Here is a 144179-nt window from a genome sequence, read left to right as displayed (position 1 = left end):
GCTTTCACAGAACAATCTCTTAAACACCTTTGAAAAAACCGAATTGCAGTGTCGTAACACCCTCTCTTGCTGTACCCGTTGATGATGGTAGTCCATGAATAAACATCCCTCACAGGCATTGATTCGAAGAAGGAAACAGCAGAACCCATATCCCCATTCTTGCAAAACCCATCAAGCATAGCGTTACAGGAAACAAGGCATGGTTCAGGCATTTCATCGAACACCTTCTGTGCATAGGAAATACAGTTGCTTTTAGCATACAAATGAATGAATGATGTTTGTACAAAGGGATCTGATAATACTCCGCGCTTGAGGGCTTGAGTGTAAAGGGGTTTAGCGATGAGGGAAGGGGTTGTATAAGCAGCAACGGTGGCTTTGGTTAGTGAAGGGAAAGTATGGGGGTTTGGTGGGATGTTATGGGAAAGCATGTGGGTGAAAAGGAGTAAGGTAGTGTGAGGGAGATGGATATTGAGGTAAGCTCTGATGAGAGTGTTGTAGAGTAAGGTGGGTATCCATTTGAAGGTAGATGAGTTGGGGTTAGGGTTAGGGTTAGGGAGGAGATTACCGCTGATGATGAGGAGGGAATGAATTTGCTTGATTTGGATGGAGTTTTTGATGAAACGTTGAAGGAGTTGCAGTAGAGATTCCGGCGAGAGAAACATCCCGGAGCCAATTCATTGGATGGACAGCTGAAATAATGAGACAGTATAAGATACGTATTTAATTATTAATTAAAAATTTTAAAATGCAAGCATAGATTCTGAATTTTAATAAGGAAAATAGAAACGACAAAATTTCACCTATTTTTATATTTTTTTTAAAAAGAATATCCAAAAAAAAATTACTTATATAGCTATCAAAATTGTAGATGGGCTTTTTGTCATTTTGCAGTGACGAAATCGTAGATAGCAATGATTTCTTCCGACATGTTAACTTTACATTCTATTAATTCAATAAGCATCATGTTAACTTTACATGCTATTAATTCAAAATTATGTACTCAAAGCTGCATAGTTTCATTCTCCAGTTCATCCCTCAACTAATACTAACCATAGAAAATATGTGAGTCGATCTTAAACGTAATATGCATCATAGCTTAAAAAAGTTTGGTTTTTAAATGCATAAAACTAACTAGAACAAGGTATTATCATGACGGATCTAATAAAGAATTTGTCTATAACTACAAGCAAAAGAACAACTAATTTCAATATTTCATCAATGGAAAGCCAAAATCTACAACTACTTTCAAATATTTCATCAAGACATGAAGACAACTTATAAATCTCTACTTCTCAAAGCAAAAGAACAACTACTTTTAGATTTTTAGTAACTTACTTGTTTCATTCTTGGAGTTGGAGTTGGAGCTTCTTGTCCAAAAAAAGACCCAATGGGACCTTAAATTTAAATATTTAAACAACTTAAGCAAAAAGATTTCAACAAAACTCAACATGAAATTGTCGTCAATGAGATTGGAACTTTAGGCAACAGATAGACAACAAAACTCAATTACTAATTTCAGAAACCTACCGGTGAACTTTGGAAACTCAAACCTACAACCAATTTCAATATTTCATCAATAATTCAACATCAAGATATGAAGATAACTAATTTCAAGTTTCAACAAGTAATAACTACATGCTAACCTTAATCAAATAAACCTAATTGCTAATTTCAACTTTTCAAGAAAATGACACATAATTGAAATAACTCTAAGAACTTTGCTTAAATGCTTAATGCTTACTTGTTGCATTCTTGCAGGTTCAGAGGGAAGTCGCTGAAGCTGTGGAACTGCCGGCGTGGCAGTGAAGGCTGCCGGAAAAGTCGATGGGAGTGGGTGGAGCAGGGTCGTGAGGGTGAGGCGCTATGTGCCGCTGGACGGTGGCATGTGCCTGTTTCTTTTTCATTCCCTCATTGTCGATATCATCCCAAGACCCAAATTGATTAAGAGGGTGTTTAACCTCTTGGGCTCTTTGTTGTTCTTTTTTTTTTATCTTTTTACACTTAGCTCTTTTTGATCTTTTAAATTTAGACTCATTGTTCTTTTTTTTTTTTTATCTTTTTACATTTAGCTCTTTTTGTTTGGGTTGTCAATCTTTCAAATTTAGACTGTTTCTTTAGACATAGAAACTTAAGTGTAGCCCAAGTATTTTTCAATGGTTGTATTTATACGAAAAAAAATTAACACTATTTAAGAAAATTTGAGGAGTAGGTTGGGCTTATACACAAGTCTCTAATTGTAGTTTTGTAGTTGAACAACTTGACGTTTTTTCATTATCGGTGTTAACGATAATCACTTTACCATGTATATTTTATATTAGGCATGTAAACCGGTCTAGAATCAAACCGAACTGAATACTTGGTTTCGGTTTTGATTCGATTCTACTAAGAAATGTGTCATCTAAGAAGGTGTTCGGAATCGGAACCGGACCGGAACTGAAAACCAAATAAGCCGTAAACTGAAAACCGAAAATCGGACCAAATACCATTATTCGGGTCCAATTGGTTCCGACTCTGTTTCGTTTTTTCGGTTAAAAAGTTCATCCCTACTCTAGACTACTTACAGTACAAGCTCTAAGACATAACATTATGGGCGCTTAATCAATAGCTCCCTTTCATATGATATAGAGTTCGAGCTCAAATATTTACTAGCATAAATGCTATATCGAGAGAGGGAAAATGTAACATCCTAAAAATACGATTCAAAAATTCCGTTTAAAATCATTAATAAAAACCATAATTATCAATCATTTCATTCATAAACCAAAATCGTTATATCAAATCAGAGTTTCATCTCAAAACATGTTCTTTTTATTAGAGTAAACATCTCAGACTAAAACTTCTTGATTGATGATTGGGTGAGTTGGGAGTTCAGAAAACGTTCCAACATTTGGTTCACGTTTTCCTTGGCACCGGATAACGGGTTTAGGGAACCAGGTTAGAGGTCCAGTTAGGAATCAAGTTCAATTGTGTGTTAGGTCGAGTGCGTGTTCGATCCAATATGGAAAGTGTTGCCAGACTACGTGGGTAGCTGTAGCATTCACTAACAGTCAGATGGTATGGAAAGTGTTGTAAGACTACGGGGGTAGCCGTAGTATTCACTAATAGTCAGATGGTATGGAAAGTGTTGTAAGACTACGGGGGTAGCCGTGGCATTCACTAACAGCCAGATGGTGTTAGGATGTTGTAATTCTACGGGTGTAGCCGTAGCATTCATGAGGTCGGCAGATAGTGATAGAGTGTTGTAAGTATGCGGGTGTAGCCGTAGCATTCACTAGGTTGGTTGATAGCATGAGTGCATTGTTAGGACGCGGAAGGAACAGTAGTACCCACCAGTTCAGGTGTAGTAGTGAGGATATGGAAATCCACGGATTGGAATTCAAATTTACCCAAATGGATTAGATCTGGTTGAGCCAGCGATACGACCGTTGGAATGCCTCTACGGATATGAGATCAGGGAAAGCAATGGACCGTATGAGGTCGTTTGTGATATAAGGCTACCATTGGTTAGGTAGAAATCACTTTTAGTCTTGGATTTGATGATGACAGGATTCAATGCAAGGACCCAATCAGTTAGATCAGAAAGTTGTTAAAGTCACAGTGGCATGATAACTAGTGGAGACTAGTTCCACAGAAGGATTTCGTGCAGAAGTCATGTGAGTTAACTAAGTAGGGAGTCCTTTGGCTCCGCAGCCGGGCCGGAACCCAGTATTTCAGATGATTGGTGAACGAATTGAGACCAGGGAGGTCTCGGTAGATTTTGGCAAGCAGCCATGTGGCAGCATACTACTTCAGGCAGTTTAATGTTTGGACAGTTTCAGCGATTGGCAGTATTATTATTTGTGTTTAGGTTGCAAGTTTGGATGGAATAACAAATTGCTTGGGTTATGCTAAATGAACTGTAGGGATAATTAGGTATGTGATCCTATTTTATAGTGGGAACCTCGAGCTATTAAAAGTGGAGTAGTTAGTTGAGGGATAAACGGACTGGATTCAACGATAATGATTCAATATGAGTGGTCTGTCAAGGATTCAGACCATCTCGAGACAGCAGATTTCAGATGAAGTATATGTGCTCTCATTGTGAGGAATTCGTTCACCTACGGATTTTGGGCTTTACGAAGATTGGTCATGGTTGCTCTGGGAAGGCTAGGGTGTGCTATGATGGTGACCATGTTACTTAAGTGGTTTGACACGTAAGGAATGGTAAGGAATGATTTTGAGGACGAAATCTAATTTAAGTGGGGGGACTTGTAACACCTCGTTTATTAAATAAAATAAAGGAGCAAATTGATAAATTAATATTAGCCTTAAAATCCATAATAATATAGCAAGTTATTGGTCCCGAGGGTTAATTGTTACAATTTTAGAAGTTTGGGGTTAAAAGTGTAAGTTCTGGATTTAATTTGAAAGGGTTTCATAAGTTAGGGTGTGTTTGGTAATTAATGGACTTAAATTGCAAAGATTTGAAGGCTTAGGGGGCTGATTGGTAATTTCAGGACTTATTATGAAAGGAAATTATGGAATCAGGGGATAAAGGGTAATTTTTGGGCTTAAGTTGAAAAGAATTTGATGGGAGGGACTGAAATGGAATTATTGCAAAAGACCTCATGTGACCGGGTATAAAACCCGTCACCCTCTACAAACGCTAACCCTAGCAAGGGTTCCTCAACCGACATGTGAGAGTTGTCAGCCGCCACCACTCTTCTTCATTTGTTTTCTGGTCAAACGTGCTGCCAAGCGACCACTCCGCCAACGAAGCGCCACCGCCACCGTGACTGCAGGACATCGTAATCGTGAACCGCCACTTGCTATCGTGCCAATGAAACGCCACCGTGACTTCCCGACGTCATGGGTAGAGGAAGCAAACCCCACCTCTGGTAAGCATCTCAGCTGCCATGTGTGAGCATCACAGTCACAATCGCCATTTAGTTGCGTTTTTCTGACCGGTCGATCCACCGAGTGTAGCTATATCCTTTCTCCGGTGTGACCGATCGAGTTGCTGTTGTTGGATTCATCGCTGCTGTCGCCGCCAGGCGGCTGTTCCGCTGTGAAGCCACTATCACCACTGCTCCCGCCATCTCGCGCAACCGTCGCCTACTACCATAAGAATTATGATGGGTGTGTTTCTTTTTCGTGTTCAGCTGAAGAGTTGTTTGTTTTTGTGTTGTTGATCAAGTTGAGTAGTCATTTGGCAGCCAACCATGGTGGCTGTCGCCATGTACCACCACCGGCCACCACAAGGGTGGTTGTGTGTGTGATTATTTCAAGTGTGTGTTTCTGTTTATTTTAGGTTATTTCATTGTAAATTTGTAATTAGAAAAAAAAAAGAATAATAATAAGAAAACTCAAACCACCGTCGTAGGGTGGTGGCTACCACCACCAACCGTCGTGTTGGATGGCGGTGTGCTTTTGTTTGCGTGTAGTGAGTTTTTGGATGCTGAGACAAAAATGGACTAGAAACCCTAACCACCACTGTGAGGTGGTGGTCACCTCCGTAAACCACCGTTGACCACCACTACCCGAGGTAGTAATGGGTGGTGCCCGACTAGCAAAACCCTAATGGGCCTAGTGAAACCGTAATAGGCCTAATGAACCCTAATGGATCTAAGGACTTCACTTTTGGGCCTATTGGGTTATGGTTGGGTTGGAAACTCTAATTTTGGATATATAGACCCTGGACTTATCGGGACCCACATTTGGGTCATTGGAATGGAATTGTGAATTACATCAATCACACCACATGACTTATCTAGTAGAGTGATGGACTTTATGTATTAAGTCCTTAATGGGTTAAGTGAGAAACACTTAACCCTTAATTGTCATTTTATGTGAAACCCTAATTTCACTTAGGCTTTGTGTTGGGTCATTCTATTGGGCTTTGGTGATTGGGCTATTAGTAGGCCATCCAAAATCAAGCATATGGACTAGAATAATTTATTGGGTTGTAGGGTAAGGCCCATGTAAGGGGTTTGGGCCTAATTTGGAAATTTGGGCCATAGATGGGCCATAATTGGGTCTTTATGATTATGAGATATTGGGCCATTAAAAATGCCAAATGTTTGGACTGGACTAAATGGTTAGGCCTTAGAATAAGACCATGTAAATTTTTGGGCCTAATTTGGAAAATTGGGCCAAATATTGGGCTTTGACTCATAGTTAACTTTCGAGCCTTGGATTGGGCCTTAGGCTTGGATCAAGCTAAGATAGGGGTAAAGCGGTCTTTTACCCCAAGCATGAACTTATGGATATGTGTTAGGGACCAATTATCAATTGGGTGTTATTTTGATGTTGACAGATTCGGAAATTTGTTAGCTAGCAGCCACAACTTTATCCGCAGGACTTCAGCAGTGTAAGGTGAGTCTCCTCACTATTTGTATGGTTCTAAGGCACCAATGCCTTCCCATTTAGTTTATGTATGATAGGAAGACCCGGGGCTTAGCCCTAGGTATTATGCATGAAAGACTAGGAGGCGGCTCTTGACATACAGTATGTTAGTATGTATGGTAGGACGACCAGGAGGTGGCTCCTGGCGCACTTTGTCACACCCCAAAACCAGAACGGCGGAAACGTTCGGGGGTGGAGGACGTCATGTACAGTATCACAACACAACATAATAATAAACAAGAAAACAACATCATCCATTGCATTAATAATATAATTTAATACAAGTGTGTTCTGTATAGTTTCTATGACACCAAAAATGTAAATCAAAATATAAGACGAGTCTTGAATGCGCTCCATCTTCTCAAAAGCTGGCATCGGTACATGTCTACTGATGACCTGAGAATACAAGTTATTTTGAAAGAGTTTATCAGCTTTAAAGTTGGTGAGTTCATAAGTATTTTAGTGTCATTGTTTTCATCAAAATGTTTGTAACACTGTTTGAAATATGAGTTTGTAAACGTTTGTAGTAAAAGTATGTGAATGCTTGTAAATTTTTGTAAATGTTTGTAACTGTTTGTAAATCCTAGAAAATCCTATATTTTCTACTAAAAGTAGCCTTCTACCAAGGCACGACTGTTTTGTATGCTTGTTTCTTGTAAAAGTGTATAATTTTCCCAAGTGTAACTATCATTATCAAAATATAGTTTATACATTATTGTTTAAGTGAAATGATCATAAAGTGAATGCAAAGGGGAAATTAATATACTATTGTAGTGTTGCATTATAGTAACTACTGTTGTACTAACTACCTTAAACCGGATTTATATCAAGGTATTATGTGATTAATTGTACCATACTATCGACTATAAACACGACGATGAAAGACGTCGGATGTGACATCCCCAAAATCACGGCCAGAAAAGACCGATTTTGTTTATGCTTTATAAAAATCAGAGTACTTCATTTTATAAAAAGGTTGCGGAATTTGTTCCCAGAAAAACATGGTAAATACGTTATTAAAACATTTTCGAAGAAACGTATTTATTTCATTTTAAAACGTTTGGGATGTCATCGTTAATACAGGAACATAAGCATAAACAGAACTTACAATTATTCACACTAGTGGTCTACATCTCTTTAAATCTCTCAGTGTAATGTCACTTCATATCAACACCTGTGATATAAATAAACTGAGTGGGTCAGGTTGGGAAACCTGGTGAGCACATAGGGATTTCAATCCCACAATGTTATACCATATATATAGTTTAAAATTCACAAAATATACAATTTCACCATACATATATATAAACAACTCTTATCCCACCCCGTCGATCCTCGCAACGAGGCTATCCATACTCTCGGACCTAAGATTAGTCGTTTTACCTACTCCATACTCTCGGATCAGAAATGAACGAATTTACCAAATCCATACTCTCGGACTAGGGACGAATGACTAATCCATACTCTCGGATTAAAGATGAATGATTATGCCTAATCCATACTCTCGGACTAGGGACAATAGCTAATCCATACTCTCGGATTAACGAATGATTATGCCTAATCCATATTCTTGGACTAGGGACAATGACTATGTCTAATCCATACTCCCGGATAAGTGACATATACTAACTTCTATTCTCTGAGTTTAACTCACTTGTACTCGTGAGAATATACTACCCAATATTCCTCATATTTAATTTAGGTCTACTCTTTATCCTAAATTATCAAATATAATCAGGTATGTTCTTTAACACGAATTTCAAGAAACATCAATTAACTCGCACATAAACATATAATTAATATTTCAATCAATACTTGTATTAAAATCATGTTCATGAAAGGGACTATGCACTCACCTGAGAAGGTGGTGACTCGGTACTCGGACAGCGCTTCGTTTACTTTAAAATAATTTCCTTCGACGAAACCTAGTATTATCACCAATAGATTTTAGTCTATTATTCGCCAAGACTAATTAATAGTCTAGCTATTATTACTATTATATAAGCGTTAAAAAAAATACTTATATAACCCATAATAATAGCCCAAGTATTTATTATATGTCCTTAATAACGTTAATATAATTAAATAAAAACTATATTAAAAATAGTGTAGGCGTAGCTCACTTACAGCGGGTTTTATAGAAAACCAGGCTTTGCTTGGAGCAGCGTTTCCAAGCTGAAAAGCTCTTCTTCTCGGAGCCGTCAAGCACTCCGGGGCTTCTGCCTCGTGCTAGGGAGGTTCCCTAGGCTTTTCGGGGGATTTCGGGGCTAGAGAGAGGTTCTAGAGAGAGAGTAAAGAGAAGAAAGAATGGGAAAGGTGTGAAGAAAATGAGGGTGGGAGAGGTGGTATTTATAGGGTGAAAATGGCTGAACTTGGTGCCACATCTCACCATCTAGTGGCAAGACTTGGGGAGAAAGCAATGGCCAAGATTGTGCCACATCACCCATTTTCGCACAACACACTTCCGACTTCTAAAATCCGTAACTTTCACATACGACCTCCATTTTTGACGTTCTTTATATCCACGCGTAGGTAAAAATAATATCTACAACTTTCATTTTGACTCCGTCAGCTAATTCTCGACCGATCTTAAATTTAACAGTACAAGGCGTTTAGACTGTTAAATGACCGCGAAGAATTCGTAACTCCTTCATACAGACTCCGTTTTCGTCTGTCTTTTTACCGTTGAGTTCCTATTAATGAGATCTTCAACTCTAATTTATTTCACGTAAGCCAAAAACCGCTCGAACTAAAATTCGAGTTTCGGGCTGTACACTGCTAAGCCGAATCTTAGAAAAATCATAACTTCCTCATACGAAGTCAGATTTGGGCGTTCTTTTTATCGACGCTCTTAGTTTAACATATTCTACGACTTTTGTTTAGATTGCTAAGGCTAAAAAGTCTTCTATCGTAAATTCACTATTTACGTCTTCCGGTGCCGTGCCGGTTTTGCCGTAAAACTTCGGCGGGCCATAACTTCTTCGTTATAACTCGGATTTCGGCGTTCTTTATATGTACGGAAACCTTGTGACATATTCTAAAACTTGGTTAAGAATATTCATTCTAAATAATCTTTTGTTGAAAAGTCATTTTTGACCCCTATTGCCTCTAAATTGACTAGCCCGGATCTGCGGGCGTTACATCGGAAGTAATGACATTTGGCACCCGTAGACCTGCAAGTCCCACTGTAGCTAGCAGCAAGGTGTAGGATAGTCAATCCAGTATGGATTTATACGCAAACTCACGCTCTCCCTCAGTGAAGACATGCCCCGAAACAATGGTTCACGTTTATGTTATAGTATACTTGTATATGTAATGTATGTACTAGTGCAGTGAATGTATTGTTTCTCATCATAGTATAGTTGTATAGTTTCTCATAATAGTATCGATGTATAGTTTCTCATAATAGTATCGTCGTATAGTTTCTCATCATAGTATCGTCGTATAGTTTCTCATCATAGTACAGTTGTATAGTTTCTCATCATAGTATAGTTGTATAGTTTCCCATCATAGTATAATTGTATAGTTTCTCATAATAGTAAGTATTGACTCATGAATGAACTGACTCTTTGTATGCTTCATTGAACTAGAAGTAATGAGTAGTATATCCCTAACTATACCTATTATAGTTAATAGTAGACTAGTTTGTATGATTGGATGTATTGAATTGAGATGAAAGTATTTATATCTACACATATATACATAATATATAACTAAGGATCAAACAACACTCGGACAAATGGCCGAGTACTCTAAGTCCACAACCAAACAAAGAACATGAAGTAAAGGGAGTTATCAGTCCTAAGTCCTTCAAACATTATTTATATAACTATATATGTATTAGACATGGTTTTAACAATATATAAGTTTGAAAATTGTAAACGAAAGGTTTGGTATACAAAAGTGAATTTGATAAATAGTTTAACATGTAAAGGAGTTTGATAAGTAGTTTGAAGTCACTTGTTTGGTAAAACAGTTTGAAAGTATAGTAAATCAATATGTTTGATAGTTATTAATCACATGTGATTGATATAATAACTATGATATTCAAGTTGTATCCCCCCCTAAAAGCATTTAAAATCATTTAAAAGGTTCATTAAGGGGTATGAAATCACCTGTAGTAAGTGGTTTGGATGAAAGTGTTGGATAACGTGCTAGGTGTCAAGTACAGACTTGAACACACACATACACACACTGATCCTATTTAACATATAAAGACACATATATGTATCTAATTAGTGATTATAACACTAATTAAGCAAGTAAAGACACCCTAGAACATGGAAAACACTTTGATTCAAGTGTTATAAGATCATAGGGTTGCATCTAAGGGTTGTAGGGGTGTGCATTGGAGTTTACAGTACAGGAGTAAACTCTCAATGAGTTTACGGCCTAGGGTTTGCGGCCCTTATGAGTTTACGGCCGTAAACCCATGGTGTCTTGTACCAAATCGATGTTTAAGGTCCTTAGCTCAAAGGGAAGGTATTTTAGGCCTAGTTCCAAGCCTTAGGAAGGAATGTATGGCAACTATGCACCCTTTATTAGAGTTTACGGCCAAGGGAGATTGCCTTGGCTGTAAACTCCCTTGGTTGGTTGATTTTTGATGTTTTCAAGCCCCTAATCCATAATACTAACTTATAAACATGTAAAGGGGTTAAGGACTTACAGTTTGAAGGCTAATAAATGGAGTTTTCGGCCCAAAACACACAAGTGTTCTTGGTATTCTTGGGGATCTTGAAGATCTAAGCATAAAATATGGAATTGTGGATGGATTCAAAGGTGAATCAAGTAGAAGTGATGTAATTAACACAAAGATGGAAGAGTTTGGTTACATTAGTGAAGTTTGGAAGGAAAACTTGAAGATCCTTGGGAGAGAATCTCGAGTTCTCTAGCTTAGAAGTGAAGAATGGGTGAAAATGACCAAGTGTCATATATATACTAGGGGTTTACGGCCACCATGTGTTTACGGGCGTAAACCCACATGATTTGGCGTAAACTCCTTATGATGATGGATAGGGCTAGTTTGATGGGTTACCACTCCGATGGACACTTCCTTTTACTTATTCTTTTGAAGAAATAAGCTCAGAATGCTCAAACAGACACCAAAAGTGCTAAAAGTTAGCAGAAGTAAGTTTGACTAGATTGAAACGTAAGGTTTGTATAAGATAGAAATTTTGGGTTGTCACACACTGTATGCTATTATATATGAAAGACCAGGAGGTGGCTCCTGGCACACTATATGCTGATCAGTTAAGTAGAGTAGTATGTATGCTAGTTATCTTTGTGATGCTTGCATGGAAGACCAGGAGGTGGCTCTTGGCATTTGTCTGTGAGATCGAGGGGGTGGCCCCCGGCTTGGCAAGAAAGACCACGTGGTGGCCCATGGCATAATAGCAAGACTATGTTTGGCACATATCATTTTTACTGATTATGATATATGTATGGCTCTTGGTTATCTATTATAGTATGCGAGTTATGTGCTTGTATGCTAGATAGTATTCGGTCATAAGGACCAAAGGGTAGGTCGGGCAGCCTAGAATTGCCTGGCAATATGTTTGTTATATGGTATATGGTATGATGGGGGAACTCACTAAGCTTCGTGCTTATGGTTTTTTGTTTTGGTTTTAGGTACTTTGTTTTCAAAGGAAAGGAGTTGGCTCGATCACAGCGCATCACACTATCTTTTCCACACAGGAGATCTTTGGGATTACACTCTGATATTATTTTATGATAACATGTTTGACTATTAACACTTTGGTTTTGACATAAGATGTTATGATGGATATTTTTATACTTATGGCTTTATAATAACTGATTTAAAAATGAAATTTTTGGCATTAAATTTTGGGATGTTACATCTTGTTTCTTGAGAGAAAAGTGAAGAAGTTTGAAGATGGTAAGGGTTGGAGGAGCTCTCGGCCGAAGTTACAGAGGGGGAGGGTGAAGTGATGTTTGCATCATTACATGTTGGGTAAAAGCATTGTTATATGTTGTGTAATATTTCTTATTGGGAAAAGATGCATCTTTCACGTTGTAACGCCCGCGTTTCCAGGCTAGGCATCACTGTTGATGTAATAGTCTAGGTTAACCCTTGTAACTCTTTTTGAAGTATTAATGATGAAATATTTGAGTATTATGTGATTTATGTGTTTATTTTCTTAATTATTATAATTTAATGATTAAGAATAAAATAAGTGTCAAAATTAAAGTGTGATATAAGGCCGATATCTTTGCATGAAGACGTAGTGGTCGTAACGAGCTTTCCGAATATATAAAGAATGCTGAAATCCGAGTTATAACGAAGAAGTTATGACCTGTCGAAGTTTCGCGACAGAACCGGTACGGCACAGCGCAACGTAAATAGTGAATTTACGATAGAGTGATATTTAGCCTTAGTAATGTAAACAAAAGTCGTATAATACATTAAACTGAGAGCGTGCATAAAAAGAACGCCCAAATCTGATTTCGTATGAGGAAGTTATGATTTTTCGAAGTTTCGACTTAGCGGTATGCAGCCCAAATACTCGATTTGATATCTAGACGTTTTTAGCTGACACAATCTAAACGAGAATCTAAGATCTCGTCGATAGTAGTCCAACGGTAATAAGACAGACGAAAACAGACGTTGGATGAAGAAGTTATGAATTTATAACGGAGTTTTCTTGTCCCGGTCTACTAAAAATAAATAATAAAAATAAATCAAAATTAGCCAACAGAGTCTAAACAAAAGTTGTAGAGCGTAGTCTCACCTACGCGTGGATATAAATAACATCGAAAACTGAGTTCGTATGAAGAAAATATGAATTTTTGAAGTTTATTAAATAATTAAAATATTAAATTTAATTATAAATTTCGATATTATCCATAGATGGGGGGGGGGGGGGGGGGAGTCAGCGACCTTATCCAGGTTACTCCCAGCGTAACTAAAGATTACGCCCAGCGTAATCCTTCTTCCAGCACCCTATAAATAGATGTTGGTGCTCCATTCTTCCCATTCTCTTGTGTTTTTACCTCGTTTTGCGTGCAAGAAATACCTTGAAGCCCCAGTATCATTCTCGAGACCCAAAGCAAGTCCCGAAGTTCTGAAGATCCCAAGAAGTGAAATTCCCGAGCTGAAGCTCTGCCCGCAAGAAACCCGATTTTTGTGAAAATCTTCCGGTTTCACCGAAGAATACTACTTCTACAAGCCGTAGTGTTGTCCGATCATCTTCTGATCAAGTGAGTGTGTAGTTACCTTCTTCTAACGCATAATTACGAAGTATTTTATACGAAATACGTGCTATATGTATATTTTATTGGTTATATGTGTGAATGTATATTCACTTTCTTCTATCTCATAGATATGATTTATTCTCTATGATATATGTGTTATGTGTATGTGTCTCATCTATTGTTTGGAATATGTATTGAATGAGAATGTTATATAAGTTTTAAACTATGTATAAAAATATATATTTTTATCTACTAATATGTTGGGTAGAACATGGGTAGATAGTTGATGTGTGATAACAGATGAGAGACCTCGATGTTGATGTTGTTGATCTAGTTATTCAGCGGAGTATGGATAACAACCACAGAATCTTTCTAGACAGTCCTGTGGAATGCTAGTAGACTCATAACCTATAGGTGTTGTAAACGATGTGTTCACCGATGTACTCTATCCCCCTCATGGTTGCCTTTAGGACATCTGTTATTGAGGAAACCCCTTAGCAGTAATGTTTGTCCCGATGAAAATCCTAGATTAGGTCCCTTAAGATATATGTTGTTTTAGGGACGTAAAGTGAGGATAACGGGAATGGGTAATCGGGTTATTGTTGGTTGGTAAAAGTAAATATGATTATTTGTTGCGGGTTGAAAACCCTATATGCTCACCAGGCTCCCAAGCCCGACCCACTCAGTTTATTTGTATTACAGGTAGTGGCGCGAGGGCATAAGATGGATGAATCATCAAGTTATTTTGTTTATTAGACCAGTTGTTATATGTAACTATTGTATAGTCTATCTTTTGTTGTTTATGCTTTTGTGTCTGTATCGGAACATGATATCCCGAGTTTTGATTATATAATGAAAATACATTTCTTTATGAAATGCTTTGGTAAATATTATGTTATCATATTTTGTTTTGGGAACAAATTCCGCAACTCTTTTAAATCAAACGGATTTACTCTGAAATTATTTTAAAAGCATAAATGAAACCGGTCTTTTCTAGCCGTGATTTTGGGGATGCCACACATGTCACAAGTCAACTCCTTTCTTTTTCTACCCAACCAAAAACATCATTAGCCCACTAAAATCACATGGTGATTTTGGTCCAGTAGCACTGAAATCATAGAGTTTCAGTCCTAACCGAGAACTCTAAAAGCGAGATCATGGAGTTTTCAATTATAAATCGAAAACTCTAGAAGCAAAGTATAACTCAAAATTTATGTCCTAATCAGTTGACTTATTTGACTCTTGCTGACTTCCTGACTTTGATTGACCTAGAACTTCCTGTTGTCATATAGGCCCTGCAAGGCGGTCTAGTTAGGCTGAAGGCTCATATTTGCTGTAACGCCCGCAAATCCGAGCTAGCCAATTTAGAGACAATAGGCATCAAAAATGAGTTTTTGATGGAAGATTATTTAGTAGGATTAATCTTAACGAAGTTGTAGTATATGTTACAAGGGTTAAATACATATAAAGAACGCCAAAATCCGAGTTATAATGAAGAAGTTATAACTCGTCGAAGTTTTTCGACAAAACCGGCACGACACCGGGAGACGTAAATAGTGAATTTACAATAGATGAATTTTTAGCCTTAGTAATCTAAAAAAAAGTTGTAGAATATGTTAAACTAAGAGTGTCCATAAAAAGAACGCCCAAATCTGACTTCGTATGAGGAAGTTATGATTTTTCTAAGATTTAGCATAACAGTGCACAACCCGGAAATTCGAATTTTAGATCGGTCGATTTTCAGCCAAAATAATCTAAACGAGAAATGAAGATATCGTTAATAGGAGTTAAACAATTAAAGACAGTAAAAAAACGGAGCTCGTATGCGAAAGATATGGATGAAGCTTGGTCCATACTCTTCGAACGCGATAAATTCGATACAGTTTTGTAAATCTGAGATAGAATGAGAATTGGTTGACGGTGTCGAAATGAAAGTTGTAGTACTCGTAAATACCAACGCGTGGATATAAAGAATGTCAAAAATGGAGTTCGTATGAACGAGTTACAAATTATAATAGCATATTTACGTATTAAAATAAAGTATAAATCATATATACGTACACAGAAAGGTGTCGAAGATGCGGTTATTATAAGACTAGTGTTGAGTACTTTCGACATTAGTTTAGTACAAATATCATTAAATCTATTTAAAATAGTATTATGATAACATATTTACATATTAAAATAAAGTATAAATCATATATATGTACACAGAAAGGTATCGAAGATGCGGTTATTATAAGACTAGTGTTGAGTACTTTAGACATTAGTTTAGTACAAATATCGTTAAATCTATTTAAAATAGTATTATGAAGGAGTGTTTAGTCGTTTATATAACTATAAGGTCATTAAGTAATTATGGAGGATAGTTTTTATAAATTCAATTACTATAAATAAGAGGCTTGGGCTCTCATATTTCTTGCACCATTCTCTTGATTCAAGAGTCTTTCTCTTCTTATCCCCCGACCATTTTTGTCCCTCGTGATTCGACTTATCTTTCTGTAGTTTTAGTATAGTAAGGTGAGCATTGAAGTGTTGCACGAATCTTTCTTAGAAAGATTCAGTGACGAAGTTCTGCCCCTGCAGAGCCCGACTCCTAGCTAAAACTCCTTTGTAAGTAAGTTTTGATTACCCTATTTTAATATAGCTTATATTTAAAATTAGTATTGTTATTATGACCTTATAATAAATATTTGAGCTATTATTATATAAGTGTCGTTATAATATCTTTTTAACTACTCGCGGTACGGAGAATCTGGTTTAAAGGGTTGCATACGGTTGTTGGATTTCAGAAGTGTTATATGCCAAAATGGTCCTGCCCTCCGGTGTTTTATGCCTGACCCCTTTCTGTATATAGTAGTTGAAAAGCATTGTTTAAACGCTTATATAATAATAATAAGACTAATAATTAGTCACGGTAAATATTAGACTAAAATCTAGTGGTAATAATACTAGGTTTCATCGAAGGAAATTATTTTAAAGTAAATGAAGCGTTGTCCGAGTACCGAGTCACCACCTTATCAAGTGAGTGCATAGTTACTTTCATCTTACACATAGATATGAAGTATTTTATATAAATTACGTGTTATGTGTGCATATTATCTAAATATTTGTTTATATTGGATGAATGATTTTATACATGTTTTAAATGATTCAAACTGTATATTTATTTTATATCTACAATTATGTTGGGATAAAACATGGGTAGATGAAATAGTTGGTGTGTGATGATACAAAATGATGAGAGATAGGTGATGATAGGAAGGTGATGATAATTAGGTGAGGATAGATAGGTGATGATGAATCGGTGATGTAGGATGAAAGATGCCATAACCTTGTCCGACAATGTGGAGATATAGTCATCTACCAGAGTATAGATGGCAACCACGGACTATTATAGACAACCCCTTGGAAACACCAACGGGCCTATAACCCTTAGGTGATGAATTACGAGTTCAAGCGATGTTGTAACTACGTATTCATGTGATGATACTCTAACCCCTTACTATGATTTACGAGTTCAAGCGATGTTGTAACTACGTATTCATGCGATGATGCCCTAACCCTTGTTGGGCACGTATTGAGGGAGTAATCCCTGAATCAATACTGTCTGTGCGACGTAGGAGATGATCCTTAGGAAGAGTCCTTAGGAACAAACATATAAGGAAATGTGATGTAAGGAGATGAGAGGTAAATATGATGTAGGGGACTACCCTTAGGATAAATCTGTTGGGTTAATGTCTAAGTCCATAACTATAATTGGTAAGACTTGACCCGACCCGGCATGGTCCATTTGGGTTGCATGGCATCATGCACTTGGATAAACTAAAATGAGAAATAACACTTAAGGTTTGTTAATATATTATAAGTTCTAATATATTAATAAGGTTATTTAATTAGTATTGATCAAGAATTAATTTGGAATTAATTAAGTGATCAAAAGGAGACTAATTAAATATATGGGTTGATTGTGTAAATCATTCATTCTTATGTGGGCTTGTGATCCAAGATTCCTTATGTTGGACTAAGTCCATGGGGTGACCCATGGATACTCCATGGAGGTTAAAATCCATGGAGCATAAGGAATGGGTAAAGTCATGAGTTACATGGTGTAACCCTAATAGCCACCATATAAAAGAAACCCATGGCTCAAGAAACTATGACTATGTGTGTGTATGAGGGCTAGACGATTTCATGAAGTGTTCTAATTTCTCTCAAGTTATTCCAAGTGTATTTGGTGTTGTGTGAACCATTTGAGATGTCACACTTGGGGCACTAGGCACTCAAGCTTCATGAAGACAAGCACTATCAAAGAGGTATGTATTCTATCTTGTTATATCCATTATTTTGTATGCTAGATTAGGATAATACCTTGGATGTTCATATTTGCATGTATAATAGAGAAAACATAGATCCAAGGTATTTAGGGTTGCATGTACACTTAGGAGTGTTAGAATGCTCATAACCCAACAGTGGTATCAGAGCCTAGGCTTGTTTTCTTGTTATACTTGCAATAGAAGCTGAAAAATCGAAACTGATGCGGTCAGCCCAGCAGACTCGCCGAGTCCATGAAGGGACTCGACGAGTCCAAGGCAAAATGCATCCAACTCGCCGAGTTGTGTTCATGCACTCGACGAGTTGGACCCCAGACAGCATACTTTCGAGGTTTTTGGCTAGAAATGGACTAGGAACATTACCCTAAGTTGTTTTTGAACTTATAAACTTGTTTTTTTGATGTGGTAATGTTCATGCTAATCCATTTTCAAAGATAATTGTCAATAGATTCATGTTTTGTATTAGTTTAAAGGTTAGACTAATTACATGAAAAAGTTTGATTTGAATTATCTTGTTCTTATGAGTTTCTTAGATTAATAGAAAAGTTGAATGAAATAGTTGTTTTCAATCCATTTTAATCTAAGAGTTGAGTATAAAATGTGTTTGTGTAACTTATCCTCAAGTTACATGAAGAGTCACATTAAAGACTCATAAAACTCATAAAGTTGGCAAAGGTTACAAAAATGAAGAGTCTAGTTCTAATTAATTGGAGTTATGACTCCATAATTTGTCCTCAAGTTATGGAGGACCAAGAGTCTCTTCATTAAATAATATATATATATATATATATATATATATATATATATATAAAATGTAACCTTAATTAATTTCATAAGTTATAAAATAAAGAAAAAGTTAATTCTTTATTAGTTTAAAGTCTTCCATAATTTGTCCTCAAGTTATGGAACTTGAAGAGTTTTTGGATTAAAACTACTTTAAACATATAAGTTATGGAATTAATTAGTTTTGAATAGTTTCAAAACTTGCCCTCAAGTTTTGGAATTTGTAAAGTTTTCTCTTATGAATACTTTAATTCCAAGTTAGCCCTTAGAATTTTAAAAGTTAAAATTCAACCCTTATACTTTATAATATTATAAGTCAATAATATATATATGTATAAGAGTAAAGTCGGTCTTACCGCTAGTACGCCTCATTCACGAAGCCGGTCTATAAGGTGGGTATAAGGTTGTTGCCTATAAAATGGCAACTTAATGGGTGTCCACTCTCACCCACCGCTTGCTTGACTGGTGGAGGGTCGTTAGCCGAACGGGTTTGATAGGACTATAATTCTCCCTTCATTAAAAGTATTAATGATAAATACTAAGTAACTAAACTCTTAATAATTCTCAATCTTAGTTACTTAGGAAAATGTGAAGAAGGTGCTAATCCACGAAATTACACTTTGCACTTTGTTTGAGTCGGTTAGTGGAGCGCGTGTGGTTAACCGGCACACTAACTCGTATTTAACAAGGTAGGCAAAGGGTAACTTAATGTTTATCATAGTATCGATGGAGCGTGTGTGGTTAACCGGCACATCGATTGAGGGATAAACACTTAAGGGTACCCAGTAATTTGCATGGTTACTTCACAACTTGTTTTGTGATCCTCGGCATCCCAGTCACAAAACCTGAAGGGCACACTCGAGATTGAAACATGCCATTGAACAGTTCAATGAATCTCAAAGGATCTAGGAGTTTCAAAACCAATTAAAACCTAATAATACATTTCGTTTATCTTGGTGGAAATTGGTGAATCGTCATTCACCTACCTTCAAATTGTTTTATAGCTTGGATTACGGCATACCTCTTCTAAGTTATAAAATAGTTTGTTGGGTCCTAGCCTTAATATTTTCATATTGGGTGTCATATTAAGGACTCAAAGATCAACTATCTTGAATATCTCCCATAACATGTCTGGATTAGACATTTATGATCTTCCCAAATCTCTTGAAACAAGCTTTCCTAAATGAAGATGATGTCCCATGGATATCATACTTCTCTCTCCTCTTCCAATTATTCTCCCTAACCCACAAGTTCTTGAAAAGTTTAAGATCACTCAAGCCCTAATGGCAAGGCAAGGTCTAGGTGTGATCACATCTTGGAGATGTAGTCACATATTGACAAGCCGGGAGAGTTGGGTGTCAAAGTCTTGAGAAAGTTGATGGTTCAATCACTTTCTAAGTCACATAGTGAGTTCCTTTGGGACACCTATGAAATAGACTATGACAAGACCCTTAATGATCTTATCTATTGTTAAGATCAACTTCCTGAAACTTTATGGACATTGACAATGGTGACACTGGAAATACAGAAAAAGCATTCTCTTCCCAATGGAAAGGGATCGGCCATAGTCAACTCGGTTGAACAAATGGCAAAGAGAAAAAGCTAAGTCTGTGATAGTCCCGTGTACCATTATCAAAGGGTCCATATGTTTATATTGCCAAAGGAAGGGTCATTAGTTGCGAAGCTGCCAAGTTTACCTAAGGATGTTAAAGTCAATAAGATTGACTCTACTTCAGGTAAAGTCCACTAATCTAACTCTGTTAAGTTTCTATTCTGAGATTCCGGATACATGATGTGACTGGGTCACATGGTAATGTTTTAAGAATCAAAGAAAAGTAAAGGAACTTAAAAGAAAGAATATGCTGAATCTGATCGCATAGATGGATTTCTATCGCGTAGTTTGAAGATCGGATTCTTGAGCTACTTCTTAGGAGTTATGAGATATTGCTAAGGAATAGACAACAACAAGTTTTCGTATGGATTGTAAGGATAAGTTTTTCCGCATAGTTTTAAAATAAAAAGAAAATTTTGATTTTATTTATTTTAAAATATCCTTACAATGGCATTTGAGGAAAAATTGTTGCTTATATGATTCCATTAATAGCAAGAGTGGAAATATGAAATTGATTCCTACATTTGTGGTAATGTCTAAATTTACCAAATAAGGAAAGATTCTCATCACCCAAGTTTCAGTTGGACCGGAACTTGGAATCATGCAAGTTGTATAACATGATGAATGAGAACTTTCAAGTATTGGAAAAATTAAGACTAATTACTTGTTCACATGGATGTGTGAGTCAAGTAATGGACTAAGGGATCGAGTACATAGTCATGTGCACTGATTAAGTCCACCACAAAAGATATAAGCCTATTCGTCATAGTTTACTAAAGCTTAGTAAATATGATTATACTTGCAAGCGTAAGTGTAACTCTGAGACATTGGAAAAAGGTTCCAATGCATGGCAGAGCGGATAAGAAGAATCAAATTAGGCATAAGGATAAAAGTTTCTCAAATCTGAAAAGATGGGAGAGTACTTTAGTATCAGCTTTGTGATCATCTCAATGATTAAGAAACCATATCAAAATTAGTTCTCTAAGGAAGTCTTAGTGCATTCTTATGACTAAGAAGAAGGGATCTTGAATTGTTGAAATGGTTAAATCAAGAAGATGAGTCATACTTCGTTCCAATACAAGTCTTAGAGTCATACTCCAAGATTGTAATTTGAGTGACATGTCTTTAAGAAGGTTTAAAACACGTGTCAAATGTAAGAGTAAAAGTTTTCTACTCTTGTACATTTGAAATTGGTAAGTTGTGATGTTTTGGATAAAACAAAGACCAACTTCGGCCAATTGTGTGAAGTGTTTGTCTTGATTAGAATCCACACTATCTCTTGGATGTTTGACAAGGAAGTCTTATAGGTCAAGAGGACAGTGGGAGTCTTAAAGGTCTTGAAATTCTCAAGAACTAATCAAGAATGAAACCTAAAGTTCTTCACTAGCACACGACTTAAGGTTTATAACCTATCGTATTGACATATTCTGTGCCCATTCCAGTTAAAGTTGGCTTTGCATATGAGTGCTTAGAGTTCTCAATGTGTTGCACAACAACTTGGAAGCAATGGTAGGCCCTTGAGCTACCAGGTGACAAGAAATTAAGATTGAGTTCAGTCCATATGAGTTTGGATTTGTCATTATCCTTGTCTTGTGACTATGGTTTTGACAATTCACATGGATAAGAACACATACACCATTAAATCTAAGTGTCATAAGGTTTCTCTCCGATTCATGAAAAAGATGGTGAGGAAACACTTTCACTAAGTAGATTTTAGCTAGATAGCAATTGTGATGTTTGCATTCTCAAAGTCGTTAGTGGAGCGTGTGTGGTTTACCGGCACACTAACTTGGACTTGTGAGAAATGGAAAAGGTCAAAACAATCAAGACTATGATTACGGCATCCCTTTTCATAGTTCTTAAAAAAATTTTGTTCAGACACACAAGTGTGCTATCTAAGGGAAGGTGTATGTTTTTGATAAAGTTCTATCAAAACAATCCAGTATCAGAAATCTGAACTTTGGTAAGAAAGTCAATAAAGTATTGATTTCTAGAAGTCCAACTTATTTCTGAGTACATGTCAAAGCTAGTGGGAGCATAAGTGTTATGCTAATAATCATCATGTTAGTGGGAGCATGATAATTATGATAAAGTATTGCAAGCTAGCAATGTTAATTATAGAAAACAAAAGGTTTCAACTGGGAAAAAGTTGTTTTGCTATAATTAAGGGAGAGGAAATTATACTTCATCTCAAATCTATAAGCTTAGATCATGAGGTTTTAATCATTTAGTCAAGGATATATATGAATTTCATGTTGGAATGGCTCAACATAAGGAAATTCTGTATATGGGTCCATTATTTGCGTTCTTAAATTCGATTATGATTACGGCATCCCTTTTCATAATCTGAATTATGAGAACTTGGCAAATAGAAATGGAAATGTTATAGCAAAAGACTGGTTTAGTCTTTATGTGAGACATCATGAATCGTGTCCCATATGCTTCGGATATAGGACCGATTACATGTGCTATATTCATCCTTTCTAAAAATTTTCCAAATGTCTAGGGCATTAAGAAGGGAAAAGGTTTAGAACTGGATATGACTAAAAGGATTAAACAATTGTCGAGGACAATCTAAGGTTTACCAAAGACTGGTTTCTCAAGGACAATTGGAAGTATAGTGATAATTTTGGAAGGACCATGTTGACATAATCTGTAAGGAGGCAACTCTTGTTCAGAAGTGATAGTCAAAATGAATATGGAAATGTTTCAAAGTAAGAAATTTCAATCTGTGTAAGATTAAGGAAACTTAATGCAAGAAGGATGTTTCCAAGGAATTGATCTCCTTTGGAATGCTCTGTAATGATTGCTGCCAAGTCTTTCTGAATTTGTGCATAATCGTTACAAGAGGATCAATGCATATAAGTTTAGAATCTAACAGATTTCAGTAAATGACATGAATTTGGAATTCTTGCATTTGCAGTAAGGATTTGGGAGTGTGAAAAGAGAATCATTGAAGTTATGTTCATTTGATCTAGTTCACAAAATAAAGATCATAGACAAACATATTATGCATACTTGGTGTATGGCATGACTATTGTTTAGAAAACATAGTGTGCATACTTGGTGTATGGCATGACTATTGTTTAGAAAACATAGTGTGCATGCTTGGAGCATGGGACAACTATTGTTTTAAATTCAAGAATAATGTTGATAGCTGAAACAATATACAATGAATAATGTGTAATCATATGGTGATAAATAAAAGGAGTTTTATTTATATTCATAAGTTCTGAGACCATATTGGATTCAATTATTATTGTGTTTCACTTTGCATGTTTTGACTTCCCGAATAAACTAGGTTATTCTTCCGGAATGACTAAGTTATTCAAACCATCCACAGTCGGTCATATGTTGGAAGTAGATATGAATTAAGACTGCCATGGGTAGGCTTGTAGAGGTCTAAGGTGTTGGACAAATGGCTACAACACTCATGAGTGCTCATAAGTTCTGAGTATTGGATTCAACACGCGTTCATTGGAATCACTTCATGGGTTTTATCACGAGTGATCATGAGACGATAATATCTTATATTCTTCAAACCTAGAGATATGAGTTGTTACTATGAGTTGATAGTACATTGATTACACGAAACGCATTGGTAACTCGATGTTATAAAACGTGTCTTTGTGTATGATTCAACAAGTAGTAGAACAAGCCATATGAGTCGAAGTTTATCCATTCCTTTTACCTTTGGGATGAAAGCGATATCTGTGGGCCCCTCGATGATTTGATGATGACAAATGGAAGTGCTCGGCCGGGCCATGACTGATTTGATTTGTTCAATTAGTCAGTCGTCATAAATCGGAAATCGGGAAACAACTAATGGACAGAGAGAATGATTATAATCCATGTCTCAGTCCATATGATATCTAGAATGGAGGAATATATGATCCCTTATCTAATGGACAAGTCATTGACAAGATCAAAGTTCATCTACAAGGTCAGAGTTCGACAAAAGCTTTTGAGAGCTACGATTGCCAGTTGGTTCCTGAAGTCATACGCAAAAATAGTTTTAGACTTATCCAAGTGGGAGACTGTTGGATTAATGTCTAAGTCCATAACTATAATTGGTAAGACTTGACCCGACCCGGCATGGTCCATTTGGGTTGCATGGCATCATGCACTTGGATAAACTAAAATGAGAAATAACACTTAAGGTTTGTTAATATATTATAAGTTCTAATATATTAATAAGGTTATATATGTGGGCTTGTGATCCAAGATTCCTTATGTTGGACTAAGTCCATGGGGTGACCCATGGATACTCCATGGAGGTTAAAATCCATGGAGCATAAGGAATGGGTAAAGTCATGAGTTACATGGTGTAACCCTAATAGCCACCATATAAAAGAAACCCATGGCTCAAGAAACTATGACTATGTGTGTGTATGAGGGCTAGACGATTTCATGAAGTGTTCTAATTTCTCTCAAGTTATTCCAAGTGTATTTGGTGTTGTGTGAACCATTTGAGGTGTCACACTTGGGGCACTAGGCACTCAAGCTTCATGAAGACAAGCACTATCAAAGAGGTATGTATTCTATCTTGTTATATCCATTATTTTGTATGCTAGATTAGGATAATACCTTGGATGTTCATATTTGCATGTATAATAGAGAAAACATAGATCCAAGGTATTTAGGGTTGCATGTACACTTAGGAGTGTTAGAATGCTCATAACCCAACAAAATCCTTAGGGAATATACTTAGGAATAAAGAAGATAATGGGGATAGGTAATTGGGTTAATGAATACAAGAGATTCACACACACACACACACACTAACACCCAATAGTTCTTCTGTCTCTCTGGTCGTAAACTCTCTAGGGTTCATCAATCTCTACTCCTCACCCTAACACCTATATTTATACTTGGAGAACATGGGCCGAATAACATGGGCCGTTAATGGGTTTACGGTCGTAAGGTGTTTACGGCCGTAAACACAACCGTAAACATGACCGTAAACTCTAAAAAATATTACAGAAAAATACAATTGCCGATGAATCTCAATGTATTAATGAATAGAATGATGATCTGGATACAAGAGATTCACACACACACTAACACACAATAGTTCTTCTGTCTCTCTGGCCGTAAACTCTCTAGGTTTCATCAATCTCTACTCCTCACCCTAACACCTATATTTATACTTGGAGAACATGGGCCGGATAACATGGGCCGTAAATGGGTTTACAGCCGTAAACCTAACACCACTCCCAATACTGCCTCTATAGATCACCTATACAAATAACAGGGACCCAATCTCTACTATTTTTGAATTTCCCAAAATTCCCTTAAGTTAGACTTGGTCAAGTCTATGGTTAAAGGTCAAAGTAAAAAAATCGAAGAGTCAACACAGGCGGAGTACGCCCTGCATACTCTATTACCACACATGGCGTTGCGAATCCCTTTCTAGATTACGAGGCCCTAGTTATTACACATTGCGTTTAACTAGGTACGCCTTGCATACTCAACCAACACCCACTTTCCTCATTAAGTGCTTATTCCTTTAAGTCCTTACATCCAAATCTCAAATCTAACCCTAAATAACCTCTTAAATCATAAAGTTTCCAACTTTATAACTTTGCATGACTAAAAAGTGTCCAAATCTAAAAACCTTAACATATCATAAGATTCTAAGCCCCAAAACTCATGAATGGATGAAAGGAAAGGATCAATATCACACTTTTTTATGACTCCATGCACTTCAAAAACATTTGAAAATGCTACTCATTAGGTATGGAGTAGCTCATACTCAACTATGCCAAGATTATGGGATCAAAATGCACACAACTTAAGAACTAACAAGATCTAGTGAAACATGATGGGTTTTATACAAACAATCATATGTATACATGCAACCCTAGCATTGGATCTATGTTTTCACTATTAGATACACAACATTATGAACACATAATAAAACCCTAAAGATGATTGCTATTTTTGAAATTAACCAAGAAGGTTAGATTACATACCTCTTGTTGTTATATTGTAATAACAACTTGAATCTTCAAACCCTAAGTCTTGAAAGCAAGCACCACAAGTGTAGTGCCTCTAATGGCTCACAAACACCAAGAGCAAATGGAGAAGTAATAGAGAGAGAGAGAGAGAGAGAGAGAAGAGGTATAGAATTTCGTCCCTAGGAACCCTTGGGAAGGCATGGATGAAATCATGAGCCAAAGGGGTGTTTATATAGGTGTAGAGATAGGGTTTCAGTCCTTATCCTTATCTAGTTGTTTGCCCACAAAGTAACAATAAGATAAGCCTTGAAAGCCCATATCTTTGGACGATTTCAAGGATACATATCCTTTAGATTTCGTCCACCAATATTCTAGGATAATCCTTACCCTATTTTGCAACTATCATATAATTACAATTCAACCCCTCTAGTTTAATTAATTACACTTGATCACAAAATTAATTCCTAATTAATTATTGACCAATATTAATTAAACAAATATGATTTCTCCTTTAATATATTATTCTTATAACATATTAATAAATCATAATAACCTCTTTCTCTATTATTTCTCCAGTCAAGTTGCTTTGGTGAAGGCAACCCAAAAGGACCATGCATAATCGGGTCAAGTATTTACCAAATATGGTTACTGGCTTAGACACTAATCCAACAGTCTTCCACTTGGATAAGTCTAGTAACTACAAATGTAAGTACACCTCGATTTGCAACCGTAGCTCTCAAAGATGTTGTCAAACTCTGATCTTATCAGTAACCTGTCCTTCAGATAAGGGATCATATATTCCTCCATTCTAGATATCATATAGACACGAGACATGGATTGAAATTATTCTCTCAGTCTATGTGTTGTGTCCCGATTTCCGATTTACGACGACCGACTAATTGAACAAATCAAATTAGCCTTAGCCCGGCTGAGCATTTACGTTTGTCATCACTAAATCATCGAGGGGCCCAAAGATATCGCTTTTATCCTACTTTGGATAAAAGGAATGGATAAACTTTGATACAATGCTTGCTTGTACTCACTCACCGAATCACACACAACAATATTTTTTATGACACCAAGTTACTGGTGCATTTACATATTATCAATGTGCAACCGATTTGCAAGATACAACTCACACATCTTGGTTTCAAGAATATAAGATGCTATCGTCTCACCAATCACTCGTGATACAATTCATGGAGTGATCCAAGTGAGCGTGGGTTTAATCTAATGCTCAAATCTTATTCATAAGCACTCATGAACGTTGCAGCAAACATTTGCTTATGTCTAATACCCTTTTAGACAATCCACACACCAATTCACAACAATCTTCATTTCATATCTACTTCCAACATATGAATGACTGTGGCTCGTTCGAATAATTTGACTGTTCTCAACCAATTAAATTATTCAGCAAGTCAAAACATGCAAAGTGAAACACAAGAATAATACTAATCCCATATGGCCTCAAACCTTTGAGTATAAATAAAAAACTTTTTATTTATCACCATATCGATTACTCATTATTTGTCGTTTCGGGTAATCAACTTCTTACTTGAATTATTACTACACTTGTCCCATGCTCCTAGCATGCACACAATGTTTACCTATGGTTCTTACTTTGTGAAATAGATCAAATTGAACACATTTCCAATCATTCTCATTTCACAACTCCTAATCCTTTTTCATAAGTGTAAGAATATAAAATTCTTGCTACTTATAGAATATGTTAGATTCTAACATTTTATGCAATGATCCTTTCGTAATATCACTACACCAAAGTCATAAAGACTATTGCCAATGAAATTGCAAAGTCTTTTATCGGAGATTGTTACAAGCCAACTCCTTAGATATGATGTCTCTCATTTAAAGTACATTCCTTTGAACATCCTTTTGCATAAAAGTTTCTAATCTAGACATAGATTTTCAATATTCAATTCCCAATATGGACACATTTCCATATTTTTCATATGACAACTTATTCTTAATAGAATCTTATCTATTCATAATAATGTCGATATGGTCCATCCAATATGGAAACATTTCCGTATTTTCCATATGACAACTCATTCTTAATAGAATCTTTTCTATTCATAATAATGTCGATATGGTCCATCCAAGACCATGCTTCCAACTACTCACAAGCAACCAATCCTCGTTGAACTTTGGATTGTCCTTTGATAGTTGTTTATTATTTTAGTCAAAACCGATTCTAGTCCCTTTTCCCTCTAAATGCGCTAGACATTTGGAAAATTTTAGAATGGTCAAATATTAAAGCATTTGCAATCGACACTATACCCGAGGCGTATGGGATACGATGCATAATGTTTTATTTGCTATGTTCTCAAAATTCGAATTATGAAGAGGAATGCCATAATCATAATCGAAATTTTAAGAACATACTATGTACCTTTGACTAAATTTATTAACATTTCTCAACTTAAGCCTTTAGATTTGAAATGAAGCATAATATTCTCTCCCTTAATTATATCAAAACAACTTTGCAACCCTTACGACTTTGCAAGGTATAACTCTTGTTTTCTATAATTAATATTGCCAACTTGCAATACGTGCCTTAATAATCATACAATCATAACATTTATGCTCCCACTATCATGATGATTATTATAAAACATAACACTTATGCTCCCACTAGCTTTGACATGTATTCATAAACATCTTAACTTTCAGAATAACAATACCTATTGAATTTCTTAAGTCCATGTTTCTAATACTTAGTGATTTGATAATCTTTTTATCAAAGCTTCTTGAACTTATACACCTTTGCCTTAGATAGTTCATATGTCTGTCTAAACAATTAAGACTAATTGCCAAACCTCATAATTCAAATCATCGAAAGGGATACCATAACCATAATCGAATTCGAGAATGCAATTTTACAATCACTATCTTCTTAAAATCTTTCTTAGTGAAAGCATTTTCTCACAATCATTTTCATGAAGGAGGAAATCTTATGACACTTAGATTTAAACGGTGTATGTGTTCCTATCCATGTGAATTTGTTAAAACCAAGGTTTACGACAAATTCAAACTCATATAGACCGAACTTTCTTAATCTTGATTTCTTGCCTTATGGTAGCACGGCTGCCCACCATGTCTTCCAAGTAGTTAAGCAACTCACCTTTCCCTATCAATGTACTTTCCATTGATCAAGGTCCTTGCCTTTTATGCATTCAAATGAGAACTCATAGGACTCACATGCATAATTAACTCAACTGGAATAGCACAGAAACAAAATAATGTCAACACGATAGGTTATTAACCTCAACTCGTGTGCTAGTGATGATCGATAAGGTTTATTTGATTTGTTCTTGAAACCCTTCAAGACCATTAAGACTCCCACTTACTCCTTGACATATAAGATTCTCTTGTCAATAAACATTTTTGACAAACAAATATTCAAGAGTTAGTGTAGTTTTTATCAAAACACTTCATAAATTGGTCCTAGTTGGTCTTTGTCTTATCCAAGACATCACAACTTTCCACATTTGATGAACGTTATAAATCTTTTAATACTTGTCACTCATTGTCACAATCTTAACTCTAAGACGTTTTTTGGAACGAAGTATGATTGACTTCTTGATTTAACCATTTCTTCAATTCTTGATTCCTCTTCTTAAACATACAATTGTACTAAGACTCACTTATAGGATCATTTGAGATATGGTTCTTAATCATTAAGACCTATCATAAAAAACAAAAGGTACTCTCCCTTCTTCTTAGAATGAAGAACCTTTTATCTTTCTGCCTACTTGATTCTTCTTATTCGTTCTGCCATTGATTTAAACCTTTTTAATCAATTCCGAATTACACTTAATCTTATCATATTTACTAAACCTTTAGTAAATCATGACGAATATCTTTGTTACTCTTATGGTGGACTTGATCAACACACAACTTTGTGTGCTTGATCTCCTAGTCCTTCACTTGACAATTTGTCAACGAATTAGTCTAATTTCCAAATATGAAATTTCTCATTCATCATGCAACCAAGTTGCGTAATTCCAAATTTATGTCCAATTGAAATTTGAGCGATGAGAAACTCTCCCTATTTGGTAAATTCTCGACATTTCCATAAATAAGAATCATATCCATTCGTTGTGGAAATATGTAAACATCAATTTTCATAACGATTTCATTGCAAGGAAATAAACAAATAAATAAATACGTCAAACAAAATTTATTTTATTTATAAAAGCAGTGGAAAACATTTGTCCTTACAATGCAAAATCCATTGAAAACTATGTAGTCGAATATTCCTAACAATTCTATCATAAATATATAAGCTCAAAATCTAATCTTCAAGTCCATGCGATCGAGATCCATTTCTTTGTGATTAGACTCATCTTGCTCTTTCATCAAGCTTCCTTTCTTTTCACCGATCCTGCAGAACATTCAAATGCAATCTTATCACATCATGTATTAAGAATCAACGAATAGGAACTTAATGGAGTTAGATAGTGGATTTTTACCTGAAGCACAACCATACTCTTTGACTCTCCCATCCTTGGAATCTTCAGGCTCTTGTGGCAGACTTTTATCCAACGCCCTTTCTCTTGGCAGCAAACGCATGTCGCTTCTCTTAGAACGTCCTCGGAAGCATGGTCGGTTGACTTTCCCAACAAATACGCTCCATTGCTTCGCCAAATCATTTCTGATTCAGCAGCAATGAGCATGTAAGTTAGGTCAATGAGGTTATCGTCATGATACATCATATAATACTTTCTTTTGAACTCATTATATGATTCAGGGAGTGACTGCAGAACCCAGTTCACAGCCAACTCATCGGGAAATGACACACCCAACATAATCAACCTATCGATGTGTGATTTCATTCCTAGAATGTGGGCACACACGGATTTACCATCATCATGTTTCATTTCCAATAGGGCCTTAGTGATATTGAACCTTTCAATTCTTCGATCTTGTGGGTTAGGGAGAACAATTGGAGGAGGTGGAGGAAGTGAAGCATGATTTCTTGTTCCTCGATCGAATCGTGGAATACCATCTTCATGTGGAATGCTTGTTCCACGGGATTTTGGAAGACCATAGTTGTCGAACTTTGACATCTACAAAACGGGAGAAACAAATTCAAGTTAGTTGATTGATTGAGTCCTTAGTAAATCAACCAAATGAAATACTAAGGCTAGGACCCAACACAATATTCCACAACTCGGGAGAGGGATGTCGTAACCCTAATTGCAGAATATTTGAAGGTAAGTGAATGATGATTCACTAATTTCCACCACAAAAAACGAAAAAGAAATTTAAGTTTTAAATCTATGAAAACTCCTAGATCCTTTGAGATTCATTGAACTTTCAATGGCATGTTTAAATCTCGATATGCCCCTCTTGTTTGTGACTGGGATGTCGAGGGTCACAAAGCGGGTGTGAATAACCATGCAAACTTACATGGTGCCCTCACATGTTACAGTCACCTATTTGATGTGCCGGTAAACCACACACGCTCCACCGAACTATGATAAACATTGAGTCACCCTTTGCTACCTTTGCTTAGAACCATTTAGTGTGCCAGTAAACCACACATGCTCCACTAACGTCTTCGCAAGGGCACAAAGTGTAATTTCATGGAATTGCATCAATTCACTTTTGCCTAAGTAACTAAGATTGGGAATTTGTAAAACATTTAGTTACTTTTGTACTTCATTATACTTATAATGGAAGGTTTTGTCCTATCTTACCCGTTCGGCTAACGACCCTCCACTAGTCAAGAGTGCGGTGGGTAAGAGTGGATACTCATTCAATCGCCATTTTATAGGCAATTTCCTTAAACACCCCTTATAGACCAGCTTCATGAATGAGGTATACTAACGGTAAGACTAACTTTTACTCATACATATATATATATATATATATATATATATATATATATATATATATATATATATATATATATATATAATGTTAGACTTTTAATGTTATATATAGTATAGGGTGTATTTTACACTTTTAAAATGTTAGGTGGTCAAATATAACAATTATACTTTTAATTGTAAACCAAAACTTTTATGGATTTATTAAACTTCTTTTAATTATACACCTTAATTAATTAATAAAACCATAAGGGTGTGATTTGAACTTTTCAAAACAATACTAGGGTTTTAGAATTTAACATTCCTAAATTAAACTTTTAATCAACTTTTAAATTCCAAAACTTGAGGGCAAGTTTTGAAATATTTCAAAACATTAGGGTTTAGAATTTAAATATGCATCAAAATTAAACTTTTAATCAAAATTTAAATTCCAAAACTTGAGAGCAAGTTTTGAAACTTTTCAAAACAATTTAGTTTTAATTTCTCTTAAAAATTTTCGAATTTATGACATGTAAATTAAAATTTTAAATATTAAAACTCTTGATTTAATAATTATCTTGAATTAGACTATTAATTTAATTATTAAATCATAAGGGATTGTCTAAATCATGAGGATAATTACCATTTATACATTTAGGATATCCTAATCCCTTAATTATCTCTCTAGATTTCGAAATTATGGTTGCAAAATCTATAATTACCATATATCACAATTAGAAGATAATTACAAGATATGGGATAATCCAAATTCCTAAAATTTAGGATCATATCTTGGGGAGGAGGCTAATTTCGAAAATCAAGGGATTAAAACAAACCCTAGATTTTGAAATTTAAGGGTTTAAGGAAAGGATTTGAAGATCTTATTCAAACTCTTGCAAATTAGGGTTTGCAAACCCTAATCTCGAAAAACCCTAGCCTCCTAGGGTTTATTGGCAATAAACCCTAAAATGTCAAGTTCATACAATTAAATAAACTAATTGAAAACAAGTTAACCAAAGGCTCTCAAATCAATGATGGGTTTTATACAAACAATCCTATGTGTACATGCAACCCTAGCATTGGATCTATGTTTTCACTATTAGATACACAACATTATGAACACATAATAAAACCCTAAAGATGATTGCTATTTTCGAAATTAAGCAAGAAGGTTAGATTACATACCTCTTGTTGTTATATTGTAATAACAACTTGAATCTTCAAACCCTAAGTCTTGAAAGCAAGCACCACAAGTGTAGTGCCTCTAATGGCTCACAAACACCAAGAGCAAATGGAGAAGTAATAGAGAGAGAGAAGAGGTATAGAATTTCGTCCCTTGGAACCCTTGGGAAGGCATGGATGAAATCATGAGCCAAAGGGGTGTTTATATAGGTGTAGAGATAGGGTTTCAGTCCTTATCCTTATCTAGTTGTTTGCCCACCAAGTAACAATAAGATAAGCCTTGAAAGCCCATATCTTTGGACGATTTCAAGGATACATATCCTTTAGACTTCGTCCACCCATATTCTAGGATAATCCTTACCCTATTTTGCAACTATCATATAATTACAATTCAGCCCCTCTAGTTTAATTAATTACACTTGATCACAAAATTAATTCCTAATTAATTATTGACCAATATTAATTAAAAAAAATATGATTTCTCCTTTAATATATTATTCTTATAACATATTAATAAATCATAATAACCTCTTTCTCTATTATTTCTCCAGTCAAGTTGCTTTGGTGAAGGCAACCCAAAAGGATCATGCACAATCGGGTCAAGTGTTTACCAAATATGGTTACTGGCTTAGACACTAATCCAACAAAACATTCATCAAGTTCAGAATTATATACCTTTTGGAGGTTGCTTGAGAGGTGAAATTCCCAAATCTACAATGCTTGAAGCTTTCCAAGTGGACTCCAATGATCTTCTTCCTTCCAGGTTGGACATAAAACACTCAAATAACTCAAAAACTCTCAAATGAAAATTAGGGTCTACAAGGGGTCGTTTGGTAGGATGGAGGCTGAAGTTGTTAGGGTTTATGGGAGTTAAGGTTGCTTAAATATGGTTCAAACCCTCAATATTAGGGTTTGCATATCTGCCGAGTACGCCTTGCATCCCCATTGAGTATGCCATGCATACTCTTAAACATCCGCGTCCCTTTTAAAGCTTACGCCCAACGTACGCCCCGAGTATGCAGGGCGTAAGGACCATTTTTTTTGCAATAATTGGTAATTTGAAACAAGAAATAAAATTACCTGAATGGCTGGGTGTTACAAAAGAAGTCGAATTATGTGAAAATAGTTTTGTGGGTATCGGTTGGATTGTTAACATTTTGATAGGTAAAAGATTTTTTTGGTATTGAGGAGTCGATCTCCATCTACGTGATCAGGGTTTGACTTAGATAGCTAGGGCAAACGGGATAAATAGCTTTTTGGGGAGTTCAATCTCATGTATTGGTTTTAATATTGAAGGACAATTTGGTGAATTTGTTTTATATATATTAACTAGATTAAAACCCGCATTAAACACGGGGAGCATATAAAAAAACATTGAATTGTAAACTTATATTACATCATAGGAAGCATGACAATTAAAAGTAGATTACCATAACTATTTTAAATTCATTAACATACATTACAAAATCTATTTTAATTTCATAACAATTAAAACAATAATTTTAAAAAAACTAATAAATCATAGAATAATATAAAATATTAAAATAGTTCATTACAAGAAAAACAACTATGTTCGAATGCAAATTAATATATATATATATATATATATATATATATATATATATATATATATATATATATATATATATAATCAGTAATATCGACTTGGCATACTCACTGTATCAAAATCAGAACGGATTGAAAAAACTTGTTGAGAATGATGTGTCGGAACCACATACTCAATCGTATTTCCTTTAAAGAAATATAGGGTATTGTTTCTATAATCTCACCATTCATGTGCACTTTCATTGTAAGTACTATCATCTACTTTAACCCACTGATTGTGAATGAAAATCCAAATAACCCACGAACTATCTCCACTTATAGAGAGATATCCTAATTTTCCGTGAAACTTGATTAGTCTCGATGCATACGGTTTTAATTCATTAATAGTAGAAGGTGCAAATATGAGTATATGTTCTTCTGAATAAATATCAAATCGCAATATGGTATCATTAGATAATAAGAAGTATACGGCACCGCCACTTGTAACTGCCTCATCAGAGACAGGATAAACAGATGATGGTAACCGGATATTTTGAAACTCCCTCCATTGCCATGTAGTAGATGAAAACAATTCTATGTTGTAGTAATCATAGTCCACTTTTTCCATAGGCATGTCACTACAAATAAAATAACATATAAGTAAATCATAAAGTAAATTAATAACATAAAATGTATTACATATAAACTCTTACGATGGCTTTGTGTATGACAATTGAATGACCTTGAAATGTAACGGGTTTGACTTTGGAAATATATGAGACATTTACCAACCTTATTTGGCTTGTTAATAGGAGTACCATTATCATTTATATTATCATGTTGATGATTTGGTGACCGTTTTGTCACCTCAGCAAGAACCCTTTCATCATCATCGGTTAACTTATGCACAGTGTAAGCACGATAGTTGTTCTGCAGATTGAACATGGAAATCTGAACTTTGAAGACAAACTTCTTATTTAGAAGAATATTGAACTCATTAGGTATCTGTTGTCGCCCTTGATTCTAATTTACATTATAAAATGGTTGGAAAAGTTAAAGAAGAAAAATCATATATGTCAATCATTTAAATAACGGAGATATTTTTTTGAAACCTTAGCTATTTTGTCCATCAACCATTGGTTTCCACGATGAATAAGATCTTTTACGTGACACTCAAACAATACAAACGAAGAAGAGCCACTTTCATCTTGCACACGAACTACTATCCTAATCCTAAAAATTATAACATAATACTTATATTTAGCTTGACATACACAATGAAATATATGAAAAATGTAAAATACATGCATAGTCAAAGAGATAATAATTACTTACTTTCCAAATACATCCGAGACAAATCCACAACCATCACAGTGAAAAGGGCCAGCATCAACATCATCATCATTTTTAGTAACTTTTTTAGAACAATCACAGCAATAAAATGAATATCAAACATCATCCATATCAAAACCAATGATAGTAGCGATAATGGTTAAACCAACTTCCTGTTTCATATATAGGAAAAAAAAAAGGAATCATATTAAAATATTATTTCATATAAATTGTAGATATAAAATCAAAACAATAATAGAATGCGGAAACTATTATATAAAAATGTTAAGTAAACCTCAGTAAAATTAGGAATTTCATCAATGTTTTTTTATCTGAAAACGGAGGTAGTAATCCTCTGGATTAGCCACAACGGTATCTGAGTTGAGCTGGGATGTACGGCTAGAAGACTCAACATTCGTATCCACAACATTAAGACTACATAAACAAAAAAGTGAGGTTATTCAAAAAAAGTAATGAGTTAGTAAGATAAATGTGTTAAAAATGGTAAATAACATACTTTGATTTGAACTCCAAAATCTGAGGCATATCATCATTTATATGCAATCTAGACCCAAAAAAACAATTACCAACTTGAGGTTGACCTGCAAGAAAAAAGTAAAATAATATTGTCAGTAATTACTTTGAAGTTGAAATGATAATTTGTTGTAAAAAACACTTACCATCCCAATTTTGGGTTTGGCCAAACGTAGCAGGATAATAACAGGAGCAGTGTCATTATTATGTTGTGAAATGTAAGTATTCAGCTTCATTGCAAAACTGCCCCACAAAGCGACTGCAATTCTCGTACCACTAAATATGCATGGTGGTTATTAATGAAAGATAAATATAAATGGGGGAATTTGTAATAATAATACGAATGTGTACCTTAAATCCTAAGCAACCAGATTCATTAACATTTTCTCTCTTCCATACTCAACAATGACTCGCATGAGATCAGCTGACACAACTTCACCTAGAAAATCTATGTGAAAAAATTTAATAAATTAGTAATAATAATCCAAATATGTATTACATTAAAAATTGAAGTATAGAAGTAAGTTAAACTAACAACATAACATACCAAATGCAACACGAGTGTCAAAGTTCATGGCTAGCAAATATGATAAAGAGATAAAATGATAAGGATATACTGTATCAACAAAATCATTGGATACACGAACTTTTGTGGTTTTGTAGAAATTGATTTTATGTTTATGAGGGACAAGCATATATTCGATTTCATTGCTAGCCATAGCGAAGTTACTGATCTCCCGGACAGCTCCTTCATCGAATAGGGATTCAAATACAGGAATAAGATTTTTTTTTTATTGTTGCTTGAATTCTACTTCCCTGTAGGTGACAATGAAAGATAAAAAAAAGTGTAAAAAAAGTATTAAAAAAAAGGAACAATAAGAGATTTCATTACATAGACTAAAGTTTATTATTAAAAATAATACAATTGATTATTAAAATTGTATGAATATAAGTAAAAAAGCATAACAAAAATCGAATTTCAATTTTTTTAAATAGAGATAACATAAGAAATTGATAATCTAAAAAACAAATGGTGTAAAAATAGTACCTCCTGGTCAATTAAAATCATGTCTAGGCTTGCGACCATATTAGGATTGTTTATATAGGTCGGCTTCCAAAGCATGACGACTTTAACACGTATGTTCCAAGACTCTTTAGATGCGTTGATTTCAGCAACCTTATCAAAGACGACCTGATCTGCATTGTTAGATGTCATGGAATACTATTATCTGTAAATGGAAGGGGATAATTGGTTAGAGAGAATTTTGATTTGTAATGAAAAATCGTAGACAATATATTTATAGGGAAAAATAAATTTAGTTAATGCTGATATCACATAAAGATTTTGGAATGTAATATCATTTCCATACTTAAGATATGTTTTAATTATGGTATGATATCCAAAATAATATCAATATACCATGTCAAATATAAGTACAAAAATAAATAAAATCATACCATATTTAAGATAATATTTACCATACAAAAAACTGTAAATTTGAAAAGCTTATAGAATAAGGAAATTATATAATAAATATACAATAATTTCATAAATATGGTATGATATCGAAAATAATATCAATATAAGATGTTTAATATATTTACAAAATATAGGAAAATATAAATTTGGTTAATGCTGATATGACATAAAGATTCTGGAATGTAATATCATTTCCATACTTAAAAGATGTTTTATATGTGGAAAGAGTAGCACATATGATGTTTTTGGTCGGATTATTGTTCTGATAATGACGGAATCAGACACAGAATTGAGCAGCTCCGATGGCGGACGACAGACTGAGACACAAAGTGTAGTTCGACGAACGAATAGTCACTTTCAACTCCGGGGGCAGCGGTTGCAATCTCTGGTCGTGACACAGCACTCAGCAAAGCAGATTGCTGTTTGGAGACACAACAGATATTCGTTTTTAAAAGACACAAAAGTCAGCTAGGGTTTTCTTGTTTGAAGTTTGGCGGTGGTTTATGTTTTCCGGATAGCTGTTTTTTCACCAAAGCATCATATTGGTGATATTTAATCTAGGTTTCATATTTTCTGGAAGATTGAGATTGTAAATTAAATATTAGATTAGGGTTTTGGTTTTCTAGAGTTTTTAGTTTCCTAAAATTATATATCCTAATCGTATTTGAATTGTAATTGATTTTTTTCAGCAATTTTATGGTTTTTGTATCTATACATAATATGGTTATGATTCTTTCTTTATATCAATACAAAGTCTTATAAAAATCTTTTTAATAATTTAATTTTTTTATAAATATTTTTCTCGTGGTTGCCATAGGTTGTAAAAGATAAATATAACCGGTTTGGAACCAGAACCAGGAACCGAACCACCAATGTCGGTGCTGATTCTTTTCCCGGTACCGGTTTTTGGTTATTTTTTAAAATATTTTTTTTTCAAAGTAACATTGTTTATAGATGAGTTTATTTGATAATGTTGTGGCTTATCATGGATAAATAAATGAGAGTATTTTGATAAATAAGTTAATTTGAATTACAAAACATGATGCAAGTTTGCTAATATTTGGTTTTCATGGCATATGCTACTTTGATTGCGAATTTGCTATATGTATATTTTATTTTACAAAAACAAAAACTGATGATCGAATAAGAAAAAATATAATAAACATGAAAATATAATACAAATTAATAAGAAGTTAATAAACTTTTATTACAGTTGTCTTCATCTAAAAGAGGTAGAAGGATAGGCAAGAAGTATGAGGGATTTTAATTTCTCTAATTTTTATTGATAAACTATTATGTATGATTTGATTTATAGAATGTTTTAAGGAATTGGATTTGTCAAAAGAATTGAAATTTAACCCAAGCAAAATCTGTCAAAAAAAAATAATAAAATAACGTTTGAATTTTTTTTTATTTAAAAAGAAATGATAAGGGCATTTTGGTCTTTTTGCAAAAACAGAAGAGTTAATTGAATTTTAAAACCAATATCAACATTTTCATTGAATTTTAAATCAATTTATAATACACCACAAGAATAAAAAAATAATAATAAAAAAATATCACTTTCTATGAATTTGACCTAACCATTGAAATAATAATCGCTTATTTTTCCCTCCCTTAGCCCATCCACAGTTGAGATTTCCAATTCATTTAACTTGTCATCCTTTGTTCTCAACACTCTTAGCAACACAACCTAAGAAGTTATTTCCATTCCAATGGAATAAACAATTCCATTTCGTTCCTTAATTCCACTTTCTTTGACTCCAATATCAGAAGCATGTACACCACTTTGAATCAACCTTCTTGCATGTGTTATAGCAATCTCGGCTTCACCTTCATTCAATATGCTTTCTTCTTCATCCTTCTTTTCTTCCATATCTCACCTAAAAATATAATTATTCTTTTTTAGAAATCATAAAATTTATAAGGTTAGATCAAATATCAAATATGCATACCCTGCAATGTCTATGAGAAGAAGAGTAGGTTCAGTGTAAGAAGAAGACTTCTCAACACCCACAAGCTCATATAGGGTATGTCGAACAGCACTTGCATGAGCTTTAGTCTATCATTATTAATTACTTCATTACTCATTATTATTATAACAAATATAATTAATAGATAAAAAAGGTTAATAAAAAAATTCAGAATTAAATTACCTTATTGTTGTAAAGCTCTTTAGAAGACCAAGTCATTATAAGTTCATGCATGCTATATTGCACAGTCAGCATAGACATGACATCATCTCTATATAAATCTGCAAGGCGTTTAAAAAGAGTGTTTCCTAATCCCTTTTTTTTTCAGCTTCAACACTTCGAATTGTTGGAGGAAGTTGTAAATGATCCCCTGAAAGTAAGCACCTTGAACCCTAAAAAAACAAAATCCTTTTTACTTCAATCATCCAATATGTTGCCAATTTTTTTAAAAAAAGTTTTGTTTTATTACCTTGAAAAGAGCAATCCAACAAGCAATCTCTAGGCCTAAGCAGCTTCATCAACAATGACTAAATCAAATGAAATTCCATCTAATTTTCTTGATGATGAACCTGTGAGAGTTGCTAGAATGACAAATGAATTTTTAATTACATTTGTCACAACAAGTTGTTTCCTTTTTCCTTCTTCTTTTGAAAGAATCCTAAGTTTTTATGGATTTCCCTCTTTGTGTTTTTATCTTTAGCTTTCAACAATTTACTATTTAATACCTTCATTTCTTTTCGGATGTCATTGGCAAGAGAACTGTTATCCCCAAAGTAACACCTAACTATAATTAAAATCATTTAAAATACATTTTTTTTATTAAATTAGTAATGATACTTATAATTTATATTCCATACATGTGCATCAAGCACACTATCTAATACTTGAGGCAGTGACCTTACAGGATGAACCACTCTCACTAACTTTACTCTAATCATGAAATTAAAAATTGGGACAAAATCAATTAGATTTTTTTTTTAAAAACAAATAAATTACAATTAGCTATTGATACAACAAATCAATTGTGGTTGATGAATGATAACAAAGAGTAGCAATCAGATTTCCTTTTTTTTAAAAAAAAATCCATTGTTATACTAAGATAAAACAATCATTAACAAATTCGACAATTACAGTGTGAGAGGCATAGTGACACAGTAACAAAGGCAAATGATTTTTACACTCCAGTCACATAATAATGAGATAAAGAGATCTAGATAGCAGATTAAGCACGTTATGAGGTAGAAAAAGTAGCTAAAATTGTGAGGTACTTACTATCGGAGAGGGGCAAGACCGCAAGAGGCGCAGGAGTAGAGACTAAACCAAAAGACAAAATTTTCATAAAAAAGATGTAGTTAACATACCTTCATTGAACTCCTAGACTTTGTGAGGAGATCTAAATAGCAATAGCCTTTGGTACAAACCATAACTACAACCCTGTCATGTTAACATTTGGAACCCAAGGGAGGAGATTAGTGTATGAGTTAGCAAACAAAGATTTAGTATTTTTATCTTGATATTTTTTTGTAGTATTAGTTGTTCTTGATTTTGGAACACAGCACACGCACACATAGAGAGCACACACAAGACAAACAACAGTCATGCAAAGCAAGAAGTAGGGACCAGAGAAGCAGACTTATTTGAATCCAACACCAAAATTTTGTATCTGGTTCTGTATCTAAATCCCACACCCAAAAGAGAAAATTGATGAGACAATATAATAAAATGTAGAAACTACGTACAAATACGTACATGAAAGATTAGACTGCAGTGATGATGTGAGCAATTGTACTCCATAGTGTTCCTGAATCCAAGGAAATTAATCTATCCAGAGTTATGATTTATTTGATTGAAAATGGATTTGGAAAAACACAAAAGGGTGTTTGACTTTGGATTAACCTGTTCTTATTGTGTTGTTGTGATCATTGGTGGCAGAAACTCCATGGATGAGTTCTTGTTCAACTGTTACGTATATGATATATATTGAAATCAAAATCAACATGGAGTAAAATAGAAACCCAACACACAAAAAGAGGAGAAGAAATTGAAGATCAAACGGAGCAAACCAGTGAGCTTTAAAGAAGATAACCCCAACATGGGAGTTTATGATGCCCATGCCCAGGTGCCGGCTTAACATCATTCTGTTCTTGTACCACTTCTTCATCAGATGCTTCTGCTGATGCATTTCCAAACCTGTAGATTACATGACACATCTTTTCTTTAAAAAAACATGTGTTTCATATATCGATACATAAAATAAGAACTTGCCTTTCTATAGAATCGACAATTTACTCCAATGAATTACTAAGGGATGCCAACAATATAAGTTTGTTGTTATCACGAATTAAAGACTCCTGAAACAAGAGATATCTTATCTTATTGTAATCTTCTATAAAACAATAACTTAAATTTTTAAAAGGAATAATAAGACAGATCACAGACCTGTTTGATTGGCCTTAGTTTCATGAGAAGAGCACTGATTTCCAATTCAAACCCATCAGATTCAACATCAGCAATATGGTTATCTTCATTGGCATGAGCATGAGCAAGTGAAGTTCGGTTCTTGAATGAAATTGGTCATTTAGCGTAGATATCAACAAAAGGTGGAAATGGAAATAATTTGAAGAAATAGCTGCAGGATTTCTTGAAATTATAATTACAAGTAAATCATGCCAAAAATAGAGATTATGGAGAAAGTGAGAAAAAGCAAAACCTGGATAATAAGGCCGAGGCCAAGAAGGAGACTGAAATTCACCGGAATAATGGGGATCTTCGAGGTTCAGTAACCAAACAAACTCATCTACCTTTTTCGAAATATCCGGTAAACCAAGAGCTTCGCTCATCCAGTTGATGCCTGCACCGATATTCTTCTTGAGAAAATCGACATCTTTCTTTACAACTTGTACGGAATGCCTAAAGCTTCTCCCAAATAGAGAAAAGAACATTCTTCTAGGTTTTCATAAACTTCCGGTGAATTTAGGTAGAGATTTGATGGGGAATCGGGAACGAAGGGTGGAAAAGAAACTGATGGTCGAAAATCGTTGATGGTCGACGCGGTGCCCCTCAGGAATTCCTGGGGTTACGCATAGGATCGATTCCATGTATAGATGAAATCAATGGGGTTATGCATATTGGGAGAAGGAAGGGGTTAGGGTTCATATCTATTGAGTTTCAGGGGAGCTGATTGTGTTGATTGTTTACAGAGAAAACATAAGAATGAAATTAGGAATGAATCATAAGAAGGAAGTTTTATTCGGGAGGCACGTGTATTTTTTTGGGTCAGGATGATGTCAATAAAATGATCCTAAGGTGGAGACTAAAGGAGAGAAATGCAATCAATGGTTGATGTTTTTTCGTTGAAGAATTTAAGGTTTTGTTTTAGTAATATTTATAGATATAATTATAAAATATAAAAATCTATTAAAAAACTTAAAGATATATTTATAAAATAATAGGTAAATACGATATTTTAAAACAAAAAAAAACATATAATATTTAGATTTTAAGTTCGACAAATACATATTTTAAATTTTAATTAGAAATATCTACCAAAGTATAAAAAAAATAAAAAATCTATAATAAGGATGTTTGCTGACTGTTTATTGCATTCAACGTGTAAACTTCACACACGGTCTTTTTGCCATTCACCAATGAGAAACATAAATAAAAGTTAGGTTTTCCATTTCTGTCATATAGATGGTCGCATAATTTTCTCAAACTCATGGAGGCTTGTCAAAGTCAAAACACATCCGAGATTCATCTACATTTTCTCCTGCTTCTTCGTTGATTTCTTCCGCTATCCTCCTGCTCTTTAAGGTTCGATTCTTCTGCAAACCTTTTATCAATGTATCATATCTCTATCTTGATTATCCATACGATACGCCATTCTAGATTTAATTTTCCTGGGAATTATTGCATCAACTCTTAACCCGTTTCAATTTTGGGTTTTATTTTCCATTTTTTTTTGGATCATTGTTTGGAAGCCAATTCATTTACATACGGTTTCCGATATGCCTTTTTATAATTTCACCTGAATCTGTATTGATGGATCTTTCCTGTTTAAAGTATGATGGTTGACCTTATTCCAAATTGCTACTTACATTCCCTATGAAAGCGATCATCGATTTCAGAAAATTATTTCACCATTCTTGAAATGTATGCTTAAAAATAAAATAAAAACTAACCCTGTGCATTTAGGTCAGCGCCCTCGAATTTTATTTTGTAACTTTTGAACAGAGAATACTCTGATATGAAAACTACATTATGGGGAGTTTGGTTTGCCAGATTCCTTGGGATTTGGCTGGAATTGGTTGCAAATGCTTAAGGAATTGAATTCCATTAGTTAAGGAATTCAACTTTCCCTCCATAAAGTCATGAAATTTATTCCATTCCTCCCTCATTTGTGTAAATGACTGAAATAACTTTCCTAAACCCCAAAATTTGATAACTATTTGTCTCCTCTTTAAAGCATGTGGAGCATATAAAACAAACAGTAATCTACAAAAAAGTCAATGAAGGGTGGTTATGTCATTTCTCATTATTTACATTCTAAACCTGTTGACATATTTATAAACAAACATAAAAAATACAATGGGAAATTTTTTGTTTTAATGTGGTAATATTAGACATGAACAAACCTACATTGAAGCATGCATTTGCATTCCATGAAGAACATTATTATAGTGTAAGAAAACAAAATAAAATAAAAAATTGTTATGGTAGTGGTTAAAAACTTGGGAAAAATAACAATATAAAAGTAGTTAATTTTTATTACTTTCCGATCATTTTGTGAAGTTACAAGTTGGATGCTAAAATGTTGAATTTGGCATTGTTGCATGCTTTGATGGGTCAACCAGAAGGCTAAAAAGCTTGTGATTCTCTAAATGGGCCTAATTGGGCCTGGGCTAGCCAATGTTCCCATATCTTTGGATAAAAAGTACTTCCGGTTTCCATTATGAGAAAGAATATAAGTTTCTCCTCACTAACCCAAAAAAGGAGTCAAAGTCCAAGCGCTAAAATGGTATATTATGTAGATATTAGGGATCAATGCAAGAAATAGCAATGTACTTTCATTCATTTGTTTATTACAACATTCTACTTTCATTTCTTTCTATTTTTGTGTTGTACTTTGAAAAATCTATCCAGTTATAGCAATGCTATCCAAATACAAAGCAATTTTCACTGCAATAATTGGATAAGATGTTTCAAAGTACAATATATATATATATATATATATATATATATATATATATATATATATATATATATATATATATATATATATTATATGTAATGTAGCTAAGTTATGGAATTCAATTGTTTGCAAAGATGGGAGACGAGAGCCGAAGCTACACGGTGGATGATGCACTTGCAAGCGTAGGATTTGGGAAGTTCCAAATGCTTGTGCTTGCGTATGCAGGGATGGGTTGGATTTCAGAAGCCATGGAAATGATGCTTCTTTCGTTTGTGGGACCCGCACTTCAGTCTGCATGGAATCTTTCCTCGCATGAACAAAGCATGATTACTAGTGTTGTCTTTGCTGGCATGTTGGTTGGAGCATATTCATGGGGTGTTGTTGCAGATAAACATGGAAGGAGGTATAGTTTTCCATTTTTTTTTAAATGTTTCAAAAAAAAAAAAAAATGATTTGTAGTTGTAGTTTTATTGTTTTATTGTTTTTTTTTTTTTTTTTAAATATTATAGGAAAGGATTTCTTATTACTGCAATGGTTACTTCTGTGGCTGGTATGCTTAGTGCTTTAGCTCCTAACTACGCATGTCTCATCATTCTTCGCTGTCTTGTTGGAATTGGTCTTGGAGGTGGGCCCGTCCTCTCTTCTTGGTTTCTAGAGTTCATCCCTGCTCCAAGCAGAGGCACTTGGATGGTTGTCTTTTCAGCTTTTTGGACTATTGGAACTGTTTTTGAGGCTTCTGTTGCATGGGTATATATATATATATATATATATATATATATATATATATATATATATATATATATATATATATATATATATATATATATATATGATTCCTTTCCTTCCATTATAACTATACCTTTCGACAATGAGGATGACAAAGGGTGTTTTCGTCTTTTGCACAGACAAGAGATCTAGAGCCGGTCCTGTCCCACCTTTTTTGGGTGGGACAAAAAATTTAAATTTTTGTTCACTTGACATCAGTTCTAGTCATAGTTCAATGAATGTCAAATGCAGTACAAAATTGTCCTGTTCTGCAATGTCTTGTCATACAAAATGGGCCCTTTTTGGGCCCGTTTTGTTTTTTTATGCAGAACAGGACAGAAACAGTTATACTGTGTTTGACTTGCAATTGCATTGGGACTAGGACTGATGTCAAGGGGACAAAAATTAATTTTTTTTTTCCCACCCAAAAAAGGTGGGCCGGGGACTCAGCTCTTGATCTCTCGTTTGTGTAAAACACGAAAATGCCCTTTCCCATCTCTTGATATATTTTCTATATTTACTTTCGTAATATATTTTTAATTTTTCTTTTGTGTAGTTTGTGATGCCAACATTGGGATGGAGATGGTTACTTGCATTCTCATCTCTGCCTTCATCTCTCCTCCTTGTATTCTACCGTGTAGTCCCGGAATCACCGCGATATTTATGCTTAAAAGGAAGAACAAGTGAAGCCCTACGAATCTTGGAAAAAGTTGCCAAGATAAACGGGAAATCACTTCCCTCTGGAATCCTTGTTTCCGACAATGAAATCGAGTTGAATGTCAAGTCAATGGAATCAGAAGATGCACGCTTGCTCCCTCAGAGTAATAAGCACACGGATGATGAAAAGCCGGAAGTTATCGATCATAGTAAAAGTAACGTGTCAACATTTGCGATGTTGTTTTCACCGGAATTGATAAAGCCGACTTTGCTTTTATGGGTGGTTTTCTTTGGGAATGCTTTTTCTTATTATGGGCTTGTGCTTCTTACAACCGAGTTGCATAATGGTGCGAATAATTGTGGACAAAATGGATCACAATCTCAAGGCTCCGAGGAGGTTAGCTATAAAGACGTTTTCATCACTAGTTTTGCAGGTATGCTTTATATATGCATGTGTGGGTCCCGTGATGTTTAGATAGCATTTGAAGAAAGGGATAATGACATAAAAGTCCTTAAAGTTTTGCAGAAGTGTGTGGATTTTCCCTTTTATGGGTGAGTTCACTAATACAGGATACTTGCAACTTTTTTTTTTTTTTTTTTTTTTCAAATTTACCCTTTTTGCAGATTTACCAGGTAAAACCGAACATTTCTGCCAAACCTAAGGGCTTTATTGAACCATAAAAAAGGGTAAACCCGAACATTCCTGGCAAACGTAAGGGCTTTAATGAACCAGAAATACACAAAAGGGCAAAATAGAAAAAAAAAAAAGTTGCGAGTATTCGGTATTATTGAACCTAAAATCCACAAAAGGGTTTGTATGTCATTATCCCTTTGAGAAAACGGAAAAAAAAAAAATAAATGAGGGCAAATATGTAAAATGTTCGGACTTTCCTCTTAATTGCCTTGATTTTCTCAAATATTTTCTAAACAACGCAACGCCTTTGTTTATCTTTAATATAAAAAATAAGAGATTTTCATTTTCATAGTTTAATATTACTCCCTCCGTCCCAATATTATTGTCCACAGACAAAAAAGACACAGATTAAGAAAAACATTAATTACCACTAACTTTATTTAATAAAATGACAGTTTTGTCCTTACTTTGCATTTAATGTTCCATTAAATGCTTAGTTAGTTAATTAATAATGAGGGGTATTTTGGTAAAAATGTTATTTATTTTTAGAAGTGGACTATTATTTTGGGACAAACCAAAAAGGAAAGATGGACTATAATTTTGGGACGGAGGGAGTATTATATTGTTCATCTGTGGAAGATAATCTGGCTGAGTAGATTTACCTTTAATTTGGTTCAAGAGTTCCCGGGACTTATTATATCAGCTTTTACAATCGATAAACTGGGTCGAAAGCGCTCCATGTCAACAATGTTCTTCCTTTGTTGCATTTTCTTGCTCCCATTGACTTTCCAACAACCTCAAGCTCTCACAACATTTCTTCTCTTTATGGCTCGAATATGCATCACAACAACCTTCACCGTGGTTTACATTTTCGCCCCTGAGGCAAGTCCTTCAACTTTAAATCTTTCTTCATGCTTTTTATTTATTATACTCCCTCCCTCCCAAAATTATAGTCCATCTTTCCTTTTTGGTTTGTCCCAAAATAGTACAGTAGTCCACTTCTAAAAATAAATAATATTTTTACCAAAATACCCCTCATTATTACTTAACCAACTAAGCATTTAATGAAACATTAAATGCAAAGTAAGGACAAAACTGTCATTTTATTATATAAAGTTAGTGGTAATTAATGTTTTTCTTAATCTGTGTGTTCTTTGTCTGTGGACAATAATATTGGGACGAAGGGAGTAGAATTCTGCTTTCAATTCTTACTATTTTGTATTATTATATATAGATATACCCGACATCAGTGAGAACAACGGGTGTTGGGGTGGGGAGCTCGGTGGGGCGAATTGGCGGCATGCTATGTCCGTTGGTGGCGGTGGGTTTGATACATGGCTGCCATCAAACCGCCGCCATCCTCCTCTTTGAATTTGTTATTTTTTCTTCGGGTGTTTGTGTCATGCTTTTCCCCTTTGAGACAAGCGGAAGGGAACTCACTGATTCTACAGTCCCTGAAACTGCAACCACTTTAGAAGTGGGTTGACTCACCGATCGATTGTTTGTAGTTTTTACTTTTTAGGAAAAAAAACACAAACACACACATACATACTAGCAACTTGTAATTGATTGATTATATGATAATTGTAATATGTTTTAAAATGGAGTAGATTTGTAATTTATATTCATATCTTGGCACTATGTATAAACAAGTCAATTTGTTACATTTTTATTCAAAATGTTAGTAAGTCCTATTTTTACTACAAAGTTCGGATATTTCATTAAAGTAAGAATTTTTCCATTTAATCGCATATAAAAGATGTGCCAAAGATAATATACATCCTATCTAAATCACTAAAATCATTCATGTGGAATTCAACTAACATCTGTATTTTTTGATGGGTTAAAGTAACATTACAAATTGCATAGATTTGAACTTACCTCACCATCACCAAACCTTCGCATTTTCATATCGACGACCATATTAAAACACTATAATGTCGCACCTAAAATCACAATTGGGATCTGTTCAAAACTTGCAAAAGAAAAAACAACAATGATGCAGCAACATGTTCATCTTTTATTTAAACTTTATTGTTTATTACAATATATGTTGGGGATACTATCTTTGGACATCATCCCATAGCCCAATAAATAAGTCTGAAGGGTGAACGAATTAATAACACGAATCAGGCCCAATAGTGGTGTCCACTTCATGACAAATTCTTATTATTGTGGGCTTGGACTCAAACAATGGAATTTAGTCACGAGTCTATTGGCATAGAATATGGAATCTTTTCCACCTAAGCTGGTTGTAAACCAAGGCTTGTTTGTTCATATAGGTAGTGTGATTTGGGGATCTTTTGTTTGCTCCGCAAGGTAGCCAGAGCCAGCCAGTTTTTCACTAAATAGGAATGCGAATAGGTATTTCAATTGTTTGACTAAATGAATAGGCAAGGAAGGCAAAACACTTGACTGAAAGATCCTACCCGACTCTTTCTATCTAAAAGAAATGGTGCTCGATGAAACGATCCAGATTCCACACTATGCTCTGGTCTGGGGAGAGAGCTACTCTGCGAAGCTGCAGTCCCTTCTTCTTAGCACGGATGTCCCTCCCGCCAAAATAGTTTTTATTCTATTTTTTTTATTATAACGGAGGGAATTAAATTTGCAAATTTTAAATAAACAATAATTAATTTAAAAGAATAAGTACCAAACATGTTTTCTAGTGTTATAATTTAGGGAAAATGATGCAAGGATCCTATTAGTATACTCGGTATGGGCAACGCCATAAGGCGTTATGCTGATTTGGCAGCTCTCATAACGGCGCCATAACACAAGAACACCGCTCTCTTCATGTTATTTGGTGTTATGTTAAGAAATGTTACCATGACCACGAGAAGTAACGTGAGAATCAACAAATCAGAAGCCATTATCTCACTTTCTCTCTAACTCTCTTTGTATCTCTTAACATGTTATAACGTTTACACACCATTTCCTACATAAATCAAATGATGTTAAAGATGACATGACATATAAGTTGATAAATTTTAGGTATGATAACATGTTTTAACATGTTTCCCACACCCACCAGCCTTATGTATTTCACATTTGTCCATTGTTTTTTAATTTATTTTTGTAGGGTTCAATCGGTCATTTGATCATCTGGATAACCATTTTCCCTTCATCAATGTTGACTTTTAAAATTCTCAAATTTCCTACTCCTCGTTCTCGGGTGTTGCTATTCGCACCCATTGACCTAAAAATTTACCACATAATTTGACACCAAGTAATCATTATTACTTTATTATATTATAGTTTTATCTTTTCTAATTACTGTTATACCGATATATTTATTATTTACAAAACAAACCTTTAACTTTTGAATTTTACTTTAAACATTTTAGATTGAAACACATATATAACTTCAAGAATTTTTTTTGTCGATTGTTTTTTTTTTTTTGTCAAATAAATTATCAATACTAACTAGTCATAATATTTATATTTAGAAGGTTTATTGAAAAATAATATTTTTATTTTCTTTTGGATGTATACATATGTTTTAAAAAAAACAATAATTTCTTTAAAAAAATCCATAGTTAAGACATAAAAATTTATTAAATTTATATATTTTTATGATCTATTTTAGGCTAGATATAGTTTATGAACGGCTTCGGTATATCATATTGATAGTTTCTTATTTTATTTAAATGATAATTTGTAGTCGTAACGTAACTTAAAGTTAAAAATGATAAAATGTAACTTTTATATAAACAGAAAGGTCTAAAACAAAATTTTAAAATTATAATTTGTAGTCGACGACGATGTAACATTGAACGCAACAACAATGAGTAACTTTTTAGGAAAATAATTTTCTTTAAGCCAACTAGGGTCCCGTGATGTTTTTATTGTTAAAAAACGAATAAAACAAAAACAAAAAACAACAATTAACTTCAAAGATATATTAGAGCCTAATCGTCATTCGTGCTTTATGAGGGTGTCCTAGAGCTACTCTAACAGTCAACTTAGGTGCTGTTTGTTTTTTCTGAGGCAAAATATCTGTAGTCTGCGGACCACATCTGTAGACCTCTGCAGTAGAAGAGGTGGACCAAACGTCTGCAGTCTGAAAAAAGAAGACTGTTTGTTTTTTTAACATCTGCGGGCTATTAAAATAAACTGGTTTTTTAAAACTTCAAAGCGAATTTTTTATATATTTTTACGACTTTATTATAAATATATAACGAATCTAGATCAACTTTTATTTATTATTATATAAAAAATAAAAATAAAAATGGTATTAATTCATATACATATTTGATAAAAACCAATAACTTTGATTGCAAAGTTATAACTAAACATTATAATTAATGATCAAAGAATTTGATACATAAATAGATGGAAATAAACTTCGATTTTTTCAAATAAATCTATTAAAAACGTACGATAAATATTTTTTTCGAGAAATTGATGATACTCTATTAAATAAAGTTTTACAAAATTTTGGCAAAAAAATATAAGAATATATTATGATTTTTTTTTCATATTTATATAAACAACTTCAACGACTATTATTATAATAAATTTTTATTTATAAATTTGTTAAAAATATCATGTTTGTATCGTCAAATGTTTTTTTTTTAAGTTTTGTAATTTTTTTTCATATTGTTTATCATTAATAAAGTTGGAAAAAATATAAATTAAAAAAAAAAACTTAAAAAAAATAAAGATATATATGTTTTTTTAAGCTAGAAGATGTCTGAAGATGTTAGAAGACTCTGGTCCACATCTGCGCCAAGAAGAGGGCGCACAGACATTTTTAGGTCTGCAGTCTTCAAAAAAACAAACAGTCTGCGAAGACTAATGTCTGCGCGTGGTCTGCGCGGCGCAGACAGAAGACGTCTCGCAGATCTGCAGACAAAAAACAAACACTACCTTAGTCTCCAAAAGAGAGATGGACATGTGAGTTGGTAGGTCATCATGCTTTCAAATTTGGCATGATGCGGAAGAAAATATTCGTTATATCTTATACTATAATATAAAATATATTAGTTATATCTTCAATTTTAAGAGGTATAAGTTACAAAGTTTTTTGTATAAATCAATTATACATAAATAATTCATTTATATTTGCCAATAGTTGGCTTGAATTAAGGAAAGTAATTAAGAAATTCAATTTGGAGAAAAATGAAATTTAAAATATTAAACTTATATATAAAAATTTATTTATATTTTTGAAACTAGACACCGATATTAATATAAGGTATAAACATAAAATTTTTATTTAAAAGTGATAATTTTTTTATCACATAATAGATAATAATAAAATATAGTAATTATTTTTCTATAAAAAACTATTCGTCAAAAAATCTATTTATCATCGTTGTTTTGCGCGGACATATATCTAGTTATAATGATATAACTTAGTTAGGTATGTGTTGGTTTTGTTTATTTTACATTTTGGTAAATAACTATAAATTTAAAATTTAAAATATTAAATGATATATTAATTAAAACTTTGTTAGATACTACAAAGTATTTTATTTTTAATTAAATAAAAATCCTTTGATAATACAATTTTTAATTGTTAAGCTTTTACTAAATAAAATTAATAATAATGGTAAAGTTTAATAATAGAAACTATAAAATATAAAAGGTTTAAGTTAAAAGCTTGATATATTTTAAGGATATATTTTAAGGGGTAAATAAAATGGGTCCTCTTATATACACGAAAAATTCATGTATCTGCAGTGAATTGCGTGTCTACACTAAATCAATCAGTTTTAATCCTTATTTATCAAATTTTCATTTTGAGTCCTTTAATATTTACCCATTTGTTAAGTTTTACATATTAATTTAACTGCTTACTTAAATATTTTAGTGGTTCCTACTTTTATTATTATTATTATTATTATTATTATTATTATATATATATATATATATATATATATATATATATATATATATATATATATATATATATATATATATATATATATATATATATATATATATATTGGGTGCCCCTATATACATGAATAAAATCGTGTAAGTTCGATTTTGAGTCGCCGTCAATTTTGAATGAGGTTTTTCAATTTCCTTTATATTTTTTTATTTTACTCCCTTCAACTTAGATGTAAGTTCAAAAATATACCTTTTTTTTTCTAATTTTTGTATTACACTCTAATTTTCTAATTTTTGTATTACACTCTAATAAATAATTTTTTTATCTTCCGTCACTTTTGAATGACGATTTTCATCTTCCGTCACTATTGATAAATATTTTTTAATATTAATAAAAAAATTTAATTTGTTAAATAAGAAATATAAATATGAAACATTAACAAAAATAAAAGGGATACAAATGAAAATTTGGTTTCAGATTCTTACGATTGATATGTGTACCGATAAAATATATTGATATGTGTGCCGATAAAATGTATTAATATGTGTGCCGAATCATTTTATTAATAAAATATAATATTACAATTTTATACCTTCGGTTTACATTGTAGTTTTAGAAAAGACCCTAGATTTTATCAATTTAAATCTTAAACCCTTAAAACTTTATTAATTTTGAAAACTAACAAGTAGAAACATATTAATTATTCATAAAAGTTGTTTAATTAAAATGATCTCATGAATACATTTACAAAAAAAGTAATAATGAATATTATTAAATATTAATAGAAAAAAATTAATTTGTTAAATAAGAAATATAAATATGAAACATTAACAAAAATAGAAGGGATAAAAATGAAAATTTGGTTTCAGATTCTTACTATTGATTGATATGTGTGCATATGTGTGCCGGTAAAATAATCATTTTATCGATAAAATATAATATTACAATTTTATACCTTCAGTTTACATTGTAGTTTTAGAAAAGACCCTAGATTTTATCAATTTAAATCTTAAACCCTTAAAACTTTATTAATTTTGAAAACTAATAAGTAGAAACATATTAATTATTCATAAAAGTTGTTTAATTAAAATGATCTCATGAATACATTTATAAAAAAAATAATAATGAATATTATTAAATATTAATAGAAAAAAATTAATTTGTTAAATAAGAAATATAAACTATGAAACATTAACAAAAATAGAAGGGATAAAAATGAAAATTTGATTTTAGATTCTTACGATTGATATGTGTACCGATAAAATATATTGATATGTGTGCCGATAAAATGTATTAATATGTGTGCCGAATCATTTTATCGATAAAATATAATATTACAATTTTATACCTTCGGTTTACATTGTAGTTTTAGAAAAGACCCTAGATTTTATCAATTTAAATCTTAAACCCTTAAAACTTTATTAATTTTGAAAACTAACAAATAGAAACATATTAATTATTCATAAAAGTTGTTTAATCAAAATGATCTCATGAATACATTTATAAAAAAAGTAATAATGAATATTATTAAATATTAATAGAAAAAAATTAATTTGTTAAATAAGAAATATAAACTATGAAACATTAACAAAAATAGAAGGGATAAAAATGAAAATTTGGTTACAATTTTTTTCTATATATAGAGGATTGGTATTTCTTATATGGTACACTGAAAGCGACTTGCTGAAAGTAACTTTCCTTAAAAGCAAATATATGATATTTGTTAAAAATATAGATTTTATTAAATGACAAGTTGGAAAGAATGGATGGGTGACACATATCATGAGGTATTTGTACTTAACCTTTCTTCTTCTTCTTCTTCTTCTTCTTCTTCTTCTTCTTCTTCTTCTTCTTCTTCTTCTTCTTCTTCTTCTTCTTCTTCTTCTTCTTCTTCTTCCTCTTCCTCTTCTTCTTATTATTATTATTATTATTATTATTATATATGTTTTTCTCTTTGTTATGTTTAGAAAGATGATATTCATCCAATGGAGACAAATGAAATAGATGAAAATAATAGCTTCAATGAAAGTAACTATTTTTTCGACGACACATCACCATTCGAAACGGATATTCATCCAATGGACACAAATGAAACATATGAAAATGAAAGTTTGAATGAAAGTCGTCATTTCTTTGATGACACATCACCCTTCAAAACAAATAAGGTATAAATTCATTAGTATGTTGTTACTGTAATGTAAGCATCAAGTGGATTTGTCTGCTACTGATAATAATATAATTGTCAGGTGTTCAATTCTCGTCAAGAATTGATGGATTGGGTGCAAAATATCGCAAATACTTTAGGTTATGTCATCGTCATAAAAAATTCTAAACGTAACTTTAATGTTGTTTTTCAATGTGACCGTGGAGGTACATACAAAAGTACACAAATCTCCAAAAAAAAAAAAAAAAAAACAGGGACAAAAAAAATTAATTGTCCATTTAGCCTATAGGGTAAATATTCGTCAGTAGATAATTCTTGGAAGATAAAAATGATATGTGAATTTCATAACCATGAGCCTATAGGGTAAATATTCGTCAGTAGATAATTCTTGGAAGATAAAAATGATATGTGAATTTCATAACCATGAGCCGTCATTATATTTAGAAGGTCATCCTTATCCACGACGACTAACTGAATATGAATGTCGAATAGTGGAAGATTTGTTGAAAAAAAATGTCAAACCAAAAGATATATTATCTGCACTAAAAAACCTAAATCTGAAAAATGTATCTACTCTTAAAACTATCTACAATGCAGACGAAAAACTTCGACGTAGGGAGAGAGAATGTAAAACTCAAATGCAAGGTGTTATGGAATTTCTAGATCAAAATGGATATGTTTATTATAGTCGTGCAAATGTTTTGACAAATAAGTTAGAAGATTTATTCTTTTCTCATCCAAGATCATTAGAAATATGGCGTGCATTTCCACATGTCTTGTTAATGGATGCAACATATAAAACAAACAAGTACGGGATGCCTCTATTGGAGATTGTTGGTGTAACTCCAACAAATATGACATTTTCCATTGCATTTGTGTACATGCATGAAAAAAAAACAATCCAACTATGTTTGGGCTTTAGACTGTCTAAAATCGGTAATGGAAGGATGTATGTTGCCGCGTGTTATTGTGACTGATAGAGAAATGGCTCTCATGAACGCATACACTATTATATTTCCAGATGCTAAAGGATTACTTTGCAGATGACATATAAATAACAATATCATGAAGAAATGCAAATCATGTTGGGATGTTCTTTATACGTCATGGACGAGGTTGGTTAACTCTGAAACAAAGGAAGTATACAACAAGAATTTGGCACAAGTTGAAAAAACTACGAACAATTATCCAGGTGTTTTTAAATATACATTATAATATGTTATAAATCATTATATCAACTGAAATTTTTTATGTATTTCAGATGCATTTTCTTATATAAACAAAACATGGTTGATACCACACAAAGAAAAGTTTGTGTCTGCATGGACCGATAAGTTTCTTAACTTTGGCAATCACACAACTAATAAAGCTGAAAGTCAACATGCCAAGTTAAAAAGATATGTCGAAACATCACGATTAGATATCGCCAAATCATTGAAGCGTATTGCTGATGTTGTTGAGTCACAATACACAGGTATAAAAGCGAGTCTTGCGCATAACAAAATTTTCATTGTACATCGGTACTACGAAATACCACATCTAAAACCATTGTGTCGTTTCGTTTCAATTTATGCACTTGATATCATTTTCAAAGAATATGAGCGGTCCAAAGAATTTGGATTTGTTTATGAAAATTGTGGATGTCAAGTACGTACAAGTTATGGGCTGTCATGTGCGCATGAACAAGCTATATTTGTTAAAAAAGGTCATTGTGTACCGCTTCATTCAGTAGATAAGTTTTGGAAGAAACTTGATTTATTAGAATGCAAATCGTTAGAAGATGATAAATTGGGTTGTGCAGTTGAGGTAAATATGTTTAATGCTCATTACGAAAAACAATCAAGACATGTTAAGTTAAGTTTAGCAAGGAAGTTACTAAACTTAATCACGCCGTCAACAACTTCAGTTTCTGAACCTGCTACTCACAAAAATACTCGTGGGCGCCCCTCCTTAAAGAAGAAAGTTTTCAAGAAAACTCATATCGATTTAAATCACGACCCACCAACTCAACATCCACCACCTCAAGATCAACCGACTCAAGCGCCACCAACTCAATATCCGTCTCGACGTAGCATTTCTACTTATACGCCTGATTATATGCGGTCTAATTTGTTTGATCTAAACCAGGAGCCGGATAGGCACAGTACGTACTCGTTCCGAGAACCTCCAATGTTCAACTCAACTTTTAATCAGGAACAATCGATGCATAGCTCGTACTTCAACCAAGAACAAGTAATGTATAATTCAGATCCACTTATGAATGAAATTCCGTATGAATTTCGTCCATATGTCACAAACATACAAAACGTGAGGGGAGATGGAAATTGTGGATTTCATGCAATAGCTGCGTGTTTCGGTTATAGTGAAGATAATTGGTGTCAAATCCACTTAGATTTACAGAATGATTTGTTAGCACACCCAGCTGAGTACGCACAGATTTTTGATTACGATTTAAACACCATACATCACTCATTGAATTTCAATGGATCACATTTCGCACCAACAGATCGTTGGTTGATTATGTCGGTCACTAGCTTTCTCATTGCTAACAAGTATAATGTAATAGTTATTTTTCTAAGCAAAGATAGTTCGTCAACATGTTTTCCACTATGGCTTGGTCCCCAAGACATCTCAATTCATAGAGTTGTTGTTATTGCTCTTGTTAGAGGTGATCATTATGTGAAGGTTGATTTACATGGAGCATATCCAATGCCTACTATTTTACCACTTTGGCGTCACAACAGATCATCACGGTCTGCTGGATGGGAAACTGTTTATGCTGCTCGCCTGAATTCCTACATTTCTCCATTTGCAACACACAGTAATTGTAACAATTCTACAGTTATAATATCTGATAATTAATAAAATCAAATTTATGTTTTATTGTTTATAATTATTAAGATCTCTATAAATTAAAAAAAAATTGTTTTTTTTTTGTTTTGTTTTTTTTTTTTAATTTAGCAAACTTATATATGTGCGATTCTGATGTTTCTAAAAAAAAGATTAAATATTTTGAAGTACAATGTAGAAACTAATCACACTCTATAATATATATATATATATATATATATATATATATATAAAAGTTTTAAAAAGTGTAAAGTTTGATTTTAAAATAAATACAAGTATAAGTATTGAATTGAAAACTTACATCTTCTTTAATTTTTAACAACCGCGATGCAAATTCAATTTAATATTATTAAAAATAGTCAAGTGATGTATATCAAATCAATCTTACTCAATAAAATAATCAATTGTGATTTTAGAGGTTCATATTAGACGTTTGAAAGCTTCGGTTTTTGTGCGTCACAGGCCTATTTTGACTTTAGGCATCTTAGGGTGCCTTTAGAATCGCCCCTCGTTCTCCTCCTTCCTCTGTCTCAATTCTCAATCTAATCATACATCTTCATATTCTTTACAAAACCCTCCTTCGCAAAGCAAAATCCCTTGAGATATGAAAGTTTTCTAAATATTAAGGACCTGAGACAAGGTAACATAACCTAACTCTTTTTCCTATCAGATACTTTTTCAACGTTCATTTGGCCATAATTATCTATTCTTAGCTGTTGGAGTTGCTTTAGGGTACCAATCATGGAACTAGTAAAAACGTATTTTAAACATTCGCAACCATATATAGAGACTGTTGTTAGCTTTGGAAACTCAAATAATGTCTATCTTACTCTTCGATATATACCTGAGAAAAGGTAGCCACTCCAAATCAACTTGTCTTAAGTTTGGAAGATTCACAACGATTCTTGATGCATCAAAACGAGTACTGTTTGTCCCTTTCAAAGCTTCAAATATGAAATACCCCCTCTACCAAATCACAACTTCTTATATGACTTTTTTCAGGTTTTACAGATGGAAAAATAATCCTCTGATCAGATATAACATATATCAATTTGAACAACTGTTGTGTAGAGAAACTGTTTGATGAAATGCTTGAAAGAAGTTTTTTTCAAACATATCCTAATCAATGTGGCCCACATTTAATAAAAAAAAATTATTATGTGACATTTTATTTAATTGCATGGCTTTATTAACCGGTTAAAGCAATAGTTTGTTCCCACAAAAATAAATTAAATTAAATGATCGAATAAATACCTTGCGTCATTTTCCCTATTATTTACTCAAAAAAAAAAAAAAAAAAAAAAAAAAATCCAAACGCCGTGTTTTCAGTCGCGGGCACCCCTGATTTTTATTTTTCATTCTATTCAGCTCTGTTAGACATCTTCCGATTCTGCCCTCGTATCTATCGTGAAGACATGAACGCTGAAAAATCAGCCACTTATGAATTGATTTCCCTCCAAATCGGAAAGAAATTAGCAATCTCCATCTCAAAACTCGCATAAAATCATCCATGTACGGCAGCATATCCTTCTCTCTGCAGCATAGGGCTTCATTTTGAGCATTCTTAGTACCCGTAATCCCGTTTGAAGGTTTTCTTTCAAGTTACACTCATCAAGGAACGTCATTTGAAGGTTATCACCTCTCTACCTTTAATTTCTTTATCTGAATCTGTTCTATTTAGTGCGTATTCTTCTTTGTGTGCTATGCTACAATATCATGTAATCGTACTTGTGTCTGTGTAGTTTTCGATTTTGTGTCATCTTCATAAATTACACAGATTATAAATAGTGATTATGTAAAGGTTAATGATGGTAGCTTTTTCCCTTCCAATCTATTGATAATATGGAATGGAGCACATAACATGTATACCTGCTAATCACACACAAACCAGTAAAAACCTAATACCTTCAGCTCCCTTTGTAGCTTTTATATATAGTATTATATAGTTTAGCCACATTAACTTTTCCCCAACTACAATCTTTAATCAAATTCTCTACCTGTAATTGCCACATAACAAAATAAAAGTCAAAAGACTTTGATATGTTTTTTATGAGATAAAGTATTTTTATTGTCAATAAAGTTTCATATTTTTATAAAATTCATTACAAAAGCTTCATATTCAGATCCACCAACAGAAGTTTGTAGATCAAAGGTGGTGAAAGCACACACAAAGCATATGCTGACAACTCAAATGTCATTTCCAGTTTCATCAGCTAAACAAAATCAGGTAAAAAAAAATAGTCTTTTCTAAGCTTCCTTCTACTTGTCTTTTTAAATCTTATATTCATTTTGTATTTGTTTCTTATTCTTGTTGTTAGATAGGTGTGTTTGGAATCCAAGATTTCTCCTTTATTAAAACCCCTTCCATTAGACAAAAGGTAAACATACATTCCTACCATTCAACCCTTTATTTGTTTTCAATTTTCTTGTTTTTTTCTCTTTGATGCCAAACTGAGTCCTTTATAAATACAAATCATTTTTCTTGTTTTTTCAATTGTTTGTTATAACATTCTGCTTGTTTTCTCATTTTAATCACTATTAAAATACATTCGAATGTTATTTTTTCTCTTTGTTGCCTCTCTTAAATTCATGATTTTGAGACTTTACACAGGAAATTTGGCATGTTGTCAAGTGCTCCAAGAATCAAAGTTCTCGACAGCTCATCAAGTTAAATGATGTGGATAGGTAAGCAAGCTACTTCTTTGTTTTCTTTATTTTGATTAATGATTAATTACTAAACCACCCTTTTCGAAATCTTAATGAACTATTTTTCCCCTTTTAACTATTCACCAAGTTTTTCTGTCATCAAGATCTATACAACAGTTTTGAAATTATCTTTTATTCCTGCCATTTCTCATCATGCATTTTTCTTTGTATATTAAATAATCTATTCAAACATATATTGCAGAAAAGTTTGTTGTTTTAAGGATTCTGATTGTTGAGGTTAAAGTTTTATAAACAAATATTGCAGAAAAGTTGCCAAAAAGCCAAGTAAGACAGAACACCACTTATGGAATAAGAGAGATTCTGCTGCATCTGGCCAAAAGGCATTGAATCTTGTTCGCATTGTAAGTTCTTCTTCTTCTTCTTATTATTATTTTTTATTGTTATTAAAGTTATTAAATTTGTGAATTTACTTTCAGGTTTGTGGTTTGCCAAATGAGAAAGAAGCTGTTTATGGAGAACTCGATAAATGGACAGCTTGGGAGTCAGAATTCCCAGTGATTGCAGTTGCCAAAGCTCTTAATATCCTTAAACAACGCAAACAATGGAAACGTGTCATTCAAGTATGCTCTTAACATATATATAACAATTTTCATTGCTATGGATTATGATTCCTATTGACATATAATTCCAATTCCATTGTACAGGTGGCGAAATGGATGTTTGGGAAAGGTCAAGGAATGACAATGGGAACATTTGACACCCTTCTACACGCATTTGATATGGAGAAAAGGGTAGATGAAGCAGAGTCATTTTGGAACATGATTTTGCATACACATGAAAGATCAATCTCAAAAAGGTTGTTTTCAAGAATCATATCCATTTATGCTCATCATAACATGCCCCAAAATATTATAGAGGTAAACAATTCCTGTTGCTTTCCAACATACATACAACTTAAATTATTGTGTAAGTTGTAGTAAAGTTTAATCTCTTGTAAATAATGAATCAGGTGTTTGCAGACATGGAGGAACTTGGAGTAAAACCAGATGAGGACACCACAAGGAAAGTTGCGCGGGCTTTTCAAATAGTGGGTGAAAAGGAAAAACAACAATTAGTTCTTAAAAAATACTTAAGTCAATGGAAATACATTCATTTTAAAGGTGAACGAGTTAGGGTTAGAAGATACACATCAGATGAATAGAATCTATAACAACTCATTGTGTAGCACCAATACAGACATAACAGCTTGTACTGTGTTTGTCTGACATGTGACATGGGACTCTGACTAATGTCAGTTGGACAAAAGTTACATTTTTTTGTCCTACTCAGAAAAGGTGGGACATGGTCTTGTTGTTAGATCTCTCATATGTGGAAAAGATAAAAATGCCCTCGTTATAACTCATCCCACTTGTATATAATTGGAAATAACCCTTGGATCCATTGTATTGTATGTTATCCATGTTTACAATAATAGTTTGTACCTTGTAACAAAAATGTCTTCTCTGATTTTTTTTTTTTTAAGAAAAAAAAATCGTTTTTTAACTTTTACCAAATTAATGTAGTACACAATCAACAATACCATTCTCAATTTCTCATACATTAATACATAATATAATGTTGTTTCTTATTTCCCCACACGATCTATAAACCATATAAACAAATTCCAATATTATTGCACTCAAAATAATATGTAAATAGCTCAGTGAAATTTTCATACAAGGAGGTGACTGCTTTCCACATCTTAAAAGCTACACAAAAATTTGCTATCAACAAGTGTAGAAAAAATTGGCAAGCCGACAACTTTCAAAAAAAAAAAAAATGTGCAATCCGCCGACTCAAGGGGCCCCACAGAAGTGCATTTCAGAACATTTTTCTAGCTTTTTAGATTTGTAACATGAGTTACTATTGCAAGAAATACCTTTTATCCATGTTAGCAATGTATTTACCACTGTTAACATTTTGTGTGTGTGTGTATTCACTATTATTACGACTATAAAACATCTGCCATTTGTTTTAACAGCGAGACAACATCGGCTGATGAATTTAAGAGATATCTAGCACTGGATCGCTTTCTTTTGACTGAACAAGAGAAGTAATTATTACTATTGAGATCAAGAATTGATGGTGTGGCATCTTTTTTCTCCCCATTGCTAATATGTTTGCTGTTAGAAGGTGGAAACGGATGAGATTTTTTATGTCCTGTGGACCCGTTTCGATCTGAAGATGATCCATTGACCGGTGTCGATAAGCTTGACCTCACCAGAGTATGTGGCTCCGGCTCAAAAAATGTGTAAAGATCTTCATCCTAATACAATAAGGATTTAAATAGATTATAGAGATAGTGAGTTGTATGTATATGATAGTATTTTGGTTAGATGGAAAGGTAATATACCTTGGGGAGGAAATGTCCCACACATAGAACATAGTCGATTGGTTCCCTTGTGTCTTTATAATGTATGACTTGTCCTAAAATACGTTTAATTCCTGCACCCTGGAAAGGATTGGAGAAAAAGGGATCACATGATAAAGTTGCAAATTTTTGTCTCACGCAAAAAAGCACGAAGGAATCCCTCTTGATCTGTTGTATGTGAAAAACACGTGTATGCCCTTCTTATCCTCATCATTAAACATAGCCCTAAAAAGCTTGTCCGGTCTGTCATTTCCTATCGAGTGTAACCAAATGCATTTTGTTACATGGGACGAGACTAGACAAGTTTTCTAGGACTATTTTCAATGATGAGGATGAGGAGAACATTTATGTCTTTTTGCAGAGTCGAGAGATCCCGAGCAAGTCCTTTTGATATCAGTTCCAGTCCAATGCACATCAAACTCAGTATGTCATGTCACATGGGATGGGACAGATATATATATATATATATATATATATATATATATATATATATATATATATATATATATATAAAGAAAGAAAGAAGTAGAAGGGAAAAATGAGAAACCTTGGTGACTCCAGTGGTGCGAACCTCAACGGACCTGCCACCCTGAACAACTTCTACGGATGCATTTGATATGGGTCCTGTACAAAGGTGCTGCAACATGTCTTTAGCTTGAAGCCTTCCAAACTCGATATCTGTAGCCCATAATTAAAGTGGAAATTGAATTAATCTAAAAACATATATATATATATATATATATATATATATATATATATATATATATATATATATATATATATATATATATATATATATATAAGGAAATATAAATTGACGAGGATAATAACCTAACCTGCATACGTATAATTCCAAACCAATGATGTCTCACGAAGCTCAAACTGAGATCGAGGAGTTCTCTCGGTGAAATACTCAAAGACGTGCTGAAATCAAGATATCATAAAGCCTCCCAAGTATATGATTTTAAACGATTATTATTGTAATTGTATAATCATATTCAACGCACACGAAATATTTATAAATAGTTTTAATGTTAGACAAAAGTGTTTAGGGTTTGGGGCACATGCTCATGATGATGATGTCGAAAAGGGGAAATGTCGGGTGAATGGACATGGACTGACCTTGACACTATCAACCCAATCCATGTGTACTTGGGGCATGTTTCTTGTCCATTTTTTATTGGGTGTTCTTAAAAACACTCCATGTTCTGCAGCTAACCATATGTTTAATTCTCCAAAGTTCTGCACATTCATCAAATAAAACACCAACATTTAATTGCTAATGATGTAAACCTGTGTTTGTTAAACATGATGGGATGCCTATTTCTTGCATTTAATACCTTATCAAGGACAGAATGATGGCTTCCACTTAAGATGACTACTGTAGTCTTTGGATCATCACAAAGTCTCTTTAAAGCTTCTTTTGCTTCAGGGTGTAGCCTCGGTTCCATTTCTTTGAATTGATCGAATTGTCTACCCGTATCCATAGGTTCAGTCAGTGTTGAATTAAACCCCTATGAAGTTGAAAGTATACAAACTAATTTTAGAACAACATTTTTTTTTTCTTTTTTGTATTTAATTTAAAGGGAGAGAATACCAAAATGAGTAAACGGTTGTTCGAATCCAAATACCGGTCAACTGCTTCATTTGTTTCAAGTAGAGGTGGAATTTGTCTAATCCTCAATTGAGCTTCCACAATTGTATCATTCAATTCACTACACATCAAGACAATAAATAAACCACATGCTTACATTTACATTTATTTAATTGATAAAAAAATAAAGTGAATTGATAATATTTGGTAAACAAATAAGATTGCATACCTAACAAATGTTTCAGCCCATTCTTGGGATGTATGACTAGTGACATGGACAAAGTTATGGTGGTGTCTTTTTTCCCTTTCCTCAGCAGGCATATTTAGAGCATAACCAATTGAAGAAGCTACTTCTGTAATGTTCCATGGATTTACCAAAATTGCCCCTGCACCTAGAGATTGTGCTGCTCCTGCAAACTATGTGTATGAAACATACAAATTACTACTTCATCCATTCCATGAAAATTGTAATGTTTAATAACTATGCACTTACTTTTTTTGGAAAAATAGAGAAAAGAAAACTAACAATGTACTTTTACCAATTTTTTTTTTTCAATTTACCCACTTGACTATCTTTTTGTAGTGATTGAATAATTAGGAATAAATACCTCACTTAAGATTAGAACGCCTTTCTTTGAAGCTTGACAAGCTACAAATTCATAACTCACAAGATTCATTCCATCCCTTAATGAGGTAATAAGAGCCACATCTATGTAAAAAAAAGAAGAAAATTGTATATCACTTTATCCACCAATTCGAGAAAATATGATTGTGTTAGGTAGCAAAAAAAGACTTGTTAATTGAGATTTTTTAAGGGAGAAAGAAGCATAGTTTTTAGCATCTATGAGTAAAGTACAATAGGGTTAAAATGAAAGAAAGAGCAAAGTACTTTCAATTATTTGTGTGCTATAGTATCCTACTTCCATTTCAAAAAGCCAACCAAATACGAATAAATTTGTACAATACCCTAATAAGGAAAAAAAATTGAAAGTATAAAAGCTATAATTGGGTAGCTTTTTAAAGTACAAAATGTTAATAAGAAAAAAAAAGGAAATACAATGTTGTAATAGAAAGAAATAAAAGTATGTTATTTCTTGCATTCAAACAGCATAACACATGATTTGGTAGAGGTTAAAGCATACCTGTAATGGCGTATAGTGCACATAATCCATGAAAGTCAAGAGAACGATCCTGTATAAAGAAAAGGAATCACAGATTACAAGGCTAAAAAATCATGGGATATTATTCTATTGATGCATCTACATGAAGAGAAGAATCTTTCACACAATCATTATCTTGTATTTCGTAGTTTAATTAACCTTTTTCTCCCAAAGGTATAACAGTATTTGTAGGGGGGAGGGGGGGATCGAATACAAATTATTCAAGTTTTAAGATATTTCTTGATAATATAATAATCAACCATTATACATTGAATCAATATCTTGTGTTTTAACTCAAGATTCAACAAGATGTTTTTCAATTAAAAGAAAAGACAAACCAAATGATGAATAGGGACAGTTGTAAGGCTCCCAAATCTTCCATTAATTCTTCCAACAATTTCATGAACTTGACATGTGAGCTTTTGATCTGTTAATCCACAAAGAACAAAAATAGAAATAACACGAGTTTCATGCTTTGATAATTGATCCATTATTGATAAAGGAAAAAAGAAATAGCAACATACTTTTATTTATTTGTGTATCATAGCATCCTACTTTCATTTCTTTCCAGTATAATAATATAATTTCAATCTTTTTATTATTAAGGCATTGTAATAATTAAACAAATAAACAAAAGTATGTTGTTATTTCTTGCATTTAACCCTTAAAATGATTGAAAGCATACACTCGGGAACATCTGTTCTTGTTGGCACTGCAATCTGAAGCAACACCACTTTGTCATGCCAATCCGGATTTTCTTCCAAGAATTTTTCAAATGCCAAAATCTTTTGTGGAATTCCCTTAATCATGTCAAGGCGATCGACTCCTAACATTACCTTCATATAAAAAAAAACACCAATGAGAAATGCCAAGATATGCATGTTCATACCATGAAAAGAAACTTTTAGTTTTTTTGTAGTGTAACAAATTATTGAAAATTTGAAAATTCCATATTATATTGCATCCCTTGAAAAAGATTTGTTTTGGTAGTGCATACACAGGTAGATTATGATTTACCTTTCGACCAGCAAATCTCTCCTCCAATTCTTTTATATGTTCTTTGATTTGAGGAAGTTGAATTGCTCGTATAAACCTACCAGGATCTATCCCAATAGGAAACTGCTTTCAAAACCCAATATATGAATCTGAATCAGTAGCTGCTTCAAGATTCTAAGTTTTGTGCTCATAAAACATAACAAAATATACATAACTGAATATATATATATATATATATATATATATATATATATATATATATATATATATATATATATATATATAAACGAAAGATGATCAAGTAATTTACCGCAGCAACACGAGTAAGTTTCCCTTGATCCTCCACTCCATCAGGAGTACCCTCAAGCCCAAGAATTCGAGTACATGCACTCACAAAGTGCCTTGCATAATCATAAGTGTGGAAGCTGACATATATATAGCACATGTTAGCATCAATACTATCTCCGTTAGGCATAGGACTGACAATTTGTCCATACACTATCTGTCCCGTCCAAAACAAACATGTGTCCCATCCAAGATAGACTCCAGGACGGGACAGACAGTCTGCCCATCTGTCCAGGACGGGACACGGGACAGGGCAGACTTTTTGTCCATTAAATGACAGACAGTCTGCCCAAAGGCAAGGCAGGCTGTCTGTTCATAGGAGCAGACAGTCTGCCCAGAGGAATAGACACGCAGAGAGTGTTTTGGCCTTTGGGTCGTCTTCCCGACAGACTGTCTAGGACATAGTGTAACAAACATAGCCTTAGGGATGAAAGTAGTGATTGAGTCTGAAAGATTTATGGAACAAATTTTAGAATGTAAGTCTTTACCCAACAAGATCGGCTACAAGAACGGCTCGTAGCAGCTCAGATCGGGAAGGGAGTGTTCTCTGAATCTCGGAGGAAGGAAACGGTGTGTGTAGAAACCAACCAACTTTCATCTTATTATTACGTTCTTTCAAATATTTAGGTAGAAACATCAAATGGTAATCATGACACCAAATGACATCCCCTTCTATATAATGCTCACTCACCACATCAGCAAACAATTGATTAGCTTTCTTGTAAGCATCAAATTGAGATTGGAAACTACGAGTAGTAGCAAGGCGATCCTCTTGTGGGAGACCAAGGTAATGGAAGAGAGGCCATAAGATATTATTACAATATCCATTGTAATACAGATTAACAAGATCTTCGTCAAGAAAAACCGGGACACATCTCTGCATACCAACAATTGCTAGAGTAATAACCTTGTTTTTTTTTTCTTCAAAATATTAACACATCTTCTATAAACATGATTAAATGGAAGAATAGCAACGTACTTTAATTTATTTGTGTATTATAGCATCATACTTCCATTTCTTTCTATTACAACATTCTAATTTAGTTTTTCTCTTATAAACGCATTGTATTTTTTATATCATTGTACTTTTGGTTTTTTTTCTTCTTATTAAGGCATTGGATTTTTAAAAGTCCACTCACAAAAATAGGATGCTATAAACGTTGCTATTTTCTTCATTTAACCGTTTATATATACACAATCTATAATAGAAAGAAATGAGAGTAGGATGCTATGAAGGTTGTTTTTTTTTAACCCTTTATAAATAAATATACATACAGTCAACCTTGTCAGCTAAAGCTTTGGTGAGTGATTTCTTCCCGATTTCATCAGTTACATTTACTCCAGCCCATCCGATCCATCTTGTTTCAAATTCAGTTATACCTTTATCAAAGCTTTCCCCCTTTAGAATCTTTTCAAATATAAACATAAGGAAAACACTTTATCTAGATAGCACTTAATTTGGTTATTTTAACGGTGTTTAGAGAAGAAATAATAATATGTTACTATTTACTGCAATTAAAAAAAAAAAAAAAAAACTCACCTAAAAGTGCACTGACTAAACCCCCAACACTCATTTCAAGTTGCCATGATGCATCACCCTTTCTAGTGGCAGAAACAGGTAGACGATTTGCTACTACTAATAAACGTTGACTGTTTGTTGGAGGGCGAATTCGTAATTCTTCATCAGGATGGGTCCCTGTTGAAAATATTTTGCGATTCCCAATCGTATTATTATTGTTATTATTATTACTACTATTATCATTTCCATGAAAATCATCAGTTTGAGTACTCCTGGAAGATTTTCTTAACTCTCTTTCCTTCAACAGTCTTTCGAGTCTTGTTCTAAGTATAGCTGATGTGTTTTTGTAATCATCTGCATGCATATCTGATTTTTGTAACTCATCCTGCAATTCATGTTGAAATTTAGTTACTCATTCTAGTCATTGTAAATCATGGTTTAAGAAAAGCAATTGTAATCTTCTCCATCAAATAATGGTGAAATAATTCAACTTTAAGAACCAAATTTTCATCAAACAATGCAAGGAATTTAACACTCCAAAAGGAATAGAATGATTTCTAGTTGAAAAATATAAGCCTCAAACCATGCTTCGATTACTTAGTCCCCTTGACATTAAGTTTGAAATTTTGAGTATTGAAAATTTGGCATAATAAATGGAGACAACTGATAATAACTGTTCGCTTTTATAAAATTGGGACACAACTATTTGTTATGTTCTTTTAAGCTAACAAACTTATTAGTGAAAGGAATCTGAATACGCTCCATACACATGCAAGGTTTTACTTTATAATTAAATGAAATAAATTTGAGCTTTGATCAAATGATTATAATGTTGAGGGTTAACTATAAAAAGCTCCTTTATTTTGAATTTCTCTTTGATTTAAGTAAAGAAAGAGAGTCTCTATTAAGTTCATTAAATCGTGTCTCCATTAAGGTTCAATTCATTAAGACCTGTTTGAGAAAGTAAAATTGAGGATAAAAAACAAACACAAGCATGTTTTTGGGGGAAATTAGTAACAAAAGAAAACAAGAGAATAACTAGAGTAAAGAAAATCCTACTCACACTGAATCATTTTGTGAAATGTCGTATAAGATTCATGAAAAGAATGCAGTTTTTTCATTGTTGAAACAATTGATTTCAAATTGAGCTTAAGATTTTATAAAACTCAAATCAACAAAAATCCATCGAAAACTGAAGTAGGTTTACACAGAAATCGACGAAACACAAGCACGAATTAGAGAAAAACAAGTAAGGGTTCACGTCTTACCAAATCGTGTTGCAGAATGCCGATCTCTTCACACGATCTAATGTTCTTCATCTTTTTATCAAGAAAATCAAAACCTAAAACGTTTCTTGTTATTTATACAGAGAATTTGTATCCATCTAGATAGAGAGTGATGAGGAAACATGAAGATGGCGTTGGGCGAAAGGTGGGTGTTCTGTGGTTGGAAGATTCGACGCTGAAGTGTGTATTGGCGGTGATATGATGTAAATGTTTCGAAGATAATGGGAGAAACAAGAAAAATGAGAGAGGGAAGATTTTCTGGGCTACAGCTATGGTATGGTATCGGTTGGGGATTTTATACTTCTCACGACGCAGCTTTTAAGCCATGCATAAATGCTGACGCACAGGAAAGGGAATTTCCCTTTAATTTGCATAAAATAGTAAAATATAGGATCATGTGTTTAGACTTTAGAGTAGATTACCATTGATTTGAAATTTGAAAAGGTAAGTTTTAAAAATACTATTGTATTTTTTTTAGTATAAAAAATACCAATAAACTAACGAATTCATACAAAAATAACATCTAACTTCATGTTTTGTTCTTATCTTAATCATGGTAATCCAATAGTTTAGTTAATGGTTGACTTGGCATTATATTTGACATGTAGATTGCTTAGTTGTCATAACAATAGAATATTTTCAGTTATATAACCCATTTTTAATGAAATGAACTATGACAAAAGTCTCCTCCTCTGTGAACGACTTCTTCCTTCTTTTATGGCTTCTTCTTCTTCCTTTAAATCCATGATCTCCAAGTCAAGATTTCCAAATCAAAGAGGACACTTGAAGATGGGAAGCTTTGTGATTGTGGGTACATTGCTCGAAGGTGGTCATCAACCACCAAGGCCAATCCTGACAGAAAGTTAGGGTTTGTCCTTACTCTTTGGTAAGTGTGTTTGAAAGCTTTATCTTACCTTTCTCCTAAATAATTTCTTCATTATCTGATTTTTTTTCTGAATATGAAGGATCCAAATAAGAAAAGTTCTAAGTTTTGGAAATGGGTTGATTAAGAACCAATAAACCGGACCAAGATGAAGCAGAACCAAACACAAGCTCAATGGAAATGAAGATTTTAAGATTGAAAAAAGATTTCAATTTGTACAAGATGAAGACAAAATATGATTTCAGTTTCTACAAGATGAAGACAAAAAACGATTTCAATTTGTACAAGATGAAGACTGTAACATCCCAAAAATGCGAGCCGAAAATTTCGTTTTTAAAACATGTACTTAGCAAAACATTTAGGAATAATTCATTCAACAATCATTTCATTTCACCAAAAGATGTATGTCAGAAAACATTGTCATAATCATAAAAATGTCAGAGTAAAATTTCCCAAGAAGATATCATAATGCGGAATATGAGCAGGTGTGTGTGCGTGATGTACCGCTACCGCGCTAGCTCCTTCCCCTTCGAAGAAGAGATACGTGAAACCAAAACTGAAAACTGTAAGCACGAAGCTTAGTGAGTTCCCCCATAATACCTCATACCAGGCAAGCATACAATGTACAACTAGGAGATACGGGCCTTGCCCATACTCATGAAGATACGGGCCTTGCCCACACTCCGCTAGCCGGGAGATACGGGCATCGCCCACACTCCACTATCTGGGAGATACGGGCCTTGCCCACACTCCACTCTCGGAGAGATACGAGCCTAGCCCACACTCAGCCGCTAACCCATAACATACAAGTATCACATAGACAACAAGTATAGACAACTCTATCATACTGGCATATATCATAATCAACTCGACCAAGAGATACGGGCTCGACCCACACTTTAATACTAACATCTCGTCTATACGGGCCGGCCTTGGTGCCTTAGACCCATTACTACTGGAAGGAAACTCACCTCAAAGTAACTGCCGATCTGTGTGGGAACTGACTGACTGCTGCTACTGCCGCTCCGGAGATCCTCCGGCTATAATTCCCACAAAACCCTTAGTCAAATACTGCTAACCGACTTCATGGTAAATTGACCATTTACCCTTAACAAATCTAGAGTCCAGTCACAGTCAACTGCCAGTTAACCAGACTCGCCGAGTTGGCTTGCCAACTCACCGAGTCCCTCTCCCTTAGTCTGACCATAAATCCGTCACTACTTGTCGAGTTAGACGTTGACTCGATGAGTTTTCCTTCTATACCCAAGGCCAATAGTCCTTCATCCTACTCGCCGAGTTGTATGAACAACCCGCCGAGTTCATCTTCATCCGATGAACACTTTATGCTGTGACTCGCCGAGTTGTATGAACAACTCGTCGAGTCTGTTCTTGATCTAAGAAGGTTGCCTTGAACTCGCCGAGTTCCTTCCCGGATGAGTTCAGCTTCCAACTCACCGAGTCCACCCAGGACTCACTACTCTACTCAGCATAAACGAAAAGGGGGAAAACTCGGGGACTAGCGACCCGACTCGCCGTGTTCGATGAGCAACTCGTCGAGTCTGCCACATGCAAATACTATACACTCGATTTTGTTCGAATCCAGTCCATGCCATTTATAGATCTGAGTTCTTAGGGCAGGATTTTCACTTAAAGTTTCCAACTTTACGTGTAGAAATGCATGGAATGGGGATTAAAGGCGAAATAGGGTTTAAGAAGGTAGATCTAGGACATTCAAGCAATTTACTCCCATAAAGGTTATAGATCTGAGCTTCTGGAGCTCAAACATGACTAGATCTAGTGGATAATCAACCTATAACGGATTCTACTTCATGCACAAGCTTGGAAAAAGGTTCAAGAAGAGCTCAAAAGGTGCTCTAATGGGGTTTAAGCATACAAACAGAATGGAGCAGAGATATACCTTAGAGAACTCTGAAATAGCACCAAGATATATAGTCTCCTTCTCCTCTTCTTGATCCACTCTCCTTCTTCTCCCAAAAACTTCAAGGAATCACTCTAAACACTTCAATCTCACAAGAAACGAGTTAGGGTTTGATGTAGGGCGCTCTGAGGGTGAAAGGGGGCGAGCTTGGGCCGCACAAGCTAGCTTAAATAGGGGGCAAACCCTTGGAATTAGGGTTTCATCAGACAGCGGGGACTCGCCGAGTCCGGAATATGGACTCGCCGAGTCGCCAACTTAAACATGCTCTGGGTCCCATCTCTACTCGGCAAGTCGGACCTACAACTCGCCGAGTCCAAGGCTAAAAATGAAAAAAAAACACAAAGATAAATTTTACGTACCAGGAACTTGGTGCTACAAAGACAAAGAGGATAGTGTGAGTTTTAGAAAGCAGTTTGATGAAATGACTAAGAAATTGGTGATTCATAATTTTTTTTTATGGATGCTTTTTGTTATGTCTGTAGTGAAAATCATGACAAGTTAATGGTATTTGTATGCTTTTATAAAAGGCAATGTACTTTGAAAGTAGTTTTAATAAAATTAAATGGGAAATGTACTTAGGTGTTGTTCTTTTAATCACATGGTGGGAGTTAAGGCATTGTAATAATTATAGTTCATCATAGCAAAGGAAAAATTGTAACGTCCCAAATTTAAAGAAAATTTTAACTTTTATAATCATAAATACCAACCACAATTGTTTCCAGAAAAAAACCCATTACATGACCATAGTGATTTAAAAGATTAGAGTATCAAAACTAATTATGAAAACACTGGAGAATGCACGCCGAGCCATCAAACCGGACCCTTACCCTTAGAACTAGAAGTACCTGAAACATCCAACAAAACTGTAAGCACAAGCTTAGTGAATTTCTCAAAACACACAAAACATATAATCACATAATGCCATGCACACATACATATAAGTTTGCCATGGACTCCCTCCATGGTCTTCATTTGGAATGTCATGGGCTACCCCTATGGTCTTGTATCCCCGAGCCATGGGCTCCTCCCATGGTCTTGCCAAGTGTCATGGACTCCTCCCATGGTCTTCACATAAGTTCACACATATATCAAATAGCAAACCATTACATACTCCATTACTAATCATATCATATCAATTAATGGGCCGACCTTGGTGCCTTCGACCCATGAGTGTAGTGAGAAGACTCACCTCAAATACTGAATGACAGATGACTAGGTCTTGGCTCCAAATGTTAGTTCTACTCAACCCCTAAAACAAAAATGATTCCTTAAATGCAACTCAACATGCCCCAAAACCCATTATAGGTCAAACTCGGTCAAAGACAAAGTCAAATGTCCAGGTCAACAGTTCGAGTTGACCAAACACGCCGTGTTTCTTCATCTATTGCAATATTGGGAAAAACCTTATTAACTTGCCCTTGTTCACTAAGTAACACGCCGAGTTAGCCAGAATTTCAACAGCTTAATGTATTAAGATATTTCCATCGAATTTAGGAGCTCCAAATCTCAGGTCTCCTCCAAAATGATGTCTAGAAGGGTAAAGCTTCCAACTTTACCCTTAGGAACCACCAAAATGAGTCAAACCCGAACCCTAGACTCATTAGAGTGAAGCTTGACCCGCTAAGCCCTTAATCTCCAAAGACATAGTCCCAAAAAGCAGATCTGACATCCAAAGGCTGGAAAATCACGTAAAGTTTCCAACTTTACGTCCCTGCACACTAAAAAGAAGCTCTATGGCTCAAGAAGGGCCTAATAAAGGACTTCATGCATGAATGGGACCTAGAACCTAGTAAAGCTTGCAAATTTAAGCCAAATGACGCCACAAAATGGCCAGATCTAACATGACAACCCCTGGAACACACAACTTCTTGGACACCCAACCATGAGTCTGAAATCAAGATAAAACCCAAAACAAAGAGATCTAAACAATAACAAAGCAAGGTATAAACTTGATACCTCCAAGAGACTGCAACAAGTGGGGAGATTCTAGATCTAAGTCTTCCCTCCAAGCTATATGCCTTCAACTTCAAAGCTTCTTCAAAAGAGTACAAAAAGATCAACACTCAAGGCCCTCCACAAGCTCACACACTCACAAAGGACGATGATACACACTATTAGGGTTTCTGGACAGAGGAGGTAGGTAAGGAGGCCAACCAAGGGACTTAAGGCCTTTAAATAGGGTGGAACACCCTGGAAATTAGGGTTTCCTTCCTAACCACCAACACACCGAGTTGAGACACCTCGACTCGTCGTGTTGGTTCATTGATTTCCAAGGCCAAAGTCATCTTTGTTGGAATAGTGTCCAAGGTCATTAACTATTAGTAATATTTCTAATAATAGCAGGGTCCTTTTGGGTTGCCCCCAAGACCCAAATTGAGTAGAATAAATAAATGAGAAATTGGTTTATTAATTATTATGGTTAATAATGAATTAGAAACTAATTGGAAATATATTATGGGAATTAATTAACAATTTAATTAATTAAAGGGTTGAATGTTCATTAACTGATAGTTGGTTAATCAAGAATGTTCCAGAACCTTTTATGGGATTAGGGTTGGATGAAAATCACTCCATCCCACATGGGAAAGGAGTGAAATTTCATGGTTAAGCCTCCATCCCACATGGGAAGGAGTATCAAACCCTAGGAGGCATCCAAGGCTATAAATAGGGCCTTAGGGATTTCATTCCTCCTTGCACCTTGGCTTGAAGTTTTCGCCAACCCTTCTTCCTCCCCTCTTAAGGGACGATTTCTAACCCCTTTGGGTTTGTGAAATTGACCCTTCTCCTAGTTATTTTCATTCCACTCTTTGGTGTCATTGGGTGTGATACCATTAAAGGGATTTTGGTTTGGGTCCTTTCATCCAAGCAACTTCATGGAGGTTCAAGATCTCAAGCATGGAGATCAAGGGCTACATAAAAGGTATGTTTTCTTACTTATGTTTTAGTTTTCTAGGGTTAATATAATTAGCATGAAGCCATAGATCCATAGGATGCATGTACACTTAGGTATATCATTGTTTCAATTTTTCCGCTGCCTAGTTTTAGAGTGTATTTGATGCATAGAAAACCCAACAGTGGTATCAAAGCCATTGGTTCATGGTTAATTTCACCCTAGATCCATGTTTTTTGTAAAAACTTGTTTGGAATTGAATGATGAAAGAATAATTGAAAAATTCATAATGTGTTGAAACCCTAGTCGTAGCTCACGACGTGAACTTAGCAGATTTGGGATTTTCGAATTTTCCTTTAATTTTCAAATATGAAGCTTTGATAAACATGGATAAATACCTAATTTAAATTGTTTTTGAATCTGGAAAATTAATAAATATTATTTAAATGTGTTTATTTAAATTTGAATATTTATTTGGTAATTGATAAATATTATTTAAATATGTTTATTTGAATTTGGATATTTATCTATTATTTAAACTATTTAAGATTATTTGTAATAGAGAATTATAAATTTGAATATTAACCCCTCATGATTTATTAATTGTTACATTGCGTCCTCGCAATTAATTAGAATTAATAATAGACAACTAAATTTAAAGAGTTTTAAATTTACCCCTTGTATTTATATATATTAGAATTGTGTTTATTATATGTATTAGAAAGTTACAACATGCGCCCTCACGTGTTTAAATGTTGACATTGTCAGTCTTACCTCGACTGTAACACTCGTTTATTTATTAGTTAATAAATAAATTAATGAACGAATGGTAGCCTAAAATAAATAATTATATATGCAGGGTGTTGGGTTCGAGGAGTTAATTGCCACATTTTTAGAAGTCGGGGGTTAAAAACATGAGTTTGAGACTCATTTTATAAATATTTATGAAGACAGGGGCTCTGTGGTAATTACCGAGAATTATTTTTTTAAAAGAAATGAGGCGGAGGGGCTGAATATGTTATAATTAAGACCATGGTTGCAGAAATCGGGATTAATCGTTTGGCGTTCTCCAACCGTCGAGGATTAGGGCATTAATCGGGTTTGACGGGATTGATCGGTCAACCAAAATCAAAAAAGTCGAAAAAAGTCAAAAATAAAGTCAAAAGATTTTTTAAAAATTCAAAAAACCAACTTTGTTTTTTTACTCCAAAATTTTCAAATTTTCAAAATTTCAAATATTATACAAAAATGTTCATATTTTCGTATTTCCAAATTACAATTTTTCTTATTTTCTAATTTTGAAGTACTTGTTTTTCTTAAGATATATTAATATTTAATTAATTTTAATATTTTATTAATAATCTATGGTCCTCGATTAATCCTCGATTAATCCCCGCCAAGACCGATTAATCCCTTAACACCAGTCGACCGTCGAGCTACTGTCAAACGATTTTTACAACCTTGATTAAGACATTGGGGAACTGTTTGGTAAATTGTGTACCTAATTTGTAAAGGGTTTTAGATGGTGGGGTTCAGATGGTAACTTATGGACTGATTGTGAAAGGATTTTAGATGTTGGGGGCTGCTTTGTAAAATACGACCTTATTTTGAAAGAAAATGTCATGGGGAGGGATCAGTCTTACCATTATGGTAACAAGTTTGGTGTGGAGGCGGGTATATAAGTCACAAAAAACCCTAACCCTAGCTAAGAGGGTGCAACCGCTATCATCGGAGATCTCCAGCCGCCACCTCCATTCTCACGATCTACGACGCTGCTCCACCACCTCCGTTGAGGTCGCCACCGCCGCAGTCAAAGTTAAAGACCACCAGGAGCGCCATCGTCGTCTCACCGCTGACGAAGAAGGGGGTGTCGGCTTCCAGTTGTGATGCTCGGAGGTTGCGTTTGTTGTGGTTGATGTTATCGTTTCCTCCGTGTTCTCCCGTAGCTACACAGCGGTTTACGACCATCGGCGCTGTCACCAAGGGCTCGTCACGATTGGGATGCATCCGACTAGCTCTTGCCATCAGGAGGAAAAGGTCGTCACCGGTAAAGACCGTGAAGCGACGAAAGGAACGATGAGGACCTCGGGAGAAGCCGGAAAGAGCTGGAATGTGGCTGTGACATCACGAAAACTTCCTCTTCTCCGGTTCGTTGCTGCAACGCCGCCTTAAACCATCGTTGTGGCTGTTGCCGCCACTCGTGAGTACTCTACCATTGTCGTACGCTGCTAGATCGATGGTTGGAGTGCACCTCGTGAATCAGAAGCATGTATGTGTGTGTAACTTGGCCGGAAAAATGAAGGAAAGGCCCCCACCACCACCGTGAGGTGGTGGCTGCCGCCATGCACCACCGTCGGCCACCTCAAGGTGGTTTGTATGTGTATGTTTAGCTTAGTTAGTTTATGTGTGTTGGTTTGGTATTTTCGTTGTAATTGTGACTCAAAAGCGAAATAATGGAAAGAAATTGGAAACCACCACCGGCCGCCGTGTCGGGTGGCAGTGTGCTTTGCCTCGTGGTGTTGATTCGTTTGGGGTGCTTGAAACCCTAATGGGCCCACTGAAGCTTAATGGACTCTAATGGACCCAATAAAACCCTAATGGGCTTAATAATATTTTAGTGGGCTTAATAGGCCCAATAAAGCCCTAATTGATCTAAAAGCCCAACAAATTAATAAATGGGCTAGTATTTAGGTTGGAAACCCTAATTAGGGTTTGGAAAACCCTAATGCCATCAAAACCCTAATTTTGGGGGAATTAATCAAGACACACGGGACTTATTAATAACTTGGAATATTAAATAATAATCATTGGCGAAAATTAATCTAAGCAATATTGGACTTAATGGATTAAGTCCTTAATGGGTTAAGTAGGATACTTAACCCTAATCATTATTTTATGAGAAACCCTAATTCCACTTGGGTTCATTGTTGGGCCTTGATGATTGGGTAATTAATGGGCTTTCAGGTAAGGCTTATATGAGGAGTTGGGCCCAATTTGGAAAATTGGGCCATAAATGGGCCATGGTTTGGCCCTTAATGATTATATGACATTAGGCCATTAGAAGGTCAAATGTGTTGGATTAGTGTCTAAGTCCATAACTATTTTGGTATGTACTTGACCCGATGGTGCATGGTCCTTTTGGGTTGCCTTCACCAAATCAACTTGATAGGATGAATTATGGAGAGTAAGGATTAAATATGATTTATTAATGTATTGTGACAATAATATATTAAAGGAGAAATCATATTGTTTAATTAATATTAGTCAATAATTAATTGGTAATTAGTTTTGTGACTAAAAGAGATTAATTAAACTTAAGGGACTGGAATTGTAATTATAAGATAATTATAATTTGGGCCATGGATTGCCTTATATTAAGGGATGGACGAATTCTAATGGGAAACCCATAAGGAAATCGTCCATGGGCTTGATAAAAGGAGTCTATGGGTTGCTTAGGGCTTAAGCATCCAAATTAGGGTTTCCTTGTTAGATAACCCTAATAGCCCAACTATATAAAGACCCCTTAAGGCTCAAAAACGTGGCTAAGCTTCTTGTAAGGGTTTACACATGTTTTTGGCAGCCTCCAACCTCTCTCCTCTTCATCCTCTTGCTTATGGTGTTTGTGAACCATTAGAGGAGTGACACTTGTGACTCTAAGCCTTCCAAAGTCAATTCAAGGAGGAATTGGGATTGTTATTGCTACATAACAATCAAGGTATGATCTTAAACCTAATTACATATTAATATGATTACTTGTATGCTAGAATTAGGGTTTATAGTCTTGGATTCAAAGCATGTACAATAGAGAAACCTAGATCCAAGCATTAGGGTTTGTATTAGCACATAGGATGTCTTATGACCAAAACCCATAAGTGGTATCAGAGACTAGATTGGTTTCAATTGTATTGATGCATTGTATAACTAGAAAAATTCGATTTTTTGGATTCTGGAGGCTGGACTCGCCGAGTCCATGCAGACTCGACGAGTCCATGCATGACTCGACGAGTCAACTCGTCAGATAATGCTTATCTCGGGATTTCTTGCTGTTTTTGCATATGAATAGTTACCTTATCATGTTAGATCAATATAAATCCGATTTTATGATATATATGACTATATTCTTGATCTAATTAAAGATAATTATCAATTAATAAGATAATTGTTTCCTTATAAGATAATTGATTAATTATTTTGAGTAAATTGATAAATTGTTTTGCAAGAAATCATTAAACAAATCAAATATGGATAATTATGTAATTAAATGTTAGTTTAGATTATTTGTTATTTGATCCTTGTTGTTATGAAAGTTTCATATTTTCCCCTTTAGGTTTTATAGTTTAAATTTGAACCCAAAAGTTTTGAAGTTTTGAAATTTAAATAGTTAAAACCCTAATGTTTTGAAATGTTTCAAAACTTGCCCTCAAGTTTTGGAATTTAAAAGTTTAATTAGGAATGTTAAATTCTGAAACCCTAGTAATGTTTTGAAAAGTTCAAATCACACCCTTATGGTTTTATTAATTAATTAAGGAGTATAATTAAAAGAGGTTTAATAAATCCATAAAAGTTTAGGTTAACAATTTAATTGAATTAAAAGTGTAATTATTAAAGTTAACCACATAGTATTTTAAAAGTATAAAATACACCCTTTACTATATATAACATTAAAAGTCTAACATTATATATATATATATATATATATATATATATATATATATATATATATATATATATATGTATGAGTAAAAGTCAGTCTTACCGTTAGTAGGCCTCATTCACGAAGCTGGTCTATAAGGGGTGTTTAAGGAAATTGCCTATAAAATGGCGATTGAATGGGTATCCACTCTTACCCACCGCACTCTTGATTAGTGGAGGGTCGTTAGCCGAATGGGTAGGATAGGACGAAACCTTCCATTATAAGTATAATGAAATACAAAGTAACTAAATGTTTTTCAAATTCCCAATCTTAGTTACTTAGGCAAAAGTGAATCGATGCAATTCCATGAAATTACACTTTGTGCCCTTGCGAAGACGTTAGTGGAGCGTGTGTGGTTTACCAGCACACTAAATGGTTCTAAGCAAAGGTTGCAAAGGGTGACTCAATGTTTGTCATAGTTCGGTGGAGCGTGTGTGGTTTACCGGCACATCGAATAGGTGATTGTAACATGTGAGGGCACCATGTAGTTTGCATGGTTATTCACACCCGCTTTGTGATCCTCGGCATCCCAGTCACAAACAAGAGGGGCATATCGAGATTTAAACATGCCATTGAAATATTCAATGAATCTCAAAGGATCTAGGAGTTTTCATAGATTTAAAACTTAAAATTATTTTTCGTTTTTCATGGTGGAAATTAGTGAATCGTCATTCACTTACCTTCAAATGTTCTTCAATTTGGGTTACGGCATCCCTCTCCCGAGTTGTAGAATATTGTGTTGGGTCCTAGCCTTGGAATTTCATTTGGTTGATTTACCAAGGACTCAATCAATCAACTAACTTGAATTCGTTTTTCTCCCGATGTCAAAGTTCGACAACTATGGTCTTCTCAAATCCCGTGGAACAAGTATTCCACATGAAGATGATATTCCACGATTCGATCGAGGAACAAGAAATCATGATTCACTTCCTCCCCCTCTTCCAATTATTCTCCCTAACCCACAAGATTGTAAAATTGAAAGGTTCAATATCACTCAAGCCCTTTTGGCAAGTAAACATAAAGAAGGAAAGTCGATGTGTGCACACGTCTTAAGGATGAAGTCACACTGTTGGGATCCGTTGTCTGTGAGGAAATGGCTGTTGATTGGGTTCTTCAATCACTTCCTAACCCATATAGTGAGTTCGTAAGAGAGTACTATATGATGAACCACGACGTGACCCTTATAGATCTCACCTATATGCTTTTTGCTGCTGAATCAGCAATGGTTTGGCGCAATAGAAAAGCAAAGTTGATTGGTGAATCTGCCTTCAAGACCTCTATGGATATAGACAATGGAAATGAAAGACATGCAATGATCGAAAAGTTTGATCATAAGAGAAAGGCGATGTCTGAGGTAGTTCCATGTGTTGTTCCAAAAGAGTCAGTTTGCTTTTATTGCCAAGAGAAGGGGCATTGGAGACGAAGTTGCCCTATTTACCTAAGAGATCTAAGAGATGGGAGAGTCGAAACGTATGGCTCTAATTTAGGTAAAATCCATTGACTAACTCTTTTAAGCTTCATTCTAGATTCTGAATACATAATGTGATAAGATTACAATTGATGTTTAGAAGGATCAAAGAAAAGAAAAGAAGCTTAAGGGAAGAAGTGAGCAGAATCTAACCGTGAAGGAATGGATTTCGATCGCGTTTCTCGAAGATTAGATTCTTGAGCTACTACTTAGAGTTAGAATTAGATTGCTAAGAAAGATGTATTAGCATAAGTTTTTCAATGAGTTGCATTGTAAGGACAATTTTTTCCGCAATAAAATAAATTTTTTGATTTTAAATTTTAATTATTTATCCTTACAATGGCGTGTATGAAAAATTGACGTTAAAATTATTAGCAATAATGGATTTGTTTCTTATTGTGTTATGGAAAGTCAAGAATTTACCAAATAGGGAGAGTTTCTCATCGCCCAAGTTTCAATTGGACAGAAACTTGGAATCACGCAACTTGGTTGCATGATGAATGAGAAATTTCATATTTGGAAATTAGACAAATTCGTTGACAAAGTGTCAAGTGAAGGACTAGGAGATCGAGTACACAAAGTTGTGTGTTGATCAAGTTCACCATAAGAGTAACAAAGATATTCGTCATGATTTACTAAAGGCATAGTAAATATGATTACACTTACAAGATTAAGTGTAATTTTGAATTGATTAAAGGGTTTAGATCAATAGCAAAACGAATAAGAAGAATCAAGTAGGCAGAAAGATAAGAGTTTCTCCATTCTAAGAAGAAGGGAGAGTAGCTTTTATGCTTTATGATAGGTCTTAATGATTAAGAACCATATCTCAATTGATCCTCTAAGTGAGTCTTGGTACAATTGTATGTCCAAGAAGAGGAATCAAAGATTGAAGAAATGGTCAAATCAAGAAGTCAATCATACTTCGTTCCAAAACAAGTCTTAAAGTCAAGATTGTGACATTGAGTGAATAGTATTAAGAAGGTTTATAACATTCATCAATTGTGGAAAGTTGTGATGTCTTGGATAAGACAAAGACCAACTAAGACCAAAATTATGAAGTGTTTTGTTTTGATAAAAGCTACACTAACTCTTGAATATTTGGTTGTCAACAAATGTTTATTGACAAGAGAATCTTATATGTCAAGGAGTCAGTGGGAGTCTTAATAGTCTTGAATAGTTTCAAGAACAAATCAAATAAACCTTATCGATTATCACTAGCACACGAGTTGAGGTTTACAACCTATCGTGAAGACATTATTTTGTTTCTGTGCCAATCCAATCGAGTTAATTATGCATGTGAGTCCTATGAGTTCTCATTTGAATGCATAAATGGCAAGGACCTTGATCAATAGAAAGTACATTGATAGGAAAAGGTGAGCTGCTTAACTACTTGGAAAACGTGGTGGGCAGCTGTGCTACCATAAGGCAAGAAATCAAGATTAAGAAAGTTCGATCCATATGAGTTTGAATTTGTCGTAAACTTTGGTTTTTAACAAATTCACATGGATAGAAACACATACACCGTTTAAAATCTAAGTGTCATAAGATTTCCTCTTTCATGAAAATGATTGTGAGGAAATGCTTTCACTAAGAAAGATTTTAAAAAGATAGTGATTGTAAAATTGCATTCTCGAATTCGATCATGGTTACGGTATCCCTTTCCATAGTTTGAATTGTGAGGTTTGGCAATTAGTCTTAAGTGTTTAGACACACATATGAACTATCGAAGGCAAAGGTGTATAAGTTCAAAAAGTCTTGATAAAAGATTATCAAAGCATTAAAAACATGAACTTAAAAAATTCAATAAGTATTGATTTTTGAAAGTCAAGATGTTTATGAATACATGTCGAAGCTAGTGGGAGCATAAGTGTTATGTTTTATAATAATCATCATGATAGTGGGAGCATAAATGTTATGATTGTATGATTATTAAGGCACGTATTGCAAGTTGGCAATATTAATTATAGAAAACAAGAGTTATACCTTGCAAAGTCGTAAGGGTTGTAAAGTTGTTTTGCTATAATTAAGGGAGAGAATATTATGCTTCATTTCAAATCTAAAGGCTTAGGTTGAGAAATGTTAATAAATTTAGTCAAAGGTACATAGTGTGTTCTTAAAATTTCGATTATGATTAATGCATTCCTTTTCACAATTCGAATTTTAAGAACATAGCAAATAAAACATTGTGCATCGTGTCCCATACGCTTCGGGTATAGGATCGATTGCAAATGCTTTAATGTTTGAACATTCTAAATTTTTCCAAATGTATAGCGCATTTAGAGGGAAAAGGGACTAGAATCGGTTTTGACTAAAATAATTAAACAACTATCAAAGGACAATCCAAAGTTCGACGAGGATTGGTCGCTTGTGAGTAGTTGGAAGTATAGTATTGGAAATTATGGAAATGTTTCCATATTGGATGGATCATATCGACATCATTACAAATAGAAAAGATTCTATTAAGAATGAGTTGTCATGAGAAAAATATGGAAGCATGTTCATATTAGGAATTGAATATTGAAAATCTATGTCTAGATTAGAAACTATTATGCAAAAGGATGTTCAAAGGAATGTAGTTTGAGAGAGAGACATCATATCTAAGGAATTGTCTTGTAACAATCTTCAAATAGAGGACTTTGTAATATCATTAGCAATAGTCTTTGTGACTTTGGTGTAGTGACATTACGAAAGGATCGTTGCATAAAGTGTTAGAATCTAACATATTCTATAAGTAGCAAGAATTGATATTCTTACACTTATGAAAAAGTATTTGGAGTTGTAAAATGAGAATGATTGGAAATGTGTTCAATTTGTCAATTTCACAAAAGTAAGAACCATAGGTAAACATTGTGTGCATGCTGGGAGCATGGGACAAGTGTTGTAATTCAAGTAAGAAGTTGATTACCCGAAACGACAAATAATGAGTAATCGATATGGTGATAAATAAAACGTGTTTTGTTTATACTCAAAGGTTTGAGGCCATATGGGATTAGTATTATTCTTGTGTTTCACCTTGCATGTTTTGACTTCCATAATAATTGAGTTTATTAAAAATAATCGAATTATTCAAACGGGCGACAGTCGTTCATATGTTGGAAGTAGATATGAATGAAGACTGTCATGAATTGGTGTGTGGATTGTCCAGAAAAGTATTAGACATAAGCAAATGTTTGCTGCAACGTTCATGAGTGCTTATGAATATGATTTGAGCATTGGATTAAACCCACGCTCACTTGGATCACTATCTCGAGTGATTAGTGAGATGATAACATCTTATATTCTTTAAACCGAGATGTGTGAGTTGTATCTTGCTAATCGGTTGCACATTGATAATATGTAAACACACTAGTAACTTGGTGTTATAAAACATATTGTTGTGTGTGATTTGGTTAGTGAGTGCAAGCAAGCATTGTATCAAAGTTTATCCGTTCCTTTTATCCAAGGTAGGATAAAAGCGATATCTTTGGGCCCCTCGATGGTTTAGTGATGACATACGTAAATGCTCGGCCGGGCTAGGGCTAATTTGATTTGTTCAATTAGTCTGTCATCATAAATCGGAAATCGAGATATAGTACAAAGAGAATGATTTGAAATCATATCTCATACGATATCTAGAATGGAGGAATATATGATCCCTTATCTAAGGACACGCGTATCTGATATGATCAGAGTTGACAGCGGCTTTGGAAAGCTACGATTGCAGATCAGGATCTGAAGTCATATGCAGAATAGTTGTTAGACTTATCCAAGTGGGAGACTGTTGGATTAGTGTCTAAGTCCATAACTCTTTTGGTATGTACTTGACCCGATGGTGCATGGTCCTTTTGGGTTGCCTTCACCAAATCAACTTGATAGGATGAATTATGGAGAGTAAGGATTAAATATGATTTATTAATGTATTGTGACAATAATATATTAAAGGAGAAATCATATTGTTTAATTAATATTAGTCAATAATTAATTGGTAATTAGTTTTGTGACTAAAAGAGATTAATTAAACTTAAGGGACTGGAATTGTAATTATAAGATAATTATAATTTGGGCCATGGATTGCCTTATATTAAGGGATGGACGAATTCTAATGGGAAACCCATAAGGAAATCGTCCATGGGCTTGATAAAAGGAGTCTATGGGTTGCTTAGGGCTTAAGCATCCAAATTAGGGTTTCCTTGTTAGATAACCCTAATAGCCCAACTATATAAAGACCCCTTAAGGCTCAAAAACGTGGCTAAGCTTCTTGTAAGGGTTTACACATGTTTTTGGCAGCCTCCAACCTCTCTCCTCTTCATCCTCTTGCTTATGGTGTTTGTGAACCATTAGAGGAGTGACACTTGTGACTCTAAGCCTTCCAAAGTCAATTCAAGGAGGAATTGGGATTGTTATTGCTACATAACAATCAAGGTATGATCTTAAACCTAATTACATATTAATATGATTACTTGTATGCTAGAATTAGGGTTTATAGTCTTGGATTCAAAGCATGTACAATAGAGAAACCTAGATCCAAGCATTAGGGTTTGTATTAGCACATAGGATGTCTTATGACCAAAACCCATAAAAATGTTGGACTAGACTTTTGGTTGGGCCTTATGGTAAGACCTTATAAAGGTTTGGGCCGAATTTGGAAAATTGGGCCATGTGTTGGGCTTTGATTCTTAGTTGACTTTGGGCCTATAGATTGGGCCTTGGGCTTGAATAAGCTAAGCTTAGGGTAATGTAGTAATTATCCAAGTATGTATTATGGTTATGTGTTGGGACCTAATTATTAATTGGGTGTTATTTTGGTATTGATAGTTCGGGAACCTGTTATCCAGCAGCTGGGGTTGAGTCTGCGGGACTACATCAGTGTGGGATTGTGTCTACGGAACTTCAGAAGTGTGAGGTGAGTTACCTTCCAGTAGGGGTGGGTCTAAAGCCACAATTCCGACCCACCAATAGGGGTAGTTGGTAGATAATTGTCTTTGTGATAATTATCTTGATATATTTATGTGATATGCTCATGAGGTATGCTTATGTGATATGCTTATGAGATATGCTTATGTGATATGCTCATGAGATATGCTTATGTGATATGCTTATGAGATATGCTTATGTGATATGCTTATGTGATATGATATGTGCGTTAGTGGTAGTAGCAGGGAATAGTTTTTCCCTGACTCGGTTGTTAGGACCGAAGGGTAGGTCAGTACCCCAGATATGGATAAGTATGATTATATCCTGTCATTGTATGATAGTGGTAGGGTGTGAAATAGTCCCCAGTTACCGGTTAAAAGATACCGATGGCGAATACCAGTTGAAAGATACCGATGACAGTTACCGGTTGAAAGATACCGATGGCAGTTACCGGTTGAAAGATACCGAAGGGGTATACGGAACCCATGCAACGCTTATCTGTCTGTTTATGACATGTTAGTATGTAATCAGCATGTTTATGATGTTAGTAGGTGATCAATATGTTTATGATATATTATTATGTGATAGTGGTAGGGGTGAAATAGTCCCCGGATACCGGTTGAAAGATACCGATGGTATTATGTGGCATGTGGTATGATGAGGGAACTCACTAAACTTCGTGCTTACGGTTTACAGTTTTGGTTTCAGGTGCTTTGTTTTCAAAGGAAAGGAGTCGGCTTGATCGCGGCGCATCACACTATGATTTCCGCACATAAGATCCTTGGGGTTACATTCTGATATGGTTTGATGTTATTATGTTTTATTATTGACACTCTGGTTTTGACATGAGACATTATTATTGACGGTTTTATTACATATGGTTTTATATTAACTTATTTAAAAACGAAATTTTTGGTCTTGAATTTTGGAATGTTACAAGTTGGTATCAGAGTCTTGGTTTGAGGGATTAAGGCACAGTACTCTCGGGTGTGTCTAAACTCAAACTGAGGGTTTGGCATGAAAATTTTCAAAAGAAAATCATTTTTATAAAAAGAATTTGAAAAGAATTTGGAAGGAGAAAAGAACTTTGAAGAGAACAAGGTGTGTGATGCGTGCAATCAGCCGAGCTCAAGTAAGTTTTCCCCAAGATACTCATACATGTTATGTTATGATATGATATGATGATGAGAACTGCATGCTAGATTAGGGCTAAGGATCTAGGAAGATGCCTTATATGCCTACTGTATGTCCTTGTTGAGCTACATGATAGTAATGATTAGTTAGTGATAAGATAGCCTGTTTAGGTTATGCCTGACTGTGTGAGCCTTAGAATCGCATGCTAGTATAGATCCCTGGCAAGAGGATAGACTGATCTGACTGGAATATGTTGGTTAGATTTTCCATTGTCTGAATGCTACTTTCTTTGTGCTTTGAGGGACTCTTAGTAATGTGAACTATCTACTAAGTGAATATGCTAAGTCGTGAGTGGCTATATTCATGAGGTAGCAAGTTGACATTAGTGGGAAGTCCTTTAGCAGCTAAGGACTGGGTGAGTACGGGAACCTAGGAAAGCCTAGGAAGTGCTTTAGTGGTTTTGGTTGTGTTGTTAGCAAGAATTCACGGTACTAGTTTGAGGAAGTGACTTGGAGGATTCAGGAGGATTACCGAGGAAAGTATGGATAGGTGTGGAAGGTAGTATTGGTCCAGTACTACTGAAAGCACATGATCCATACTCGAATCGGCGATAGTCTTAGAGAATCTAAGAAGCTTCGGGGAGAAGTTTGTGACCCGGTTTGGGGATAGAGGATGTTCCAGTTGTTACAGCTTAGCCATTGGCAAGCGAGCTAGTAAGTGTGACAGGGTGTCAGGCCCTGAAGGATATGATTTCCAAGAGGGTGCAAATGCGAGATCGATTTGGAGCACTTTGAGAAGAGAGGTTCATGCCAGGTGTGTATGGTAGAAGGTCCCGAGGAGAGATCCATGACCTCCGATCATCAGGTGAAAGGCTAGCAGGTTCGGGGTCAGTGCAACACGTACGAGAAAGTACACAAGGGAGTTTGTCACTCTAGGGGTTTAGGCTGCTACAGGTGTGGCCGGGTTGATCATGTCAGCTGGAGATGACCGGTATTCCTCCAGATGTTGTGGGTATGTCATTTTCTACTGCTAATAAATGGATGATGGGAATACATATCGCTTTGGGATTGTGAGCGAGTTTGGGTAAGTCAGATCTCGGGTCGGTTTTCTGCTAGTGTTTGGGTTATCAAGGATCATATATGCCATCCAGCATGCCGAAAGGTTCTTGATGAACCCACATAGGGACGTACCTTGCAGAGTGGGTTCCGCGTGTACCGTTATCATTCCGGATCTTTGTCAAGATCTGTGCAGGAGTATTGTTTGGAAGATCCTCGGTCAATATTAGAGCGATAATTCTCCAGTGAAGTTAGTGTTCAGTGGTACTGTGAGATTGGAAGTGGGAACGAGGACTCGTCAGCCAGAGTGAAGATTAAGGCCTCTAGTGTAAGCACGGGAGATGGATTGAAGTGTTAGATTGGACTAGATTTCAAGAGTACTCTTCAAGATTTCAGAGGATGGGCAATCTTAAGGTTTAATCGGTGATTAAACATTAGCAGTGGTAGGCACAGGTTGTCATCTGTGGGATACTATAAAGCGAGAAGGATTGAGAATCCTTCAATTCTCGCGTGCTATGGAGGCTTACTCGAATCTAAGTGGGGGACAGACTTTTTATAAAGTCCTCCAAATGCGAGTTCTGGTTGCACGGGGTACAATTGATGGGTTATGAGCAAAACATCATTCCTATGGTGTACATGCAAACCATAATAGCTTTTGTATCTAGTTTGTCTAATGAACATGCAATTGAATATCCAAAGCTATAAACCCTAGATCTAGTATACAATTAATCATATTAACATAAGATTGGGGTTTAGATCTTACCTTGATTGTTATGTAGCAATAACAATCTAAAATCCTCCTTTGTAATGGCTTTAGAAAGCTTAGAGTCACAAGTGTCATTCCTCTAATGGCTCACAAACACCAAGAGCAAGAGGATGAAGAATGATAAGAGAGGAGGCACCAAAAAACGTATGGAAACCCTAAGGAAACTCTTCACCACGTTTTTGGTGCTCTAGGGATCCTTAAATAGTGAGGCTATCAGGGTTATCTAACAAGGATACCCTAATTTGACTGCTTAGGCCCTAAGCAACCCATGGACTCCCTCCTTAGAGGCCTTGGACGATTTCTAATGGGTTTCCCCATAGAATTCGTCCACTCCATCCTCTATGGAGTCCATTAGCCTAATATTTAACTATCACACAATTGACAGTTCTAGTCCCCTTTATTTAATTAATGACTTTTAGCCACAAAATCAATTCTTATTAATTATTGACTAATATTAATTAAATAATATGATTTCTCCTTTAATTATATTATTCTCATAATATATTAATAAATCATAATTAATCATCTCTCTCCATAATTCATCTTATGAAGTTGCTTTGGTGAAAGCAACCCAAAATGACCATGCACCATCAGGTCAGTACATACCAATAATAGTTATGGACTTAGACACTAATCCAACTGTCTTCCACTTGGATAAGTCTAATAACTATTCTGCGTATGACTTCAGATCCTGATCCGCAATCATAGCTTTCAAAAGCCGCTGTCAAATCTGATCTTATCAGATACACGTCCTTCAGATAAGGGATCATATATTCCTCCATTCTAGATATCGTATAGATTGAGACATGGATTTAAATCATTCTCTTTGTCTATGTATTTGTTACACCCTCGTCCGCCGACGGAAATGCCATGGTGCGCGACGTAAATCAGTAATCACAGTTATTAAACATACATTAAACAGTACAAATATAATCTTCGATTATTACTGAAATATAAATTACATTGACAATGACTATTGCTAAATTGTGACACATGCCTGACAATCCGCCGTTTACAAAGATATAATATAACTAACGGAGAGTCTTCTGAGCGAACATTTCCGACCTGCTAAATAACCTGAGAATACATGCATTAAAATACGTCAACAAAATTGTTTGTGAGTTCTACAGGTTTTGACACAGAGTATTTTTATACCCAACATTGTTTGATAAAATTTAGCTGGTTGACCAGCTTTTATAAATGTTTACTTTTCTATTAAAAGTATAAAATAATTGAGTTATAACAATGTGTTATGACTCATTCATAAATACAATTTATTCAAATTCAAATGTACAAAAGTTGGAAAATACATATATGTAATTCTGACTTATATTAAAATGCATTTTTATATAAAGATTTTGAATATCATATTATATAAAAATAGGAAATGTTACCCTTTGAGAGAACATAAAATAACCAACTTTACTCTTGAAACCTTATACAAGAATTTGTATCATTTATATGAAAAATTCATAAGTATTGAATTTATGAACTTTGTAAAATCGTATCATGACAATAATTAAGTATTATCTGACTTAATTTGAAAACCGACACTTAGCCGGCGGGGCAAACTCCTCCCACATAAATATTGTGTTTTCTTATAAAAACAAATGGTTTATATAAATAACTTATTTTATGTAAGTTAATAAATCTTGTCGTGCCGTGTCATGATATTAATTAAGTGTTATCTGACTTAATTTTTGGTACTGACACTTATCGCTCTGAGTCACAAGCTATCCCACTAAATATAGTTTCTTTCAACTGGAATGAGTGAACATAAACCTCGTATAAATCCAATATCGATTCTATACGGTAACGAAACAAAACTGGGATTTTATAATAAAATCATAACCGAACTCGTGACACTGTACTTTATTAATGCACCGAAACCATTATAAGGCGCGCGTGCTAAAGTCATTCACCCCGTTGTAACACGTGGTAATCTTTCGATAATGCTAACGTCGGCGCCAAAATTCATCTCGTCAGATGTAGTTGTAGCTAGCAACTCCAGGCGGACGGTCGTACCGTATAAGATCAATAATATGACACTTACACCCGACGTTAGTCGTTCCCTTGAGGATTAACGGTTATATATTGGATAGTTTCTACTAAGTATTGAGATCTTAGCTATCGCGAAACCCGGAACAGTTTATAATGGAAACTCAAACGTATTGGATATGGTATTCAGAATAGGTATGATGAACCTATAGAATAGGTTGTTGGAATAGTGTCTAAGGCTGCAATTATAATGGGCAAGTATTTGATCCGGTTGTGCATGGTCCTTTTGGGTTGCCTTCACCATAGCAACTTGATGGATGATTTGTTAAAAGAGAGTAAATATTATAAGGAATAATATATGGCTATTTGATTAATATAAGTCATAGATTAATTGGAATTAATTTGGTGACTTAAAGAGATTAATTAAATAAGAGGGTATAAACTGTCAATTGTTTGATAGTTAAACTTTAGACTATAAATCCTTATCCTAGATAGGATGGACGATTTCTAGGGCTTGGATAAGCCAAAATCGTCCATTGGGTTATCAAGGAAAGGATATGGATCAACTTAAAGTCTAAGTTATCCAATTAGGGTTAAAGCTGTAATCCTTAAGGAGTCTACAAGTATAAATAGACCCTAGGGGTGAGGGAATTCGACACACCATCAAAAAGTAGAGATACTCTGGCCGAATTCCTCCCCTCTCCTCTCTCCTAAATCATCTTGCTTGCTATTGGTGTTTGTAAGCCATTAGAGGAGTGACATTTGTGACTCTAGAAGCTCCAAGACAACAAGATCAACAAGGAATCCAAAGGTATGATTTTAGATCTATTTCAATGTTGTTATTTAACCTAATTAGCCATTAGAAGTCTTGGATTCAAAGCATGTTTAATTAGAAAGCCTAGATCCAAGCATTAGGGTTTTGCATGCGCACATAGGAAAGTTCTTATGGCTAAAACCCATCAGTGGTATCAGAGTCTAGCTTGGTTTTCTTTAAATTGTTGCTTGATTAACTGAAACAAACCTGCAAAATTCGATTTTGGGCTTATGAGTCATGGACTCGGCGAGTTCCAAAGTGGACTTGGCGAGTAGGCCTGACTCGGCGAGTCCCTTTGTGTACTCGGCGAGTCCGGGCGTCAGGATTAGGCAAAACCGGGATTTTTTCATGTTTATCTTATGGAAACTTACCTTAATCATATTAGATCAACCCTAATCCGTTTTTTGATATATATGACTATAATCTTGATCTAATTAAAGATATTTATCATCTAATAAAATATTTAATTTCCTTATGTGATAAATGATTAATTATTTTGATAATTATCTTAAAAGAAATCTTGGATAAATCAAATAAAGATAATTAGGATATTAATTGTTAATTGGAATTATTTGTTATTTGATCCTTCATGTTTTAAATGTTTAAAACCTACCCTAAAGTTTTGAAATTTATATTTGTGATTAAAAGTTTTAATTTAGACAACTTAAATTTCAAACCCTAGATTTTGAAAAGTTTTAAAATAGAACCCTATACTAATATGATATTACTAGAATAATATATATATGTATAACTAAATGCTAGTCTTACCGTTAGTAGGCCTCATTCACGAAGCCGATCTATAAGGTGGGTATAAGGTTGCGGCCTATAAAATGGCGCTTAATGGGTGTACACTCACACCCACCGCTTGCTTGATTGGTGGAGGGTCGTTAGCCGAACGGGTAGGATAGGGCAACCTCATCTTCTCATTAAAAGTATAATAAGAAATACAAAGTAACTACACGTTTTAAAAAATTTCCCAATCTTAGTTACTTTAGGAAAAGTGAATTGATGCAATCCCATGAAATTACACTTTGCACCTTGCTAAGAAGTTAGTGGAGCGTGTGTGGTTTACCGGCACACTAATTGGTTCTAAGCGAAGGTGGCAAAGGGTGATTCATTGTTTATCATAGTTCGATGGAGCGTGTGTGGTTTACCGGCACATCGAATAGGTGATTGTTACAATGAAGGCACCATGTGAATTTGCATGGTAATTCACACCCGCTTTGTGATCCTCGGCATCCCAGTCACAAACAAGAGGGGCATATCGAGATTTAAACATGCCATTGAATAGTTCAATGAATCTCATCCGAACCTAGGAATTCTCAAAAACACTTAGGACTAATAATTTAAGTTTTGTAATGGAGAATTAGTGAATCGTCATTCACTTACCTTCAATTTATTTGCATGTTAGATTACGGCATCCCTTTTCTAGTATGTAAATGTTATTGTTGGATCCTAACCCTAATTTTTGTTATTGGGTGATAATTAGGGATTCTTATTCTAATCTATCTTTGTCATTTTTCTAATTGAAGATGTCAAACGCAAACAACGCTGCTGCTAGTTCTTTCACGTTGATGAGCCTTTGCCAAAAGGTCACCTTCGATGGAACGAACTTTAGTGAATGGATAAGATACATTCGCACCATTGCTCGCTATGAGGATAAAGAGTATGTCCTCGATGAGAAGCTCGAGAAAATCAACCCCGAAGTTGCTACTCCCGAAGAAATCACCGCCTTTGAAACTCATGAGCGAGATGCAACGAAGGTACATTGCATCATGATCGCCACCATGAACTCCGAATTCCAAAAGTCCTACGAGGACATGTATCCATACGAGATGCATCAAGACTTGTTGGAGAGATACCACCAAAACGCGAGACAAGAGCGCTATGAGATTTTCACTAACATGATCTCCGCTAAGATGGGTCATGGAGAATCTCTTACCGTGCACCTGCAAAAGATGCAAAGGTATGTCGACCGCCTTCGCAAGTTAAATGTTGACTTCGGTGAAGACTTGGCGATCGACATGGTGCTTCACTCTTTACCTCCAATGTACAACCAATTTAGGATGACCTACCACATGAACAAAGAAGAGGTCACCCTAAGCAAACTCCAAGGTCTCTTGAGGGTCGCTGAGAGCAACTTCAAGGACAAGTCTGTTGCACCTACTCCCAATCCGTCCGCTTCTCCTGTCTTGGCTATTGGTCAAGGGAAGAGAAAGAAGAGGAAAGCTTCATCGAATAACTATCACAAAGTGAAAGTTCGAGATGGTGCCTCTTCTAGTGGGACCAAAGTTGATCCCTCTAAGCCCTGCTCCAACCCAAAGGAGGCAGAGTGCCACCACTACCACAAGATAGGACATTGGAAGAGAAGCTGCCCGGATTACCTGCAAGCGATCAAAGAAGGAAAGATCAAGCCATCTTTCGCAGGTATATACACAATCAAATCTAACGATTCTAATCATGCTATTTCTTGGGTTCTTGATACCGGTTGTGGTTATCACATTTGTTCTAATGTGCAGGGACTAAGAAGAAGTAGGGATGTAGAGCAAGGAAGGATCAATCTAATCATGGGGAACAAAAGATCGTCGCCTGTGACCAAGATTGGAGTGTATTCTTTAGTGCTTAGGAATAATTTGGTTTTAGATTTGAACAATTGTTGCTATTCGTCTGAAATGGCTAGAAACATCATTTCATTTCATGGTTTATATAGACAAGGATTTAGATTTTCTTTTAATAATGAGAATGGTTCTATTTTGGCTTATCTAAATGGTGTCTTTTACTTTGAAGCTATACCATGTAATCGAATATATGAAACTGTTATGATTATTGATAACTTAGGAAATGATGTTTTGAATATTGATTCTTCCACTAGTATGGATAAAGCATCCTTGTGGCATTGTCGTCTTGGACATGTCAACGAGAAACGCATAGCACAACTCCAAAAGGATGGAGTGTTGGAGTCATTCGACCTTAGGGAAGATGACACATGCGAGTCTTGTTTACTTGGAAAGATGACTAAGTCACCCTTCACGAGTACTTGTGAAAGGGGTGAGGGGCTATTGGACCTAATACATACCGATGTATGTGGACCCTTTAGATCAACCACGAAGGATGGGAACCGCTTCTATGTGACTTTTACCGATGACTATAGTAGATATGGGTATATCTACTTAATCAAGCAAAAGTCAGACACCTTTGAAAAGTTCAAAGAGTTCAAGAATGAAGTGGAGAATCAATTGGGCAGGAAAATCAAGATGCTTCGATCCGATCGAGGAGGAGAGTACCTAAGTCTTGAATTCCACGATTATCTCAAGGAGTGTGGAATAGTTTCGCAATTGACGCCTCCTAGGACACCGCAATTGAATGGTGTGGCAGAAAGGCGTAATCGAACCTTATTGGATATGGTTCGCTCTATGATGAGTCGTGCTTCACTACTTATCTTCTTTTGGGGGTATGCCTTAGAGACTGCCGCCCATATCCTTAACCGAGTCCTTACTAAGAAGGTTGCCAAAACACCTCACGATATGTGGACAGGGAAAGCTCCCTCGTTGGCACATATCAAGGTTTGGGGTTGCGAGGCTTTCGTAAGACGAGATACTCACGACAAGCTTGAACCTCGAAGTGAGCGATGTATTTTCATCGGCTACCCGCAAACTTCCTTTGGATAACTCTTCTATAGACCGAAAGACAATGTTGTTTTTGTTGCGAGGAGAGGAGTTTTCCGAGAGCGAGAACTCATAAGCCAAGGAGACAGTGGGAGGCAAATCGAACTTGAAGAGATTCAAGAGTCGATAGATGAAGGAACCTCTACCGCTGGCATTCAACCCGAGGAGGAAACTCCGGTTGAACCGATTGACGAATCCTTACCTCTTAGACGTTCCGATAGAGTTAGAGTTCATCCCCAGTTTTATGGTTTTCATATTACTACCGAAGGGGACACGTATATTAGTGATGGTACACTAGTAAATCTTGATGAACCTAATAGCTATAAGGAAGCCATGGCAGGCCCGGAGTCTGCAAAATGGAAAGAGGCTATGGATAGCGAGATCCAATCCATGTACGATAACCAAGTTTGGAATTTGGTTGATTATGTGCCCGAACGTAAGACCGTTGGGTGCAAATGGATCTTCAAAAAGAAGACCGACGTGGATGGGAACATACACACATATAAGGCGCGATTGGTCGCAAAGGGCTTTACTCAAACTCCCGGAGTTGACTATGATGAGACCTTCTCACCAGTTGCGAAGATTAAATCTATTAGAGTGATGCTAGCAATTGCCGCATTTCATGATTATGAGATTTGGAAAATGGATGTCAAGACCGCTTTCCTTAACGGAAAGTTGGCTGAGGATGTTTACATGGCTCAGCCAGAGGGGTTTGTGGATCTGAAGCATCCGAATAGAGTGTGTAAGCTTGAGAAGTCCATTTATGGACTTAAGCAAGCGTCTCGCAGATGGAATCTTTGCTTCGATGAGAAAGTCAAAGAGTTTGGATTTGTACGAAGCGAAGATGAATCTTGTGTATATGTCAAAGCCAGTAGGAGTATAGTAAGCTTTCTCGTTCTATATGTCGATGACATATTACTCATAGGAAACGACATCTCGACTCTGCAGGAGGTCAAGTCCTGGCTCGGGAAGTGTTTCGCTATGAAGGACCTCGGAGAGGCTTCTTACATTTTGGGAATAAGGATAGTAAAAGAAAGAAGTAAGAGACTAATTGGACTTAGTCAGAATACTTACTTAGAGAAGGTACTAAAACGTTTTAGTATGGAAAACTCAAAGAAGGGAGAATTACCGATACAAGGAAATGCCAAGTTGAGTAAGACTCAAAGTCCGAGTACCGAAGCTGAGATAGCAGAAATGAGCCGAGTACCATATGCTTCCGCAGTTGGCTCAATCATGTACGCTATGACTTGTACTCGCCTTGATGTAGCCTTCGCTTTGAGCATGGTTAGCAGATATCAAGGGAACCCTGGCAAAGCACATTGGATTGCGCTGAAAAACATCCTTAAGTACCTTCGGAGGACGAAGGAATGGTTCTTAGTCCTCGGAGGGAGTGATGACTTGAAGGTGCAAGGGTATAGTGACGCCAGCTTTCAGACCGAAAGGGACAACTATCGTTCACAGTCGGGCTGGGTCTTTACCCTAAATGGAGGAGCAGTGACATGGAAAAGTTCCAAGCAGGAAACCGTAGCTGATTCAACATGCGAATCAGAGTACATCGCAGCGAGCGAAGCGTCGAAGGAGGCAATATGGCTAAAGAACTTCATTGGTGATCTTGGAGTTGTGCCGGCCATAAAGGAGCCCATGGAGATTTTCTGTGATAACGAAGGTGCGGTTGCCTTGACTAAGGAACCGAGGGATCATGGTAGATCTCGACATATCGACAGAAAATATCACTTCATTAGACATCGTGTAGAAGAAGGAAAACTCGTAGTGAAGAGGATATCATCAGAAGATAACCCAGCAGATCCGCTTACGAAGGGACTGAGTAGGGTTAAGCACTTGCAGCATGCTAGGAGTATTGGGCTGAAGGATGATATTAGTATAGATTAGATAGTATTAGAAACGTTTAATAGATAAATGTAATTAATATTTGATGATTAAATATAGGAGTTTTATTTATGAGTAAAGTTATTGTCACATGTTAATTGTTTAACTTGTTTCACTTTGCATGTTTTGACTTCCAGAATAATTGAGTTTATTAGGAATAATCGAATTGTTCAAATGGTCCACAATCGTTCATATGTTGGGAGTAGATATGAATGAAGATTGTCATGAATTGGTGTGTAGAATGTCTAAATGGTGTTAGACATAGCAAGGGTTGCTGCAACGTTCATGAGTGCTTATGAACTGGTTTTGAGTATTGGAATAAACCCGCACTTGCTAGAATCACTTTATGGAATACGATATAAAAGGTGATCGCAAGACGATAATATCATATAGTCTTAAAACCTAGATATATGATTTATTATTTGTTAATTGATTTTGCATTGATAATGCGAAAAAGCATCAGTAACTTGGTGTTATAAAATGCATTGTTGTGTATAGTTGGTTAATGAATAAGTAAATGCATATAAGTCGAAGTTTATCTGTAAATTTTATCCTAAGAGGGTAGAAGAGATATCTTGGCCACTCGATGATTTGATTTGACTTATGTGCCGGGCCCGGTCAGAACTGAATTGATGTGTTTGATTAAGTTCTATGTCAAATAAATCGGAGATCGAGAAATCAAATGCTTGACTAACAATTCCATAGGATTGTCAGCATGATATCTAACAGAGGACTGTAAGATCCCTTATCTAAAGGACAAGATTGATTAGATCAGAGTTGACAACGTCTTTGAGAGCTACGATTGCAAACCGAATTGTACTTGTATAGTTACTAGACTTATCCAAGTGGGAGACTGTTGGAATAGTGTCTAAGGCTGCAACTATAATGGGCAAGTATTTGATCCGGTTGTGCATGGTCCTTTTGGGTTGCCTTCACCATAGCAACTTGATGGATGATTTGTTAAAAGAGAGTAAATATTATAAGGAATAATATATGGCTATTTGATTAATATAAGTCATAGATTAATTGGAATTAATTTGGTGACTTAAAGAGATTAATTAAATAAGAGGGTATAAACTATCAATTATTTGATAGTTAAACTTTAGACTATAAATCCTTATCCTAGATAGGATGGACGATTTCTAGGGCTTGGATAAGCCAAAATCGTCCATAGGGTTATCAAGGAAAGGATATGGATCAACTTAAAGTCTAAGTTATCCAATTAGGGTTAAAGCTGTAATCCTTAAGGAGTCTACAAGTATAAATAGACCCTAGGGGTGAGGGAATTCGACACACCATCAAAAAGTAGAGATAATCTGGCCGAATTCCTCCCCTCTCCTCTCTCTTAAATCATCTTGCTTGTTATTGGTGTTTGTAAGCCATTAGAGGAGTGACATTTGTGACTCTAGAAGCTCCAAGACAACAAGATCAACAAGGAATCCAAAGGTATGATTCTAGATCTATTTCAATGTTGTTATTTAACCTAATTAGCCATTAGAAGTCTTGGATTCAAAGCATGTTTAATTAGAAAGCCTAGATCCAAGCATTAGGGTTTTGCATGCGCACATAGGAAAGTTCTTATGGCTAAAACCCATCATAGGTATGATGAACCTATATGGAATATATGAAGTAGGTATGATGAGCCTACATGGAATAGGTATGATGAACCTATACGGAGTACATGGAGTAGGTATGATGAACCTACACATAATAGGTATGATGAACCTATACGGAATACATGGGATAGGTATGATGAACCTACATAGAATAGGTATGATGAACATATACAAAATACATGGGGTAGGTATGATGAACCTACATGGAATAGGTATGATGAACTTATACAGAATACATGGGGTAGGTATGATGAACCTACATGGAATAAGTATGATGAACTTATACAGAATACATGGGGTAGGTATGATGAACCTACATGGAATAGGTATGATAACCTATATCATCCATTCTAAATTCACTGGATATGTAACATTATTCACCGTTTAGGAAAACAATAACTGAAATTCTTATAACTTCAAGAATTTATCATACTAGATACGGTTTTGGATGTCGTGTTAGCATAATAGCTAATTTTAGAATTTATCGAAGTTTGGATCGACCGTACATCTATATTCCCCATATTTTATATAAATCATGCGAGAATATTTTTAATACATTTAATTTGGGATGAAGGTAAAGTCTTTAAATACAATACTCGACAAGCATTTATTTCGTAAATAACGACTCTGACGCCCTGAAGTCGACCATGTTATTGTTGGATTAATGTCTAAGTCCATAACTATATTTGGTATGTACTTGACCCGACCCGGCATGGTCCATTTGGGTTGCACTTCACCGACACAATTTATATGGATAATCTTTTGAGAATAGTATATTTATGATTAATATTAATATATTATAAGTTCTAATATATTAATATGGAATCATATTATTTAATTAGTATTGATCAAGACTTAATTTAGAATTAATTAAGTGATCAAAATGAACTAATTAAATATGGACTTTTATATATATGGAATGGGGCAAGTTCATTTAGGTTAGGCTAAGCTTTCATGGATAGTCCATGGAGTGTTTAACCCATGGATCATATGAAATGAAAGGTCATGGGTTTAACCCTAGTTTCCATACTATATAAAGATGTCCTTGGTTGGTGAAATTGCACTAGTGTGGTACACTATGAAGGGCTAGCCGATTTCACTAGATAGAACCAAGTATTCATATTCTCTAAATTCTTCCAAGGTGTCTTGGTGATTTGTGATTCCACTTGAGGCTTCCACACTATTGGGGCTAAGCTCTTACAGCTTGAAGACATCAAGCTACATCAAAAGGTATGTTATCTAACTAGAACTTTGTAGTATAAGAACTTCATAATATGCTAGTTAGGATTAAAGCCTTGGAAAGTTCTTATTTGCATGTATAATAGAGAAAACATAGATCCAAGGTTTATAGGGTTGCATGTACACCATATGAGTGTTAGAATGCTCAAAACCCATCAGTGGTATTAGAGCCTAGACTTGTGTTCAATTATACTTGATGCAAATTGCTGAAAAATGCTGAAAAACTCGATTTTCTGGCTTTCTGGGCACTGGACTCGCCGAGTCCACTGATGAACTCGCCGAGTCCATGAGTAAAATCATCGTACTCGCCGAGTAGGTTCATACACTCGACGAGTAGGAGCCCCACACAGCATATTTTCGAGGTTTTTGGCTAGAAATGGACTAGGAACATTACCCTAAGTTGTTTTTGAACTTATAAACTTGTTTTTGATGTGGTAATGTTCATACTAATCCAATTTCAAAGATAATTGTCAATAGATTCATGTTTTGAATTAGTTTAGTGATTAGGCTAATTACATGAAAAGGTTTGATTTGAATTATCTTGTTCTTATGAGTTGCTTAGATTAATAGAAAGTTTTGTGAAATTATTGTTTTCAATCCAAATTAATCTAAGAGTTGATTCTAAAATGTGTTTTTGTAACTTGTCATCAAGTTATATTAAAAGTCACATTTAAGTTTCATAAAACTCATAAAAGTTGGCAATGGTTACAAAAGATGAAGAGTCTTATCCTTAAGTTATGGAGGTTCAAGAGTCACTTCATTAAGTAATAAAATATGTAACCTTAATTAATTCCATAAGTTATAAAATAAAGAAAAGTTATTTCTTTTATTAGTTTAAAGTCTTCCATAACTTGTCATCAAGTTATGGAACTTGAAGAGTTTTTGGATTAAAACTACTTTAAACACATAAGTTATGGAATAGGAAAAGTTTTGAAAGTTACAAAACTTGCGCTCAAGTTTTGGAATTTGAAAAGTTTTCTCTTATGAATACTTTAATTCCAAGTTAGCCCTTAGAATTCTAAAAGTTAAAATTCAACCCTTATACTTTATAATATTATAAGTTAATAATATTTATATATATATGTATAAGAGTAAAGTCAGTCTTACCGTTAGTAGGCCTCATTCACGAAGCCGGTCTATAAGGGGGGTATAAGGTTACTGCCTATAAAATGGCAGTTTAATGGGTGTCTACTCTCACCCACCGCTTCCTTGACCGGTGGAGGGTCGTTAGCCGAACGGGTTTGACAGGACTATAATTCTCCCTTCATTAAAAGTATTAATGATAAATACTAAGTAACTAAACTCTTAATAATACCCAATCTTAGTTACTTAGGAAAATGTGAATAAGGTGCTAATCCATGAAATTACACTTTGCACTTTGTTTAAGTCGGTTAGTGAAGCGTGTGTGGTTAACCGACACACTAACTCGTATTTAACAAGGTAGGCAAAGGGTAACTTAATGTTTATCATAGTATCGATGGAGTGTGTGTGGTTAACTGGCACATCGATTGAGGGGTAAACACTTAAGGGTACCAAGTAATTTGCATGGTTACTTCACACCTTGTTTTGTGATCCTCAGCATCCCAGTCACAAAACCTGAAGGGCACACTCGAGATTGAAACATGTCATTGAACAGTACAATGAATCTCAAAAGATCTAGGAGTTTCAAATCCAATTAAAACCTAATAATACATTTCGTTTATCTTGGTGGAAATTGGTGAATCGTCATTCACCTACCTTCAAATATTTTATAGCTTGGATTACGGCATCCCTCTTATAAGTTATAAAATAGTTTGTTGGGTCCTAGCCTTAATATTTCATATTGGGTGTCATATTAAGGACTTTAGATCAACTATCTTGAATATCTCCCAAAAGATGTTTGGTTTAGACATTTATGATCTTCCTAAATCTCCTGAAACAAGCTTTCTTAAATGAAGATGATGTTCCATGAAACTCATACTTCTTTCACCTCCTCTAATTATTCTCCCTAACCCACAAGTTCTTGAAAAGTTTAAGGTCACTCAAGCCCTATTGGCAAGGCAAGTTCTAGGTGTGATCACATCTTGGAGATGAAGTCACATGCTGACAAGCCGGGAGAATTGGGTGTCAAAGTCTTGAGAAAGTTAGTGATTCAATCACTTTCTGAGTCACATAGTGAGTTCCTTTGGGACTCCTATGAAATAGACTATGACAAGACCCTTAATGATGTTATCTATTTGCTTGGTGCTGCTAAATCAGAAGTGATTTAGTGTACTAGTAAAGCAAATTTGATTAGGAGATCAACTTCCCAAAACTTTATGGACAAGGACAATAATGACACAGGAAATTCAGAAATGCATTCTCTTCCCAATGGAAAGGGTTTGTCCATAGTCAACTTGGTTGACCAAATGGTAAAGAGAAAGGCTAAGTCTGAGATAGTCCCATGTACTATTACCTAAGGGTCCATATGTTTCTATTGCCAAAGGAAGGGGCTTTGGTTATGAAGCTGCCAAATTTACCTACGGATGATAAAGTCAATAAATTTGACTTTATTTCAGGTAAAGTCCATTGTCTAACTCTATTAAGTTCCTACTTGGAGATTCTTATTACATGATGTGGCTGGGTCACATGTTGATGTTTTAAGAATCAAAGAAAAGTAAAGAAACTTAAAGGAAGTATATGTTGATTCTGATCGCGAAGATGGATTTCAATTGCATGGTTCGGTGATCAGAATTTTGAGCACGTGCTTAAGAGTTATGATAGATTGCTTAGGAATAGATGACAACAAGTTTTCATATACATCTACATTGTAAGGATTAGTCTTTCTGCAAAGTTTTAAAATAAAAGAAAATTTTTTAATTTTATTTATTTTAAACTATCCTTATAATGGCATTTGGGAAAAAAAGATGTTGTTTATATGATTCCATTGATAGCAATATTGGAAATATGAATTTTATTCTCTCATTTGTGGTAGTGTCTAAATTTACTAAATAAGGAAAGATTCTCATCACCCAAGTTTTCAGTTGGATAGAAACTTGGAATCATGCAAGTTGTATAGTATGATGAATGAGAACTTTCGAGCATTGGAAAATTAAGACTAACTGCTTGTTCACATGGATGTGTGAGTCAAGAGAAGGACTAAGGGATCAAGTACACATTCTTGTGCACTGGTCAAGTCCACCATAAAAGATCGATAATACTATTCGTCATAATTTACTAAAGCTTAGTAAATATGGTTATACTTACAGGCTAAAGTATAATTCTGAAACATTGGAAAAGTTTCAATGTAAGGTAGAGCGAATAAGAAGAATCAAATTAGGCAGAAGGATAAAAGTTTCTCAAATCTGAAAAGATGGGAGAGTATTTTAGTATCAGTTTTTGTGATCATCTTAATGATTAAGAAACCATGGCACAATTAGCTCTCTAAGGAAATCTTAGTGCATTCTTATGACTAAGAAGAGGGATCTTGAACTGTTGAAATGGTTAAATCAAGAAGATGAGTCATACTTCGTTCCAATACAAGTCTTAGAGTCATACTCCAAGATTGTAACCTGAGTGACATGTCTTAAAGAAGGTTTAAAACACTTGTCAAATGTAAGAGTAAAAGTTTTCTACTCTTGTACATTTGAAATTGGTAAGTTGTGATGTTTTGGATAAAACAAAGACCATCTTAGGCCAATTTTGTGAAGTGTTTGTCTTGATTAGAATCCACACAATCTCTTGAATAACTGACAAGAAAGTCTAATATGTCAAGAGGACAGTGGGAGTCTTAAAAGTCTTGAAAGTCTCAAGAACTAATCAAGAATAAAATCTGAAGTTTTTTACTAGCACATGACTCGAGGTTCATAACCTATCGTTTTGACATATTCTATGCCCATTCTAATTAAAGTTGGCTTTGCATATGAGTTCTTAGAGTTCTCATTTGGTTGCACAACAACTTGGAAGCAATGGCAGGCCCTTGAGCTGCCAGGTGGCAAGAAATTAGATTGAGTTCAGTCCATATGAGTTTGGATTTGTCAATATCCTTGTCCTATGACTATGGTTTTGACAATTCACATGAATAAGAACACATACACCATTAAATCTAAGTGTAATAAGGTTTCTCCCCGATTCATGAAAATGATGGTGAGGAAACACTTTCACTAAGTAGATTTTAGTTAGATAGTAATTGTGATATTTGCATTCTCAAAGTCATTAGTGGAGCGTGTGTGGTTTACCGGCACACTAACATGGACTTGTGAGAAGTGGCAAAGGTCTAAACAATCAAGACTATGATTACGGCATCCTTTTTCATAGTTCTAAAATTGTTTAGACACTCCTATGAGCTATCTAGAAGAGGTGTATGATTTTGATAAAGTTTTATCAAAGCAATCTAGTATCAAAAATCTGAACTTTGGTAAGAAAGTCAGCTGATTTCTGAGTACATGTCAAAGCTAGTGGGAGCATAAGTGTTATGCTAATAATCATCATGTTAGTGGGAGCATGATAATTATGATAAGTATTGCAAGTTAGCAATGTTAATTATAGAAAACAAAATGTTTCAATTGGGAAAAGGTTGTTTTGCTATAATTAAGGGAGAGGAAATTATACTTCAAATCTATAAGCTTAGATCGTGAGGTTTTAATCATTTAGTCAAGGGTATATATGAATTTCATGTTTGAATGGCTCAACATAAGGAAATTCTGTATATGAGTCCATTATTTGCGTTCTAAAATTCGATTATGATTACGGCATCCCTTTTTCATAATCTGAATTATGAGAATTTGGAAAATAGAAATGGAAATGTTATAGCAAAAGACTGGTTTAGTCTTTATGTGAGACATCATGAGTCGTGTCCCATATGCTTCAGATATAGGATCGATTACATGTGCTATATTCATCCTTTCTAAAATTTTCCAAATGCTTGGGGCATTAAGAAGGGAAAAAGTTTAGAACTAGATATGACTAAAAGGATTAAACAGTTGTCGAGGACAATCTAAGGTTTACCAAAGATCGGTTGCTCAAGGACAGCTGGAAGTATAGTGATAATTCTGGAAGGACCATATTAACATAATCTGTAAGGAGGCAACTCTTGTTCAGAAGTGATAGTCAAAATGGAGTCTAGAAATGTTTCAAAGTTAGAAATTATTTAATCTGTGTAAGATTAGGAAACTTAATGCAAGAAGGATGTTTCCAAGGAGCTGATCTCCTTTGGAATGCTCTATTAGGTTGTTGTTAAGTCTTTCTGACTTTGTGCATAATCATTACAAGAGGATCAATGCATATAAGTTTAGAATGTAACAGATTTCAGTAAATGACATGAATTTGGAATTCTTGCATTTGCAATAAGGAATTGGGACAGTGAAAAGAGAATCATTGAAGTTATGTTTAATTGATCTAGTTCACAAAGTAAAGATCATAGACAAACATAGTATGCATACTTGGTGTATGGCATGACTAGTGTTTAGAAAAACATAGTGTATATGCTTGGAGCATGGGACAACTATTATTTTAAATTCAAGAATAAAGTTGATAGCTGAAACAGTATACAATGAATAATGTGTAATCATATGGTGATAAATAAAAGGTGTTTTATTTATGTTCATAAGTTCTGAGACCATATTAGATTCAATTATTCTTGTGTTTCATTTTGCATGTTTTGACTTCCCGAATAAACTAGGTTATTCTTCCGGAATGATTAAGTTATTCAAACCATCCACAGTCGGTCATATGTTGGAAGTAGATATGAATTAAGACTGTCATGGGTTGGCTTGTAGAGGTCTAAGGTGTTGGACAAAGGGCTACAATGCTCATGAGTGCTCATAAGTTCTGAGTATTGGATTCAACCCGCGCTCATTGGAATCACTTCATGGATTTTAATCACGAGTGATCATGAGACGATAATATCTTATATTCTTCAAACCTAGAGATATGAGTTGATACTATGGGTTGATTGTACATTGATTGCCCGAAAACGCATTCGGTAACTCGGTGTTATAAAACGTGCGTTTGTGTATAATTCAACAAGTAGTAGAACAAGCCATATGAGTCGAAGTTTATCCATTCCTTTTACCTTCGGATAAAAGCGATATCTGTGGGCCCCTCGATGATTTGATGATGACAAATGGAAGTGCTCGGCTGGGCCAGGACTGATTTGATTTGTTCAATTAGTCAGTCGTCATAAATCGGAAATCGGAAAACAACAAATGGACAGAGAGAATGATTATAATCCATGTCTCAGTCCATATGATATCTAGAATGGAGGAATATATGATCCCTTATCTAATAGGACAAGTTCGTTGACAAGATCAGAGTTCGACAGCGGCTTAAAAAGCTACGAGTGCCAGTTAGGTTTTGAAGTCATACTTAATAATAGTTTTAGACTTATCCAAGTGGGAGATTGTTGGATTAATGCCTAAGTCCATAACTATATTTGGTATGTACTTGACCTGACCCGGCATGGTCCATTTGGGTTGCACTTCACCGACACAATTTATATGGATAATCTTTTGAGAATAGTATATTTATGATTAATATTAATATATTATAAGTTCTAATATATTAATATGGAATCATATTATTTAATTAGTATTGATCAAGACTTAATTTAGAATTAATTAAGTGATCAAAATGAACTAATTAAATATGGACTTTTATATATATGGAATGGGCCAAGTTCATTTAGGTTGGGCTAAGCTTTCATGGATAGTCCATGGAGTGTTTAACCCATGGATCATATGAAATGAAAGGTCATGGGTTTAACCCTAGTTTCCACACTATATAAAGATGTCCTTGGTTGGTGAAATTGCACTAGTGTGGTACACTATGAAGGGCTAGCCGATTTCACTAGATAGAACCAAGTATTCATATTCTCTAAAGTCTTCCAAGGTGTCTTGGTGATTTGTGATTCCACTTGAGGCTTCCATACTATTGGGGCTAAGCTCTTAAAGCTTGAAGACATCAAGCTACATCAAAAGTTATGTCATCTAACTAGAACTTTGTAGTATAAGAACTTCATAATATGCTAGTTAGGATTAAAGCCTTGGAAAGTTCTTATTTGCATGTATAATAGAGAAAACATAGATCTAAGGTTTATAGGGTTGCATGTACACCATAGGAGTGTTAGAATGCTCAAAATCCATCAGTTATTTATTGTAATAAAAATAAATAACTTAGTATAATGAAGTTATGTTGTTATAATTAATATAAAAATATATTAATAACTTCTCGATTCATTTTTACATAACCTTATATATATTAAAAGTTAAATCTTATAATTTTAACTAATAATTATATAATTTCATGAATTTAATCTTCCATCAAATTATAGCAATATACTTTCACTTTATACACGGATAATAGTTTTGGTCATTATTATATCGTTACATACTTCCATGAGATACTTTATCTTATACATGTAAAGTCATCATTTTTGTGACTCATAATATCCACTTGTGTAATTATAGCAATCTACTTATAATCTTGTGCTTTTTCTTAATAATTATATTTATATTTCACATAACGTATAATTATATCAACTTATAACAATCTACTTTAACTTAATAGATTTGCTAGTGATTTATCACATCTTTAGATTGCTATTACATAAACGTTTGACCAATAACAAAGTAAGATGTTATTTTGTATATAAAACTTGAAAATCATCAAACTTTAATAGACACACATATATTCTCCCCCAAATATTAAAACCGTAAAGGAGGGGCTGTAGAAACTCACTTTCGTAGCGTGAACGAGGCTCAATGTGTGATTCTTGTCGTAAAATTTGTTACGCTACGTTCCTCGTTCTTAAGACGAACCACCGAGTATATTTAAATTACATAATATAACAAAAATGGTAGTTTTGTATTAATTATTAAGTATAGGGTGGTATTTGTCAACACAAATAATTTATAAGGATTGATTTTGCTAAAATCATTCAACTAGGGACTGATCTCTAAATTTATTTCCAAGGCAGGGGCTAATAGTGCACATTTTAAACCCAATTTGGAGGTTTAGGACTAGATTTGTAACCCATTCTCACACGGGGGTTAAAATAATTAATTCAAATCAAGGGAAGGGCCAAAGTCGTATAAGTCTAAAAGCTAAGGGTTTAATTTAATTATTTTGAATCAACGTTTGAATAAGTTTGACCTCTTCCTCTACAAACACGATTTGCAGATCGGGAAACAGAAGGAAATACGAACGAAAGCAGGTAAAGAGATGAAGTTGGTCCGGTGATTGATAAATCTGTCGTCAGGAGGGAGGAGCACCTCCGGTACTTGACTGAATCGACGATGGTGAACGGAAGCAGCAGTGTTGCCGTCAGTCTCAGTGATGGCTGATTCACCGTGAAACGGAAGGAGGAAGGGGGAACCAAACTTCGGCGAACCTTGTGGTTTAATCTTCATGTTGTCGGAAGGAGAGGCATGAACGAAAGCAGTAGCAGTCGCCGATCCCTTGGAGTGCACCACCTGATTGTCTTGTTCAGACAAAGAAGAAAGAAAACGAAAGCAGGTGGGTGGCTCGGTGGTGGTTGTGGGATCGTGAGGAGGGGATAGGGGTAGTCGAATTCCGACGAGCTCCTATTAGATTCATCTATTGTCTTCAAGAGTGGAACACGAAGAAGGGAGCAGGGGAGAGACGAAGGTGGTGACAAGGGGCTCCGGTGGTTTTGCTCGATAATCACAGGTTTCTTTCTTCTCTCTTCTTTGATTGAAATCATTGGGGTTCTGGTGTGTGATTGGCTTTGATGTTGGCATAAGAAGAAGAAGAATTTGGTGGGGGCTTGGGTTTGATTGTTGACAGAGAATGGAAGCAATGAGGAGACAGGTGAAGTAGAAGAGGCAGCTGCCTCTTGTTCACTCACTCGAAAACAACCTCTCCTTAGGGTTGTTCTTCTTCTTGATGGCGACAACAAAATTGAATGAAAAGAAGGGTGTTTGGGTTTGAGCTTCTTTGACTGGAGGAGGGGCTGCTGCTCCTTAGCTCACCGGGAAACCACAAGAAAACCACCTCCATTGGAGGTGTTCTTGTCTGTGCATCGAAACAGAAAGAAGGGAGAGGAGTGAGTTTGTGAATGATTTTGTGACTTTCCCATGTGATCAAAAGCAGATATTTAGAAGTTCTTGAGACATTGGAAGTACTTGGAAATCTCTAAAGGATTGTGGAGGTACAACACTAAATTGCCCATTTGTGAGAGGGTGTGTGTTTATTGTCATTGATATAGTCACGTGTAATGATCTAGTTCAGATTTCCAGTTGATTTTGATGATAAATTTGTGTACAACAAGTTTTGGGAATGATCTTGTGTAGATTGCATTGCATATTATTGGCTTTTATTTGTACATGTAGAGGTGTTTTGGTGATTGAGAAAACTGGTAACATATATGTATCTAGTTATGTATTTGGTAGAATTTCTATTAGTCTTCATATGTATTAATAGTTTCCTTAGTCATATACATATGTGTATTTATGTGTGTATTTTGAATGATAAATAACATACACATTGTGTTTAACATAATTATCTATTTGTTTTTTTTTTGTTATATGTAATATGGATTTTATAAGAACTTTAGCCACTACATATTATATTGTTTGAAAAATATATTCTTCACACATATATGTATATAATGTACATGATTTTTGAAATATCGAACTATTTTATCGTTAAGATTCGCAACCAACGAATTTGATTTCCTAACCATTTTCGACATGAATTACGAATAGTAGAAACCATGTCGAAGTCAAAATTTTCAGGTTTCATGCTCAATCTGTTACAATTCTATGGTTTTCATGCTACTGATTTCATGCTACTGATTCCGGATTGTAAATTAACGTTTAAAGTTTAAAATGAACTCGGATGAAAAATCATAACTCTTTCGGTTCATAATACATAAATTTTGAGCAATTAATCGTAATACCATTTAAACTTATTTAATAAACATCAGCGTATCGTACATTTGCTCTAGATTATAGCAACCCTTACGGTAACTGTTCGTCAATAGTTGACCAAATTTGTCAATTGTTACATTATTCCCCCGTTGAAAGGAATTTCGTCCCGAAATTCAAAGTGTAGATAAAACATTATAAAACAATTGGTAACATTTTCTTTTTGCTTGATCTTACATGATCATTCTATGGCCGATTTAAGTCGCATTGATCTAGGTTAGATAGTCGATCCAATAGATGAATTTACCACATGTCACAACTAACCATGTAACAGGGAATAAGATCGAATAAAGTATTTTAAAGGTTGTCGAACCTTACATATATCACATGTACTTTCACAAATATAAAGCACTAGCGTGGTTTTCCTGGTACACTCATTGAGAGAAATAGAAAGCGTGTCGATGAACATACAATCCTTGCGATTTGGCGTATGAAAAACATCATGCATGCCGTTTAATTTTAAAGAAAACTTGACATAAATATCTTGACCAAATTCTGTCTAAGAATTCTGAGGGTCCTTTGAGTCGACGTTTAACTTGACTCTTCCTCTAATCCGAATCATTCATATTAAAGGAAAGTGTTTAATGTTACACAGTCTTGGACTTGGAAGTCGAGAGACCGACAACTTTTATTCACATAACTCTCTTGTCGTTCGTGTACAATCTGAAATCGGTATCAGGTTTACACAATCTTAATAGTGGCCTCATGAGTGATTCTTAGATCCAAATATTATGTATTACCTGAACGCTTTTTTTTAATATTATTAATTTAGTTTCGCATCTTCAATCATTGTTCAACTTATCAAGGATCGAAACTTTCTTCTTTACAAAGCCTCAAGCGGTGAGGTATTTATGTTGATGTGACAACTATCTATGTAGGAAGACTCAATCAACAACAACGAGTATTCCATGTATTATCCAATATTTATCACGTAGGATCGGTTTTCTTAAGGTTTAGATATTCTTGACCATCGCGAATGGTAAGATGTGCTTATTCTAAGGCACATATCTAATAATTATGATGACTGTCAAGATTACTAGGTAAGTCCATCATCTTAACAAGAGATGATAGAGACTGGCACCTCGTGCAGTCTGATGATTACTTTGGAAATTTCTGGTTAGCTTTTCCGTCTCATTCTTTCCTTTGATTAGTGGGAAGTGGACGGATTTAATCAATCTATGGACCACTACCTGAATGGAATTGAAACCATTATGTTTCTCTGAGTATCATTTGGTACAATTATGATGTTTGTCCACTCAAGTTGCAATCTCTGCTTTCATGTATGTTTAGCACTTCAGTTCTTTCAAATCTGAGTACATTTAGTTAGAGCCTAGATAGATGGGACACTTTTATCTGTAAGATTTGTCCGAGACTATGCTCCCGTGTTTACTGTATTTAGGCGTACAAATTCGGTTCATAATGTATCGTGTCCCGTGATTCCTGAGCTTGACCTGTTTATCCGATCTTCACAGAGCGTCACTCGCGAAGCCTTTTTCTCTCATAGTCTCGCGTAAAACTTCTCGAATTTGAGCAATTGGTTATGAATGGGTATTCATAACTAATACTCGTACTCAGCGGGGTTTGGTACGTTTTTTTCGATTCAAGACATGTGCTACCTTGTCAATCTCATTACAATGTTAATGAATCTCACGTGACGTGATGGCAATAAATTCTGCATTTATGTCATTCAACCAACTCGTAGTCAAAAACTTTGCCTCAATTCATCCATGTGCACTTCAATCCTTTATGTACGTGTTATTGTATACAAAAAAGTTCTATGTTCTTTCAGAAAAGTAGGATTGATGCATTACACCATAGTTGCTCCACCTTCTGGAATCTAATCTCTTACTTATTTTTCCAGTTGGACTTTGTTACCTTTTGGTGTTAACATAGTTAACAGTTGGGCTACCATAAAGAAGTTCCCGCTTGGGTTACTGGTAGTATCCAACATAAATTCTTTTGTTGTTAAAATTCCAGCGTTCATTTCATGGGAAGAAGTCTTCACTTAAACATCCGCATTCGATCAAATCCTTCACATTTGATTTGATCCTTCACATTTTATCAAACCCTTCTCATTTGATCTTTAGGGTAAGAAAGCAACTTTAGGTTCTTCTTCAAGTTGTCATCATAAATGACCTTGTCTATCTCTTGGAGTAGGATTAGTCATACAATTTCCTTGTAGTACAAATCTAGACACAATGGGGAGGTAGTTGATTCATACCTAAGATAATGTCCAAGATTCCGCTCAGAATTGGTATAAAGTCTATAAGTAAAGATCAATCGTTCATGGTTACTTTGTCATTTAAAAAGGGGGGGGGGGTTGTATAATGACTTGACATGACACAAACGACATCATGTCGTAATGACAACAATATTGGACTTTTGGTGACATACATACGAGACTAACATGACAAACATGATTTGGTAAGTGTTAGGATGAAATTTATTAAAATTTTGCGAGTAGATTTTCGGCAGTTCACTAGTTGTCTATGCTCTCCAGATTTTCTCCAAACTACTAGGTTCATGACTCAGAATAGGTTTAAGTTTAGGGTTCAAGAATATTTCGATCCACATATGTATTACAATTACTTTAGTATATAAGTGGTTAATGAGAAACGCACTAGTCACTGCCGATGGTTCCTGAATTTCATTCCTTGTTCCGATCACAATTACTCTATCTCAAGTGGTTACCTCTTGGTTCTTCAGCCTTGGGTAGTTTCACCATCTTCATAACAAGCTTTACTTTAACTAGTGCTTGTTCCAATTTCTATACCTCACTTCCATGTGCATCGCTTGTGGCGCTTCTCAAGTCGTGGCATAAGCATAGTCAATGCCCACGATTTACACATAATAATTCTACTTGGTAAAATTTGTGCCTTTAAAAGTGTAGGTGATAGCTAATCATGTTAGCTTTATACACAAGAGCTGACATGAAATACTGATTCCATCTTTTTTTGCTCCAGGGATTCATTCATACAATCCATTCAATGTCGTAGAAGGATCTAGGTTGACTTCACTATTACTTACATGTTTGTTGCTTACGAAATCTACCTTGTACCAAGTCTTTGTTCCTATCGACCTTGTAAGTGACCAAGATGTTAAATACAATTTGTTTGATTCATTATCTCGATCGTATTTGTAACAAGCGATTGTGCTGGTGTTGGATGATCACCGACTGGTCTCTTGTGATACATATCTTTTTCTAACTACAAATAGTTCAAGGGGAAATGAGTCGCGTGAAAATATCGATGTGTATATAAGAGATAGTGCTAAAATTATGCCAAATGTGTAGAAATGACATTGGTTTGCCCGAGATTAACTCTACTATGAGTATTAGACGCATCACACTTTTACAGTACTAACAAGGGTGGAATTTTACACTTGGAACGAGTGAGAAGAAACCACCAAGTATTGGGAAAAGTTGTGCAAAGTTACGAAGAAGATGTTACAGAAGGAGTTAACATCTACTCGATGTTTTGATCCTACCTCAAGTTTTTAAGTTATGATTCTTTTGAATCGAGATGTTTTGGAACCAGGCAAGATTTCTAACAACTTTCTGGTTTCGTCATTTCATGGAGTCTGGTATATTATCCTTCAAAAATGTCACAAAAGAAGAAGAGTACATATAGGTGTCCTTCTTTTAAACTTAGATGGTTCAATTATAAGTCGGACGACTCATAACAAAATAAGATGGACTGATTACTTACCTAAGCCGAATTCGAAATGATTCGCGAATGTGTGTATATCTTGCAAGGTATTCCTAAGAGGTATAACAGACGCATTCGTATAATATCATAGTTGAGTAATTTGTATTCCGAGATAAACTTCGGACATGATTCACGATCATGATACTTATAGTTTTATGAGCATTTAAGGTAACTATTTGCCAAGTAGTCGTAAAGTGTTTACTAAACTCTTTAAGAGTTCTCAAGTATTTTTGGAACTGTGATGTTCTTTAAATATTCTGGATTCCAAGCGTTTTAGTCTACCAACCGAATCCAAGCTTGATTGTGCGTCGGTCCAACCATAATTAAACATAGGTGATCAGTCTAAGTCTAGTTGTGGTTCTCCCCACGTACAACCAACTTAGCTAAGGAGTTTGACCTGAAACCTTGCATTGTATTGACATTCAATGGTTCGATTTTATCTATGTATAACCCTATATTTGTGGTTTAAGGAATATATTTAACCTAAGAGAGTAAGCCCTAGGCTATAGACGTGCTTTCCTAAGAAAGTACTAGTTCACTATAGCCAATAGCTCTGATACCAATCTGTCACACCCTCGGCCACCAACGGAAATGCCAAGGTGTGCGACATAAATCAGTAATCACAGTTATTAAACATACATTGAACAGTACACATATAATCTTCTATTATTACCGAAATATAAATTACATTGACAATGACTATTGCTAAATCGTGACACATACCTGACAATCCGGCATTTACAAAGATATAATATAACTAATGAAGAGTCTTCTGAGCGAACACTTCCGACCTGCTAAATAACCTGAGAATACATGCATTAAAATACGTCAACAAAATTGTTGGTGAGTTCTACAGGTTTTGACACAAAGTATTTTTATACCCAACATTGTTTGATAAAATTTAGCTGGTTGACCAGCTATTATAAATGTTTATTTTTTATTAAAAGTATAAAATAATTGAGTTATAACAATGTGTTATGACTCATTCATAAATACCATTTGTTCAAATTCAAATGTACAAAAGTTGGAAAATACATATATGTAATTCTGACTTATATTAAAATGCATTTTTATATAAAGATTTCGAATATCATATTATATAAAAATAGGAAATGTTACCCTTTGAGAGAACATAAAATAACCAACTTTACTCTTGAAACCTTATACAAGAATTTGTATCATTTATATGAAAAATTCATAAGTATAGAATTTATGAACTTTGTAAAATCGTATCGTGACAATAATTAAGTATTATCTGACTTAATTTGAAAACCGACACTTAACCGATGGGGCAAACTCCTCCCACATAAATATTGTGTTTTCTTATAAAAACAAATGGTTTATATAAATAACTTATTTTATGTAAGTTAATAAATCTTGTCGAGCCGTATCATGATATTATTTTATGTAAGTTAATAACTTATTTTGTACTGACACTTATCGCTATGAGTCACAAGCTATCCCACTAAATACAATCTCTTTCAACTAGAATGAGTGAACATAAACCTCGTATAAATCCAATATCGATTCTATACGGTAACGAAACAAAACTGAGATTTTATAATGAAATCATAACTGAAATCGTGACACTGTACTTTATTAATGCACCGAAACCATAATAAGGCGCGCGTGCTAAAGTCATTCAACCCGTTGTAACACGTGGTAATGTTTCGATAATGCTAACGTCAGCGCCAAAATTCATCTCGTTAGATGTAATTGTAGCTAGCAACTCCAAGCGGGCGGTCGTACCTTATAAGATCAATAATATGACACTTACACCGGACGTTAGTTGTTCCCTTGAGGATTAACGGTTATATATTGGATAGTTTCTACTAAGTATTGAGATCTTAGCTATCGCGAAACCCGGAATAGTTTATAATGGAAACTCAAACGTATTGGATATGGTATTCAGAATAGGTATGATGAACCTATAGAATAGGTATGATGAACCTATATGGAATATATGAAGTAGGTATGATGAACCTACATGAAATAGGTATTATGAACCTATACGGAGTACATGGAGTAGGTATGATGAACCTACACATAATAGGTATGATGAACCTATACGGAATACATGGGATAGGTATGATGAACCTACATAGAATAGGTATGATGAACATATACAGAATACATGGGGTAGGTATGATGAACCTACATGGAATAGATATGATGAACTTATACAGAATACATGGGGTAGGTATGATGAACCTACATGGAATAAGTATGATGAACTTATACAGAATACATGGGGTAGGTATGATGAACCTACATTGAATAGGTATGATAACCTATATCATCCATTCTAAATTCACTGGATATGTAACATTATTCACCGTTTAGGAAAACGATAACTGAAATTCTTATAACTTCAAGAATTTATCATACTAGATACGGTTTCGATGTCGTGTTAGCATAATAGCTAAAATTAGAATTTATCGAAGTTTGGATCAACCGTAGGTCTATATTCCCCATATTTTATATAAATCATGCGAGAATATTTTTAATACATTTAATTTGGGATGAAGGTAAAGTCTTTAAATATAATACTCGACAAGCATTTATTTCGTAAATAACGACTCTTACGCCCTGAAGTCGATCATGTTATTTATTGTAATAAAAATAAATAACTTAGTATAATGAAGTTATGTTGTTATAATTAATATAAAAATATATTAATAACTTCTCAATTCATTTTTACATAACCTTATATATATTAAAAGTTAAATCTTATAATTTTAACTAATAATTATATAATTTCGTGATGCTCGGAGGTTGCGTTTGCTGTGGTTGATGTTTTCGTTTCCTCTGTGTTCTCCCGCAGCTACACATCGGTTTACGACCGCCAGCACCGTCACTAAGGGCTCGTCACGATTGGGATGCATCCGACCAACTTTTGCCATCAGGAGGAAAAGGCCGTCACCAGTGAAGAACGTGAAGCAACGAAAGGAACGATGGGGACGTCAGGAGAAGTCGAAAAGAGCTGGAACGTGGCTGTGATGTCGCGAAAGCTTCCTCTTCTCTGGTTCATTGCTGCAACGCCGCCTTAAACCACCGTTGTGGCTGCTGCCGCCACTCGTGAGTACTCTACCACTTCCGTATGCTGCTATATCAATGGCTGGAGTGCACCTTGTGAATCAGAAGCATGTATGTGTGTGTAACTTGGCCGGAAAAATGAAGGAAAGGCCCCCACCACCACCATGAGGTGGTGGTTGCCGCCGCACTATCGCCGGTCACCTTAAGGTGGTTTGTGTGTGTATGTTTAGCTAGTTAGTATGTGTGTTGCTTTGGTATTTTCGTTGTAATTGTAACTCAAAAGCGAAATAATGGAAGAAATTGGAAACCACCACCCTAGGGTGGTGGCTGCCGCCTCCTGCCGCCACCAGCCGCCGTGTCGGGTGGCGGTGTGCTTTGCCTCGTGGTGTTGATTCGTTTGGGGTGCTTGAAACCCTAATGGGCCAAAGAAGCTCAAATGGGCCCAATAAAGCTTAATGGAATCTAATGGACCCAATAAAACCCTAATGGGCTTAATAATATTTTAGTGGGCTTAATAGGCCCAATAAAGCCCTAATTGATCTAAAAGCCCAACAAATTATTAAATGAGCTAGTATTTGGGTTGGAAACCCTAATTAGGGTTTGGAAAACCCTATTGCCATCAAACTCCTAATTTTAGGGGAATTAATCGAGACACACAAGACTTATTAATAACTTGTAATATTCAATAATAATCATTGGCGGAAGTTAATCTAAGTATTATTGGACTTAATGGATTAAATCCTTAGTGGATTAAGTCCTTAATGGGTTAAGTAGGACACTTAACCCTAATCATTATTTTATGAGAAACCCTAATTCCACTTGGGTTTATTGTTGGGCCTTCTATTGGGCCTTGATGATTGGGTAATTAATGGGCTTTGAGGTAAGGCTTATATGAGGAGTTGGGCCCAATTTGGAAAATTGGGCCATAAATGGGCCATGGTTTGGGCCTTAATGATTATATGACATTGGGCCATTAGAAGGTCAAATGTTGGCTAGACTTTTGGGTGGGCCTTATGGTAAGACCTTATACAGGTTTAGGCTCAATTTGGAAAATTGGGCCATGTGTTGGGCTTTGATTCTAAGTTGACTTTGGGCCTATGGATTAGGCCTTGGGCTTGAATAAGCCAAGTTTAGGGTAATGTAGTAATTATCCAAGTATGTATTATGGTTATGTGTTGGGACCCAATTATTAATTAGGTGTTATTTTGGTATTGACAGTTCGGGAACCTATCATCCAACAGTTGGGGTTGAGTCTGCGGGACTACAACAGTGTGGGATTGTGCCTACGGGACTTTAGAAGTGTGAAGTGAGTTACCTTCCAGTAGGGGTGGGTCTAAGGCCACAATGCCGGCCCACCAACAGGGGTAGTTGGTAGATAATTGTCTTTGTGATAATTATCTTGATATGTTTATGTGATATGCTCACGAGGTAAGCTTATGTGTGCTTATGAGATATGCTTATGTGATATGATATGTGCGTTAGTGGTAGTAGCTGGGAATAGTTTTTCCCTCACTCGGTTGTTAGGACCGAAGGGTAGGTCAGTACCCCAGATATGGCTAAGTATGATTATATCCTGTCATTGTATGATAGTGGTAGGGGGTGAAATAGTCCCCAGTTACCGGTTGAAAGATATCGATGGCGGATACCGGTTGAAAGATACCGATGGCAGTTACCGGTTGAAAGATACTGAAGGGGTATACGGTACCCATGCAACGCTTATCTGTATGTTTATGACATGTTAGTATATAATCATCATGTTTATGATGTTAGTAGGTGATCAGTATGTTTATGATATATTATTATGTGATAGTGGTAGGGGTGAAATAGTCCCCGGATACCGGTTGAAAGATACCGATGGTATTATGTGGTATGTGGTATGATGGGGGAACTCACTAAGCTTCATGCTTACGGTTTACAATTTTGGTTTCAGGTGCTTTGTTTTCAAAGGAAAGGAGCCGGCTTGATCGCTGCAAATCACACTATGATTTCCGCACATAAGATCCTTGGGGTTACACTCTGATATGGTTTTATGTTATTATGTTTTATTATTGACACTCTGGTTTTGACATGAGACATTATTATTGACGGTTTTATTACATATGGTTTTATATTAACTTATTTAAAAACTAAATTTTTGGTCTTGAGTTTTGGGGTGTTACATCGACTAGGCTCACCCGTTCTAATGTAGGGGTTTAAGGAGGTCTCTTTGATTCCTAATGAGGTCGGTTTTTAATATGCTTCGCGCTTACCACCCTCACCGCCCAATTGCATTTTGAGAATGGAGTTACCGAAAGGGTTTGTTAGTGATAATGGTCAATCTAAAAGTATTTTAAAGACATGTATAAAACAAAATTCCGTTTTATTAATAGAATGTGAATTTATATTATCCATTAAAATTGCACATTCTCTTTATATTCTGTTGGTGGAGCTCGTGTGGTTAACCGGCACATCAATCTAGGGTATAGTTGAGAATGATATGCAACTCTCGAATCTCAAGCTTTCCATGCGATTTTTTATGGTTAATTCTCAATCTATTTAATGTGAATCTTATGTTATCCATAAAAGTTTCACATTCTCTTTATAACTTGTTGATGGAGCTCGCGTGGTTAACCGTCACGTCAGAGTATTGGTAGAGAATGATGTGGAACTCGCGAATCTCAAGCGTAACTTGAGCCGGGGACCATGCGATTTTGTATGGTCGATTCACCATCTGTTCAGTGATCCGCGGCGACCCCGTCATTGAATTTGAGATGAACATAATCCGAGATTAACATGCCATTGATAGTCAATGAATCTCAAAGATCTAGGAATTTCGTGGTGATCGAAATTGGCAAAGGGCTTTGCCTACCTAAATAAATTTATGGTGTGTTTACGGCATCCCTTTACACATCATGGAGCCAAATATGGATCGTAGCCTTCTGAAACAATTTTATTTAGGATGATTATTTTCCAAGGATAAGTAGAACAAACTATAATGGAATTTGTCATTGAATGATGTCTATAACCTTATCCACTAAAATCTACTACTATAAAACCTTTGAAAAGATTAACTATGAGGATGATCAATCTTGTCAATTTCGTAGTTTGGGAATAGTTCTCATGAACTAAAGGAAAGATCATGCCTTTGTTAAAGCTCTTCCTAGGTTACTTCAAACATTACATTCTAAATTGTTAGAAAGAGCAATTATTAAATGTACGTTGTAAATTGACATATTGAAGTAAAATGGAATTTCCTTGAGTTAGGAGTTGACTATGGTTAGTCGACTAGCTAACATGTACATATGATCAGTTCATTCTGATTTTGATATGAATAACTTGGAATATCCATTAAGCAGTTGTGTAACATGTTAAGGTTTCCTTTTGGAACTAACATGGCCAATCATAGAAACTCATACTTCAAAACACTCCCATATTTTACTATCATGAATAGAAGTGTTAAGAAGAAGAAAGCCAATTGCCTATGGTTTAAAAGGCGATTGGTATACCTAATTTAGGCTCAAATACCTAGGACAAAGGAAGGCTTATTTTGAGACATGTTTTGATAGCAATTCGTTTCCATAACAAGAAAAGGACTAAGAAAGCAAAAGTTGCCCAAATGTATATTTGAGGTGAAAGGACTGGAACATGAAGAAGTTAAATTTGATCATGGATCACGAGCCCGTGCTACTTTCCATTGGATCAAAATATGACTAGTTCTTCCATGTTTGGTATTCAATCAAATATATGGATTTATAATGCCGTCAAAACATTACTTCTAAACCTTGAGTATTTTACTAAGGATTAAGAATTGACATTTGCAAGAATGTGCAGTTGATAAAATGAATTAAAAAGACTGAAACATGGAAAAGATAATTTGATCATGATTGCCAAGCCCTAGCTACATTCATAGGATCAAAAGACAACTCTTGTCAAAATGTTTAATCTATGGTATTATGTAACACTCTAAAAATTTCAACCAATTTTAACTTTTCAAAAACAACCCATTTTCATTATGTTATTACAAAAAGGTTTTCAATACAATTATTATCAGAGTCTTCCCAGAACCACATCATAAAACATAATCATGAGGAGCGGTACGATCACGCCTTTGCCTTGCCATGGTCTCCTGAAGAACCTGAAAAACATTAAACCACAACCGTAAGCCCGAAAGCTTAGTGAGATACCCCTAAAATACCAACCACATATACCATACACACACAACATGCCATAACATATCAGAACACAGAACAGCCATGCACCTCGGGTCTACTGTGTGACTGGTCCGCCGCACTGGCCTTCTGTCCACCTGGTCCACCCTCCGAGTCTAGCCATATACATCGAGTCTACAGTGTGATTGGTTCGCCCGCACCGGGCCTTCAATCCACCTGGTCCACTCTCTGAGTCTACAGTATGACTGGTCCGCCCGCACCGAGCCTTCTGTCGGTCTGGTCCACTCTCCGAGCCACGGCACATCTGGTCCGCCCTCTTGGGGCCTGCAGCCTATCCGGACCACTCGCTGGGCCTTCGGGATAACCGGTCCGCCCTGGGTGTGTTGGCCTACAGCACAAAGCAGGACCCGCCTCAACCTAAACCTCAGTCCAACAACGATGTGCACATAAACATTCAATCATATAACAATTCACATTCAATCAAGCCGATCTAGCAGATCACATAACATATCATCATCCTAACCAGGATACCGACCTAATCGGGTCTCTAGCATAGCATCATCCTATATACCAAGATACCGACCTTAACCAGGTCTCTAACATATACCATCCTAACTACCAGGATGCAAACATATCAAAGCAATAACATAACAACGATACCTGGATCACAATCCGATAAAGGGCCGGCCTTGGTGCCTTAGACCCTGTTGATATAGTGAGGATAACTCACCTTGCAACTGCCAAAACTCTGAACTGAAGAAGCAGATTCCCGAATCACCGCCTCACCGAAAATCCCGAACTATCCGAAGCAGCAAAATAACCATTAGACCAAACACAATATCCTTCCAAGGGTAAATTGTCCAATTTACCCTTAACTCAATCCGGTCCATGACTAAGGCCCACATTCAAAATATGAAAGGCCCAACACTAGATAAGCTCTCAAGACCACTAATGGCCCAAAGACCAAAAGTCCGAAGCAAAGCCCAATATTGGCCCAATTTACTAAATTGGGCCCACCTCACCAAATGGGCCTAGATCTAAGGTCCATAGAAATTAGTGAGTCCACAATACTCCATCCATAATGTCTAGTCACGGCCCAAAATGAAAACCCAATAGAGGGAGTACGCTGGGCGTACCCTCCTTGGTACGCTGGGCGTACAACGCTGATCGCAAAATGGAATCGAGACACAGACCCACTACGCTGGGCGTACTCTCAGTTACGCCGGGCGTAACTCCTCTGAACTACAACTCTTCATAAGATCTTAATGGCTTTAGCTCTTAAGTCAAAACTTCAGATGCATAGACCAAATATGCCTAGGATTCATAAAGTCTCAAACTTTATTACTTGGGACGTCCATAAAGCTCTTAATCCAAGGTATTAATCCATTAAGACCTATCTATAACACACATGAGACAACCAAAGCCCTTGGGACCTCATTTTTCTTACTCAAGACCTCTCTTAGGGTCTAAAAGGACAGCTAATCTCAACCAACTCGAAACATGCATCAAGATGAGGTTTTTGGGACAAGAATGATGTCAAAACTTCACAACACATAGATCTACACAATATGATTGTCAAGCTAGAAACTTTTTACCTCAAAAGAGCCTCAGAATATGATGTCTTTCCAGATCTACAAGCTCCAGCTACTCAACTCCTTCTTTGACAACTTCCTCTTTCTTCTTCTAGCCTCTCTTTTGCCAAAACAAGCTTTCCAAGGCCAAACACACCCAACAATGGAGGTGGGACGGTTATCTAGGGTTTCTGAGATTAAGAAGTGCTTATGGAGGCTAGGGTAAGAACCATTATGTTCCTTATATAGTGGCTGACCCTAAATTTAGGGTTTCTGGATGATAGACGTACGTTGGGAGTACGTCGAGAGACCTCCGCGTTTCTTTCCCTCACTACGCTGGGCGTATGTCCAGCTTACGCTGGGTGTACCCAGCCAAACACAAGCATGCATGCTTGGCATGCATGTAACCCCTTTGCTAATTTTCCCCCTTATGGACCATTGCTGCCCACATCTTAATTTACAACCTCTCCTCCATCATAAGCCGTTCTTGCCAAACTCTAAATCCACATCAAGGACCGAAACGCCCTTACTCTTGCTCTCAGGAACTCAAAATTAGATATTTCAAGAACGGGGCGTTACAACTCTCCCCACTTAAATTTGGCTTCATCCTCGAAGCCTGCGGAAACTCTACTCTAGAACTACTCCCGCAATGCACCACCTGGCATTAACCAGAACAGGTTCCTCAAGACACAACCACTGAAACCCAAAACCCAACTTTCCCTTTCTTGCGGTGTTCTGACCACCGCTTCATGCCGTCCACCGGCCTCATCCTCTGATAACCACACTTATCAACTGAGTACCGCTCCATGATACATCACTCGCTCCAAAACACAACAATCGCTCAACTCATACGAGCTAGAAAAATCCATGAACCACCGGAATTCTTGGTCTGAGCCCAACTTATCCACTCCATGCTGACAGGATGACACATCCTTCAGCCTCAGAGCAACTTCCATGAGTTCTCCACCACAATCTCATACCCACGATGAACTGGCTCTAACATCTTCGGGTTGGGAAAACCCGATACACTGACGACACCTCCAAACATCCTCCAGGATGAATTTCCACCACATAAATCAAAATCAGACTGGAAATCCAAGATTCCATCCCTGCATTCCTTCCGAGCCTCAGCAAACATCCAACTCGGATGTGATTCCATACCAGAGTCGCCGACACACTGCTCATCGACCATGATTGGAACATCCCAATCATAACTCTGCACAACTGCTTTCACTTCTGTGAACTTACACTCCCTCTCGGAGCTACATTCCTTTCCTTTCCCTTACCAAGGAAATCCACTTGGCTGCCTTGACACTACCACAAGTGCCACGGTGCTCACTCAATACTACACCATTCTATTATAGAATAATCGCTATCCTATGCACCACACATGCTCTGGATCCGCTCGCAAGGACTCTCAACTCCATGCTCTACCTTCCACCCACCATGATCAATACCCGGGGCCAGACCTTCTAACGCTAACACATCGCGACATACTCAGTCCATTTCCTCGTACCGATCTAACGACACATGCAGAGTCTTCAGCATGACTGGACCGCCTTACCAGGCCTTCAGCCAATCTGGACCACTCTCAGAACCTTCAGCAGATCTAGACCGCCCTCCAAGGCCTTCAGCCTGGCTGGACCGTTCTCCGAGCCTTCGGCCTGACTGGTACACCTATCGGCCTTTAGTCTATCCAGACTGCTCAACTAGCATTCATCATTCCGAGTTATCCCTCCGGGAAACTCTCCCATGCATACTGTTCTAGCCTTCTAGGGGTTCCGAACTCTACCTCCATCCTACATACTCAATCCCGGCCCGATCCCAGGCCTTCTACAATCAATCACCCTTGGTCTGTATCCCGCCCCACACGCCTGCCACTTACTTATACCAGCCTACGCTTTTGGCTGACAGAAACACTGCTGAATCCCATGCAGCTAAACAACCTCTCATGCTCATCGATCTTCCGGAGAATTCTCCAATTCTCCCCCACTTAGAGAACTGACTATCAACCACCGGTCGCCATCACCGACCTCCCTCAACAACCCTACACAACACAAACACTTACCCGCGAACTGATTCCTACTAGAACGAGCAACCTTCACAAAATCACATATCAACACTGATCATACCGGGCTCAAAAGAAACTCGATCTTCAGCTAACCACTCCTCAGACTGCAGATGCTACCCGACATTCAGACCAAACGCCAGATTTCCACTAATAACCCTCATGAATGATAACCAACAAAATTCCCAACACTAAAACCATAACCATACCACAACCCTTAAGGAACAACGAATACAATACTAAAATAACACAACGAGACTAGCAGATAAACAATACTCCTCAAAAATCACCAAATAACAAGACATCAAGAAAGAAACATACCCGCAGCTTCATCCGGCACTGCCCTGACCTCCTCTGCTGTAAGCTGAAAAGCACGAACCTGAGCCCTTGGGGGCTCCGCTCCACCCTGACCTCCACTCGTAATCCTCAAAGTGGCTGTTGCTGGAGCCTGCACCGGTCCTGCAGCAAGCTGTGGACAGTTGACCCTCAAGTGCCCAACCTGATGACAATGATAACAAATCCTCAAATCTCGAACTGGGGCTGTCTGACGACAATCCCTCGCATAGTTCCCCTCCTTTCCGCACTTGCGGCATGCACCACCAGACCTACAAACTCCGGTGTGACCCTTCCCACACTTCCCACAAGTGTGGCTACTCTGATCTCCCAATCTAGAATCAACGGTCTTGGAACGTTTCGGTGCTGGCTGCGACTGCACCGAAGCCTGCCTCAGCTCTCGCATCTGCAACTCAATGTCCAACTCACGCCGCCTGGCGGCCTCCTATAACTCCAACAAGGTCTCGCACCTCAATGTCCAACTCACGATATCCCTCTTGAGCATACTCAGATATCGGGACATCTGAGCCTGCTCCGAAGCGAACTCAGGGCAAAACATTTCCCTCTCAGTGAACATCCTGGTGATCTCCGTCACCGACTCCGAATCCTGCTTTAGTTCTAGGAACTCCTAAGACAATCTCTCCCTCTCAACCCGCGGAACATAACGAGTGCTGAACATCTCCCGAAACTGTTCCCATGACACCGCAGCCCTCTGCACATCCGAATATGACCCCGTGGTCAATCTCCACCAATCCTTCGCCCCAAGCCTCAACAGGTTCAGAGCACACCTCACCCTCTGATCAGCAGGGCATGAACATGTGAAGAAACACCCCTCCACATCTGACAACCACCTCATAGCAACAATCGGGTCCTGAACTCCATCAAAGGTATGGGGCTTCGTATTATCGAAGTCCTGATACTAGAAACCTCTACCAGCTCCTCCCCCTGCCGCCGCTGCAGCCGCTGTAGCCGCCGCGGTAGCCGTCTCTGTGAGAGCTGCATATCACTCATCAAAATACTCAATCATGGCGGTCTTGATCGACCCAAACAGTTCCAACAACTCGGCCCGGAACAACACAACAACCTCATCATGCAGGATCTCACGAATCCTCACGTCCAACTCGCCTGTGCTCATCTGAACAATCACCTCGGGCGGTACTGACCCACCCTGAACGCCCTCTCCTGCTCCTGATCCTGACCCGGATCCGCTCCCAGCATGCCTCGTAACCACCATACTGAAAATCATCGCAAGATCTCAGATACTTCCCACTATCCCAGGAACTAACTCCCAACCCAACCCTAGAGGTCATGGTTTCCCTGATACGCATATGGGTCCTGTACTTTCAGTAGTATGGGCCCATACTACCTTCCACACCTACCCATATTTGTATTAAGTACTACTACAACACCCTAGTGAAAAACATTGATGCTAAGTTCCAAACTAATAAAGGCAATTCCGTTTGCAGTCGGAATTCGTGCTTTTACTGAATGGTGATATATTAGCTTGAAAGAGTACCAGGTAATACACCATAGTGGATTTAGCATACATAGAGTACATTGCAGTTGGTTAAATTGCAAAGTGGACAATGTGACCGAAAGGGATTCATTAGTGACATATTTGTTGAAATTCAATCATTGATGGTCCTTATGAAGTTTCTTGTGACTTTGGGTGAACTTACCTCGAGTATGGATCCCAAGTCACACGAGCTCACATGAAACATACTCAGTAAGTACCAACACATTTAATAGTGAGTCAAATGTAAAGATATCATAGTCAGTGATTCATATCGAAAGATAACCTTGTCGATCCATTCCATAAGCTGATGTCATTGACCATGTCTGACAGTCAGACAAAGTCGAGAGACATTAGATTTGTAAATGAAATGGATTAAACACTCTTAGTTTGGTTTGTTTTAAAGACCCCAAAACTTTAAGCGGTATAAGTTTAATTTGATTTGGCGATTCTTAAGTGGTGATCATAATATATGATGAAGTTCGGTCATTTCAATTAGCCTATCACTGTGTTCTCACTTTTGCATGTTTGGAATCCACTTCTCAAGTATTAATTTACTCAAACGTCCACAGTCGGTCATACTCTTGGAAGTAAGTAGTGATTCAAGACTGTCATGAGTATTAGTGGATTGTCCATATTAATTGGACATAGCATAGAGATTGTGCTAACACTCATGAGTGCTTAATAGAGATTTAAGTATTGGACCAACCCACACTTAGAGATTACTTCATGGATTCAGTCACAAGTAATTCTAAGACGATAATATCTTCTATTCTTCAAACGTAGATACATGTGGGGTTTTGCTCTATGATTCTGTTATGCATTGGTCTACTCCAACGTTAACCGTAACTGATAGTTATAAAGGGTATGTCCATGTGTGACATGATGAAATAGACAGAAACTATGTAGTTGAAGTTTATTCGTTCCTTCTGCCTTAACAGGAGAAGCGATATCTATGGGCCCCTCGATGATTTGGTGCTGACAACTAAAGTGCTTGGCCGAGCCCTGACTAGAATTGATGTGTTCAATTTAGTAGTCAGATGCAGTCATCACAAATCTATATCAGGAAGCATACTCTTGAATTATTGAGATTGACCATTATCTATGTCTCGAATTCATACAGATATCATAGAACGAAGGGATAGTTGATCACTTATCTAAGGTCTGAATCTTGATTAGATCAAGAGTTCGGTAGTTGCGTTGGATGGCTAACTCTCTATTGATTATTGAGAAATATTAGTCCTCGTATAGTTGATGACTTGTCCAAGTGGGAGACTATTGGAATAGTGTCCAAGGTCATTAACTATTGGTAATATTTCTAATAATAGTAGGGTCCTTTTGGGTTGCTGTTACACCCCAAAACCGAGAACAGCAGAAACGTTCTGGGGTGGATGACGTCATGTCAAGTATCACAATATATGCATTATAGTAATCAAAGTACAACAACCATTGCATTAGTAGTAATAATTTTTCATAGATTACATTTAGCAAGAATATCAAGAGTAAAATACAGAGAATAACATATAATATAGCTCGGTACAAGGCTGTCTTCACGAAAGCTCCCCAAGTGTACCTGTCTACCGTTGACCTGAGAATACAAGTTATTTTGAAAGCGAGTATCAGTATTTTTAAATGCTGGTGAGTTCATAAGTATTTAATGGCAATTTTATAAATACATGTTTTACTTCAAAAATAATCTCACACAATAATGGTGATTTGAGTTTACAGAGTATTAGAATCCTTTCCAGAAAATCCTATATTTTCTAATAAAAGTAGTCTTCTACCAAGACCCAATTGTTTTATGTTTAAACCAAAGAGTATCACCATTAAAAGTAGTCTTCTACCAAGACCCATCTGTTTTATGTTTAAGAAACATTTTCCCTTAAAGGTATTATCATTATCAAAATATGATTTATACTTTAAAGAATATGTGAGAAAATCATAATCACAAGAATTAGGGAAAATAATATTTTTTACCTCAGTAGTAACGCTGCTGGCTAAAAGTCAATAAAACATGGACTCTAGGAAGTATTAAATGAACAATACGCCTCGGAGAGTCTACACGAATGAAATACAGAGTCCAGGAAGTATTAAATGAACAATACGTCTCAGAGAGTCTACACGAATGAAATACAGACTCCAGGAAGTATTAAGTGAACAATACGCCTCGGAGAGTCTAAAAGAATGAAATACAGACTCTAGGAAGTATTAAATGAACAATACGCCTTGGAGAGTCTACACGAATGAAATACAGACTCCATGAAGTATTAAATGAACAATATGCCTCGGAAAGTCTAAGAGAATGAAATACAGACTCCAGGAAGTATTAAATGAACAATACGCCTCGGAGAGTTTACACGAATGAAATACAGACTCCAGGAAGTATTAAATGAACAATTCGCCTCGAAAAGTCTAAATGCACGAAATTAATTACCTTAAAGCCTTGAATTATAAGGTAAATGTAAAGATACTCGTAACCATACTGATTGACAATCGAATACTTGACGACCTGATGGTGTCGGAATGAATGTGACATTTATCACCCCTTGGCTTGGTCGGTCGGGACTGTAGCTAGCAGTCAGGATGTGGGAGTGTCTGTCCCGTATAGATCTATACACACAATGCCCGCTCTCCCTCCAGGAGACTCTAGTTACCAACTTGACAACGGTGGAATCCGTGTCATGAGGATGTATCTCGTGGTTCGAATTCTATAACCTTCCTCTTTATTAAAAAGTATAAGTGTTTAGAGCGTAGTTATAACTAAGTTCTCTTTCATGAATGTTATGGTTGGTTTCTAAACTATACCTATTATAGTTTACTTGAGAAGTTATCTAGATGCCTTTGCTACCCAAAGGATGATGATCTGACTGATGGGACCTTTATGACTACATATGTATACATGATATATAACTACTATTTAAACTACCTTCGGACGGATAACTGATACCCTAAAGCCACATCCAAACAAGGAAAAGGAATTAAAGCGAGTTAGCCTTCCTAAGTCCTTTAAACATTACTTATATAACTATACATATACAAGCATGCATTTAATAATACAAGAGTATAAAAAGAAGTTTTGGTAAAACCTTTAGAAAAACTTATAAATAAGGATTTATGACTTGATGTCAGTTTATAAAACAAGCTTTGAAAACCTTTAGCTGGATAAAACAGTTTAACATGTAGAAATCTATTTGCTATACAGTTATTAATAACATGTGATTGATATAATAACTCTATAGTTCAACTTGTATCCTCCCCCATAAAAGCATTTAAAATCATTTAAAAGGTTAATTCAGGGGTATCAACTCACCTAATGTGGGTGATTCAGATGAACGGATGGTATAGGATGCTAAGTGTCAAGTGAGGACTTGACCACACACGCGAATCCTATTTAACATGTAATGATACAATTAAGTATCAAATTAGTCATTTAATAACTAATTATGCAAGTAATGACATCCTAATACATGAAAACACTTTACCAAAAGTGCTAGGAGTACCAAGGGTTGCTTATAAAGAGAGTATGGCCTCACATTGGAGTTTACTCCTCAAATGGTGGCCCTTAGGGGTGTTTACGGTTCCAAACCATTTCCCCCATGAGTTTACGGCCGTAAACTCATGGCAATGGTGTCATTGGGTGCTCAAAGGTCTTAAACTACTCAGGGAATTATGCTAGACTCGAATCAAGAGCTATAGAAGTGATTGGGGCTTGAAATGACACACGTTTTGGAGTTTATGGTCCTTGGACCATCCTTAGGAGTTTACTACCGTAAACCCATGAGTTTACTATCATAAACTCATGGTTACTCCAACCATTTCGTGATTTGTGGTTCACAGACCAAGCATGCAAGTTTCTAGCCTTTTGTCTAAGCTTTACAAGGTGTTAGGGGCATCAAAACACCCTTTGGGGATGTTTACGGTTGTGGGAGATTCCCAAACTGTAAACCCATGTTCTTGGAGGTTTTTGGTGATTTGTCTTATGGATTACAAGCACACTAAGCAAATAACTAGTTAGGGAGGGTACACTTACTTATATGAAGCTTGTAAGAGTGATTAGAGCCCCAAAAACACAAATGTGTTCTTGGTGCTTTTGAAGATCACTTGAAGATCTAAGAAAAAGGCAAGATTTCATGGATGAAATCGTGTAAAAACACTAGATTAAGTGTTATATGAACGAATCTAGGAAGAAAACACTTACATTTTGGCGGATTTGACGGAATGATTTTATGGTAGTTGAGAGAAAATCTTGAGTGTTCTTGAGGTGGGGAGTGAAAAGTGAAGAATGGAGGGGAAACTCATGCTATATGCATGAGTCCATGCCAAAGGGAGGTTATGGGACAAACACCCTTGTTTGGCCGTAAACACCTAGCCAAGGTGTTTATTGATTTATCGTTATACAAAACACCTAACGGACACTTCCATTTAATTGTTCGTTCGACGAAAAATTAAAAGAAAATACTCTAACGGGCTTGAATCCGGCCAAAAATGTTTTGAGATGAATTTGACAAATTTTTGATGTGCTTGATTGCGGAGTTTATACAAATGAAAATTTCGGGTTGTCACAGTTGCCCTGCAGACCCAAATTGAGTAGAATAAATAAAAGAGAAATTGGTTTAATAATTATTATGGTTAATAATTAATTAGAAACTAATTGGAAATATATTATGGGAATTAATTAATAGTTTAATTAATTAAAGGGTTGAAAGTTCATTAATCGATAGTTGGTTAATCAGGAATGTTCCAGAACCTTTATGGTATTAGGGTTGGATGAAAATCACTCCATCCCACATGGGGGAGTGAAATTTCGTGGTTAAGCCTCCATCCCACATGGGAAGGAGTACCAAACCCTAGGAGGCATCCAAGGCTATAAATAGGGCCTTAGGTATTTTGTTCCTCCTTGCACCTTGGCTTAAAGTTTTCGCCAACCCTTCTTCCTCCCCTCTTAAGGGACGAATTCTAACCCTTTTGGGTTTGTGAAATTGACCCTTCTCCTAGTTATTTGTATTCCACTCTTTGGTGTCATTGGGTGTTATACCATTAGAGGGATTATGGTTTGGATCCTTTCATCCAAGCAACTTCATGGAGGTTCAAAATCTCAAGCATGGAGATCAAGGGCTACATAAAAGGTATGTTTTCTTACTTATGTTTTAGTTTTCTAGGGTTGATATAATTACCATGAAGCCATAGATCCATAGGATGCATGTACACTTAGGTATATCGTTATATCGATTTTTCCACTGCCTAGTTTTAGAGTGTATTTGATGCATAGAAAACCCAACAATCTTGACACGCCGAGTTGAAGCTTCCAACTCGCTGAGTCCCAAAGGAAATATAAAAAATTTGGAGAATAAGGTCATACCGGAGCCAAGCGTTACAAAAATGGTCCATAAGTAGACAAAGTATATATTCTTTTGGTTGCTAAGTTCATTAAAACAAGTCTAAGGAAATAACAATGCACTTTTATTGGTCCATGATTTGACATGAACTAGGTTGCTTTCAAAATGTTGATTTGAAGTAGAATTGTAACATCCCATTTTCCCAGCAAAATTTTTTCATTTTTATTAAGGTAAAGCTTTCCAATTTTAATTCCATTGTGAAGAAAACCAATTATTCTAAATACATTTATTGAAAATAAAAGTAATATTTTAAATGCAAAAATTTCATTGCTACTGATAAATGTGTACAGTCACACCTTCGTCTTCCCATGCTAACCAATGATACCTGAAACGATAAACAACTGAGTTAGCACAAAGCTTAGTGAGTTTACCCAAAAATACCAACATACAACATATAACAACAAGTATCGAGTCTGCAACCTATCCAGTTGGATTACCCCTGGTGCACAACCTTATGGTTGGATTTCTCAAAAAGTAACGGGTCCACAACCTCCTGGTTGGATTACCCCTAGCCCACAACCTTTCGGTTGGATTGCCTAAAATGTAACAGGTCCACAACCTCCTGGTTGGATTACCTCTGGCCCCACAACCTTACAGTTGGATTGCCCAAAATGTAATGGGTCCACAACCTCCTTGTTGGATTACCCGTGGACCACAACCTTATGGTTGGAATGCCCAGTCTGTTGAATCCCAGCACAAAGTAGTAGTCTCAACCCATTACTACCATATGTTAATATATAAACAATCAAGGATCAAACAGGCACATAATACAAGCAAACATAAATCATATAATTCACTACCGCCTACTATTCCCCCATCAACATACTATCCTGCTACTAGCTAACCTCCATGTAATTTGTAACCGTAAGTAACCAGAGATGAGATAGCCACCCGAACAGATGATCCAACTCTAGAGCCACAACCAAACGAGGAACATGCAAGAAAGCGTAGATCAAGAGTTCTCAGGCTCTCCTACATGACCACATACAGTCCCTAGGGAACTCCACTGGATGATAACCATCAAGTATAGATAAACATACAGATCCAACATATCACTACTGCATAACAACATCCTAAATACCAGGATACCGATCTAACAGATCACTACAACATAACAACATCCTATATACTAGGATACCAATTTAACAGATCACTACAACATATCAACATCCTATATACCAGGATACCAATCTAACAGATCACTATAGCATAACAATCCTATATATCAGGATAACAATCTAGCAGATCACTACAACATAGCAACATACTACATACCAACAATACAAGGAATGCATGACCGCATATACTCAGAGGTGAGATAGCCACCCGAGATCTTGCTCTAGAACCACAACCAAACGTAGAACAAACAAAAGATTCTAGATCAAGAGTCCTCAATCTTTCCTACATGACTACATACAGTCCCTAAGGTATTTCCAATACTAACAGATAACCACAACTAGTGGGTCGACATTGGTGCCTTCGAACCACGATATAATGAAGCGAAATTCACCTGAATCGAAAAACTCTAATCACTGCAATACGATCCCTTTCCCATCATTGCTTGCTCCTACAAATCCACTAACACTAGAACCATATAGAATCTCAGTCAATAGCCCACAATCCTTAAGTTTGACCCAAAGTCAAAATTGGTCAAAAAGTCAACGGTCAACGGAAGTAAACAGCCAGCAGACCCTCACGACGTGACCATCTATGGATCACATCTTGAGCCACTTCAGTACAAAATAGTTGGGTCTCACCACTCTCATGATGTGACATGCATCTCCTTACGTCTTGAGATCCGTCTGAATGCCATATTGCTCCACAAACTTCTTAATCCATTAAGCCACTAATCCATCTATTCCAGGAGACTTCCTAACACTCCAAGGATCATAAAAATCGATAATTTAAGGTATTGTATGTCCAATACAACACTTGAGCTCAAGCTCATTTATGAAGAAAAGGAAGTAATTTCTCATGCATGGACTCAAGCATCCTCCAAACTCCAGATCCATGACATATAAGCATCAAGGGACCCTAAGGACCCATAAAGTTGCCAACTTTATGAAGTCCCAACACTCTAACTCTTGAAATCTTGGATAAATATGCATAAAAACTTAGCTCTAGCAATAAGGAAACATAAATATTGTATACTCACATTGGTCCAGAAGTGTAGCTAAGGGTTGCAAATGAAACTTCCAAGCCGAGACTATGCTTCCATGGTGATCTCTTCCTCTTCAAACCACCAAAACTCCACCCAAAGCTCAAGAAACACAAAGAGAGAGTAGACTTAGGGTTTTACCATGTTTAGGGACGAAGAAGGTTTGTTCGGAACCCTATAATGAAGTTTATGGGGTTTAAATACGATGGAAACCCTAAAAGATTGTGGGCTTGGGTTGCAACGTATCTCACGTCGTGATCTCTTATTGCTCACATCATGAGCTCAATTTAAATTAAAATATTTATTTGATCACTCCTCACATCGTGACCCTTCTATGGTTATGCAGTGATCCTTGATTTTACCCAAAAACCATGCCTTTGAATCCTTGAAACCCTACGTCGATCCGATCTGGAAACGGGGTGTTACAATAATGGTATTCAAATATGGTGTACACAGATATACCTTCTAATTTTAAATTTATAACCTAACATATTTTATCTACTAATGCACTTATAGGCAGTGTACCTAGTCATTTAACAATATAGAAAAGTAAATCGAGTGTTGATCTCAAGGAACAATATCCCTATTCTAATAAAATAATAGGTTGATTGTCCTTTTGATATGTGTCATCTTATTAGGCCCTATAATTAATGTCATGTCACATGTCAATCTATTGATTATCCATTTCAAAATTTAAATTTTCCACTCTAATTACATTAAATTAAATAACAATAAATAAAAAATAAAATAAAATTACTACATATTATAAGGTCACGTACTTATTTAAATCAACTATTATAACTTTATGTAACTAAAAAAATAGCTTTTAATTAATAATTTATTTGAAATAATTGATTAATAATTTTCAATTTTTAATATGAAAGTTTAATTAGTTTCTTAACAGTGGTTCCCATGGGTTATAAACTAGTTTATGGGTGAGGGTACAACCTATGAATATGTCGTTAGTGCTCTCTTTCTTCCCGTTAGTCATCTCAATAGTGAATGTTTCGTTTAGTGATTGTGGTTTGTGTGTCAGTAAGTGTTTGAATTTATGACTAACAAAACTCCTCTTCGCACCACTATCAAAGAGAATGCATGCATAAGAGTTATCGAGGAGGAATGTACCCATGACTATGGTGGGATCCACTACTGCCTCTTCCTGGCCCATTTCTAGTACTCTTCTTGTGTTTCCAACGTTTCTTGTTTTCGGGCAATCCCTCTTGTAGTGCCCGATTTCACCACACCCATAACAGGCCTGGCCTACTCCAGCTCCGGGGATCTGGGCATTAGGCTGCGTAGGTGTCCTACAGAAGTGGGTTGTATGCCCCTTCTTGTTGCAGTTGGTGCATTGTATTCCCCGACAAGGCCCATGGTGGTAGATGTTGCATTTGTTGCACCTCAGAAGATTACCAACATAGTGACTGGGAGATGCCGAAGCAGCAGGAACAACAACATGAATTGTACCAGCATGGACTGCCTCTGTTTTCTGTTTCTTTGAGGGCTCCTACGAAGATTGGCCCTTTCTTTTGTTCTAGCACTTCTTTTTGCTGCCACACTCTTTGGGTTGTTCAGGAATGGCTATTATGTAGTCTTAGCGATCTTCGTGATCTATTAGTGATTGTGCCAGACATTTGGCACTATCGAAAGTAAGTGGATTGGCAGCTAGGACATTTCCTTGAGTCGGGGGAGTAAATCCCCATATGCACCTTTCTACCTTCTTACTATCCGGGTGACCATCCTGGGACACATAAGCGCTAGGTTACTGAATCTGGTAGTGTAAGCAACGATATTTGGGTCCTTCATCTTCAGACTCCAAAGCTCCTACTCTAGTTTTTTCATCTCGCCCCGAGGGCTGTATCCTGCTAGCATCAGCTCTTTTAAATCATCCCAACTCATATAATTGGCTATTGGGAGAGTCAGTGACTTGACTTAGCTGTTCCACCAGGTGAGAGCTCTGTTTGTGAAAGTGTATGCTGCAAATTTCACTTTGCTCGCTTCAGGACATGCGTAGATTTCGAATATTAATTCGGTCTTCTCGAACCAACGTGTTTAATCAATGACACCTCCAGTGCCATCAAAGGACGTGGGTTTAGCGTTCGTGAAGTCTTTGTATGAACACTCCCTTGGGTGTCCATGTCTATCCCCATGGTTTGAAGGGTTGGCACCACTACCTGCCCCGTTAGCGCCACTTGCGTTGATCTGTAACATAGCGGCAACCACGACGGTTGTTACTGCTGCGTGGAAGACATCAGGGTCATATTGAGGAGGTGGTGGTGGTGGTAGATTTGTTGGTGGGTTGTTTTTCTTCCTGTTGGACTTCTTTGGAGACATCTTTCTCTATAATGATTTAAGAGAAAATGATTGTAAGTCCTCTATAGTGGTCATGAGTCAGGTGATAATGAATAAGATATATCTTATCCTGACTGTTACAGTGTTCTATTAAGCGATTTACAGTAAAAATCTACTAATATAAGTAAACAATCGCTAACTTCATTTGTAGCAACACTTGTATGGAATTTGGTATAGCGTGACTCACACTGGGTCCATATATAGCCACCTAGTGTATATGAATTATGTATAACTATCAAGGCCTGAATGTTTTTGTTCTAGTGTTGTAGAATCATAAAATACTCATATAGTATTTTAATTTCATGTTTGGTTCTAGAGTTTCTCTAGTATGTATTGTTGGTAAGTTTTAGACTTGCTACAACACCACTATCACTACCAAACACATGTTGGTCGTATCTCAAATAAATATAGTTGATGAGGCTATATTTATCCCAGATATGATTACATAATTGTCCAGGTTTAACTGCAATGTTCAACATCTAAATACTTTTGTATAGTTCTTTCTGTGATACTGTTCTGGTATGTATGTATGTTTGTATACTTCTTATAAAATACTTATATTTTAAAAGTATACTTTTAGTCAGAGCACTTCAGCCCCATTGTTTTTATATTTGTATATCTTGTAAGGTTTGATATACTTGGTTCACTATAAACAATACTTTGACACCAATCTGTCACACCCCCAAACCAGAACAACAGAAACGTTCGGGGTGGAGGACTTCATGTACAGTATCACAATAATTATATAATAGTAATCAAAGCAAACACAACCATTATTTACATTTTTTCAATACATTGTTTATATGACATCAAAAGTGTATAACACAAGTATAAAGTACACGACTCTAAAAGCTTCGTCTTCTCAAAACCTGTGGGTGTACCTGTCTACCGGTTCCCTGAGAATACAAGTGGTTTTGAAAGTGTATTAACATTTAAGTTGGTGAGTTCATAAGTATGTATTTGATATGGAAAACTTGTCTTTGTTCTTTGAAAATGTTATAGTGTACTTCAAGAAAATCCAATATTTTCTTAGTGAATGAAATGTAGTCTTAGACCTTAAGACCCAAATGTATGTAGTTACTATATTCTCAAATAGTGAATTGTAGTTTGAAATAGTGAGCTGTACTTCATAATAGTAAACCATAGTTTGTATTAGTAAACTGTAGCCTTATTATTAAATAAAACTATGTCATGAATGCTTCTTGAAATTGTATGTTGTACTAAGGTATTCTATATTAGAAAAGTAGTGTACTGTAGTAGTGTTCATAGTAGTGTTTGCATGAAACCTTAGTGTATGAGTGCATGGAGTCCACCAGCTGTAGTGTAAAATAGTGTACTGTAGTTTCATTATTTAAAATAAAATCATTTGAAGTAATGTTAATCCCGTAAACAAATGTTTTAGTTGATACTATTGTTAATTTCATATAACCATGCTTGATATGACCTAGTGACCTCTACGATGTTCTTCAGGCGTCGAAATGTTATGACATTTGTCACCCTAGCTGTTGCAAGCAGCTCAGGTGCGGGATTGTCAATCCCATATAGATCTATACATAAATTCATGCTCTCCCTCCTGGAGACTCTGGTTTTAATTTATAGGACTTGAACCAGTACCCTAATGGGTACCCCGAAGTAGTGCCTCACAACTCTGTATTAACTAGTTTACGTGTAGTGTAGTAGTGTTCTCTTGTACTTGAAACCGTATGTATAACTTTGTAGTAGTGTACATTGTAGTGTATTATTGAATTAGTGAAATAGAGTTGTGTTCCATAAACTATACATATTATAGTTTAAATGTATGTTCTTGTTCCTGTATATTGTTCTTTGAGCTTGTAAAATAGTGTAGTGTCACTCAAACTATACCTATCATAGTTTAAATGTATGTTCTTGTATTGTTTATTAAACTTAGCAAAATAGTGTAGCGATTCATAAACTATACCAACTATAGTTTAAATGTATTTCTTGTAATGAATTGAAACATTTGCAATTCGATAGTGTGTATAAAGCGGTAGTAAGAGATTTATGAAAATTACCCTTTTGCTAGACACGCTACAAAAGGGTTGAAAATATATAAAAATATAATTTAGTAAATGCAATGATAAATCGGGTTGGAACAATTGCAAATGGCTTGAAATGGTTGAAATCGTTTGAATGTTAACACAAGAATCCTTGTGTCTAAGTTGTATCCCTCCTAAAAACATTGAAAATAGTGAAAATATAGGGGTATGAACTCACCTCTAGTGTGTTCGCGTTTGGATAGCGGAACTGTAGAGATGATCCCTCGGCTAGCATACGTGGAAATAATGGTATCCTAATAATATTTAAACACGTATTCGTATTTAAATTAGCGAAATAGTTAATTAAAGTGTTAGACAACACTTAATTTATGTAAGGATAAATTACCGAGAATTATTTGGAGTGTTGGTGAGGGTTTTCGGTCTAGCCTTCACCGAAATCCTTGATTTCGGTCTTAAAACCTCAACCGAGAACCCGCTTCTCGGTCTTATGGTGTTTTCGGTCAGTAACAAGTTCTTGGTCCAGGTGTTTTTGGTTGGCTTGAAGATTTGAAGATTGTTCTTGGTGTTCTTGGTGTTCTTCATGAAAATTATGAAGATTTGAAGGATTTTTCTTGAAGATTGGAAGGTTCTTGTATGATACTTGAGAGCAAAATGGGAGTGTTTTCGATTGAAAAAGTGAGAAAATGACTTATTTTTCGAGGAAAAATATCTATAGCGGTTGGGTTTTCGGCCGCAAAGACGTTTTTGGTCCGAAGGGTCTTTGGTCCGAGGCTTCTCGACTGAAAAGGGGTTTTCGGTCCGAGGGTTCTCGGTTCCAAAGAGAAAATGTTGATTTTTAAGTGTATTTTATTACAAATACTTATACAAAAACTTCATTTATATAATTTAAATCATATTTAACCCTTATGTTCCTAACCCAATCAATAAAATTCGAGTTTTTATTTAAAGGGTTTGACTTTTATGGACTTGAAAAATAACGGGTTGTCACATATTGCAACATTTGTACTCGTATACTTACTTCCATTTCTGTAATTTACATTTCAGTCAATACAATTAAATAAGGCAGATGATCATTATCATCTTCCAAGGTTTTGTGGCGGAGATCTTATCAAGGATCAAGGGCTTTCCTTGTAAACCACTTGTGTGATTTTGTTCTCGATTTGATACTTATTACAACTACAACACCACAACCTCTCATGCAACCTGGTTGATTCTCATTCTATTGATTTTTGACCAAAACAATAAGTCATGTATGAATTATATGAACATCCTAAAGTACTTGTGAGAACTATAGAAATATTCATGATATGCGGAGTATTTGAAGGGAAGCTGTGTTTAAGTTGTGTGTGTGTGTGTGTGTGTATATATATATATATATATATATATATAACTGAAAATGTTGGTATTTGCAAAGTTTATACAAATAAAGTTTTGTCGAATCTACTTAACAAAGTTCCTTCATTAGCTAAAGCATGAAAGTCAAGTTGGTGCTATAGAACCTTGTTGTCCTAAGAAAATGTATTTGGTTGAAATTTCGTATTTCGATATTGGAACAATGCAAGCAACATATATTGTAATGAGTTGTTATATTGGATATAGCCTTTCATTAAATAACTGTTGTGTTATATATTAGCATGTTTAATCCTTGAATAACCTTGGTTAGTCTAAATGTCCATAGTCTTTTATAATTGTGGGAGCATCAATTATATAAGAATAATATGAATGGATTAGTTGATTTTCATGGAGATGAAAATAGCAAGAGTTGCTACCAACTTCATAGGTACTTGTTTAGGAGAGTAAGTATTAGACATGAACCGCGTCAAAATCACTTTATGGATCCTACTCGAAAGCGATGTTTGATAAAAGGTTGTATATTTGTATTCTTAGACCTGATATACATAATTGGGACTTAAGTCTAGGAATTGTTGTGCTTTGACATGGTTTAACGTTGTTCCGTAAAAGGCAGTTATAAATGTCATCGTTGGGTATGACATGAACTACATGATGGGTGTATGTAGTCAAGATGGGATTTGTTCATCTTATTCATTGATAGTTAGACATATAAGGCCTTACTAAAAGTTAAACACTAAATGAGATTGATTGTGATCCATATATTATGTTCAACATAATGTGTGAGACAACGGAATAACTGATACCACACCTTTAGTAACAATTGTAGCTTAGAGCTCTTGAAATTGGTTGTTGATAAGATGGCTCCCTTTGTGTGTTGTTAGGGGCAGTAGTTGTTGGGTTTTGATCATATCTATATTCCTATGCGATCATGCAACCCTATTTGCTTTGGATCTAAGTTTTTCTCTATTGAACATACAAATTTGAACACCAAAGCAATAACCCTAGATCTAGCATATACAATTTGAAATTCACATATATATTAGGGTTTGATGATTACCTTCACTTGTTATGTAGTAATAGCAAGAACACCTTGAAGATCCTTGACCTGTGAAATCTTAGTTCCCCAAGTGTTGCACCTCTAATGGAGTCATAAACACCCAATGCAAAGGATGAGAAGGAGAGACACTAGAAATCGCCCAGGGTTTCTTTCTTTCAAGCATAGGCCGATTTCCTCATGTATTGGGGGGTTTATATAGTTGTGGTTGCTAGGGTTTTCAGGTGGAAACCCTAATACCTTGCTTAGGGCTTAAGCAACCCATGAATCTCCTACTCTAGAGGTCATGGACGAAGTTCTATAGGGCCTCCTATAGATTTCCTCCACCCCATCTAAAAGGAATCCAACAACCAAGTTTTGCAATTATCAATGATTTGCAAAACAGTCCATCCATTATTCATCACTTCCTTGTAATCCAAAATTAATATCAAATTAATTTTTGATTAATTACCAATTAATAATATGATTTCCAAATAATATATTAATCTTATAATATATTAATAAAATCATTTCGAGTACCAATTTATTATTCATATAACAAATCCTACACACTCTCCACTAGTCATCCTATCAAGTTGCATGAGTGAAGGCAACCCAAAAGGAACATGCTACAAATCAAATCAAGTACATACCAATTATAGTTATGGGCTTAGACACCTAATCCAATAGTCTCCCACTTGGATAAGTCTAATAACTATTATTGGAAGTATGACTTCGGAATCTGATTAGCAATCATAACTTTCAAAAACCGCTGTTGAACTCTGATCTTATTAGTAACGCATCCTTTAGATAAGTGATCAAATATTCCTCCGTTCTACAAGATATCGTATGGACATGAGACATGGATTATAATCATTCTCGCCGTCCAAGGTTTGTTTCCCCATTTCTGATTTATGACGGCTGACTAATTGAACAAATCAAATCAGTCCAGGCTTGGCCAAGCACTTATGGTGTCATCACTAAATCATCGAGGGGCCAATAGATATTGCTTTTATCCCATTTATGGTAAAAGGAACAGATACACTTTGTCTCATATGCTTGTATTATTTACTCATTAAATCACACACAACAATAAATTTTATAACATCAAGTTATTGATGCGTTTATGTATTATCACTGCACAACCGACTTGTAAACAACTATATGTCTCCGTTTCAAGAATATAAAGAATTATCGTCTCACAATCATTTATGATAAAATCCATGAAGTGATTCAAATGAGTGTGGGTTTAATCCAATACGCAAATCCTATTTCAGGAGTACTCATGAACACTGCAACAAATTTGTGTCATGTCTAAGCTCTTAGACAGTCTACAGTCGGATTCATGACAGTTTTAATTCACTACTTACTTCCAAAGTATGAACGACTATGAATGTTTGAATAATCCACTTATTCGGGAAGTAAAACATGTGAAGTGAAACACAGGAGTAACCTAATTAACTAGGGTCTCAAAACTTTTGAATATAAATAAAACACTTATTATTTAATCACCATATTAATCAAACTTTAATCATTGTATATTGTTTCGAGTAATCAACTTAATACTTGAATTAAAACTTTAGTCATGCCATGTTCTTAACATGCATACTATGTTTATCTATCGTCCTTCCTTTGTGAAATAGATCAATTAAACATATTGCCAATGATGCTCATTTCAGAATTCCAAATCCTTATCACAAGTGTAAGAATACCAAATTCTTGACACTACTAGAATTTGTCAGAGTCTAAACTTACATGCAATGTTCCTTTTGTAATGTCAAAGCGCCAAAGTCACAGAGACTTTGCCAATGATATTATAAAGCATTCCCGTTAGAGATTGGTTACAAAACAATTCCATGAAGTCTCACATTCAAAGAGCATTCCTTGAACATCCTTCTTGCATTAAAGTTACTAACTCACACATAGATTCTCAATATTTAACTCCCATTATGGAAACATGTCCACAATTGCCATATGACAAACCATTCTTAATATAATCCTATCTAATCAAAATTATATCAATATGGTCCATCCATTACTATACTTCCAACTGCCCACAAGCAACCAATCTTTGGTAAACCTTAGATTGTCCTTTGACAGTTGTTTAACAACTTTAGTCATATTAGGTTCTATTCCTTTTTCCCTCTCAATGCTCTAGGCATTTGGAAAAATCAAAACAAGTTAATATTCCAGCATATGCAATCGATCCTATACCCGAAGCATATGAAAATCGATTCATAGTGTCTTACATAAAGACGTGATGCTTGACCAGTCTCTTGCTATAATATTTCCATATATAGAATTTCCTATGTTTAAACATTTCAACATGACATCCATATATATTCATGACAAAGTTTTGTTAAAATTTCAATCTAAACTTTTAGATTCAAAATGAAGTATAAA

General features: G+C 35.4%; 3 protein-coding genes, 1 long non-coding RNA gene and 2 pseudogenes across 9 annotated transcripts; 2 read left to right on the top strand and 4 right to left on the bottom strand.

Moving 5' to 3' along the window:
* The window catches only part of LOC145045103 (putative pentatricopeptide repeat-containing protein At1g10330 pseudogene), a 1782-nt pseudogene extending 1076 nt beyond the window's left edge, over positions 1 to 706 (bottom strand).
* Positions 707 to 39761: 39055 nt separating this feature from the next.
* LOC145000992 (uncharacterized) lies at positions 39762 to 41517 on the bottom strand (annotated as a pseudogene). The gene is made up of 4 exons (XR_013661445.1): positions 40638 to 41517; positions 40352 to 40560; positions 40151 to 40257; positions 39762 to 40078 (listed from the first exon to the last, which is right to left on the bottom strand). The product of XR_013661445.1 is annotated as an uncharacterized LOC145000992 (transcript).
* Positions 41518 to 42433: 916 nt separating this feature from the next.
* Positions 42434 to 43358, bottom strand: LOC145000986 (uncharacterized). The gene is made up of 3 exons (XR_013661444.1): positions 42879 to 43358; positions 42608 to 42797; positions 42434 to 42519 (listed from the first exon to the last, which is right to left on the bottom strand). It is a non-coding gene; the product is annotated as an uncharacterized LOC145000986 (long non-coding RNA).
* A 436-nt stretch (positions 43359 to 43794) lies between these two features.
* Positions 43795 to 49079, top strand: LOC145045092 (organic cation/carnitine transporter 7-like). 2 transcript variants are annotated; one of them, XM_078993439.1, is made up of 7 exons: positions 43795 to 43981; positions 45022 to 45185; positions 45494 to 45762; positions 45869 to 46106; positions 46681 to 47215; positions 48095 to 48297; positions 48650 to 49079. In XM_078993439.1, exons 2-7 carry the CDS (start codon positions 45120 to 45122, stop codon positions 48899 to 48901), a joined length of 1563 nt encoding a protein of 520 aa, XP_078849565.1. In that variant the 5' UTR covers positions 43795 to 43981; positions 45022 to 45119; the 3' UTR covers positions 48902 to 49079. The 2 variants fall into 2 exon arrangements, with proteins under 2 accessions (XP_078849565.1, XP_078849568.1); XM_078993442.1 differs by lacking the exon at positions 45022 to 45185 and having other exon boundaries at positions 43796 to 43981.
* A 9617-nt stretch (positions 49080 to 58696) lies between these two features.
* Positions 58697 to 62432, top strand: LOC145045073 (pentatricopeptide repeat-containing protein At4g18975, chloroplastic-like). Of its 4 annotated transcripts, none has more exons than XM_078993436.1 (9): positions 58697 to 58911; positions 59640 to 59902; positions 60395 to 60498; positions 60590 to 60649; positions 60883 to 60956; positions 61222 to 61339; positions 61415 to 61558; positions 61643 to 61855; positions 61958 to 62119. In XM_078993436.1, the coding sequence occupies exons 3-9, from the start codon at positions 60448 to 60450 to the stop codon at positions 61976 to 61978; spliced, it is 681 nt and encodes a 226-aa protein (XP_078849562.1). In that variant the 5' UTR covers positions 58697 to 58911; positions 59640 to 59902; positions 60395 to 60447; the 3' UTR covers positions 61979 to 62119. The 4 variants fall into 4 exon arrangements, with proteins under 4 accessions (XP_078849562.1, XP_078849554.1, XP_078849550.1 ...); XM_078993428.1 differs by having other exon boundaries at positions 58700 to 58911; positions 60407 to 60498; positions 61948 to 62432; XM_078993424.1 differs by having other exon boundaries at positions 58700 to 58911; positions 61948 to 62432.
* Positions 62433 to 62605: 173 nt separating this feature from the next.
* On the bottom strand, positions 62606 to 137354 carry LOC145012344 (alpha,alpha-trehalose-phosphate synthase [UDP-forming] 1-like). Its single transcript, XM_078971140.1, has 19 exons — positions 137195 to 137354; positions 70231 to 70304; positions 68984 to 69347; positions 68726 to 68823; positions 67932 to 68320; positions 67409 to 67523; positions 67120 to 67221; positions 66788 to 66938; positions 66441 to 66529; positions 66085 to 66133; positions 65551 to 65651; positions 65172 to 65359; positions 64946 to 65063; positions 64689 to 64862; positions 64471 to 64590; positions 64185 to 64272; positions 63896 to 64026; positions 63331 to 63429; positions 62606 to 63243 (listed from the first exon to the last, which is right to left on the bottom strand). The coding sequence occupies exons 1-19, from the start codon at positions 137352 to 137354 to the stop codon at positions 62929 to 62931; spliced, it is 2925 nt and encodes a 974-aa protein (XP_078827266.1). The 3' UTR covers positions 62606 to 62928.
* Positions 137355 to 144179: the final 6825 nt, after the last annotated feature.

Source organism: Lactuca saligna, chromosome 1 (genome assembly GCF_052625555.1).
Source record: "Lactuca saligna cultivar CGN05327 chromosome 1, ASM5262555v1, whole genome shotgun sequence".
Taxonomy (NCBI): Eukaryota; Viridiplantae; Streptophyta; class Magnoliopsida; order Asterales; family Asteraceae; genus Lactuca; species Lactuca saligna.
This window is presented reverse-complemented; position numbering and strand designations above follow the sequence as displayed.

Coding starts and splice junctions, on each gene's coding strand:
- LOC145045092 (XM_078993439.1), top strand. CDS start 45,120: ATGAGAAAGAATATAAGTTTCTCCTCACTAACCCAAAAAAGGAGTCAA. Junction 45,186..45,493: donor AAAGTCCAAGCGCTAAAATG/GTATATTATGTA, acceptor TTGTTTGCAAAG/ATGGGAGACGAGAGCCGAAG. Junction 47,216..48,094: donor TTTCATCACTAGTTTTGCAG/GTATGCTTTATA, acceptor ATTTGGTTCAAG/AGTTCCCGGGACTTATTATA.
- LOC145045073 (XM_078993428.1), top strand. CDS start 60,448: ATGCTGACAACTCAAATGTCATTTCCAGTTTCATCAGCTAAACAAAAT. Junction 60,499..60,589: donor CATCAGCTAAACAAAATCAG/GTAAAAAAAAAT, acceptor TCTTGTTGTTAG/ATAGGTGTGTTTGGAATCCA. Junction 60,957..61,221: donor AAGTTAAATGATGTGGATAG/GTAAGCAAGCTA, acceptor TTGAGGTTAAAG/TTTTATAAACAAATATTGCA.
- LOC145012344 (XM_078971140.1), bottom strand. CDS start 137,354: ATGTCTCCAAAGAAGTCCAACAGGAAGAAAAACAACCCACCAACAAAT. Junction 70,305..137,194: donor AAGTGGCGCTAACGGGGCAG/GTAGTGGTGCCA, acceptor GAAACGTTTTAG/GTTTTGATTTTCTTGATAAA. Junction 63,430..63,895: donor GCACCACTGGAGTCACCAAG/GTTTCTCATTTT, acceptor AATCCTTTCCAG/GGTGCAGGAATTAAACGTAT.